At 42.3% G+C, this 144,179-nt stretch overlaps 3 long non-coding RNA genes across 3 annotated transcripts; all 3 read left to right on the top strand.

Moving 5' to 3' along the window:
* Window positions 1–40,222: 40,222 nt before the first annotated feature.
* Window positions 40,223–56,021, top strand: LOC143270704 (uncharacterized). The gene is made up of 4 exons (XR_013047941.1): window positions 40,223–40,526; window positions 41,695–41,868; window positions 51,259–51,345; window positions 55,943–56,021. It is a non-coding gene; the product is annotated as an uncharacterized LOC143270704 (long non-coding RNA).
* Window positions 56,022–75,064: 19,043 nt separating this feature from the next.
* On the top strand, window positions 75,065–121,954 carry LOC121823176 (uncharacterized). Its single transcript, XR_006064538.2, has 4 exons — window positions 75,065–75,240; window positions 76,778–76,835; window positions 119,909–119,984; window positions 121,711–121,954. It is a non-coding gene; the product is annotated as an uncharacterized LOC121823176 (long non-coding RNA).
* A 718-nt stretch (window positions 121,955–122,672) lies between these two features.
* LOC121826882 (uncharacterized) lies at window positions 122,673–131,001 on the top strand. Its single transcript, XR_006069036.2, has 3 exons — window positions 122,673–122,753; window positions 123,665–123,734; window positions 130,809–131,001. It is a non-coding gene; the product is annotated as an uncharacterized LOC121826882 (long non-coding RNA).
* Window positions 131,002–144,179: the final 13,178 nt, after the last annotated feature.

Below are 144,179 nucleotides of genomic sequence, written 5' to 3'. Positions count from 1 at the left end.
CTCTCAACAGAGGTTTTTCTTTTCTTTTCTTTCGGATTTTCTATTTTATGTAGCAGAATATAATCCTAGCTGAAACAGATAGACGAATTAATTTTTGCAAAAGAATAAAAAGAAAGTATTGTCTGAACTAAAGGCAATTTTTTTTTTTTCAGTTACAAAAGGGCATTTATCCTAATATCTGAGGAACGAGTGAGAAATGACTCTCAGATCTATTTGGTATTACGAATATAAACTCTATCCCATTTTTCCATTTTCTTTTCCATCACTCCGAATCCTTCGGTGATGTGTGGCTTTGCCTTGTCTTCCCATGCAAGGATGATTTTCCTGTAAATTAGAGCAGAAAAGAAGAAAGCCTTGTAAATCATCTCTCTCACTTAACTTGCCCATTGTCCTCTCTCTGCAGGAAGCTTACAGGTTGGAGAAGAAAATGGCTGGTGGGAATGCGGCGGGGAGCATAACGTGGTTTTGAAATGAGGTGAGAATAAGTGAAATTAGTGTAACAGCAGCCAGTGCTGGCTTCGACTTAAAATGGAAGAAATCACGGAGAAGAGGCCTTTGTTTTAAATGAGACCAAGACAAGGGCACATCTTGCTCAGGACCACATTACATGAGTGGGAAAGAGGACCCTAGGATGCCCGGTCAGCAATCCCAGCTCTTCTGTTCATCTCCCTGCAGTGTGACCCATCAGGCCACAGGGGGGACCATTTTGTACTCCTGGGCTACAGTGTGCTTAGAGAAAAGTCCCTTTTTAGGGCTTTAATGATTTAGAAAGCCACTCACCCAGAATATGGACACCAAAGTCATGGCGCAGCCCTAAAATTCTGCAGCTGTCTTAAGAAAAGCCAGAATTAACAAAATCAGCGAATTAGTGTGTGTGTGTGTGTGTGTGTGTGTGTGTGTGTGTGTGTGTGTAAACAGTTGCTGACAATTTCTGAAGCAGAGACCAGTAGGGCTGGAAAGCAACTAACCCTACTTTATGATAGAGGAAAATAATAACACCGAGCATGGTGGACCTTCTAGACTATAGGACAGACATTGTGGCCTCTGGGCAGAAGAAAGAAACTGGGGAGCCCTGTAGGACTCCCCACTCAGAGGGCTGACAGGTAGTGGCCAGTTACTGTCAGGGGGTTCATCTGCACTGGGGCTGGGAGCCTCCCTTTCCATGCTGGGTCACCAGGACAATTCTCAGAGCTGGTCTTCAGAGACCCCAAGATAGAACAGCGAGACACTTGATATCCAGGGCTTAGAAGCCACCTAGTGTCACCTCTGTGCTTTGTACTTTATATGTCAAGCCACCACAACGGTGCACACAGGCTCCAAGGGATAGGCAATACACCCACCACTTCCGGGGTTCAAAGCCAGAGTGGCCTTGTACGAAGTGTATGTGGGATAGGACTTACGGTCACTGTATTGGCTGTTGTAGGAAAAGCCCATTGCTCGGAGGGGAACCGAAAGTTTATCAGTCACCTCATCGGCCCCAGCGCTCATCTGCGAAGCATCCTTCCCTTCTCTAAGCTGGGAAGGCCTCAGGAATGAAGACTCTACTCCCACCCCATGCTGGTACTATGGGCGGGGCGGGGCCCGAATCTCTGAACGCCTGAACCTTGCAGAAATGAAGAGTCAGATATAGTCACATGTCCAGGTTCCAGAACATTCAGCAAACTCTGTGCTTTTCTAAAAATAAAATGGTTTTGAGGAAACTGCTCTCTCCTGTCTTTGTCCACTGAAAGGCAGGCCATCCCAAACTCAGGTTTCCATGGCAGTGGGATTCTGTGCTAATGCCTTTCTGTCACAGCCAATCTCAAGCCTTGGGGTGGGAGGGTGAGGCAATGCATGCTGGGAGCTGGCCTCCAGACAGCACAGTCTCCACTAATGCCATACTGACAGGAGTTCTTATTGTGGTGAATAACAGTAACCGAAGCTTTCCTGGGTTGTGGGTATAAATGAAATCACATTAACAGGAATAAAAATCATATTTCAGGTGTCCATGCCACCAGCCAGTCTGAAATCTCAGAAGGCAGGAGCCACCTCACCTATGTTTACTAAACCTTTGCCTGTTTTCCTTTTGTTACAATCCATGTGGATAAGGTTTCTCACTCCTGAAACCACGCAAAAGAGTGCCTCTCCCCACTTCATTTCTGCCAGTGAGGTCCCTGTCCGTGCCTCAGGGGACAGAGCAGTTCAGGGAGCAAAGGACGGCAGAGGTGGAAGGAATATTTCCTGCCCCAACCCTCTCTTCGTCGGTCCCTGTTTTGGGGCCTCACCCTGGTACCTGGGTACACACTGCTTGAGCCCTTCTGTCTCACAGAGCCCCAGGGAGGACAGTCTTCCTGGCCCCGGCAAACAATCTTTCTCTCCACGGGACTCAGATGACATTCCAGGGGAACCAACTTCAAAACAGATGCTGGTAGACAGCCCACTCCACCAGGCCATTGGATAGTTTCAGACATGGCCAGTCCTCAGCTCAGAACACAAATTAGACCAAACGTGAATCTCTGCTACATCTCTCAAGGTGAAAGAACACCACCATGTTTTCCCAAGAAACAACTCTGAGCTAGGTGGGACTGATACACTTGACCTTTGTGACAGTCATCTTTCATGGGATCAACTTTGCTTTCATGGAGGTCTAGCAAGGGCCTTAAATGTGAGCATTGTAGCTGTAGAATTTCTCTCTAGCTCCCAAGTCCTGCCAGTCCCAGAGACCACTTATAAAATAAACACACAGACTCTTACATTATTTAAACTGCTTGGCCATTAGCTCAGGCCTATCATTGTCTAGCTCTCACTCTTATATTCAGCCCATTTCTATTAATCTTTACTTTGCCACGTGCCTCGTGGCTTACTGGTACCTTACATCTTGCTTGTCCTGGCAGCGGCTCCAGGTCATCTCTCCTCTCCTTCCTCCTTCCTCAATTCTCCTCTCTGTTAGTCCCGCCTATACTTCCTGTCTGGCTATCGGCCAATCAGGTTTATTTACATATAGTGATATCCACAGCAGAGCATGATGGAGATGTGGGACAAGGCAAGAGGGACCTCCTGAGCAGCAATGCTAGGTCTCTCCTTGGAGTCACTTCTTGATGACAGGTCACCAAGCTTGGCTAGGACACTCTAGACAGTAGATGCCTTTTCCCCTTTGTGCTCACAGCACGTTGGACTGGTGAAGCATTTGTCACACCTTGTAACACACTTTAAGTGCTAGTCCTCCCCACAAAACATCTCCTGTGCCAGCGAAGTGCCTGGCATAGGAAAGGTACTTGATACATATTTATGGGTAAACAAGTGTCAATGGCTTAATATGTTTCTAATAGAAAAGGCCTCCTCCCACCTTGGGAATGTGGGGACAGTTTTGGTTGTCACAACACTGGGAAGTGATGCTCTGTCTTTAGTGACCAGAGCCATAGACACAGAGCATCTTGCAATCTTCCCTGAATCAAAGTCCATTCTTTTTCTGAGAATAACTGCAAGCAAGACCATATTTCAGGAAGCCCCAGGCCCTAAAGCTTTCACATTGAACTAGGAACAGTTTATCTACCTGCAGCCTTGCTGGTTGAAGTCGGTGATGGTGTGAATGAGAATGACCCTTAGAGGCTCATACGTTTAAATACTCGGTTCCCAGTTGGTGGAACTGTTTGGGAAACATTAAAAGGGGTGGCCTTGTTCGAGGAGGTGTGTCACTAGGGGTGGGCTTTGAGGTCTCAAAAACCTATGTCATTCCCAGTTAGTGCCCCCCCCCCATTGCGTATTAAAACGTAAGCTCTCTCAACTCTGCCTCAGCACCGTGCCTGCCTACTGCCATGTTCCATGTGGCATGATGGTCACAAACTTACCCTCTGAATCTATAAACCCTAAATAAACCCTTTCTTCCATAAGTTGCCTATCACAACTTTTTAAAAATTTGCTGTTCAATGCCTGCCTAGAATAAGTTTTTATAAGGTTGCTACCATGACACACACGCTATTCCGATTTCTATGAGATCCATTTTATATCACGGTCTTCCCACATTTCCATGCTGGCTGCATAGTTATGATGTTTAACGACTGAAAAATATTCTCCTGCTTTCATATGCTGCTTCATCTTGTTGCGTATCGAGGCGGTCCTAATAAATATTCTTTTACAAACAGTTCTTAGTGTTTCTGCTTTGTCAAAGCAGTATGAGCATTATGCTTTCTGTTCGAGGTTTCCTTACGGCTTTCCCAAAGGGTTGCCATGATTTACAATGCCTTTAGAAGTATGTGAGGATCTAATTTTATCATAGCCTTTAATGATAAGTTTTAGTTAACAGGTATCGGGTACTGAAGGGGTGTCTCAGTCAGTAAAGTGTTTGCCACCCAAGCATAATGATCTGAGTTCAGATTCCCAGTATCTATGTAGAAATCCGGGTAATGTTCCTGCAATCCTAGGCCTGGGGGTTCAGAGACAGGAGGATTTCTGGGACTTGCAGGTGGAAGAAAACAAGGGAAGATGCCTGACATTGACCTGTGGCTTTCACACACACATGTGTGGGCACATGTGTTCATACACACACGAGCATGGACACACATGTAAAATGAATGTACATACAATAATTAATAGGTATAAAATGATATAAATAAAATTAGAAAATTTGAATTTATTCTAATATCAAATATTATTTTCTATATATTTCTCTTTGAATTTGTATTTCTTCTATTACAAATGCTCATATAATCAAACTTTTCCCTAAACACAGGTGTAGTAGTACACACTATCATAGGATAAAAAGAATAGTGGGGTATAAGTAATCTGATCAGGGAAATGGCACAAAAGGGGGTTCCTCAGTTGGAGGAGTGAGGTAAATACAAGAGAAGGAGGGAGGTAAAATACTAGCATAGATGGCTGAAAGGGCCACAAGTAATCACACTATTTACTAACTATTTATCTAAAAAACCCTATAATGCACATGATTCAGTATACAAATATACATATATAGTTTTAATGAACATTTCTCTTCTGGGCTGATGGTGCCCTCTCCAAGAGTCCAAGACCATCTAACAAAATTCCCAATTCCAGGCATGAGAAGCCTTCTCTTGAGTTGTTGGCCAGGGATGTCTAAGAGACTCCCAAGACAAACAGCATATCGCTACCGCCCTTGGTTAAGCCCCCAGAGATGGACGGTAATTCCCTCTTGTTGAAGACATCATGCCCTTCAGAAATAGGGCCCAGAGGACCCTGTGCTGGAACTAACCTGAGTGCCCCTTCCCTGAGGGCTAGCTTTCATGGCACCAGAAGGCACCATGCAAGCTTCCAAAGGAGGGAGGTAACCAACATCCTACCCAGCTTTGACATCATTGAACCACATCAACTACCAGCATGGCATGATAACCCTATGGGTACAGTAGTGGCACAATATGTTGGTGGTAACCAACTTCTCTCTAATTAGACTTAAAAGACCTACTCAGCAAGAGGGACACCATGCCCTGGTATGGGAAACCTTCCTAACCAATCAGTAGTAGTGAAAGCATGGTTATTAAAGGAGAATCTACAACTACTAATTTACTAAACCAGTATAATTCCTAGCAACAATCTATAAACATTTGTCCTTATACCCAGAGGTAAGTACAGTCTTCACACCTCATCAAGGGAACTTCTCTTTGCAACAGATGGAGACTATTGCAGACTTACTATTACTGAACCACAACCAATCAATATGCAGAGTTGTATATCCCAGTCCCAGTGGGTACACCGACAAAGCACTCTCACATCTAAAGCTTAGGGAACAATGGGGAAGAAAGAATGGGAAGATCATAAGAGCCAGAGGATCAGGGAGCTTGCTATGAGATTGTGTCTCCTAGTAACAGCAGAAGCTACACCTGAAAAGTCTAACCAACATCAGTTGAACAAGGAGGCCATCAATGAACAGACCAAACTGCATAAAAACAAGTCCACAAGCTCTCAACCCTACATAAACAACTGGAAGTGTGAGAAGTGGCCATTGTCAGGGAAGAGTACACCAATTGGTTGTTCGCTGCCAAATGGTCAGCCCTGAAAACATACGTACAAATAACGTTATTTTGACTGAGCAGGTTACATTTAGGAATATATATGCACTACAAATATATATATACACACACACACACACACACACACACACACACACACACACATATATATATATGCATACATACATAAATACATATATGCACTTTGTAACAATGGAGGGAGGCCATGACTTTGAAAGAGAGTGGGAAAAAGTAGATGGTAGGTTTTAGGGGGAGAAAAGGGAAGGGAGAAATGTCATTAAAATACAACTTCAAAACTCAACAACAACAAAAGAATAGTGGGCCAGTGCAGGGCCTCTAGATTCACTGAAAACGACAGAATAACAAAATAGGGGGTCCGTGCAAGAGCCTTCTAACTTAACTACATTCTACTCAACACATCTCTTTTTTACCTGAAGGGAGTGGGGTGGTCTCTGACGCTTATTCACTATAAACTTAAATTACTCTACTCAAAAGAGACCAAAGTCTGCTGTGGACATTACTCTATATAAATAAAAAACTGATGGCCAATGACCAGGCAGGAAGTATAGGCGGGACAAAGAGAGAGGAGAATTGGGGAAACAGGAAGAAGGAGGGAGAGACACTGCAGCCACCACCAGGACAAGCAGCATGTAAAGACACTGGTAAGCCACCAGCCACGTGGCAAGGTATAGATTTATAAAAATGGGTTAATTTAAGATAAAAGAACAGTTAGCAAGAAGCCTGCCACGGCTATACAGTTTGTAAGCAATATAAGTCTCTGTGTTTACTTGGTTGGGTCTGAGCGGCTGTGGGACTGGCGGGTGAGAGAGATTTGTCCTGACTGTGGGCAAGGCAGGAAAACTCTAGCTACAAAAGTCAACTGCATATTATATTATAAAGCATCGTACCTGTCCTTAGAATACGTTTTGTAATCAAAATGAATTTTGACATGGAGGCATCTGGGATCCATTCTGTCTCCCTCTCCTTCTCCCTCTTGGTTTTGCTGAAAGGGTCTTGCAACGTCATCTATGACCTCAAACCCACTATTCCCATGCTTCAGCCTCCAGAGCACTGTTATGACATGTGCGTGCCTCCATGCTCAGCTGGCATTCTTCACAAATTTCAGCGACTCTCGTGATTTCAGAGCAGCAAGTGAAGGCAGAGGGAAACTCGTCATCCATTCACTCATTCCTCCATCCATTCATGTATCCAGCAGATGTTTTAGAACCCACTGGCCGCCACCGCAGATACAGTGCAGGGATCGATGAAGACAATACTGTTGTAGAGGTTCCATGGTCAGGTGGGCAAGGTAGAGTGACAGAGGGGCACAGTACTTGTGGGCGGGACTTGTGAGACAGCCACTCAGGCAGCCCCCATGTAGGAGGGCTTCTCGGAGGAGGAGACATGTGAGCTGAGACTTACTGGAAAGAAGAGGAAGGTTTTGCCAATAGGAAGATGGGAGAGTGGGTTTGAAAGGACACTCTTGGCATGTAGGAAAAGACATTTGGGCAGCATGAGATTATGCAAAGGCAATTACTGATAATAGGAAGAAGTCAGGTTTCTGGGCACAAATGGAGCTGGACAGATAAATGGGGGTTAGACTGGATGCTGAGCATCAGTCTGTTTCTTTATCTTCTGGGAAGCCGGGCAGCTGAGAGAGAGCAGAGAGTTAGCCAGAGGGTTTTAAGCAAGGGAGTGGCATGGCTGGAGAATTTTCTTTTCTTTTTAAAGATCACTTCTGGGAATCTACAAGTGTTATTAGAATGTACTCATCTCAGAGCTGGGGGCTCATTGGGTGAGCACAGAGATTCTGTTCTCAGGCATTAATTGCTTTGAATTCAGTGTAAAGTTGAGTGTCATCATTCTATTCCCTATGAATAGCAGGTATCTGAAAATTGGGAAACATATGATAAGCTTATTTTTAAGTAACATGTTAGTTTCAAATAACATACACATTATTTTTCCTTTAAATGCTAGGCATCTCTTCCAGTGAAGCAACCTCTACATTTACGATAATGGGTTCCATTGTGAATAGGTTAAAAAAAAAAGACAGCAAATGCAATGTCACAGTTGAATAATAAGTCCCATAATCACACTATCTAATGTGAGGTATCCCAGATCTCACGGCAGAAGGAGGGAGAAGATGGTAGAGCCACGGTGTGGCTTAGATTCAGACAGAGCATGCATCCATGCCACTTGTATTTCACTGAAGAAAGTAAGCCACACACCAATTTTTAGTTCAAAATGCCACTGCCAGGGTGGTGCTGTAAGTCATATATATGGACAAACTACTGTGTGCAGATGGTCTGTGTACTTACGCACCACACACAGTGATGTCTTCATCTAGATAAGGATCAGTTATTCAGAAAAGTCTTAACCAGTGTTTGCAGGATGAAATCAGGCCCAGTCATTTTCCATTCCTGACTATGTTCCCTAAGATTGCCAACCCTGCCTTGTATTCTATTCCAGATCACTGACCCTTGCCAAGTATGTTCCTTGGGCTTCCTCAATATTGATTGATTGATTGATTGATTGACTGACTGATTGATTGATTGATGGAGGATGTAAGGAAGGGACCATTCTGGGTATTTCTCCTTCCTCTCCCTCTGCTTCTGGTAACGTCTCCGAGTGTAGCAATCATCAGGCTGTGTCTGGGCACCAGCCACCCAGGAGCAGTCTTTACCCATGCATTCCAGTCATTGTCTAGCTTTACCCATCTCAAAGCTGTCTAGGGAGGGGGACTTATTTAGAGCACAAATTCATAAATGTGGGGAATTTAATTATTTTTAAGACTCAGAGTTTTATTAGTAGACTTTAAAGAGTTTATTAAAGACATTCAGCATATAATGATCACACCCAAAGAATGATTCATTTAGAAGTTCGTATGCTTTGTATCGACCTTCTATTGATGTCTTTGACAGAATAAAGGAAGCACATTTTTTAAATTTGGAAGGGGAGTTGATAGAGACATTGAAGAAAAAAGATTTGATGTCATTCAGACAGAAGAATTTTTTTTTGTTGTTTTTTTGCAAATAAGCACTGATTGAGTGGGCTAGTGACAGCCCCTGGGACAACGGAGTCACATGATGCATCCCCCTGTATTAACAAGGGGATTTTGCTTCCAGGTCTATGGGGAGAGAAGCAGAAAGGGCTGGTTTCTAGGGAACAGTTTGTCAGTCCGGACTCAGTGTGTTTCTGGTCTTGCAACAGCAGCCGCTGCTGCCGGGGAAGCGCCATGGAACCAGCACTGCCAAGCAGTTCCTGTGGTGCAGAGGGGGCCCAGGAGAGCTCTCTCCAGTGGCTGTCACCTCAGGGCAGGCTAGAGGTGCTTATGGGAGTCAGACAGACACTGGGGGCTAGTTGAATAAAAATGACACAGCTTCCTAGGAGGGATATTAGCTAAGAAGTGTCATGGCAATGGGCCTCTCATGATTCTGAATGTGGACTACAGAGACAGAATGACCTGGATTTCTGTCCCAGCCTAGCCACTTGCTAGCTCGGTAAACTTGAGCACATTATGTAGTTTCTTTGACCCATAGTCTCTGCCTTCATAAAGTGGGGATTATAATGCCTTACTGGACAGCACCAGTACTAAAATGCTTTCTTTATGAAGGCCCTTAATGATGCACAGTTTGGGTGATAATAATAATTATTCTTATTCCTCTACTTGTAAAACGCTTGTAATGCTATACCTCCACTTTCCTTCCATGTTACAGGATCTTTTAATGCAGGTTTTTCTCTACATAGCCTAAGTACCTAAAGCCCAGAGAGAATAAAAACAACAAAATCAACCCTTGTCCTGAATTAGATAACTAGTGAGTAGCAAACATGGACCTATAACATGGTTTCTCAATATCTATCCTGTGGTCCTTTCTATTCAGTTAGGAATACACATGGCAGCTTGGTGTCCGAGTTCTTCTTTGCCATCTCCTTCTCTGAAACAGTGACAGAGTGTGTTGATATGGGGTCAGAGCAGCATAAAAATGCCACTTACTTTCCTCATATGATTTGAGTCCAGTGCTGCATAGGTTTTGCTCTTCTGACACACCTTAGGCATAATTATTTTCTCTCTTGAATTTCACTCATCATTTACTATCCCTTAAATGTTTTGACATACTGTGGATAACTTTTTAAAAAATTCACTTAGCACTTCTGAAGATATCAAACACAGGAAAATGAATGCTTAAGGTTATTCCAGGACCTCACTTTGTACAGAAGAAATGAACTTGTGAACACACGTCACAGCACCTTATACACACAAGGGCAACTGAAGACCAGGGTGCACCAGGAACCTCCTACCAGTAGGAGGCAGCATAGCTTGGTGGTTGACAGCATTGGCTCAGGAGTCAGATGGAATCTTTGGGTTCAAGGGTCAGCCCCTCGGTCCTTCAATGTGGGACAATTGTGTCGACCCTGGGATCTCTGCTTCTCTGGTTTCTTCACCTAACATGGAGGGATCATAATTGTATCTGCCTCAGTGGGAGTGTGGCGCTTGATGTCAAAATACTGAAAACATTAAATCTATAAAAATGTTTAGAGGTAGCCATTTCACTTTAAATACAGAGCCCAGCAGGATCAGGGCAGGGACCTGTGTGAGAGGACACCGTGAGCATTCGACCAACGCTGTTTCTTATCGCCTGAAGAAGGAGAGTAAACAAAGATTACTCATCACCGAAAAGCTGGAGTTGGAGGTTTTTTTGTGAAAAAAGATCAAGATCGCCCTTCCTGTCTGCAGCCAAAGTGAAAACCTCATAGCTCTGCCCCATGCTCGAATGGTCCGCATCCTCACAAGAGGCTGCGGGACTGACCCTGAGGGTGGGTGATGATTGACTGTCTGTGGAAGGCGGCCTTTCTGAGTGGAGCTGATGGCCATGCTTTGGAAGACCCTACCTCTTACAACCTGCACTGTCCAGCTGCGGGCCAAACAAAGAACAGTGTATGTGATGTTGGAGATCTGGAGAGCCCGAGATTGCATGTTTCCATGTGTGGGAAAATGGTAAACTTGGTGAATACTTGATTTCTCTCCTAGCATTCTTTCTCATTAAAGGATACACACAGGGCTGAAGTCATGAGGTTAGTGCCCTACCTTGCTGGTTCTATTTCCTGTGATAGGTGAGCTGATCATTTTCCATTTAGCTCCTAGCCAAGAAGAAAGTTCCCCAGGCTAAAACCAAACACAGGAGCAACAATACCAACAACAAAAAATCCTCATAGCCAGGATGAAACACAAAGATCTTCTGCTTTCTGTGGTATTCTGAAAAGTGAACTCGTTGGAAAAGGGACATGGTTAATTCCTCAACAGGCTGGCATGCTTATGAGTTTCAGGGGATCCTGTACGCTCAGAAGGTCTGTGTGACTCAGTCTGTCTCCTCTTGTGTGTGTGTGTGTGTGTGTGTGTGTGTGTGTGTGTGTGTGTGTGTGTGTGCAAAAGCACATGTGCATTAATGAGTGTGTTTGTGGGGATGGGGGACTGGTTTAAAGGAGATTGCTGTGGCTCAGACAGGGCAGGAACTCATTTTCGTTTGGAATCAAATGCATTCAAGGCTGGATAAAATGAAAAACTTTATTCAGCATTTTCCGGAAGAAGCCACCGCAGGTCTCCTTTCTCAGCATCTGGGACCACAAATGCCACCTAAGCCACACAGGCTGTGTCCATGCACACACACATGTAATTTTTAATATCCTCATAGGGCCAGAGTGGATTTGTTCCATTCAGTGGGAAGCCACAACATTTATTACATCTCTTTCTCAAATAAACCTCAAAGCGAACATTTCATCTTTCCTCATGTAATCATCATAAGGTAGAAAATGAAATTTTCCAAACCTAAAAGCATGTTGCTAAGAGCTCCAGGGCACTGCGTGTCACTTCTTACTTTGATGTGTTCATGGAGGGGGTGGGGGGTGGAGAGAGAGAGAGAGAGAGAGAGAGAGAGAGAGAGAGAGAGAGAGAGAGAGAGACAGCACAACACCTTCCTTGAGGTTTTCAGAAAGCAGCTTTTTCTTTTCCTTTTTCTTTTTTTTTTAACTCCTTATATGAATATGACAAGATGGAGCTGATTAAAAGAAGACCAGGAAAGTCGGTGTGCCAGACCACTTCAGAAACAAGCATTCCAGAAAGGCAGGCGGGAGCTCCTGTCGGAAGCAGGCATGATTTCGCGGCCCCTCTTGCATATTAATGAACTACACGTAACCCCAGCTTAGTGGTGCAGATGCAGCCTTGCGGGAGCTGTGCCAGAGCGCAGCGATAAATACCAGCTCGAGGGGAAATACATTTCATGATAGAATTAGGAGAGCAGCCATCTGAGACGGCCACAGAAACCAGCCCCCTTCCCAGAAGGTAAGATTTCTGGGGAGCTGAGCGCTGGTGGCATATGGAATGTGGGGTGTCCCAGGTCATTTATCTGAATCTGGTTCATGGCTATGAGCTTCATCTTCAACTGCTACACTGCCTATAGCTTCAAGCAAAGACGCCATCCACCCAAAGGTCAAACTCAGGTGAACTGATGAATTTTGCTATTTTCCTAGTGTGAACTAAAAAAAAAAAAAAAAAAAAAAAAAAAAAAGCTGCTTAACCATGTAATCCTCCTCGCTTTTGTAGCAAAACAGCCTTTTTTTTTTTTTTTTTTGTCTCTTCTCCACCCCCAACTACCTGTCAGGTGCTTTGCTTTTCCATCTTCCTGCAACCTGTGGGAGCATTTTCAGACAGAAGGCCAACTCTTGGCACTTCTCTTCTCTTCCAGCGTTCCTCCAGGATCTGCTCACTTCTCACCTCCTTGTTCACTCATTCCCCTTTGCCCCATCTGCAGAGTACAGCCGCCCCTGTCTTCTGTGCTCACCATCTGTTTCCAAAATTCCTATGATACAGGAATCACATGACAGTTTGAGGTACAGCCATTTCAATAGCGCAAGCGTTTGGCAGGGTTTGGGAGCAGGGGCTGTAGGTTCTGCTGGATGAAGCTGACCACACCACACCACACGGGGAGGGGTGGTGGTGCTGGTGTACGTGTGCGTGTGGGGTGGTGGTGGTGGCGCTAGCCCTCATGAAGGACCTCTGAAAGCAGCTGTTGACTGTATTATATCTTTCTTCGAGATGGAAAATGGAGAATTATGCCACCGCTTTCATTTTCAGCTGAGACCCATACTAGAATTGCAGCCGGAGAATACAGGGACAGAGCGATGCCGTGCTGTTGGGGAAGAAAATAGCACACTTTGAATGGAATTAGTTGTTCTCCCAGCCAATCCTGGTCACATTAATGCTGTGTATCAAAACACTCAGCTCTGTCAGCTTAATGCAGCTGTGACTCGGTGTTGCACAGAAGTCCGTGGATCGTGGGGGCTGACGGACAGACGGCAGGGATTCTGGGCTTGCAGGCCTCCACACTGTAGATTAAGTCCAGGTCCACTTCACCTGTCTCTTGTCCTTTTGGACAGGTAGACTAGCTGGCTTGTGCTCTTTGAGTGATGGCAGAAATGGGAGACTGTTAACCCAACGGGGTTTGTGTTCTATCTGCTAGCATTCCATTGGCCAAACCAAGCCATATGACCAAGTTCAAAGCCAAAGGCAGAGGCAGTTACATCACCAGTTTAACCTCAATTTCAGTATAGGTTAAAAAGTACACTATTCTCATGGATAGAGAGGAAGTAAAGATAATTAAATTTATATCATAAATCCCACCATAGTTGCTACGGCAGACAGATGATACCTACCTAAATGTCCACCCACTTTTTAATTAATTATCTTGATTTTTATCTGGCAGCATAGTTACATAGCACTGTTTTAAGAAATCAATGCTCTACCATACTCTAGAGACAGGACATGGAGAGCAGGCTTAAGTGACTAATATAAGCCAGCTGTCTTATTTATGAATTCTACTGCTGTGACAAAACACCATGACCAAAAACAATTTAGGGAGGAAAAGGTTTATTTCAGCTTACAATTCCATACCACAGTCCATCATTGAGGGAGGTGAGGGCAGGAACTCAAGGTGGAACCTGGAGGCAGGAACTGAAGCAGAAGCCATGGAAGGATGCTGCTTACTGGTTTGCTCCTTATGGCTCGCTCAGCCTGCTTTCCTAGACAACTCAGGACTGAGGCTGTACCTTTTACCAATGGCCTCTCCAGGCCTCGCATAGTGCCAAGCCTCAGCTGTTCTCTGTAACCGCTTCATGTTTTCAAAGCCAGTGCTACCTGTGTGCTGACTGAGGAAGCATTTCTCAAAAGATTTTACCTTGGGGTTGGGTATTAACTCAGTGGTAGAGCACTTGCCTAGCAAGCACAAGGCCCTGGGTTCAGTCCTCAGCTCTGGAAAAAAGGAAAGAAAAAAGAAAAAAAAAACAAATAAACAAAAAGATTTTACCTCAAGGATGCTTGCCTCTTCTTAATCACAACTAATTTCTCAACTTCAGGTAACCTGTGTTGTGTTGGTCTCACGGCCAACTCTTAAGCTTTAGCTGACCAGACACAATTGATTCCTAACAGGTGATGTCACACAAATGGCCCTGGTTTAGTCTGCTTTCCTCTGAAACTTCACAGGCCAGGCTTCCAATGTCTGAATTGCTCTCAGTTCAGTTCCTGCAACATCTCACCAAACTTGGAACACTCAATGATTTTTCTTGTGCCAAGTTCCAAAGTCTTTCCATAATCCTCCCAAAACACATGGTCAAGTCTGTCACAGCAATATTCCCCTGCCTAGTACAAATTTCTGCATTTGTTAGGGTTTCTATTGCTGTGTAGAACACATGGCTAAAAGCAACTTGGGGAATTTATTTCAGCTTCTGATTCCACACCTTAGTCCATCATTGAAGGAAGTCAGGGAAGGAACTCCAGACCAGAATGTGGAGGAGGAAACTGAAGCAGAAGCCATAGAGGAACACTGCTTACTGGATTGCTCCTCATGGATTGCTCAGCCTGCTTTCTTATACAATCCAAGACCACCCGCCCAGGGATAGCAACACTCACATCAATTATTCATGAAGAAAATGCTCAACAAGCTGGTACAGGTAGAGTTGCATCCCTACTGACTCGTGTTCATGATACTGGAAGGTTTTCTGCACAATATCAGAGAAGAAGGGTTATCATCAATATCATCCAGCTACAAATCCTGCAGCCTTCCACAGCAACCTGCCCACAGGACACACTGGTATAGTAATGGCACAAATGTTACTGGAATAACCAACCACTTTTTTAAAAGTTAGATTTAAGACCTACTCCATGAGCTATAACTCATACCTAACACTGATACAGTGGTAAAAACTTGACACTAAATAGGTCATGTGCCTAGTAGAAAACATACTACTATTATTCTGCTAAAAGGAACATAGCAGAGAAATGACTCCTAATGACATATCACTATGCCCACAGAGCAGTTGCTGGAATTAACACAGAGACTCCCAACTGGACAGTGTGCAGAGAGTGAGCAACTTTGGAGCACTCAGTCCTAAACAGGATGTCTTTATCAAACTCTTCCCCTCAAGGATCAGGGGTCTATGTGGAAGAGAAGGTGGAAAGACTGTAAGAATCAGCGGTGATAGACAACTCCAAGAAAATAGTGTCTTTCAAATATAACAGGACTGATGCATGTATTACATCACAGAAACTGTGGTAGCAGTCACAAGGCCTTCCCAGGCTCAAGTCAGATGGAGTCCCAGCACTGAGAGGGTGAAATGGACCTGGGATCCCACTCCTAACCAAGAAGCTATCTGAGACTGATGCCTGTTGGCAGAGGTAAAATCCATGTTCTCTAGTGGAGTGCCACTGGGTATATTAACCACACTCCAGGGCAGGTCTCCTTTCTAGGAGTAGTTGGCCAACACAAGACAGCTCTATGGTTTTGTGTGTGTGTATGTGTGTGTGTGTGTGTGTGTGTGTGTGTATGTGTGTAGAGGGGGGTTTTCTTTGTTTTGGCATAATTTTTTTGTTATATTGGTTTTGTTTGTTTTGATTTTTGATTTTGTGCTTTTATGAGTTTTGGTGATTTTTTTTTGTTGTTGTTGTTCAGAACAGAGTACAAGAGGGAGAGAGAAAACAGTTGGGTGGGTAGAGAGGTGGAGAAGATCTGGGAGGAGCTAGGGGAGGGAAAAACACAATCCAAAATATTATATGAAAAAAAAATTTAATTAAAAAAAAGAAAATGCTCAACAGACTCGTCTATAGGCCAATCTCATAGAGGCATTTTATCAATTGAGAGTCCCTCTTTCCAAATGACTCTGGCTTATGTAAAGTTGACAAAATAGTAACCAAGACATCAACCCTCTGTTTACAATTACTGGTTAAAAGATAAAAGTGCCCTATTATTCAGTGTTCTCCAGAGACACAAAACCAGCAGAATATATGAGGGATTTATTATAGGAATTAGCTCCTGCAATTATGGTGGCTGAGAACCACCCTGGAGAACACATACAGGCTGAAGGCCCTGGGACGTGCATCCCATAGTGCCATCCAAGTTCTAAATCTCTGAGCCAGGAAGACCACGTGGGTAACTCAGCTTGAGACTAAAGGGTTGAGTACCTGGGAAGGAGCCTGTGACAGCATCCTGAAGTCCAAAGGCCGGCAAGCCTGGAGTTCTAAGTTCAAGACACCAGGGAACCCCACACCCCAGTGAAAGACACCGATCTGCCTTCTTTTCATTCTGTCTGATCCCCCAGCCCACTCACACTAGGGACTCAACCTCCTGCCTTAGAGCTTTCAGATTCACATGCTACCCTCCTGTGCATGCAGCCATAGTCACACCTGAAAAAACAGTATTCTTACTCAGCACCTAGGTATTTCTCAATCCCGTCAAGTAGACTCCTGTACGTGTCAAACATGGCTCCCATTGAGAACAGAGGAGACTCTTGCAAGTGGGACCTGGGAAATTAGCTTGGGCAACCAGAGGATGCTCTGGGTGGCATGGCATATAGATTTCCCTTTGCAGTTGCTGAGGTGTGATGGGTCAGGATGAGACTTGCATCCAAATGACAGAGGAGAAATAATTATGGGGACATCGATGCACTCTGACCACATAGAGCCGGAAGCCTACTCTGCTCACTCCCGGGTCGTTAGTTCAGTGGACTAACTGTCCTAATTGTGTTTTCATAATGTAACCATGTTGGTTAAGTCCCTGGCACATCCATTTCAGGGTCGTTCTCCAGCTGAGGTAGTGAAGAGGACTGAGTACCACACCACCCCAGGCCCTGATAGAAAGCACACGCAATTTCTCCTAGAATTATGATTCTTGGGGCACTCAAAAGATTAAAATACACTGTTTTTTTGGTTGTTTAGTGACAGAAGTTTTCAAGATTTTTATTCATTTTGATGACTTTCCTCTTAGAGGGCACCCCATTTCTCCAGGACTCGCCGGTCACTTCTTTTCCTCACTCGTTTCCTTAGCTTCATTTTTTCTCCTTTCTTTTGGCTCCCTACCTTCACACACTTTTCCAGAACTCTGTTTGCCGTTTCTGGTTTCTCCTCCAGCTGTCTTCTATTCCTGTGCTTCCCTCTTGGTTTTTAGAAAGGACTTGGAAGGACTGGAGCTTTTCAGTCCCAGGGTTCCTGTCTTGTGACAGCTGACGCATGTTCTCAAAAAGCAGTTGTTTCTAAGGGACGCTGGTGTGAGCACGTATCCTGGTTTCGTGACTTTGGACACACTAATTATTCTGTGTTGCTTTCCGCCTCCATGGAGTTACATTCATTTATGTGATTATGTAATTACATAGTAACCTTCAGGGTCACTGAGGCGGACTGCATTCGTCACCTGTGCCACGTGCCTGGAGCCACCTGGACAGATGTGCAGGAGCCTCTTCTCCCTCCCAGCTTCAACACAAGCAGATAGAGTTGTAAAGTGCCTGGTGCAGAATAGGCCCCGGACATTAAACACAACATCATTCTAATGTGATTTGCATAGAAGAGCTGCTGACACCATCGTTTTCTTGTCTTAGCTCTTTCCCCTGTAAACAAGTCTTTTCCTAATTGTTTGAGTAGCGGAAGCGTCGCTTGTCCAAACATGGACAGAGAACACAAAGGTGAATCTTTTCGTTCATGGCTGCTGAGCAAATTCTGGGAACACTTCTCCCATGCCCTTAGGCAGATGGTCGGCCCACATATATTTCAACAGCACAAATTAATGTAAAACAGACGCATGCATGTATTAATTAATGCTAATGTATTCATAAGTGATTCAGATAATGGGCAGTCCATTCTGACACTTCTCTTTTAATTCATCTACCCTAAAGAAACTGATTCTTGCTTAATTTTAGACTCTTATAAACGTACCTACTGAGATTTCGGGGACTCCCTATCTTCCACACTCCTGTTGGCCACCTGATGGCTATCTAAGAATCCATCCAAGTGGAGAACAAATCTTCTAGACCATAATTTGGTGTGCAGAGAAACATTATCTGTAAACCTGCTTGGCTAAGGTAGTATGAAGGGTCTGGGTGAATTTCTGTTTTGAGGGAGATCAGGTAAAGCCTAAAATCAGAGCAGAGTGACATAAGCTGATCACCCCCAATGTGAAAATCCAAAATCAGAAATTCGACCCTAAGTCAGTGTTTTGAGCACAGACATGATGCCCCAAGTGTAAGTTCTGTAGTTAGTATTACGTGACAGGGTGCGGTCAAACCATGGGCTCCTAAAGCATTTTTAAAAATTGCTTTCAGGCTATGTGAATAAGGTGTTTACGAAACTAAAAGGAACTCCGTGTTTAGACTTGGGTCCTATCCCTCAAAGATAGCTCCTTATGTGTACACACATGGCTCCAAGTCAGAAACACTCATCCCAACCTTTTAGGATAAGGCATATGCAACTTGTATGCTAGAGATGGAGTCACTTGGGGGTGGGACAATGGTCTAGAAAGGGCAACCAGGGATACAAAGGGAAGAATGAAGGTTGAGAAAATTGTTGAGCAAAGGTGTGTACATCCCGAAAGAGAGGCCATGTTCTAACGATATATTTTTGTGTTGAGAAGAATGATAACATTTAAACAAGATTGAACTTCAGGTCCTTTTTACTGCTGCTATTTTAATATTTAAAAATAATTATCTTTAATTCTGTATGTAGGTATGTGCGTATGAGTGCAGTGTCTCTGGAGGCCAGAAGAGGGTGCCAGATCACCCGGAGCTGGAGAGTTATAGATGAGCTGATCAATGTATGTAGGGAGTACTCAGAAACAAATCGGGCTCCTTTGCTAGGTCAGTATGTGCATTTAGCTCCTGAGTCGTCTCTCCAGCCCCTGTTGCTACTATTTTTTAAAATCCAAGTTGCTTAAAAGCAAGGTACAGGAGCACCCTATAGAGAAGATTACTTAGTAGTGGAGTCTGAGTACAGAGTGCAGAGAACCATCTGATGTCTGCCTCCATCATTTTACCATCAAACTTGGGTAACTACACAAGGCAGTAGCAAACTTGTGTAACTCGCTCCTCCCCTCCGGTCCCTAGTCCTCCCCTCGCATATGCCTGCTTGACCTTGTGGCTGCTGGGTTTGCGGGTGTTCTGCGATCCTGTTATCAGGACCTCTTCGGAAGGAAGCAGCTAGAAAGTTCATCCTGAATCTTGAAAACTGTGCTTCCTCCTCACTATAGGTTTCTATTCTGATTATATAAGATTTTGACGAGAGAGAGAGAGAGAGAGAGAGAGAGAGAGAGAGAGAGAGAGAGAGAGAAGGGAGAGAGGGAGGGAGGGGGTGAGGGAAGAGATCACACGTCTAACCAATGTATAAAAAATAATTAATGTGGGGAGTGAAGAAGAACATAATGTGAATCTGGCATGGATGCCAAGGGAATGAGTCAATGAGAGGAGAAAAGCCAACAGTTGGCTGTGCTGGGCAGTGCTTGAAATTCTGTCAGAGGCATGTGTGAGAAAGAGGGTTTGCAGTCAGACACGCTCCTGCTTCAGTGAGTCAAGCTGTAGGGAGGAAACGGGTGCTGTGGCTGGATCCTCCAAGATGGACCCAAGGTCTCCGGCCTGCTGGTTCTGATGAACTCCCCTGTGTATGTAGAATGTGATCATCTGTATACGTTGCTTCTGAAATTGGGTGATTTAAAAAGACACTCTTCTCCCTCTTGGATACCCTCACTTAGGGGGAAGCTGCCCATCTGGCAAAGGACACAGGGTTTCTTGCCCCCAAGGTTGGTCCATAGTAAGCCAAGAGAGCTCCGGCAGCAGATCTTTCCTCTGTTGAGTCCTGAGATGCCTTCCGCCTGCCTGGCACATGATTGCAGGTGAGCTGGGGCTATGTAGCCAGGCTTCCCTTGGATCTCTAACCCCAGCTACAAGGTAACAGATACTTGTTTTCAGTCACTGAATTTTGAGAGTTTGTGACAGAGCAGTAAAGAATGAGTACTGTTGCCCTCTGTCACTTCATGTTTTATTTTCTGCTTGTGAAACTAAAATATGCCTATTGTTAAGACAGAAAAACAAAGAAATAAAAAAAAAACACTACCTCAAAATCTGGGAACAGGAGTTTAGTAATATTTCCCACAGCATCAGTGGAGTAAGCTATTTGAAATGTCACGCAGACTGTGCTACTCCCTTATCCGGCCCTCTAAGGATGTCTTGTCTCATTTGGAATATCAGCCGAAATTCACGCTGTGGCTTCCCGGGCTAAGGTGCTTTCCCTTGCCCACGGGGTGCTGCTCTTCCTCCCACTCACAGGGGTCTCCTCCTGCAGCCCCCGCTGCTTACCGAGTCTGCCCCACGTGCTCTTGTCTTTGGGTCATGTAGTTGCTGTTTTCATGATGACTTGCTGTGTCCCAGAACAACCTCGTGGCTGGCTTCCTTGCCACATTCATCCCTCAGCTGTGGCTTTTGTTCGATTCAAATGTTGCTCCACAGAGATGCCACCCCCGAGCGTCCACCCAAACAGTGCCCTTCACCCACCAGCTCTGCACTTCAGGGATGCCACACTATTGCTAATTTACAATGTCACTCATGGCCTGCTGCAGCCTTCTCCCGTTGGAGTGCTGGTTGTTCAAATGCAAGGATTTTGTTTAATTTACTGCTGTATCCCTAGTGTAGTCAACATGTGTTGAATAAATGCTGTAACGATGCCTTTTATCCCCTTCAATTCTTTTTTCTTTTTTCTTCCCTCCACACGGGCTTTTAGATTTTCAAAGATATTGTAATGTTACAAGAAGAAAATACAACCTAACTTTAAAAGATGAAAACTGAGCTGGGGAGATGGCTCAGTGGGTAGAGTCACCCGCCACCAAGTCCTATGACCCGAGTTTGATTCCCCTAGGACGCACATGGTGGAAGGAGAAAGCCAGCTTCTGTAAGCTGTCCTTTGACCACCTCATGTGCGCTGTGGCATGTGACACCCCCATTCACACAGTAAATAAATAAAATCTAAGAAGGTTTCAATAAAGACACATGTAGTGGGTAGCCATTCCAGCTTTGATCTGGAAGTTCCAATCCCCATTGAGGTTTCGGTAACTGTCACGCCTACAAGGTGGGGTCAAGAGAGGACCCTGAAGACCCAAGATCCGGATGCACCACCTCTCTCTGTTCCGGTGGAGGTAGACCGAGCAGAGTTCTCTAGAGAACACCGCCGGACTGTGACACACCTTCCCCAGACCCTGCAACCTACCTATCCCTTCATTTGTAAGTTACGACACTAAATAAACCTCCCTTTTAACTAAGTGGAGTGGTCTTAATAATTTCACCAATAGACACAAACTGCCAAGTCCTCAGACTTTTACAATTCTGTTACTGTTGTTTGGGGTTTTGAAGCTGGGCTCTCATGCCATAGCCCAGGCTGGCCTCAAGCTTGGAGTCTTCCTGCCTGAGTCCCCTCTCTCTTCTTGAGTGCTGGGATTGCAAGCATGTGTCACCACACCCAGGTTTTATATTCTGTATAATACTTTACCACGGGAACGTGCACTTGGGGTGGTGGGCCAGCTCGGCTTTCTGTTTCTTTTTCCTCATCCTAAAGATGGAGAAACGTCAAAGATATCCCAGTAAGTAATGGCTGGAAGAGTGAAGCATTCTCAAAGGAGGTGCTAAGGGTTCATGTGTGGAAAAGGCACCTCCTTGGAAAAGCTCTCGGCTCATCTCCTCACATCTGCCCCACTTCATTTTAGTCTCCAGGTTGCCCTTGTTGCTGCGTGCTTTTATTTTCCAGGTGCTCTTACCTTTGTTCCATGTAAGGCAATCTAGGTCTCCTGCTCCTTTAGACGCAAACATCTCATCCCTAGTCAGTTTATTTTTTCCTGAGGGAAACGTTTGAAGATGGGACAGGGTATGGGAAAGTCAAGGGAGCAGCTTGCCCAGAGTTCTCCAGAATCGAGATTATCTAGAAAAGTGTCAGAGAAGTCCCCCAATACTAGCGTGTGCATTCTCTAAGGTCATGACCCACAGAAACGTATTTCCTGGCTTCTAATTATTAGACCATTGGTTCCAGAGCTGCTTCAGTGTGAATCTTGATGTCTTGAACATACTGTTTTTTAGATTTCATTTAGATATTTTTTAGTTTTTGGGGTATGTGTATGGGTGTTTTGCCTGCATGTACATTAATGCACCATGTATATGCAGTGACTTAGAGGCCAGAAAAAAGTGTTGGATCCCCTTTGAAAGGGAGTTACAGAAGATAGTTAGCTATGTGGTTACTGGGAATTGACACCACAGACTCCTGAGAGAGGAGTCAGTACTCTTAACCTCAGAGCTAGCTCTTCACATGCTGAACATCTTTGTATGTTTTTCAGAACTCTATCTATTTCTCTAGGAAGGCATAGTAGTAATATTTATCAGGAAACAGAGGGCACACTCAAACGGAGTAACACAAATGATTTTAGAAGTGTGGGCTGCATTAAATGAGACAGTGAAGCAAATGATAAAGTAGCTGGAACTCAGGGGACTCGGAAGGGAAGCCGTGGTAGCTGCAGGACCTGCCTCCAGATAGAAGCCCTGTGTATGCTGGAGTAATTCAAGCACTTCAAATGTGTGTCCTCCCGGGGGAGCCAGGGTGCATTAAGTCTAGTTCTTCTGGTCCAATCTAAGAGGTCAGGAGCCCAAGAAGCCCAGGATGCAGGGAGAAGAAAGGGTGGACACTGTATCTGAGGGGTACCCCAAGGGAAGTACTTCTAGAAGTAGCAGCTTTTGGTCAAAGAGTGTGAACAAGCTTAAAATGTTTAGTTTTGGGGGCTGGGAAGGAGGCTCAGTGAGTAATGGCACTTACTGAAGACCTGAGAGTGAACCCCGTGACCCATATGGTAGAAGGAGAGAACTGATTCCCACAGGCCATGCTCTGAGTTCCACTCTGAGTTGTGTGACATGTACCTTACACTCCTGAAATGTAAAAAATCTTAGCATCTGTGGTGGGAACTACTTTATGTCCACCAAAATTGTTTCTTCTACCCCATGGCACTCAAAATAGACCCCCATGATGGCCAAAGTCACTGTGGTTTTGTGTCAAGCACCTTTGCCCATTGAATCTTGAAGAAATTACGCTAAATGAAGTAAACCAGACAAAATGAAATAAATACTAAATCACTGTCGGTAATATGGATTCTGTATTACCGATAGTGATCAAAACCACAGACACAGGAAGCATGGTGGAGCTTGGTAGTGTCCTGGAGGTAGGGCAGATGGGAAGTTAGTATTTAGTAAGCATGGGGTTTTAGTTTGGGTTTTGAAGAGTTCTATGGATGATGGTGATGCTGTTTGCACAGTCCCCGTTTATCCATGCTCTACATGGGAATATTTATTCTAGTTCCAGCTCTTTGGCTTCTTGAGTGGATGAGCTGGGATGAATGACAGGTAGAGGGATAAGACTGGTCTTCTTAAGTCAAAAGATGCCAGATGTGGGGCTGGGGAGACGGCTCAGTAGTAAAGAGCACTTACTTCTGCAGAGATCTTGAGTTTGGTTTTCGGCACCGACGTCAGGTGGCTCACAGCTGCCTATAACTCCAGGTCCATGGGATCCAGCACCTTCTTTTGGTCTCTGTGGGCACCTGCAAATATGCACATGTGTGCACATACACAGACCATACATACAATAAAAATAAAATAAATCTTTAAGAAAGACACTGGACCACAGGAGCCACATTTGGAGTATAGAAAGATTGTACATCCTCTGGGCTTTGAAATGGGCATAGTGTTTGTGGGGAGGGATGTGAAAGTCTCTCCAAATTTTCCCTTTTACAGATATTTTTATTAGTTCTGAGAGTTTTGTATGTGCTCACCACTCATTCAACTTCTCCCTCGTAAAAACAACAACAACAACAACAACAAAATCCTAGGCTAGTTCAGTTTGTGCTTCCCAAATATTCTTGGATGTTTTGCTTTCCACTACCAGGGGCTACACTCTTGAAGAAAATAGACTTCCACTCTCCTAGCAGCTATCAATTGCCAATAGCTGTCTGGTTATGCGTAGGACTTCATGCGTAACTTCTCTTCCATGCGGGGAGTTAGTCTGGCTTCAGTTTACACAGGCATTATGTCTCTATTACAACCACTGTGAATTCATGCATATACCTGCTCTGTTGTATCTAAGACACTGTGCTCCTGTAGTCATTCACTGTCTCTGGCTCTTACATTCTTTCTGCCTCTTCTTTCACCATGATCCATGAGCTTTGAGAGAAGTGGTTGTATTACAGATGTTCCATTTATGGATGAGAATCCCACAGAATGGGTTAGTTCTTTTGGCGTTGTTGGTCGGTGAGGTTCCATAGACCTCTACAAACGTTACAGGCTATTGGCCATATTCTTGGTTACCCTCTAGAATCTGACACTAATACCCTATTCCTGAAGACACCACATACTTGAATCATACAACATGAGGCACTCAGACTGGAACTGACCTGAACCTCAGTCCAACTGGCTGATTTCATAGCTCTAAAAGGTACTATGTACAATACCAGAGGAGAAGTGTAATCGTTGATCTCACCTGGCTGTGGACCCTGTGGACTATAATAATGACTAGTCTGGCAAGGAATGTCCACTGGTACAGTAGTAGCATGGACATCATGGGAGTAACCAACTACTTCCTGATTATATTTAAGCCCTGTTACACAAGCTAAAAACTCATTATTGGGCTAAGAACCTATGGATAAGCAGGAGAGAACCTACTACTATTACGCAGTTAAGAAGTAGTTTAAAACAACTCCTAATGAGTTGTTATACCCATAGATAAATGCATCTCTCCATTCTTATCAGAGAAGCTTCTAATTGCAGTAGAGTATATGTAGTAGTTAATGCAGAGACCCATAATTGACCTAGGTGAAGAGAATCAAAGACCGAGGAATGTTCTCCAAGTTTTCTGGAAACTTGGAAAAGGGCAAACGTGTTTTACGTACGGCAACATGAATAAAAGGACTATTTAGTGATTGGAAGAGTAGGTTATGGTGTGTTCAACAGTGCTTGATTTTATTCCCGGGGTGCACAGCTAGACTTCATTTCTCAGCTTTCCTTAAAGCTAACAGTGGCTAAGAGATTGAGGTTTGGCCAGTGGAGACATAGACAAAGTGGTGATGTGACTTCCAGGCAGGTCTCACACATTCCTTCCACAGGACACCATTTTAATCCAGAATTAAGGAAGAGACACAGTATCTGAGAAAAACTCGAGGGTCATTTGTGGAGAGCCACACAATCATGAAACGGAGAGGGCTTGGGTCCCGGGATTACACCTGAAGGAAGGGTACCAATCAGGGACAATCTGTGCAAACTGATAGAAGCAAGAACAATGCCTGCCATGATAAGGCACCAGGAGCTGTAGTTGCCTCTCTTGATATGCTATTGTATTATATAAAATATGTGCTGATTGTAGATGATTTGATAAATTCTGAAAGTGAAGTGAAGGGGGAAACTGTTTTTCCACTGCCCGGAGATAACAGCTCTTACTATTGTAGTGGTTCTTTTTTCACTCCCACTTATTTTTGCATAAGAGCATCACAGGCCATGCGATGATGATAATAGGAAGAGAGTTTGGTGATAGAAAATGTTTTACAATCAAAATCTCTAATTGCTTAGGTCATTCATGATGTACTTTACAGTGCATTCCCCCCCCCTCTTTTTTTTTTTTTTTCAAGCTGAATCTCATGCTCTAGTCCAGACTGGCCTCACACGGTCTGTGCTCTTCCCACATCTGTCCCCGGGGTCCCGGGATTCCGAGGAGACAGCACGATGCCTGTCTCTGTGTTTGCTTGTTTGCCTGCTTGCATACTGGGGATCAAAATCAGGGCCTTGAGGGCCTTGAGCATGTCAGTCAAGCACTCTAGCCGGTGGGCTGTAGCCCTAACTCTCAGTCTATATATTTATAATTTTAAAAGTATAAATTCTGGCCGGGCGGTGGTGGCGCACGCCTTTAATCCCAGCACTCGGGAGGCAGAGCCAGGTGGATCTCTGTGAGTTCGAGGCCAGCCTGGACTACCAAGTGAGTCCCAGGAAAGGCGCAAAGCTACACAGAGAAACCCTGTCTCGAAAAACCAAAAAAAAAAAAAAAAAAAAAAAGTATAAATTCTGGGGCAGGAGAGATGGTTTAGTGATAATTACACGTACTACTCATACAGAGGTTCTGATTTTAGTTCCCAGTATCCATGTTGGATAGATCACCTATGACTTCAGCTAGAGGGGATCAGACACATCTGGCTGCCAAAGGAAGCTGATCCCACATGTACAACCCCTCCTACACACAACTAAAAGTAATAAAAGCCGACACATCAATTCTATCTAGTTGAGATTATTAACATTAGCAGTAAAGTGGACTTTAAGATCATTTTCTAATCCGATTCTGTAGCAGGAATCTTAAAAGTCCTTATTAATAAAATCAAACCTGAGCCAGGTATTGGGGTGAACTGGAAGATCAGAGAAGCAGAACAAGCCACAGCTACCTCACCTCGCCGGATCCTCAGCTGATCCTGTTTCCTCGGGCTGAAGGCTTCTGAGTCCTTTTCCAGAACGGGTCTCAGCTGAACTGTGCTGCTCCAAAGCCTGAAAGCTTAACCAGCCAAATGCTTCTAGTTCCTGGTCTTCACGCCTTATATACCTTTCTGCTATCTGCCATCACTCCCTGGGATTAAAGGCTCATTCTTGGGATTAAAGGTGTGTGCCACCACTGCCTATCCTCTGTGTTTAATATTGTGGCTGTTCTCTTCTCTGACCCCAGATAAGTTTATTAGTGTGCACACTATTTTGGGGAACACAATACCACCACAGTGGGTCCTTGGGTTTGAATGTCAAATGAGAAAGTATGACCTTCAAGCCTATTTATATCTTGAATCTCCTTTGTAGAATTCCTATTACAAATTAATTTTTCCATTAACTAGAATGCAGACTCATTTTTTTTCCAATGGAGGGTGCTTAGTAATCTGAATATTTTCTCTATAAAGAAATGGACCATTTGGGGAAAAAAATTCTTAAACTGCTACTTCTGTAAAACAACAGAATTTAGTTCCATGAGTTTTTACACAGAATTGTAGTACAATGTGAGGCTAACCTGATGTCCTTTTGTTTTGATGATTCCTGTTTTAATTTTCCCTATGCTTCCAGCGTTTTCTTCCCTTGTATTTGGAATTCAAAAAGGTTGCCAGTTGTCCAAGCCTGGGTTTGCTGGTTTTCATCAAATGACATGCCGTGAGCTCTTTTAATTTACTCACTGTCTCTCTCAACTGAGGTGGGTTCATGCAGTTATCTTAATTAAAGGTTACTTGGGTGAGACTGCCTCACCCCAGTGACCTCCTTAGTTCAGAAACTATGTCTTAGTCGTGTTTATATCTTTAGCACCCAGCAAATAGACAATGAGGGGCTTTGGAAAAGAGGTAACACTAGAATCGTCTGCAAACACATGTAGTAACGGCGGTCTGTCTAGAGATTATTGTATTGCATTGCTTTTCTGCTTCTATTTCATCCTTTAGAGCTCCATGCATTCCACAGCTATGCATTTCTTCAACCAATGTAACTACAGTTGATTTCATTTAGCCAACCGGACAGTAGAGTGATACCAGGCAAGCAGAAGAGAATTCTCTCACTGAGGTTTGCTCTTCCTAAGACTGTCCTGGGAAGATCTGCTAGCCTGTAAGATGATGCAATGCCACCTCAAGCAATGGCAAGCCACTTCAAATTAGGTACATGCCTTCTCTTGAGACCAGACACCCGGGACCACCTTAGACCATCCAGGTCCAGTAAGCCTGGCCAGTTCTAAAGCACTTCCCACTGAGGCACAAATGATGAGAAGTAGTTGCTTCAGGTCAGTGGGTGGAGGTGATTTGTTATGGAGCAAAGCTAATCGACACAGAAGCAATCAGTTGTTCTAATTTAGAAGGTCGTGTACGAATGAACTTGTTTCTTCAAGATTTTTATCTTGTTTCTGGAAGACAACAGAGTGATATCTCCTAATTTAAAGTAACAATGTACTTAGCCGAACAAATGATAGAATGTAAGAGAAAATATAAACATTTTGCAATATGGAAAGGCTCAGAATATTTTACTTTCCAGGTATAATTTCTGAGGAATTAATGAAGAACTAAAAGTTCTTAAACAATCTCCCACCAAACAAACAAACAAAAAACCAAATAAGTTGTAAAAATGGTGGATGCAATCTGTCTTAATTTTTTTACCTGTCACTGTATTAAAAGACCCAAATGACCTGGACGGTGGAGGCGCACGCCTTTAATCCCAGCAGAGGCAGAGGTAGATGGATCTCTGAGTTAGAGGCCAGGCTAGTCTACAGAGTGAGTTCCAAGACAGCTAGGGCTACACAGAGAAAACCTGTCTTGAAAAAACTAATCCCCCCCCCCCCCGCAAAAAAAAAAAAACAGTGAAAGCAACTTGAGGTAGAAGGTTTATTTCAATCTCAGTTCCAGGTTAGAGTCCCTCATGGTGGGGAAGCCAAGGCATCAGGAATGTGACAATTTGTCCCATTATTTCTGCATTCAGAAGAAAAGAAAAATGAATGCATGCTTGCTAGTGTTCAGCTTACTTTCCTCGCTCTTCTACAGTCCACCCCAGTGTCCCTTGCCTAGGGAATGGTGCCACCACAGTTGGTGGGCAATCAGTGTGATCAAGATAATTCTCCACAGGAATGCCCTGAGACCCATTACCTGGGATTGTTCTAGATTTTTGTCAAAATAACAGTTAAATCTAACCACCATATAATCTAAATCTGTTCCAGATTGTTAAAATAAAATTCCAATTTTAATCACATGCATATTTATGCACCTATGTGTAAGTATTTGAACATGAATACAGGTGCCTGTGGAGGCCAGGAGAGGGCGCCAGATTTCCTGATGCCAGAGTTACAGACAATTGGGAACTGTCCAACATAGGTCTTGGGAACCAAATCCGGGTGCTCCAAAGAGTCAAGTCTTGCTTTTAACCATTGCACCATCTCTTCAGCTCTGCTTGAGATGTATTTTTGATGAGGCTCAGTTTCATACTGACCTTCTGTTCACTCCTCTTACTTTGGGGACTTGAAGCCTAAAATCACCTTTCCAAGACTTTACACCCAGCTGGATTCTGATTTGGTTCATACAACGAGAGGATTGTGAATGAAACTAGAAGTAGGTAGGGGGTAGATGGCCTGACCTAGCAGTGACTTCAGTGGCTTTAGTGCAACTGACAAGCCACAGTGCCAGAACTTCCCATCGTATCTGTGGGAATAACCCTTCCTACAACATCAGGGGAAACGGAGACTTAATGGTTTCTTGTCAGAAAAGAGGAGTTGGAGTTCTGAAGGTTCTGCAGGAGCAGAAGTGGGTCTCTGCATGTACTGTCCCTGGGTCATATCACCTAGTTATCCTTTGTTCATTAGGTCCCTCTGATACATTGTAATGAATGACTTGAATGGATCCCTCTCTGCTTTAACCACCTAGAGTAGTTTCTGTTTTCTTGAGTGATGAAATGGAATCAAGGGCTGAGAAATGTTTCAACACGCCTTGAAAGCCATTGGTCTACTTTATATGGAAAGTCAATGAGTTCCATGAACATCTTCCAGAGGAAGAATGGAGCCATTCCTAAGTATCAGGAAGAAGACTCTAGCGACTATAACAAGGAACCACACAGTTCTTCTCTGAGGGAGAAACTATGTCTATACTGCCAGGGAAACATAAAAATATATAGGACTAACAGCCAAAGTATGAAGTAAATTAAATTGTGGCATGATGTGAAGTCCTTGATGAAGTGTTAGAGATTACACTTGACCTAGATTCTAGGCCTGTTTTATTTTGTATGGTAGAGTAATCATTTCCTTGTGACATGCCTGGAAAACAAATGTAACCCTAGCACACTTGGTTCTGCATGAACAAAGAAGCAACTTTACTCATTCATCTCACCTCTGATAGCCAATTAATTAAAAGTGAGAGAAACCTCTCTCCAGCGACCATTTCAGAACCTAACGCAGGCACCGAGTTGAGAATAGGAGGTGAGATATGGATGACAGGGCTGACTCTGGGTAGAGCATCCTCATTTAATCCTGATGACCTGAGGTCAATTCTGAGACCCACGTGGTGGAAAGAGAGAACCAGCTCATGCGAGTCACCTCTGATCTCCATGTGTGTGCCATGGCATGCACACCCATATCCTTCACAAAATAATAAAATAAAGTAGCTTAAGAAAAAGTATATAGGAAGTAAAATAACGGAAAATTTGAAGAAGAAAATAGATGTGTGAAGTAAACAAAATTCTTAATTTCCTCAGTGAGGGGGGTCAATGAATACTTTCTCAAATCAAAACAGCCTTTGCTATTTATAGACTACCCTCATACGCCATTTTCATGTTCAGACACTACTTTGATAAAAGGAGTTTTTCAAAGGCTATGCTGCATCAGGGACTGAAGGGAACCTGATAATGTTCCTATGTGAAAACCTCACAGGCCAATTTCCTCATCTCGGTAGAAAGGATTACTTGGATCAGATACTTTGAGGTCTCTGATGTAGAATGCTGAGTGTCTGTGAAGAGCAGCATGTTCCTCCATCTCCGTCCCCCTAGGCTTACACTCAGGGAGAGCCTTTCAAATGGCCAAGTTTTAATCATGGTCAGGCAAGATGGTCATGTAGTTACCATGGGGGATATTTGTGAAAGACTTTTGGGAAACCTGAGTTCCAGAGTTGGCCATTTGTCAAATCAGAAGAAATCCATGTAAGCGTGATGACTCGAACCATGTAATTAGAGAAAGGAGGAGCTCAAGTTGGTGGGTTAAAAAGATCAAGTCCACATTTTGAGAGGATATAAAAACAAAACAAGGTATCTTCAAGACAAGCTTTCCCTTTTGAAGTTCATGGTAATATAAGGGAGTATTTCCTACCCCTAAAAATGCCTGTACTTAGACGCAATACTAAGATGGGTGCATAATACCCCAGAAAGGGCTGATGTCCACAACCCAATCACTTATCTTTTTTTTTTCAGGTTTGTTAGAAGCAAAATTTCTTCCCAAGTTAAAATCTGCACTCTATTTTTTTTTTCATGCACTCCTAGAGATTATTTTGGTAGAGGCTTGCCAAGCTATCTGGAGTCACCCAGCTGGTTGGTGTGGCAGCTTAGTCCCTTCATTGAATCCTGCAGACATGGGATGTATTTCCTTTTCTTCCATCTGCCAAATTCACTTTGAAAATGGAGGGTAGTAACCATTCCTTCCATAATGAGAGCCACACCCTCTTCAATCTATAGGTTGTCATTATGTCACATTACATATTCTAATCCTTTTTGTCACCATGGGCCCTTGTATGATGTGTCAAGGAACCAGGCATGGGAATATTTGAGAGGATTTTGTGTCAACTTAGATGCAGGCAGTTTCAGTGAGAAGGAACTTGCTGATGATGGGCTATGGACGAGGTTGCTTTAGCTCTTTCCTCTGCAACTCCAAAACTACAATTATCTTAGTCATTTTTTTCTTTTTACTTAAAATAGGGTAGGTAGCTTCGCCTATTGTCCAATCCTTCTAAAAATGACAGTTTTATTTCTGCCAGGGGTTCTCATCACCATTGTCTTCTTTGTCTTCTACACTGACAAATGGTTTCTTCCCATGCTGAGAAAATTGCTTTCAGGCCACGCCACCCTCTTCATATGTTCACACGTTTGTGTACCTATCGGTGTGATGCTGCTATGGAAATTCAAGGCAGCAGCATCAGTGTTAGTCATGTTCATTGGACTTCTGGGTTCTGCATGTCTCATGTAGGCTTCCTTTTCAATACTATTTCTATTTTATCTTCTAAGTGCCTCTGCTCAATGGTTTCTTGGACTTGGCTTGGTTTTTATTTGCCCACATAGAACAAACTTAGTTGGTTAATGGTAGGCATTCTTTTGCCAGCAAAGCTTGCTTAGATATCCTATTTTATGCTTGGGATAGACTTTTCTTTTTATAAGATGGTTAATATAGAAGATGGTGTTATTAGCTTTGCAGATGAATCCCACAGGAATAATGTAGGCAACAAGTATTCAACCTTCTTGGTTGTCAGTGATCCCAAAGCCTACTGAAGCTTCCTGGTCTACTACTTCCATGGTCCCCACACAGTTCATTTCTTCATCCCTTCCACAACACCTCTGCTATTGTTTCAGTTCCTCATCCAGTTGCCATGGGCATCAGTGGGTTGTCTGTTTAATGATCAAACAGTCAGATGAAGTTTCTGTGTCCTCAGTAGGTGACTAGCACAAATAGCAACATCTAACAAGGTCAGCATTGCCGACCTCTTCAGCTAGAGCTACAGCTCCTTCAGCCTTAGACAATGTTGGATGATGATAAAATTTCAAGTTCTCAGATGATACAAATCAGTCATTGCCTTCCCCACCCACAGATTTCACAGTGCCAGTGAAACCTTCCTTTGGCCAGAAGGAATGGCTGGGGTGTTAACAGGGAGGCCTCACCCAGTCAGGTGTTCAATCATTTCAGAACTTATCTTTACTCAGTTACACTCCGGGAACTGTACTGAAGAAAGAGTGAGTGTCAAGGCTTCCCTCTAGGTAGCGCTATACTCCCTTCTCTTCTCATCTTTGGATGCTCTCAGCAGGTGGCACTCAGGGTTTCCCATCCTTTAAGGTTCTCCTTTGACAGGAGAGCAGGGTGCCTAGATAGATCAGGAGTTCTGCCTTACCACATCAGTGCTCGGGCACAACAGTAGGAAACTGACAACATGTCCACTCCATGGTACAGGGAAGGGGAAAGTTTGCATTGTAGATACGAGAGAGAGTATAGCCAGAGGCATCTGGAAGAGTTCAGAGCAGAAAGAGAAAGAAGAAGACTGAAGAGCAGGCTGGACCTGGCCATGAGCAGAGCAGAGGGAGAAAGGGGGTGGGGCATAGAGAGGGAGGGAGAGAGGGAGGGGGGGGAGAGAGAGAGAGAGAGAGAGAGAGAGAGAGAGAGAGAGAGAAAGAGAGGAGAGAGAGAGAGAGAGAGAGAGAGAGAGAGAGAGAGAGAGAGAGAGAGAAGAGGAGAGGAGAGGAGAGGAGAGGAGAGGAGAGGAGAGGAGAGGAGAGGAGAGGAGAGGAGAGGAGAGGAGAGGAGAGGAGAGGAGAGGAGAGAATATTGAAAATAGCAGGGTAATAAGGAGAATGAGTAGCTGAGGGGAGGGAAGCCCATGAGCTGGAGGGAGTTTGAAGTAAGGCAGGAGGTGAGAAGGTCTAGGAGGCTAGCATAGACTTTGAAATGTGTAACAGGTACTTGTGATATGAGGGTGCCTGGAGGCCAGCATGGGCTTTGATGTGCTAATAGGCCCCACAGAGAGTCATTTGTCCAGTAATAGGGGGAATGACTCTTTGGTAGAGGGGAACAGCTTCACAAGTTCCTGAGGAATGTTGGCTTTTATCTAACTGCCAGAAATCTTTCTATAGTTTAGGTTGAGCCCATTTCTGGATGTTTGGACTGCTTTTTGGAGTTTTGGGAAATGAAGATTCCTTTGGACCTAACAGAAACATTCCCCCTTGGCCAGAGGAGAGAAGTTGCTGAGGTTCAGGAAATAAATGGAACTCAACAGTCCTGGGAAAGCTGAAGTTAACAAGATTCATAAGGCCCCTCCCCAAGATTATAGAAACAGAAACCAGAGAGGTTAGCAGGTGGAGCCTGCCACATTGTGGGGTCAGTCCTCAGTCTCTCGGGCATGTAAAACTGGGTTTCCACACATTGAAATCATGTGCCTTCTCAGGAAGAGACTCAATGTGAACAATCTGGTTGTGATATAGAAAATCAGAAAATTAGAACCCTGATTAACTTGTACTTGAGAACCTTTATCTTGGGTACTGAAATATCTTTTATGGCATGTATCCTTTCTGACAGTTGGTCCCACAGGCAGCCATATTACCAAGAAATGATGGCTGAAGATAAAGTTAAAAAAAGAAGAGTCAGGCAACTCTAACACTGAATGGTATCATGTTGAATTAATGTAATACCCTTATCTTCATTCAGGAGTTTGCCAGAACAATCTGGATGTTAAAGGTTGATCGAATAAGATGCGTCTCCCCTGGTGAGTCTGTTTAGGCAATCCAACATCTGCCTTTGTAACTCCTTTGGCCTGTGCCTCCATTCCAGGATCTCTCTTCCTGATTGCTATTTTTCAGGATGTGAAATTTGTCTTTGTTCTTCCCATAGTTTTGTTTTCCTGGCTTGGAGACATTCTATGTTTAAGGTGTCTTTATATGTAGTAGGTTTGGTCCATCAGTGCGGACTCTGTACTCTGTCCTTTCCAACTTCAGCACTTCCAAATTCTTGAGGCATAGCTCATTATTGTGAACTCCACCTTCAAATACAGCTACTAACAACAGGGTCCACAAGTAGAAATATGTTCTCTGTGATACAAATGATGGCTGCAGGAGAGATATTTATGGGAAACAATATCCCAGGACAGTAATGTACACTTTAATACGGACTTTAGAAGCATTCATGATCTCTATCACTTTTGCTATAGCAATTTACTAGTGGAAACTTTTCCCCAGCATTCTGGGAACCAAGCACAGAGACACAGGAATGAAGCTTTGTTGAGACTGCTTGATGGGCACTGAACTAGAAAAACATACATCCGTACCCTATGCAGTGAGAACGGGATGCTGCTCCCCCTCCTGCTGATAAAGCCAAGCACTCCATATTTGTTCCCTTAGTGATTAGATCATTTTGTACCATATGTCATTTCTTGGTCATCTTTCCCAGCAGATTACATTCCAAGAATATACTTTCCCAAACAGTGTGAGCTTGTTTGTAGGGTAAACTGTGTTTGTGAAAGAAAGAAAGAAAGAAAGAGCAGGCATGGGGATGCTTCATCCTGTGTGGCACCATCACCAACATTTAGGGTTTTCTCCCAATACCTAAGAAGCATTTGCTTCAAAGTTATTCTATAGGATTTTCTAAGAATGTCACTGTTATTTCGTGGCAGAAAGAGCGATGGCTTACGCACATGGAGGCAGTATGTAACTTTTGGCGTGGAAGATGCTTTTGCCTGAGGGAGAGTCAAATCATGATCAGATGATCCAGTGGACTGACAGGTGAGCTGGGAATGAGGGGAGGAAGGGAGTTGGTGACTGCAGGCTTTATTCACCCTTCTCAGCCTCTTTTCTGTTTAAGACCACGTGCACAAATTAGCACTTGCCAGGAGGCTGCTTCCTACCAGAGTTAGGAAGCCACAGACAAAACACTTTGCTTCTTTGTGCCTCAGTTTACCTATCTAAAGAGTTAAGATGCTCCACTTTATATTTAGAGATCTGAATCTTCAGATCCTTCCTCCTTCACACGCAGACTTCCAACACATAGTCCTCAGACTCACTTCCACCTACTTCTCAGGAAGTCGAGTCCAGCTCCGTCACTCAACAATGTTTCTGGCTGCAAGTAACAGGAACCTTGAGGAAAACTAATGGAAATAAAGAAATGTCAGTCTTTCTTGCATAATGTGAATTCTAAGGAGAGGCATCTGCAGGCTTCTGAATTTCAGTGGGTTGATGTATCAGGCCCGTTGCCTCATGTTTCTTATCTGCTCCATTTTGACAGAGATCTGGCCACCACAGCTAGGAGCAAGCATAAGGGAGGGATGCTGTGAAAGGGTCGAGGAGCCTGAGGCAGCAGAGCTCTGTGTTCTCCTTCAGATGAACTAAAGCTCTCTCCCAACCTCACTATTAGACTCAAACTCAGCTCTCATTGGTTAGAATGATGTCACGTGACCAAGCCTAGGTTCATCCAAAAGGGAACACCTGGAAAGCTTAGTTACCATTGTTAGTGAAGTCTAGAAGATTAGTGAAGTCCACATGCCTGCATAGAAGGCCAGGCTGCTTTGTTTTAGGGTTAAGAAAAGTCATGTTTTCCAATTGCTTTGTACTGTTCTGTGAAATTTTTCAGACGAGAACCATCTTTTAAAATGGGGCCAAGAAGGGGAAACAGACTGTTGTCTTACTCTCAACCTAACTTTCAGTTCAGTAGATAATTCTCAGTTTATTGCCTGTTCAGCACAAAGTCCCGAGTCCCTTCCTAGGCAAACACTCCTGTCCTGAGGAAGATGAGATCAGCCCACAAATAGTGCTGGACGGAGCTGGGGGTCATCCTCCAGTTGTGGTTATGTGGTTTGCTGTGTGGCACTATGGGGTTCTACTCCACAGAGTTCAGCTTTGCTGAGGAGGCAAGCCAGAGAGAGACAAGGGACTTTATTTAGTATCCTCTCCAGTGTCTACCGCACTTTCCTTTATCCTTCCCATCTACCCTTCCCAGGATTTGCTGCTCTGTCATTGGCCTTTATGAGTTTAAGTAGGGAGTCCAAATCACAGAACCAAATCTCCGAAGGCGGAAGGCGGCACAGCTGTTAGAAGAGAACGCTTTGGGCTCTGGGCCATGGAGCAGTGTTTTGGAGGAGCATGAGAGCGGGCCTACACTCTCTACACCACTTTGAGGCCACCTAGTGAGAAATGTGTCGGTCATTTCATGGAATGCCAGCTGGCAGAAAAGAAACAAGCTACAGCTATACATAAACGGATACAAGACAGCATAGCCTGCAATGCCCTTATAGACCTTTTGGCATAACTCAAACCTGAACAAATTTGAGTAACATGTCTCAAGGTGTGTGTGTATGAATATGTGTGTGTGTGTGTGTGTGTGTGTGTGTGTGTGTGTGTGTGTGTGTGTATGTGTGTATGGCAAAATACTTCTTAATAGTGATAAAAACAGGACAGTGGTAAATGAGAGATTGGGACATGTTAATTTTGAAAGGAAGTCAGGAGGACGGACCAGGAAGGTGACTGCTGGGAAATAGTCTACATCTGGTATTAGTTTTGTAGGGCTGCCTACAAAAGCATCATGACTCAGTGGCTTAAATAACAGAGCTTTATTGTCTCACAGTTTTGAAGACTGGAAGTTTCAAATCAAGATTGGTTCCTCTGAGGCTGTCAGAAGGGCTTTCCTTGTGTCTTTTTACCTCATCTTCTGTCTATGTGTGACTCCCTTTATGTTCATTCCCCCTTGCTATCAGGACCCCATTCCTATGAGGCTAGGTCAGACCCTGTGGTGGTTTGAATGAGAATGGCCCCCACAGGCACATATGTTTGATTGCTTGGCCCCTGGTTGGTGGAACTGTTTGGGAAGGATTAGGAGGCGTGGCCTTGTTGAAGAGGGTGTGTTGCTGGGGTGGGCTTTGATGTTTCCAAAGCTCACAGCAGGCCCAGTCTCACTAGCTTTCTCTGCTTCTGCTTGTGGGTCAGATGTAAGCATCCAACTACTGCTCCAGGTACCATACCTATCCACTGTTTTCTTTTATAATTTGCCTTGGTCATAGTATCTCTTCATGGTAATAGAAAAGCAACCAAGGTAGACCCTGAAATAATTACTAGGCTATGATACACCCTAAGGATTAGATCTTACCTTAACTAATTTTATGCACAATGATCTGGTTTTTAAGTAAGGTCACATACTGAGGGATAAGATATTAAGACAACAACACATGAATTTTAGGGGGCACAATTCCAACTGTAACACTAATGTTGAATTATAATTCTGCATTGGCATAAAGGGTTATAGGCACTGATTTTCCTATTAAAATAAAAGAGGACTGTGCTTGGACTAATGCTAATCTCCAACTAAGGAGTAACCCAGTCTATAGAATGGAGTTCTACATGAAAGAGGAAAAAAAAAATTCCTGTTCAATAGACTCGAGTCTCAGTGCAGCTGTTCGAATGGAGGTGGAATCAAGTCTGAGCTGGGGCTCTGAATTAGGGTGCCTGAATAAATATTGATGAGCAGTAGTTTTTGACGGAACAATTTCTTTTTGGCTTGTTGAGCAAGGAAATAATTTGTGTAAGTAGACTTCAAGGCAGAGCTGGTTTGCTATATATATAGAGAGAGCTTACCCTGTATGACCAAGGAGGAAATAGTAAAAAATTGTTCAAATTATCTTAATGTCTCTTCTGGGAAAGGTTGTACACAGGAAAAAACCCTTGCTTTATAAACCATCTACAGTCACTAATTCACTGAGTGTGACCTCAGCTAAGATTCAGTTTCCTCACACATAGAATGGGAATGTTAAATTTCACAAATTCCCAGGTATGCTGTTGACGTATATGCCGATTTTTGGTTGAAACAAAAATAAAACCACTGGATTGATCGAAACATAATTTAAAAACCTGATATAATTTTTCAGTTCAAATTTTAGAGTTTTGTCAGTCATCTTTGTTAAACTTTCTTAAAGACAATCAGCTGTCCCCTGAGCTTACCAGTGGGAGCAAATCTCCATTTAGAAAGAGACCACAATGCTGCTTATATACTTTTTTGAGCAAGGAGAATCCCGTTATTTCTGGGGAAGAGTGATGATTATGAGTGAGTAGCTGGGCTGGTCCCCTGTGGTCCATTCCTGAAGAATACACCTCACTCATTAAAGAGAGGGAGACTCAGAAAATGCCAGCAAACTCCACATTGAAAATGTTTGCATCCACTTAGTAATTTCTGCGTCTTTCAAGGAGAGCCATTTCCCCAAGCCCATGGGATTTCCCTCCTTTTTATACTGGCAGCTCTGTTTGGCCCGATAACTCAATCAGCCTGAGCTGACTACCCATCCCTTCTTGATGTGAGTGTTTTTGTTTAGATAAAAACAGTTCAATCCACATAAAGAGTTGAGATGATTAAAGATTTAAAAAGTTCAACACCAACTTTCAAGGAATTTTACAAGCTTTATGAGTATTTAAAAAAATACTGGCTGTGGGGTGGTCAGCCCCAGTTTATAAAGCTACAACACAATTCCTGTATCTAAGATTCAGCAGACCTTGAAGAAAAGGGGGAGGAAAGATCGTGAGAGCCAGAGGATCATCAAGTCTGTGGCGAGGATTGTGTTTTTCTTCTAGATATGACAGGGAAGCTATGCCCATAAAATCTCATCAAGCTGGTGGCCTAAACAAGACCCAAACATGTAAGAGCAGTTGACATCCCAAGTGAATGGAGGGAAATCTTCTAAGATCCCACTGCTAGATGAAGAGCTACAGGCAATTAATAACTGCTGAGAGAGAGAGCGCACGAGAATATTAGTCTTCCCCAGGGATAAACTCCTAATTGATTATCCATTACCAAGTGGTCATCAGCTCTGAAATCATATACATTCAGGCAACACTCAGTAGGTTTTATGAGTGTGTGTATGTGTGTGCATGTCTGTGTGTGTGTGTGTGTGTGTGTGTGTGTGTGTGTGTGTGATATGTGTGCGTGTAGCAATAACAATGAAAGAAAAAGAAGCCATTAATTTGAGAGGGACTGAAGTGGGAGGACATGGGATTAGAAGGAGGAGAGGGACAGGAAGAGATGATTTAATTTATATTTAAATTAAATACTAGATGGTATCATCTTGGATGGGGGCAACAAGCATTTTGCTCACTGCCAGATTGGGGAACTCAATAAATCCTCATGACTCAATAAGTAGCAGTTTTGACAGAGGCAATTATGGTTTAAAATTAAAGATGACAATGTAGTTATAAGTTAAATGTGTTTTTATTTTATGTGGTAACTTTTGTCTTTTAGTTCCTTATAGGTTTCTGTATTGTTGTGTATGTTATATGTTGTATGTATAACCTGCACTGCACACATGCCAGCTCTCCTAGTATGTCTGCCACGGCCTGTGCCTTTCAGTGTACCTCACACAGATCTACTTGGCATACCAGCAAGGCTTGAGTGGCCTCTAGCTCCATTTGTGCTTCATTCCAGATGTTTCTGTGATGGTCAGTTCAGTGTGCTCCAACTATCCTCACACAGGTGATGCCAAGAGCTTCTGGGTCCCAGCCCATGGCTTCTCAGTTGACATCAAGTCATAGATGAGGGCACCCAGCACAGACAAGCAGAAACTACCCATTGTGATTCATAGTGGGCTGCTAAAGCAGAGTGCCATAGACTGGATAGCTTAGAAACAACAGCAACTCATTTCTTACAATTCTGGAGGCCGAGAGATTCAAGTTCAAGGTGCCTGTGGATCCAGTATCCAGTGATGGTCCATATCTAACTTGATGATGACACCTCCTTGCTATGTTCCCACAGGAGAAAGAAAAGCAACTCTCCAAGGCCTTTCTTAAGGACACTAATCCCATTTGGAAAGACTTTGACCTCCGACTTAATCACCCCCCCTACCAAAGGCCCCCCTACCTCATAATTCCATCCCACTGGTGATTAGGGTTTCAATTTACAAATTTCAGGAGGATTCATTCAGACTCTACAAGGTGAGTTTGAGTAGTGAGGGATGGAGAATGGGGGGGGGTATCCCTCTAACATTTAAGGTGTCTTATCCTGTGATAGAGCTTATTCAGCCTTTAAAGCACAGCCCACAATATTGGGGTAGTCAGCTCAGTATTGTCTCACACTGGCTCTCCCGACCCTTCCTTGTTCTTTCTTGCCCCTTGTTCTGGCTCTCTGAGAGTAGACTTCCTACTAAATTACGCTCACAAATTTTTACCTCAGGCTCTCAGGTTTTGGAAAACAGTCTAAGGCAATTCCTTGTGCTCCATGAAAGAGGCAGGTTCTGTCTCCAGTTTTTCTTTTCTCAGTTACCTGCTTTATCCTTCCTTTAATGGATTTGAGTGTTCCAGAAACTCTAAAATAATTCACTTGTGACAGGGCACTATTTGGAGATAAGAATTTGCATTTTTCTTCTTGCCTTGCCCCAATCCAAACTTTTCCACAAAAAGTGGAAGATAAGGATGTTTCATTTTCTGTTCTTAATTTAAAAATATTTTGAAGAGATCCAGCACCCTTTTAGGACATTGAGAACAGAGAATGTAATTAAGGAGAGAGGTAAATTTGCACTGAGATACTAGGTAGAGGTAAAGCCCAGAAGCCACTGAGGATCACGGGAAGATCTAGGATTCCAGCCCTCTCTGTGTTCATCAACCTCAGTATAAGCTATTCTCTCTCAGGTGGTAGTCATATGAAACTCCTGTGCAGTCTGGTCTTCACACACTGGGGACAGCATGTCCTCTGCATTTCCTAGCTGAGACCAAATGCTTCTGTGGAATGCACAAAGGACAATGGTTATTCTGGTGGTATCCCACATGGAGCCAAACCAGGGATAGTCTTCTTAATGTTTTGGCCTTAATGAAAGATTTTAGGAGAAAGACCAAGAACCCCTGGGTAAATTCCAAAAATAAGATGAGTCCATTTCTTGCTGTTCTGTGTAGAACTAAGAAAATAAAGAAAATGGACATACATATTATCTTATTTCTGTAGACAGGGATTCAATTCTGTAATAAAACCTTTAATACTTGTTTAAATGTTGTAATGGACTAGATGCCCTAGATCTACACAAAAGCACTCTTGTGGCCTTGCTCAGACTTCCTGCTTTGTCTAAAGAGGTGTGGGCATTTAGCTGGGTGTCATCCACCCCATCAGCAGAGCCTCAAATGAAGTCGCTTGACTGGTTGAACTGTCCGTCTCCTGCTTGTAAGGACTAAAGGTCAGCTGAAGAAAGTAAAGACACAAAAAGGATCCACGAGAGTCGGTGACAGCCCAGCCAGGGAGTGAGCATTGTTGGAGTTGATGCTGTGTTACCTCCACTGACTGCTTCAGGTGGGTCTTGGGGGCCATCGCTTTGAAGGTCATTCTGGGCTGAAGAACTGGCATTTGGATGATTTTGTTTGTAATGAATTATTTCTCAGTGAATGGCTTTACGCCACCACTTGCTATTATTTTGATGAACAAAAGCCTGGGATGATGAAGGGCAGTATGTTCGGTGCGCCGTGTGCACGTGTGCAAGCACTCTGGCTCGTCATAAACAAAAGGCAGTTATTTCTCCAGGGACCCAGAGTGCCTGGAGTGCACTGCTGAAATAGACTTATATTTCTAAAGATAGTGGGGCCCACGAAGAAACAATGGTACGGGATCTGCTGGCTTTTCTGACTCCAGTTGTTTTTCAAGAAATCCAAGAAATTACATTGCTGTGGCTTATGTAGAAAATCTAAATTACAAGGGCAAGCGCCCAAACAACACAGGGACCCATTCCTTCTCTTTGGCAGGGCTGACTTAGAACCGATGCTAGTGTAGAAAGTCCAGATTGACCATAAACGGTGGAAGAGAGGGATCAGAAGATGTTAATTAACTTTTAACATGCGTCTGTGTTGGGCCAGGTGCTACATCAGGATTTTTGCATTTATTATGTTACTCAATCTTCATTACTACTCAGAGACAGAGAGACACCCAGAGAGGGGGCATACTCAACCCCCTTTCGGTAGATGAAGTAATGAAGGCTACAGAGCTATACAATTAATAAGTCAGTCTTTCCTCGGTCAGCTATCTCCACATAGCCCACAGCTATAGAACCACAGGGTCATGCAACAGTAAGCATTTGCTTCTCTCTTGCTTACCCTGAGAAGACTGAAGTGGCTTTGTTCCACGTGTTACATTCTGAGTCCCAGGTTGGAGGTGCCTGCTACCCAAACTCTTTCTTATCATGTTGATGGCAGATGTATCATGCCAGAGCATATTTGAAGTCCCACCTTGCATTCCAGCCACTCAGTTACGGCTGCACAGGTCAAGGCACAGGGCCATGAGAGAGTGGGGAAGTACATGCCACCCACTGAAAGGTTACAGCTGCTTGAGGATGAAACAGGTCAGTAAAGACTTGATGTCAATCATCTAATTCCCACGGTGAATACTGCAGACGATATTGCAGCATTAGTGTATCTCATTTTCAAGACCAAGTTCTTTAGCCGTGCAGAACACGGCACAGGAGACACCTCTACCTAAGGTTCTCTTGGCTCACAGAGAGTGCGGCTGGAGGTTGTGGATATACTGGAAGGCCACGTGTATAGTGTGTTGGGGCTTAGCCCATAACCTGCCTCTCTTCTCCCCTCAAACTCACTCCCCTGGCCATTTCCTTTGCTTCCATGGCTTCACTTGTCATCTCTGTGTAGACAGCTCTTGTCAATCATATTCCAGCCTGAGGTGTGACCCTATACTTTGCATACATTCATTTCTATTGGAATGTCCAACAGGTACCCCTAACTTGCTTCTGTATTCCTCTCTTCTGTAAACACGTCATACCTCACTGAGATGTCTTTCCTCCCATCAGAAAGTGGTCACCACAGCCTTTTAGTCGACTCCTCTCTTCTCATGACCCAGAGCTGTTCCAATAGCAAACTCTGGCAGCACTAACTTGAAACTATTGCTGAAACCTAATCACTTCTTAAGAGCTCAATCCCTATTACCTTAGTCCAAATATCCATCACTTGGTGCCTGGACTATATCAACATCCTCTTAGCCAGACTTCCTGCATCTGTGCTTTGCTCACATACCCATTTCTACAGTAACCAGAGAGGTCATAGAGAATGTAACTAGACCCGGACCTTGTTAAGGTTAAAATTCCTCAAGGCTTCTAGCTCACTGGGAGTGCAGAATAAAGTCATGGTACTGTCTGTAGCCGCTCTTCCCCTCTTTCTGACCTCATCTCCTCTCTCTCCCTCTCTTACTTCTTTGCAAGCATTGATCTCAAGACTCCCTTCTAATGCTCAAGCTTGCTCCCACCCTCGGCAACTGTCCTTTCTCCTAGGAAAGAGCTAACTCCATACATTTAAATGACTTTGTCCAAATGCCACCTCTACAGGAGATCTCAGGCCTGACTGGTTTACAGCATCTGTCTCTCTCAAAATTCTGCCAGTCCCCATTCCTTAATCTTTTTCGATTGGTTCATGCTAATTAGCACTCTCCACCCCACCCCACCCTCTTTTTTCTTTTCTTCTTCTTCTTCTTCTTCTTCTTCTTCTTCTTCTTCTTCTTCTTCTTCTTCTTCTTCTTCTTCTTCTTCCTCTTCTTCTTCTTCTTCTTCTTCTTCTTCTTCTTCTTCTTCCTCTTCCTCTTCCTCTTCCTCTTCTTCTTCTTCTTCGCTTTCTAATTGTTTTCTTTCTAGAAAATCTGAAGAATTCTCCACTGAAGTCTCAGTGGAGAGAGGATCTTCAGTCTGCCTCATGCATTCCTAGGACCAGACTAATACCCAGAACACAGTGGGTGCTCCTTAAGTACTCACACAATGAGTGCTGGTGCAGACATTCAAATGTGAGGGTGTCCAGGAGGTTGCTAGCAGATGAAATTTAGAATAGAAGAATACTTCTAGAGTCAGAAAACTGGTTCCCAGCTGCTGAGTGCTATTGGTTAAAGGGAAATGGACCAGAGATAGACTAATCACATTGTTCAAAATCCCCCTCTGGATCCAGGCTCTCCTTCCTCTGGCTGCTGGCCACTGGTAGGGTGGGATAGGGAAGATTCAGACCTTGATCTATTCAAGGAGTTGCCCTTGCCCAAAGGCAGCTGCATCACTCAACATGTCACTTCTTTCTTAGGAACAATAGCACTTGATAATTAATCCAGTGGTATAAAGGCCTGGCCCTGTACCTCAGTTAGGGACAATACTGAAGAGTAACCTCCCAGGCTAGACTTTTGTCCCGCCATTCCTGCTCTGTCTTCCCTGACCTACTTTCACTTCATTATTCCCCACAAAAGTGTTGCCTGCAAAGTTGCATCTCAGAAGACATTTTCACAGAACCCAAGCAAGGCAATGATTTCCTTTTGTTTTTAGTTACACCCATTCAAGCAACACTCAATAAATATCTACTATTGTCGCCGCACTGACACAGGCTCTGGGGCACACAGTGATAAGTACGGAAGAACTGGTTCATGTTTGCATGAGGCTTACTAGATGAGTAAGTCTGGAAAATACAATAACAGAGCAACGTAATAAAGACACAAAGGTGTAGGCCCAGGACACAGGGTTACCCACACTGCAAATGGCTAAGCAATATGGAGGCAAAGAATGTGCAGGCCACTATGGAAGAATGGTGAGATACAGAGTTGGGGGTGGGTTGGCATTTATTCCAAGATGAGTTAATGAGATGCTATAGTTAGTTTTTTATGGGGAGTCTTTCAAGACAGGGTTTCACTGTGTTCATGTAGCCCTAGCTGTCCTAGATTTCACTCTGTAGACTCGGCTGTCCTTGAATTCTGAGAGATCCACCTTCCTCTGCCTTCCCACTGCTGGGATTAAAGGCACCACTACCGGGTTTTTATTGTCAACTTGACACACCTAGAATCTCCTGGGAAGAGAATCTCAATGAAGGCCTGCCTAGATTGGCTTGGCTTGTGGGGATTGTCTTGATAATGTTCACTGAGGTAGAAGACCCACACACTGTGGGCAATACTACTCTGTGGGTTTGAATCCCAGACTGTAGGAGGGGAGAAAGTGATGATCAGGATCTACTGAGGGCACACAAATCTGGAAGGCTCTTGGCTGTTGCTTCTAGGATGTCTGTCGTCATATTGCTTTTATTGTATAAAAAACTATGCTTTCCTTTCTAGTACATTCTTTCTCTTCCAGTCTAGAGTGATATCCCAACGCTTCCTGGTTTCAGAGTTTGCCCCCATCATTGCCAGTGAGATACCCTTAAAGGCAGGAATGCACAGAGGGTAAATAATGAGAGACACTTCAGGAAGAAAAATAGGTGGGAATTGGTGTGTGTGTGTGTGTGTGTGTGTGTGTGTGTGTGTGTGAAAATATAATATATACTTCCTCCATACCTCAGAGAGACTTGAGTAAATATTTAAATTGCTTTTAAATGCTTATTGGAACATCAATTTTCGTCTTTTTGTAGGCTACTTTTCTGAGAGGAGCTTTGAGGAATCTGTTTCAGTGAGATTTAGTACCAGGAAAAAAGGGTTCTATGAGACCATTTAGACTGCCCTTTCTATATAAGAAATGAGAGCCAGTCTATGTTTGGGGGATACCCACCACATGCATGAATCTTCTGTGTCTTGTGGAGAAGACATGACCACAAACAACCTCAGAGCTGGTCCTCCAAACCCTCTGGGAGGCGTGTGCTGTCTCATCACCTAAATTTCCAGTGACCAGGCTGGATTATTTCAGAACATTTCTCTTTCTGTCAGGGATCCCTTGACCTCCATCCTTTTCTAAGTTCTGGGAGAAAATAGTCTTAGGCAGCCAGAAAACATGAAGCTTTTCTTTCTGTTTTATCTGAATTTGTGTGTGTGGCTCAGGTAAGCCTTGAGCTTGGGATCTTCCTGCCTCTCCTTCCTGAGTAGCTGCTGTTGCAGGCCCTGTGATATCAGGCCCAACTTTCAATCTTAATTCTTACATAAAAGTTTCTGCCTTCTCTCCAGATCCCCGTGGTGCTCCATTCCACATTCACTGGCTTTGCCTGCTTTCTCATCCCTAAGATGTCACCTTAGTAAGCTGTCAAGGACCCTCCTTTGTGCTGGACATTCACCTCAGCCCGGAGGTTGACCCTGACCCTAGCTTAGTCTTTAATGCATCTAATGCCACCTGACAAATGTCCCGAATGCAATTCTGTAATTTTGAAGACTGCTTAATCCTGGAATGTCCATCACTGAAGACTAGCAAATAAGGACTTTAGAGGAAAGGGCTTGTGCCTTTAATCTAGAACCTTCCATTCAGTGCTTGGTTAAGATTCCTATATCCCCAGAGCCAAATTCTTTTATCTGAATCAGTGGGACTACCAATGCCACTTCTAAGAATTGTGATCATCAAATTAAATATTACTGGTAAAGTATGAGGCCTCAATAAAATTATATAGCTGCTGTTGCCAGTGCTGTCATGCTACCTAATTCCCTGCTATGGCTGCATGTATGGTATTATTGATAATTACCTGGGCCAGCTATTCTTGCCCCACTGTGGTGAGAATCCCCCCACACCCTTGGGGGAGGAGGCTAAGCAATGTCTCCCCATTCTTAAAGTCTCAATAAGAAATCAAAGTTCGATTCTACCAAACTTCACTGTGGGAACCAGTGAGTTTTGGGAGGCTTATTTGAATCCAAAGCAGCTACAAGGTCAGGTCTTTACTCAGCATGGATGATGACTTTCCCATGGAGCACAGATAGAACCCTACCCTCTCCCTGTAAGTCCTCCCCAGTCTATCTATTCTGGCTCCTTCCTGAGCCCGTGAGGCAATTAGGGCAGAATTGTATATAGCTGGAGGAAGTGGCTGGATACTCTGGTGGGGGCCAGTGACCCTCCCCTCCTCAACCCTGAGTGCAGATCACCAGCAGTCAACAGACCCAGATGGAAAGATTTTTATGAGTAGGGGCTGCAGATTGGCTCAGGCCACAGTGCTGTATGACACCCACTCAGGCCAGTCTGTCTCATTGTGGTTCACCAGTTCATGGCAACAATATGACACCAAAGATTTAAGTTCACAGAAGTCTGGGTATGTGTGTTTGGGTGCTGTCAAATATTATTGCATGCCAATCAAGCTGGGCAAGATCTCATAAAACAAGCACCTATCAAGTAATAGCCACCTTCTAATTTGCATCTCAGTGGGATGCACATTCCAAGCTGCAGATGAGTAACTGTGGCTTCATCAGAAGCAGATTATGAGACTTTGCAACATAGAAGTTAGCTGAAACATCTAGGTGGCTTGAAGAAGCAGGGCAGGGGTACAGGGGTAAGTCCTGCCCTGCTAACTATTGGAGCAACTCTTTTCGTCAAAACATATTTTCAGAAGCAAATATCTGAACAAGACATCAGCCATGATTTTGATCTCTAATGGCTTCAATTTAAGGATATAGAAACTAGTGTCCTAGACAAAATGTACTCTGTCAGTCATGTAGTGTAAAGGACTAATCAGAACCCGGGGAGATCCATTTGGACTATTAAGGGCACTGCAGGCTGGAGAGAGAGCTTAGTCACTAAGGGGCTTGCTCTGTTAGCAAGGAGAACTGAATTCAATTCCCAGAACCCAGGTAAAAAGCTAAGCATGGTGGTGTGTGCTTGTAATCCCAGTGCTGGGAAGGTGGGAACAGATCTGTGGGACTCAATGGCCAGCAGCCTAGACTGCTCGGTGGTTCAAACCAGTGAGAGACCCTGTCTCAAAAGAAAAGAAAGAAAGGTGACCCCTCACCTCCATCTGTTCATCCCCTCACCAACACACACTCACACTAAATCCCTACACCATGTAGGAATCCGGAAGAAGGGGACTACCCGCAAGCTGAGCTTGGATGTCCAACTTCCAAAGCTGCAAGAACAAAAGCCCGCAATTTATTATTATTATTATTATTATTATTATTATTATTATTATTATTATTTATTTTACAATACCATTCAGTTCTACATAACAGCCACAGATTCCCTCGTTCTCTCCCCTCCAGCCCCCCTCCCCTTCCCCCCAGCACACCTCCCATTCCCACCTCCTCCAGACCAAGGTCTCCCATGGCTCACAGGTTAAGGACACTGGCTGTTCTTCCAGAGGTCCTGAGTTCAATTCCCAGCACCCACATGGTGGCTCACAAAAGCCCGCAATTTAAACCACACAGACTGTGACCTTTTGGTCCTAGCCAATGAGTACACGCCCCCTTCTGTAGTCAGAATCCTAAATGTCTCACCTCTCCTCACACACTGTCCCTCTTGTTGTTTTTCTGCACTTACACACAATCCCAGGGCTCTACACTCTTTGCAATCCCTGTAGGTCCTTCTGGCCACCGAAGACAACAGATGAGGGAGCTAAGAGTGGGCAGCATGGGAGGACCTAGCAGTGCAGAGACGCAGCCCTGTGGGGGCTGATCAGCCCGAGAAGAGAAAATAATGGATCCTGATTTGTTAAAATGTCAGTCGCACTTAATGAGGTGTGAGAAGAGGACATGGATTATCATGGAAGATATGTAAGGCCCCCGAAGCTCACTGTCGAATCACCAAGTGAGATGAAAGGAAACCTCCAAACTTGGGTTTGACTGTGTATAAGAAACACTAATTACAGTCATTTATGTGAGCAGCTTACCACTGATAGCTAATTACCATGCAGCACAATAACAATTATGTATATCATTAAATATGTATCAGATTAGTTTTATTTGATTACAATAATAAACTCCAGAAACATCCAATGTCAGGCATCGAAGGAGACCTTGGAGATCAATGTTTGGGGCCACCCCTTCACTTTCCAGAGGCAGACACTGACACTAGCCTGTGGCAGCTGCTGGTGGTAATGCTGGGCTTGGAAAAGAGAGTTGTAGATTTGCAACTAAACACCCATGGGAAATGAAGATGAGGTTAAAACCAGAAACCCACAAGGACCATGTCCTTCCTGACTGCTCTATATACATAGGCAAGCCCAACATTACCGTAACACCTTGATGTAGGTCCTTCGTTACGATGGGCCTGGAGGAAGCCCTGAGCAAGCATGCTATTGACATGGGCACTTCCCATGTCTGGGCAAAGCTTCAGACCTGTGAAGGAATGGTCCTCTGCCTCTCTGCCCTACCTCGCCACCCTAGGGTGAGGCTCAGAGAAATAGCAAAGCCTTCCTTGGAGGTCAGTGTATAGGTGCTGACAGTGTGCAGAAAAGGTCCACCGCAGCTCACAGCTTTCTCCCCTTGGATATTTATGGCCTGAAGACTGCTATCCTAGACCGCTGCTACCAAGATTAGCTAAACCTGTCTGTTTAGCCCAGCTGTATCTCATAAAGACTGTCTTCTTGTTTGTCTGTAATAAAGCCACCTCCTTGCTCATCTGCATGTTATAACCCGCCTCTCCGATCGGGTCTATAGAATAAACACTGAGCTTCCCAGGTGCTGTGGCTTCTCTATGGAAGTGCTCAAAGCACCTCTCCCAGATTTTCTGTGTGCTTATCCTCATTCCCCAGGAAGGGCAGTCCCTGGATTTGTGCATGGATGGGGCACTTCATGCCACTTGCCAGAAGCTGGACTTCCTCTGTCCACTTGTTTGTTTTCCCTCCTGGAGCCCTGCAGAGTGGGTGCTTGGGATTCGATTAATGGGTTAGGTAAAACCACACTGGAGGTGTGGGAATGAGGATGTAACCAAGTCTGACCCAGCCTGAGGATGGTGTTGAGGTTTCTCTAGCACCAGGGTTCCCTTTTAGACCAGTGGTTCTCAACCTTCCTAATGCTCTGACCCTTTAATACAGTTCCTCATCAATCATAAAATTATTCTCGTTGCTACTTCATAACTGTAATTTTGCTACTGTTATGAATATCTGATAAGCAGGATGTCTGATATGCGACCCACAAAGGGGTCACAACCCACAGGTTGAGAGCTGCTGTTCTAGACACTTTCGATTGCTTTTAATAAGAAGGTCATGACACACTCTGAAATACACAGACTCACAAGGCATCTTCTTGCAATGCTGGTTTGGTTGACCTGGGTAGAGTTCTAGGAACTGGCAAGTCTTTAGACACTTCTTGTGTTCAGTTTTTAAAACACACAAGTTAGAGAGTATGCCTGTCAACTTACAACCTGAAAAAAAAATAGAGAAAAAAAAAAAAAGGTCATTTGATAATGTTCAAGGAGGAAAATTCTATGCTAGCAATAACTGGATGGTTTCATGAGTCTGTTGGAAGACAGCCCTGTGTGGCCTGTTGGAAAATGATGCCATGACATACACAGCTAGTGATAGCAGTGAGGACATGGGGCACAGAGAACCCACTTTCCAGTGGAAGCCTTTCTAATTGTTTACGTTAAAATTTATGTTCAGTAAAACGTGTGGTTCAGTAAAAGACAGTGCCACGCCTGTGAAAGCTCCCGGTAATCCTTTGTAGGGAAATCACCAGGTGATGATGTCTCCATGTTGCTTGAGAATGAGGGGTTTCCAGGAATGGAGACTTCCTGGGCTACAACTGTGGTGATACAAACACTGTGGTTGGTTGCTCATCCTTTCAAGGCCGCCTCCCAAGTGAGCTCTCACACTGATCAGTTTGGGGTGCTTATTAAAGTCTCATTTTCCAGGACGGAACCATGAATATATTGGCTTTTCAGTCTGATTGCCTTCATTTGGAATAACAAGACTTGTTGACAGTGTTGTGTAAGCAGAATTGGTCAGTAGAATTCTCCTACATGGGTGTGCCAGTCTGTTTATCCATTACCTCCGCAGCCTTGAAAAAAATAATCAAATTTCATTTTAACAATTTTTGTTTATGTATTTTTAGTCCTTTATTTTGAGATCTTCATACATAAGCATCGCATCCACATCACCCAAGGCAATTTTTATTCATTGTGGAAGCTGCCATTAGCTTGTGAGTATCCACTTTCATATGCACGGTACCTGCCTCTATTCCAACGCCATCCTCTCTGGTCCTATGGATAAGGCATCTTGTGCATATGAACTTCCGCTGCTATCTCTTAGTGTGGCATCATATGTGAAAGCGTATGACAAACAAGGATGTCGGATGGGGGAGATTGGAGGCCACACAGTTGTTGGCTGCGAGTTGCTATGTGGGTAGTTTTTGTCAACTTGACACAAACTAGAGTCACCTGGAAGAGGGAGTCTTAGTTGATGAATTGCCTCCATCCCATTGGCCTGTGGGGCAAACGTTTCATTGCTTATTGATGTGATAGGGCCTAGTCCACTGTGAGCAGTACCATCCCTAGGCAGGTGGGCCTTGGCTGTATAAGACAGAGAGCTAAGCAAGGCAGGAAGCAGCATTCCTCTGTGGCCTTTGCTTCCGTTCCTGCCTTGACTTCCTGCGATGGTGGGTTGTGGTCTGGGAAAGCTGCATGATGAAATAAACCCTTTCCTCACCAGGTTGCCTTTTGCCAGTGTTTTTGCCACAGCAACAGAAAGGAAACTAATTCCTCTGAATCTTGAACCACTTTAAGCAGGCACCATGTCAGCCTGGAAGTAGAGCCTTGGGACAGTGCAGGGCTACCCGGAAGTAGAGGAGGTGAGCACCTTGCAAAGACAGAGAATAGGGGACAAAGCAAAGCACTTAGACCCAAGGCCTCGGAGAAACATCTCATCGCACTGAAGAGCACCCAGGTCAAACAGCTCAGATCCAGGCCATCGGAAGGGTTGGCAAGAACTCGGCTCTCCATTAAGCACATAAAACACACTTCAGCTCCTTGAGAAGGCAGGGGCTGGACTCACTTCCAGCTACCGGAAAAGCCGAAGGTGGACAACAGAGAGGAGGGTCACACCTTGCCCCTGACAGCTGTCTTTAGACCATCAAGGCCAATGCCAACGTTTCCCCCTTTGTTTGCCTTTTCCAAGAATAGGCTGCCAAACCCAGGCACCTGCAGCTTTCCTGTCCTTTCCCAAGCTGCTGACATTTTCTCCAGGTCAGAGACACTGCATGCAAATACCTGTCTATCTCTTCACGCCTGCCACTCAGGCAGTGAGGCAAAAAATCTGGACTCAATCCCTGCCTTGGGATAATTGCTTAGCAAACAGGATGCACATAATCCATTTTCATTATTAATACTCCAGTTAGGAGCCAGACTCCGTGTTTGGTTTCTCATAATGAGAGCGGCCTTACAATGGAGGTGATGCAATCTACCATTCAGCTCACAGCACTGTGAGGAGGCAAAAAACCCCCTCCTGTGGCAGATTTAGATTCTAGGCATTTCTGCTCCCGTAAAAGCAGCAGGCTAGATGGACCCACTATTGAAGAGTAAGACGTGCTGATTTTCTTGCCTGGGTGATTTTGTAAAAATGTCCTGCCTGCTCATTTGCTTATTGTCTATTATGCGTTCCTAATCTCCATCGGATAGCTCCTTCGAAGGCATCTGCCCCTTACCCCTGCACACCCAGAGAGCAAAACAGCTCTCATGAAGTAGAGCAGAGTCTGAAAGTGATTGCCAAGCAGTGCTAATTCAGATGTAAGCAGTACAACCCTGGTGGCTGGCTCAACCACGCAGCAGAAACCTGGTTAGTTTTTAAAGGCTATGTTTTCTTTCTTTCTTTTTTTTTCTTTCCTAAATGCATAAACTAGAGGGGAGCTTCCCAAAGAGAGTTTAAAGAGTTCTCGGTGGATTTGGTTCTCCTCCGCAACTTTCATTCCATCTCAGTGGAAAGTGGTTTGCTATTAAAAGGAAAGATAATCCATTATCACTATGAGTCCTGAACTGCCAGGGGGAAGCCCGCAGCTGGTTGGAAGGAAGGGCTGATAACTCGCATTTAAAGAAAAAAAAAAATCAATTGCCTGTCGGTGTCTCGCCGTCATTCGGAAATAAAGCATAACTGTGACCACGGGTGGAGGGACTGGGTCCCTTGGAGGCTCTAGAGTGGGATTTGAATTCTTCCTATTTACCTCTGGATGATGAGTTTGAGCACTGTTTGGAGCCACGGTGACTGTGTGGGTTATTTTTCTCAGGCTCTTTGGTGACAGGTGCCCAGGTTACAAGAAACAAATTGGCACTAATTGGACACTCCTGTTGGCATCTTGGTAGGAGACAGCATCAGTGGCTTGATCTGGGAGGCTATGCATTAACAGGAAGGGGAACCCGGGCTGGACATGGTCATGCTGGTGTTTGTTTGTTTTTGCTTGCTTTAAGAACTTGAGAGATGCTAAGTTTGAGTGTGGCAATTTTCGTCAGTATTCTAGCATTATAGAAGCAAGCACACACATACTTGTCCTAGAGAGAATCCATCAATAACAGTACTTATGAAATCCTTGTCACTCTATTTACTGGGATAATTGATGTGGGATATGGCCCAGTGGTACCACAAGGATGGCCACATGGCTTCTCAGTTGGCAGGGTCATTGTAATATTTTTCACCAGTGTGCTTGGCAGCCAATCTGCCACACAGTAGTAGATGCTGAATAAACAACTGTGAACCGAAGACATAGTTGTTGAATGAATGATTGAGTCTCCCTCCTCATGAGTGAATCACCATCCTTTCCATTTGAATCTTGAACATGTGGAGTTAGACCAGATGTTAGCACTCATCTGCAGAAACTGCCATCATTGTTCAGATGAGAAGCACGGGCAGGATGTGACTGAGCTGAGAGCAGGACCCCCATCCTCTGCACCCCTGTTTGCCATCTCAATGTTGCTGCTCGGAAAGAGATTTCAGAACACGGGACACTGCTGCCAATGAACAGCATAACAGACCGTACAGCGGGAAACCTGGTTTCTATATCGGGCGTCTCTTATGTGGCCTCCAGAAAAATCACTTAACATCGCTGGGTTTCGGCTGGGCCTAGTCTATTTAAGGAGACAGACAAGTCGCCAGGCAATTATGATAACAAATGCTACCTTTGGATAATAGGGGAAAAAACCTGGAAGAATAGGACAAAAAATACTAGGCCATATGGGGGTAAATTATCTTCTAGCTCTAAATGATCAGCATGTTGAATTAGAGCAGGGTAGGTTCCTAAGAAGGAGCTTGATTTAATAAGTCTTGAGGGGCCCCATGGCAATTTCAGAAGTGACTCACCCAGCATACTCTAATGGTCCACCAGGGGGGAGTAGAGGTCAATTTGTTCTGTACCGGAGGAGGTGGAGTGATTTGTGGTTTGTAATTAAGGAGAGGGAAGGCAATGGCCAATGCAAATCTGAGGTGTGTTCTATGGTGGCTTTTATACTGGTGGCTTCCCTATAAAACAACCAAAGCCTTGAGTTTTCACTGTGAGTGGAAGCAACCTTACACCTCTGAGGTAATTTTTCCGAAGCAGACGTCCAGAGAGGAGGGATGAGAGCAGGATGGCTTCCTGTTCATAGATATGCTTACATCCTGTTGGCCACAGCGAGGAACCAGCAAGGAACCCAGAGGCAGTCAGAAGAGGGCAAAGCAGACTTCTGTGATAGCAAGCAGCCAGAGTGCCGAAGCTGGCTTTTCCTGAACTCTCATCTAGTAGACACAACAACAGACAATAGAGTCCAACCAGACAACTGTGTAGTAAATACTGCTAGCACACTCTTTGGGAAGCTTCGAGAGAAAATTCTAGTTTGGTCTACCTGGAACTCTGGAGAAGTACATCACATTTAATGATGAAATTTCTATCTGCATGAGAGAGTAACTCTAGCTCTAGCTTGGCCAATCTGTCTTGCAGTTTTAGGCTATTAGAAAAGGTCAGACATGAGTCTACTAGGTTTGGCTAATTACACATACATCAACGAAGGCTATGGGACTCTAGCATCTCATTGCCTTCTGGGTAAGAAGGCCATTGCAGTACAACATTCTGGGCTGATTTTTACGGCAGGTTGTGACTACCAAGTAGTGGTGCCATTGTGGAGTGACTCTGAAACAACAGAAGGCCACTTCGTCATGCTCAGCTGAGAGAGAGGAAGATAATTGCATGTGTGTGGGCCCAGTTACGACTACTGAGCCAATGTTTGCACAGTGCTTCCATGTGCCAGGCACCGTACCTTTATGAACTCATTAAATCCTAAAAATCACGTGGATTAGATATTTTTTAAAAAAAATACGTCTGCTTTAGAGATGAAGCAATGGAGGCACCAAGTGACTCAGTAACTTGCCCAAGGCCACACAGCATGGAAAGGGCTGGGATTCCAGCAGAGTGGAGTCGGGCGAGCTGAGGAGTGTGGTGCCCATGAGCACGCCATTTAAAGCTGTTGTAGGGGCAAATGTGCACAAGTCATTTTTCAGACAAGAAAAGCAGCTTTCCTTGGAGGCTGAGCTGCTCCTTTTGACCATGGCAATGATCTGGTAGTCTGTTCATTAAGAGGAAGGGTGTGTTGGTCAAGGGGAGGTAGGCACAGTTGCTTTGAGAGGAGAAACTATGGTGACGAAATATAAGAAGGGGCCATCCCTGAAGAGTCTGTAGTTACTGCCGATCAACAACTTGAATTTGAGGACCTAATCTGCTAGGTGTCTTTGTGGTATTTGTTTATTAGTTTGAATGACCGAGTTCTTAAATATTGATTTAGGCTAATAGCAAACAAGAAGAATGCTGTTCATGCCTATATGTGCCTCATGCATCCACTGCTGTCACTTGTGTCACGTGATATGAGTAGTCTGTAGTGTGCCTGTATTGTCTACCACAATACCTGTTCCTCCTCCTTCTTCTCCTATGGGTCCTTTCTCCAAAATCAAGAGAGCTTACCCACTCAGCTAATTAAATGCTGGACTCAGGAATTCAGTTCCTGTATGAGAACCTTTAGACAATGGCCCAGCCTCCCCACATCTGGAAGCTGTGTCTCATGGCTTTCTAAAAGGTCTCCAGGCACTTTGAGACCAGGGTTACCTCAGCAGTGTAACTCACCCTTTATTGCTTCTCCCCTTTTCCTGCTTCACTCCCTGATCCCTTATCTGTGCGCTCTGGAACTGTCTCTCAAGGAAACTAATATCACCCAAGGTGCTGCTCCCCAGGTCTTGCTTGGAGTGAAACCAAGTTAGGGCATCTTGGAAAAAGGGGCACATGTACCCCCAGAGCTGACAGGTGTGGAAGTGGGGAAACTCAATATCAAAGGATATCAAAACCCAGAGAGGAGACTGGGTCAGAGGGAACCCCTGTGCACCTGAGAACTCTCCATCTCGCCCCTGGGGATGTTAGAATCAGTTTTCCTTTATGTAAGGGAGGTAGTTCTTTCCTTTGACCGACCTGCACACCTTTCTTTTGGTTTTATTAAAGGAATCTATTCTGGGGCCGAGACATTCCATGGAGGCTGTTTTTATCAGGTGAGTGAGGATAAAGCCCGGCTTCCTGAGGATAGGTGTCCTCCCTTGTCTGTGAGCCCAGAGGACAGGAAAATGAGATGGCTAGAACACAGATCAGAAAGCAGGATCTTCCCCAAGCATCTGCTTCCCCCAGTTTGGAAACTAAATGAAATGCCCCCTCCCTCTAGAACTGGAAAGAGCTCCAGAGCCAGCTGTGAGCAACGGAAATGACAGGATACCACGGCATGCTTCTTCTGACTAGTTTTTGTTTGGGAGTTATCTTACTCATGGTTTTTCTGGGCGTAGGTTTCTAAAGTCCTGTCAGCATCTGGCTCCCAGGAGAAGAGGTCCTGATGAAAGAGATGGGGTAGCAGGAACGGGGGTGGAGCCACTGACTGGAGCCACTGTGCAACTTATCAATGGGAGACTCCCATCAAGTAAAGCATGACATCTTTATGAAGTGCCCAGACTTTGTGTGGTGATGGTGTCTCTAACTCAGGTTTTTTCAATGCTAAGATTTAGTATCCAGAATACAGGGAGAATATTCCATTATTTTGCTTGATTTTAAGAGCCACACTTGGACAGGACTTTGACACACTAAAGAATGTAAAGAATGACACACTAAAAAATGTCTAAATATTGAAAGTGAAGCAATATAAGTTACTGGGGGGATGTCTTTCTGCATGCTGTGAATATATCTTGTTCCCATTGGTTAATAAATAAACTGCTTTGGCCTATGGCAAGGCAGCTTAGAGGCAGGCAGGAAATCCAAGGAGAGAGACAGGAAAGAGAAAGGCAGAGTCTCGTGAGACACCAGCCTGCAGCCCAAGGAGCAGAAATGCCAACAAACCTGTAAAGCCACGGATTACATGGCAAAACATAGATTAATAGAAATGGGCTAATTTAAGATATAAGAGCTAGCTAGCAAGAGGCCTGCCATAGGCCATATAGTTTGTAAATAATATTAAGCCTATGGATGATTATTTTATAAGCGGCCGAGGGACTGTGGGGCTGGGAAGGACCGGAGAAACCTCTGGCTACAAAAAGTTATTTTATATGTGGATTATTTTATATGTGGATTGTGGGACTGCGGGGCTTGGTGGAACCTGGAGAGAAGCCCTCCAGCAACAAATGGCGCCTGAGCCCTCTGGTGTGGGACAGAGAAAAACCAATATTTTTATTTAAAACAGGTTGATTATAAGTGTGATCTCTTTCTAAAAAAGAAAAGGGGATATGATATAGATATATAGGATATAGAGATGATAAGAAAAAGGGTAGATTAATGAACCTACTTTTAAAGAACAACAACTTGTTTAAAATGTTTTACATTGGTATAGATTTTAGTTTAAAATGTTTTACATTGGTATAAATTTTAGTTTATTGATACAAACTTAAAGTTAATTTTGTTATCCTGTATATATATTTTTATTCTTGTTTAAGGTATTATGTTTATGTAACTCATTTAAAATTGTAATGGATAATTAAGAAATAGGTTAATAATTAGTCATCTATGATAATCATATTTATAGCCATGCTAGATAAGTCTTTTAGGTATACATAGATATATTTCAGATAGATAGGTAGTCTTCAAACACTTCAAAGACCTACAGAATATGGCATTTAAAATCTTTTAAAAATTTAGACGTTCTGGACAGTGAGACATGTCTGCTCCTGGTAGCACTGGATTTACTTTGGAGAGGAGGATGGGCATCAAAGACACTCCATATGGAGTTTATCTTCACCTTGGCAAAGATAGCCATTTGGGCAAGAAACTGTTCTTGCCTGGACTGCTTGATCGACTGGACATGCAAGACCCATAGAAAGATGACCACTAAACTTTGCTTGATAAGATGGTCCTTCAGGTTCCTGCTTCACAGAGAAAACTGCCAGACATTCTACAGGACACTGAAAAAATGACAGAGAGACTCTAGGCCTGTGAGCTAAAGACAGATGCCCCAACTTTACAAAGGAACATTAGATGACTGTCCAGGCTGTCAGCTGTCTCTGTCTACCCTGTAAGACTCCTGAAGATTGCTTACATCCTTCTCCCATTTATCAGGTAATATTAAATCCTTCTGAGGTCTTTGATGTGGTTTAAGACTAGATAGTTGTAATTTCCTCAGTTATGATAAAAGATAAGTTAGATATAAAACCTTAAACTCACAAATATAAGATAGATAGGACATCTTCTTTAATATTGTAACTGCAATTCTTGCTTGATAATTGTTTTGTTATATGTAATTTTACCATGTTAAAGTTAAAACCTTCCTTTTTAAAAAAAGAAAAAAAGGGGAAGTGCTGTGGATAATCACTCTATATAAATAAAACACTGATGGCCAGTGACCAGACAAGAAGTATAGGCGGGACAAGGAGAGAGGAGAATTGGGGAAACAGGAAGAAGGAGGGAGAGACACTGCAGTCACCGCCAGGACAAGCAACATATAAAGATGCAGGTAAGCCACCAGCCACGTGGCAAGGTATAGATTTATAGAAATGGGTTAATTTAAGATATAAGAACAGTTAGCAAGAAGCCTGCCACGGCCATACAGTTTATAAGTGATATAAGCATCTGAGTGATTATTTTATACATGGATTGTGGGACTGCGGGGCTTGGTGGAACCTGGAGAGAAGCTCTCCAGCAACAAATGGCCTCCAGCCTAGCTCCTGGTAGACCTCTTGTTCTACTCTGAAATCCCATGAGCTTGTCCTTCACTGTCCTTATTTCTGCCTGCATCCTTGTCTTCCCAACTCCTCCAGAAAGGCCTGTTAAACTCTGCCGACAGCACCCTAGGGCACCAAATTCTTCCACGGGTCTGCCTTGAACAAGTTCTGAAACACATGGCTAGGTTGATAACAGAAGCAACTCCACTGCTTGGTGCCAGCTTCTCTGTTTTGGTTAACTTGGTCATTGTGAAAGAAACCCTGAAAGCAGCATCGGAAAGGAGAGGAGATTGATTTGGCTCACAATGTCAGAGAATGGAGTGCTGTGGATGGCTGATCGATAAATAAAGTGCTGATTGGCCAGTAGCCAGGCAGAAAGTATAGGTGAGACAAGGGGAGAGGAGAATTCTGGGAACTGGAAGGCTGAGGCAGAGAGATGCTGCCAGCTGCCACAATGAGAAGCAGATGTTAAGGTACTGGTAAGCCATGAGCCACGTGGCAACTTATAGATTAATAGAAATGGGTTAATTTAATATATAAGAACAGTTAGCAAGAAGCCTGCCACGGCCATACAGTTTATAAGTAATATAAAGTCTCCGTGTGTTTACTTGATTGGGTCTGAGTGGCTGCGGGACTGGCAGGTGAGAGATTTGTCCTGACCACGGGCCAGGCAGGACCAGGGAAACTCTAGCTACAATGGAGTCCATCCTAGCGGGGAAGCCATGACAACCAAAATGGCTTGATCCATGGTGGCAGGAGCTCACAGCAGCAGCTTCTCACATGGTACTAGCCAAGGAGCAGCAAGTCCGAGACAGAACCATGGGCAGCCTCTTATGCTCAGAGGCCTGCCTTCAGGGACTAGCCACAAGTCTTGCCTCCCAGCTTTGTGGCTTCACAGCCTCTCATAGTAGTTCCACCAGCTGGTGACCAAGTGTTCAAACTCATTAACCTATGGGGAAAGTTTACACTTAAACCATACATCTTCTGCATTTGCTTTGTTTTTTGACTGACTGAATGTGGCCCTGAAGACCATATTAATTTGGAACTTCGGATTTCTGTTTGTTTCTCCCAGGCAGCCAGGGTAAACAAGCACAATATGCTTATGCATGGGGCAGAGACTTTCAAGCCCTCTCCAAAGCAGTGTGCCTTTCTTTTAGTTTACAATAAATGAATAAATAATTGGTTGGTATCAATATTTAAGTGTGAGTTACACTCCAGGTAACCCCTCTGCCTATGTGTATTCAGTTCTAAACTTCTTATGGCAAAAAAAAAAAACCAACTTAATTTGATTTATATCAGTCTTTTTCTTTTCTTTAAGTAACAGAAAAACAACTCCAAATGGCTTAAAGAAAAGGGCCATGTATTATCTCAGTAAGCTTCCTATACTATGGAAGCTTGGGGATCAATATATTTGGCAGCTCAGCATTATCCAGGGCTCAACTTCTTAAGTTCTTCTGTCTTTGTGCTCTCTCTCTCTCTCTCTCTCTCTCTCTCTCTCTCTCTCTCTCTCTCTCTCTCTCTCTCTCTCCCTCCCTCCCTCCCTCCCTCCCTCCCTCTCTCCCTCTCTCCCTCTCTGCCTCCCTCTTTCTATCTCTTCCTATGTAGCCCAGGCTGCCCTCAAGTTAGTAGTCTTCCTGCCTCAATCGTCCAAGTGCTGAGATCTTGAATGTGTGCCATACTGCTTGATCTCCAACTGATCCCTGCATGTCAAGACATCCTTAGGCCAAGGCCCTTGTTTGTGCAGGACAGTTCTGTACTTCCTCAGGGCCCAATGCTGAACACATGCAACCCATGAGCAACCACAGTGCAACCACTTTTGCTTCCCATCTCTGCCCATTGCATCTTATGCAGTCTGTGCAATTCTTAGACAGTTTCTATATGAATCTTCCGGTAGGTGCACAATCTTCTACCTACTCCTAGTTAATAGATACGCTTATAATCACATCCAGCTACATACATGATCTTGATCTGTTAGTAAGGATGCTGAGTAGAGTGGGGCAGAAAGGAGATGAATGACATCCAAGAGTCTCCACTGGACTCAATGTCAGGCTTCTCTCCCTTCCTCCCATCAGATGGCATCTGTGAGCTGGGACTCTTCACAAGAGTGGCCAGAGTCTGGACCATGAGAAGAGTCGCTGACCACAGGCATTGCTCAGAACTGTCAATACACAGAGGTGGGGGGAATCAGACTTTCATGCAGTGCTATTCTGGCTCTGAGAATTGTCCATGCTGATGGATTCTTTACCCACTCCTGTGCCCTGTCTGGAGACACTCTGAGAGAAGGATATCATCACCACCCTACAAACTTGCTGCCCTGAGAACAAGTTACCAAGGATGGGAGATAGTTTGGGGAATAGGATGTATATCACTTTTATTTATGTAATTGATCATTTCTATTGCTTTATTTTTTAGTCACCCCCCCCCCCCCGCCCCACCAACTTTTTGGAAATAGAGTTGCTTTAATCCCTGACTAGTCTGGAACTTGCTATGTTGACCAAGCTGGCCTTGAACTTTTGGCAATCTTCCTGCCTCCTGAATTTTGAGACTACCAATGTGCCTTGCCATGGCTGGCTCTTGGTATTTTTAGAAGCTGACTCACTCGGGCACTTTTGTAGGCTTAGAGGAAATGTTTTGCTAATGGGGCTATTTACCCACAGTTTTCTTAACAGGGTTTGATGCATATCTGTTTGGGGTGGAGAGTGATGACATCACTTTCCTGCACCCTCCGAGACTGCACTTCATTTCTAGGGTGTTGCTATTTGGTTCTCTCTGCGTTTCAAGTTGGTCGTAAGATGACCCCCAGATAGCTAATCTTCGCCTATCCCACAGTACCTTAGGACTTAGGAATCAAATATCACACTCCACTAACTCCGGCATGCAGACTTGTCCAAATCCATGTCCCTCATTACACTGGAGCTGCTGGCCTCTCACATCCTCTGGAGATGGTAAAGCCAGCATCACAGCATGGCTGGGGGCGGGCTGAAGGGAAGCAGCTGATGTTCTTCTCCATGTCTTCTGGAGGCCAGAAGCCCCACAGCCTAGGAGCAACTCTTAAAACACGCCCTTCAGCCCCTTTCCCTGTATACCCTGGCCTTCTGGCTATGGAACCCTATTTCCCCAAGGTCCTTTGGAAGTGTGTGAAAGACCTTCAGCTCCCTGTGGCTGCTGGGTATTACCTTACATTTCATTTGAGAGAAGGGCAATCTTACCTTAGCATCCAGTTATCTGCACAGGAAAACATCAATGGAGCAAGAAGACTCTCCATTTCTGAGTCTGGAGACCCCCTTCCTGTGACCCTAGAATACTTATACTCAGAGTATCACCCTGAAATATCACTAGTCAAGGGCTGCCACAGACAAATCCATGTTTATTATTAACTAAGGGTAAGGTCATCTCTCAGAGCTCATGGACATGGGAGAGAAAGGTGATGTATGACCAAATTCAGAAGACAGGTACCCAGTGACATATGCTAATTGAGCATGCAGTATCTATCAAACAATAATGACTTTGGAAATATCAAACTCAAGGATTCTTGCCAATAAATTCAATGTACCCCCAGAATCATTAATCTTTTGGAGGCGAATAACAGAACTGGAGAAAGTTTGCATGGTGGTGCCCAGATGGCTATTATCAGAACGAAGATGGGTTGGCGGTGAAAGGTTTTTGGCAAACAGGACCTTGGGGGCTGTCAGAATGCTTATGCTTTCCACCTGCTAACAGACAGCAGGTGAGGGTCCCTTCTCTCTGGGCTTTTTCTCTCCCTGGGGAGTTGTCTCTGTGTTCAAGTTTGATCAGGCATGAAACACCTCTTTTTCTCATGGTTGCTCTGTAGACATCTCCCATCCTTTTAGACATGCTTATTGGGGCCTTGCTTCCTTTCATCTGTAGAGAGGGCATAGTTGAGTGCAGTTGGCTACCCAGTATGCTCTCGGGCCTTTCTGCCAACCCGCTCTTCTGTCATGACCTGTGAGGGCTTGCTGTCAGCTTCCCACTGTCAATCAAGTTGAATCATGTCAAATTATGCAGTGCTACATTCAGCCACAAGAGCTGGGTTGAGACCTAAAATTTCATTTTCACATGCAACTTAAGCCAACACCATTTTCTTTTTCAGGTCTGTAGTAGCGTTGAAAAGAAATTGGACATTAAGTGCTCACAAGTAGGATGGGAGGCCAAAATAAGACACCTTTCCATAAGCTCTGTGGTGTCAGCCAGTGGACTCCCCAGACCAGTTCTGATGGCCTGTGTTTGGACAGCCATTTCTAAAGTACCCACTCTCCCATTCTCAAACAACATATTATTGATAAGTTCTTATTTATTTGTTCTGTGTTGATCACAATGGATATGACCCCAATCTCTTCTTTCCATGGTTTATTTTAATATCTAGGTTTGGCTATGTCAAATTCTCTATCGAATCACCGAGTTTTCCAAAAATCACTGCTGTAGTCTGGACAAATACTGGGGCTATTAAGAACACACCCAGCACAGGGCATGTATGTGTCTGTGGCACTGTACTTTCATATGTCCAAGCAGAATAGACAATGGGTATGCAAACACTTTATGTCTATAGTTATGTGCTAACTCAGGATGGAAAGACAGCACTAGGAAGGCAGAGCTCAGGCGACACAAGTCTTCACAGCTTCATTCTCGGAACTCATCTTCTATGAGCCTGGTGATGCTGTCTTTTTAAAGGTTGGGGTTGGCTCAGAAGCAGATGGGAGGGAAGGGAGGGGGCGTGATGACTAGAGGAGCTTTCAGTTCTGATTACACTTGCAAGCTTGCTGCTCTCAACGAGATGGCCCTTATCTTGATTATGCCCTTGCCAAAGCGGAGATTCTTTTCTTTCTAGGAAAGGAGAGCAGATACTATTCTGTCTCTGTGATATCCACCAGTAGATCCTTTCAAGGAGACCACACGGACGGTTGCCATGCATTCTCCGTCCTGGCTGGAGACTGCTTCTCAGATTTTTTGGCTTTCCAGACTTGCACTAAATTATGTAGTCCACGAATTCATATCCCTCCCATTCCTGGAGTGCTTCATGAGCCTTCATGCTGGTATGCTTTCCAGTGGTTAATTCACAGGTATGTGTGATCATTGTCTTCCCTTTACAGATGTGAAAAGAGACAAAGAAAGGCAAGTGAATCACCCAAGGTACCAGAGCTGGGAAGATGGGGAAGCGGAATTTGGACTCTGGTATTCCAGTTTGGGAACTGAAGGTCTAGTCACTCTGCCAGTGTCCTGCGGTCTTGTCTTCCACAGTAGAGGCCAATGTGGTCCCTAGATACAGCCATCCCCTAGATGCTTACTGAATGAGATGCTTCGGACTTGGAGAAAAGGCAACATCAGGGGTATAGCTGTCATTTTCCCGCCTCTCTCCTCCTGGTTGGTGGCTCAGTCACCATGGGGGCAGGGGTTATCTCATCCCAGTCTTCAGTGACATAGATATGATAATGTGTAACATGAGAACAGGAAATACTTGGCCTACACTTGTAGTTTCCCAGAGGTCCATGGTGAGTCATCTGTAGAGTGGTTGTCTTCAAGTGACGTTGTTTGGTTTCTTGAGTTCTAAAACAAGTTATCATACACAAGTGAGTTAAGTGATGGAATTTTGTGTCTCTCACTTCTTTCTTTTGTCATTATTTCCATCATTTTTGTATCTTTATGTATCTCAGTTCTGGGATTGGAAGTCTGAGATTGGCATGGCCGGGTTCTGGTGAGGACTCAGTTCCTGGCTTGCAGCTGCCTGTACCCTTGTTCCGTCTTGATACAGCCAAGAGCAGAGAGAGGAAGAAAGCTCTCTCCATCATGGGATGCCTCCAAACTTATGACAACATCACCCTCCAATGCCCACATCTCTTGATACTTGGGGTCTGTCTACAAGTAGTAAATTTGGTGGCAAAACCAACGTTGAGGCCTTAGACTGGCTGACTTAGTCTCTTTGGCTATGGTTCTTTATTAAGGACTGTTCATATGCAATCTGTGTCTCGAAAGTAGCTTTTTTGGGGGTCTATGTGGGGAGTAGGTAGACAAGAAAAGCAGGGGACAGGTAATTAGTTTGAAATATTTGAAAAATCAGAATTTGGTCTTCAGGATTTGTTTCTCCACATACTCTAAGGGTGCAACTGCCTCACTTCTGAGCACTCTCTCACATGCCCCTCAAACTAGAGATCTCTTTCTTATCTTCTGCTTCTGAGGTAATCTTCCACAGCATGCACCTGCAGTCTTGCCCAAGTACTCCTCCCCCAAATAGTTCACGAATGGAGGAAGCTGGCAGATGAGGTTCAGGTCTCATATCTGGGGATGTGTGTTAGGTACAAAGATTTGTATGTGGTCCTGAAGGCAGTGTCTGGGTTCAACTACAGAACTAATGACTCTAGCTGATTTAGAAGGCTCAGAGGGATGTTGCATAGCACAGTCCAAGTTCTCGTGAGGTCAAGGGATAACTATGTTAGAGCCAGAGGATCACATGCCAATGTGGGCAAGAGAAGCTGACCCCAGAGGTATTCTTCTGTGCCCCATTACAGATCCCAGCAAGGAAACCTCAGATCCTGACTCTTTCTACTCCAAATGTTACCAGTATACATCATTACTCACAGATTTGTTCATAGAGCATTTGATAAGATGCCTTTGTACTCTGTGGGATTGGTCCAAATTCTTTGAGAATGATATATACAATCTCTCTAGTGCACAGTTTGTCTTGTCTATATCTGACATCTCCACCAGAGATGTCTCTGAAATGAATGAACCACAACAGTCATGTCTCTGATGGGTTAGTCTATGTCCAAGCAAAAAGCGTATATTGCAGTTTGAATGTCCAGTGACTTCATTTGTGGGTGGAGTCTCTATAGGGATAATCAAGTAAAAATGGCTGTCTTTAATCCAATATACTGGTGCCATTATAGAAAGGCAAATTTTGATATAGGCAGATCTACATGTAGGGCGAAGATGATGTGAGGAGACACAGGGAAGACAAGAGAGATCTTTCTCTCACAGTCCTCAGAAAGAATCAACTTATTGGTACCTTGATTTTGGTCTTCCAGTCTCTAGACCAGTGAGATAATGTTTTGTGCTTTTGAAGACCCCTGGCTGATGATATTTTCTGATGGAAACCCTTGCAAAGAAACACACTGCCTATTGCTACTGAATGCTTATTCTGTATGACATTCTGTTCTAATTACTTTAAAATTTTTAGCTCTGTTCATCTGAGAAAATCCCTATGATGGGTAAAATAATATTATTTATCCACAGAAGTTAAGAAAATCGCCAGAGAAGGTTCAGATAGTAAGTAACAGAAAGATTTTGAGACCAGGCCTGTGGTTGAGAATATACACTCAACCATAGTATGTTAACAATACCTTTAACAAAAACACTGCAAGCTAGTGGGCCAGGGTCATCATCACTCCACATATGTTCTGGTAGATCTTGGGGGAAAATATATTTCCTAAAGGTGCCTGAGCCGTGGTTCCTCATCTAATCCCACATGTTCTTGTGGGCATGACCTTGTCCCTCCTAATCCAAAGTTGGAGTCAATTTCTCTGTCTTCATGGGACTGGGTATGAACTATGACTGCTTTGATTAATGGAACAAGTGAAATGATGCTATGATTGGTCCATGCATCACCCTGAACGGGTTTGGGAGCTATTGCTAACTGTCTCTTGTAGCCAGTTGCTGTACAAAACTCAATTACTGAGACTACAATGGTATGAGAAGGCTCCAAACATGGAGAGGCCCTAGAGAGATGCTACAAGAAGGGAGGGAAACAAACAAACAAACAAACAAATAAACCCCCCAAACCCAAAAAACAACAAAACAAAACAAAACCAAAGAAGCACAGAGAGGTGCCAGATAGGAAGGGAAGACCCATTTTAGAAAGAAAGGAATCCATGATCCCCAGCTGGCCCAGGTGATGCTAGAGGGTACCAATAGTAAAGAACTCAGACTGACCCTCATATCACTGGACCACAAGTTCCGGTAAAAATGGTTATTTTAAAAACATCAGATGGGATCATTTGTTATGCAGCATAGATAACTGATATAAACTTCAATCTTTTAAAATAACTTAAACTTGTTACTAATAGCTACAGAGAGCATAAGCATGCACACTCCTATGCACACACACATACACACTCAGTCACTCATATATTCCTCTTCTCACACAAGCATTTTCAGATTTTCCAGAAGACTTAGAATTTACTCTACTTAGCAACAAGAAATAGAGCTACCCTTTAGTGGGGACCATGAGGTAAGTGCAACTTCTGAGGTTCGTGGTGTCTCTATCAGCCCCACAGTCCTCATGTAAACTTCCTGCCTGCCTCACCAAGGCATTTGAACTTTGGATATTGCCTCCTTGTTTTCGTCAAAGCCTTCTGACCATTCCCCAACTACTTAGTGTCTTTCCTTGGGTCCTCCAGCAGGGAGTGATAAAGCTGTGCCAAGAGTGAGGGTTCCTCAGACCTTTGGCCCCTCGTCTGACTTCCTCTGCACAGAGTCCCTACAGAGAACAATGGGGGAGTTCAGCCAGGCCATCTAACCTTCCAAGGCTTTCTTGTTTGCTTGTTCATGGCCGCAGGAGGGGTGCTTCTCCAAAATTGAAACTTCAGACTGTGCCGTTCCTTCATCTCATTTCCAGGCCCCCTGCTGCGTGACCGTGTGACACACAGTCGTTCTGTGAGAATCGAGAAGGATATTGGCAGTTTGGGAGCTGTTGTTCCTGCTTATGTATGCAAAGGACATAATTGCTAAGTGCATCATCTGCTGTAATTTACACATCCACATATAGCACTGAGCAGGGCATTCTCCTCTTTCACGGGTACCCAGGGTTGAAGTCGCGTACACACTCCAGCCTGGAGAGAAGCTGGCTATTTTCCAAAGCCTGAAGCAGCCCAGTGGAAGACTTGAATGGTGTGATTTCTAAGACCTCCAAATGAGACTGGCAGAATTCCTTGTGAGGTTATTTTAGAACATTCACAGGGAAGAGGCAAGGGCCGTCTGCAGCATCTCGCCTCTTTTGGCATCCTTGCCTCATGTGTTTTAGGACCCTTGTCAGAGTTAGTTGTAACGCCATATCTAGGACTGATCTGTGCAAGAGATGGCTTTCAATAAGGGAGTTTCCTGTGTCTTTAATACCCAAACCATGGAGCAGAGCAGCTGACCTTCTTTTGAGATAATCAGGGACAGGGACACCCGGGAAGACCTGTTCTGATGTGTCCTGTTGACCATATTGTCTTCACTCTTGGGTTTGCACCTTTTTCTAAGATGTGGAGAAAGTTTCTGTGTGGGTTGTGAGATGAGAAGAGCCCCAGCAGCCTTATTCCTGCTCATGGCACTACTGGGTTGGCCATAATTGCATCCCAAAAATGATTTTTCCAGAAGTTTCAGGTATAACCAGCCCTGAATCCCATGCTATACATGTGAGTATAAGGTGTGGGTTCTGCTGTCCACTGAGGCTATGGTTTAAGTGTATGGTTATGTTAGGATAATGAGCCAATGCTTTCAAAAGAACAAAGTAGCTATTTTGGATGACAGACCAAGGAGACCGCCAGAAACCTCCAATTCAGGCATATGGCTAAATTCTCACTTTAGGGCTCCAGAGTTTGAATCTCTGCTCAGCCACTTTCCAGCAGTGTGACCCGGGGCAGCTTATCTAGCCACTCAGACTCAATTCTTTCATTTTTGAGATGTGTATGAGACCTTTGTCAGGGTCACTGTTCAAGTTCAAAGACTCCAAGCACGCGGAGAGGTAGGAACAATGCAGGACACTTGGTGAGAACCCAGTGTGCGTTAGAGCTAGCATTTTTTTGTGTGTGTCGTAGATCATGAATGTTCCTTCTAGCCTCAGAGATTTCCTTTGTAGGTTCTTGTAATGACAAGCCTCACCTGTAGTTCCCAGGCTTCGGAGCCATTCTTAGCTTCAAAGGGATGGAGTGAATCTGGCCTTTGGACCACAGTACTGTGCTACATGCCATTTTCCAGCTCTCTTACTGTGGGGTGGAATGTTAGCCTACCCATGCTTCAGCTTCTACACATGAAAAGGGAACAATGGTGCCTACCCCAAAGTGATTGGGTTGAAATACTAACTCCCAGTCAGAGTCCACATGACTTGACTAGGATATAGAGCCTCTGTTGGTGTGTGTGTGTTGGGGGGGTGTCTTTCAGTATGCTGCGAATATGTGTTGCTCTGATTGGTTGATAACTAAAGCCGTTTGGCCTATGGCAGGCAGCTTAGAGGCAGGTGGGAAATTCAAAGAGAGAGAAAGGAAGAAAGTTGAGAGAGACAACATCTGCCACCCAAGGACGCAGGTAAAGCCACGGAACATGTGGAGATACATAGATTAATAGTTATGGGCTAATTTAAGATATGAAAGCTAGCTAGCTATATAGCATGCAGTTATAATTAATATAAGCCTCTGTGTGTTTACTTGGGGGATGCGAGTGGGAGAGATTTGTCCCAACCGGGCAGGCTGGGACACAGAAAAGCTCTGATTACATACTCCAAAGTAATTGGTTTGATTGTGCCTCATGGAAGATGGTTGAAATACTAACTCCCTATCAGAATACACGGGACTTGATTTGGGTATCGAGCCTCTGGTGATAGAGTCAAGTTAAGACAGGATCACTAGAATGGGCCCTGCTCCAGTTAGACTGGTATTTTTAAGGGAGGAGGGAGATTTGGACACAAGCATGTGAAGATTGACCTAGAAGGAAGAAAGCTGTGTGAAGATGCCAGAGGCCACAAAAACACAAGAAAAGAAAGTTCTCTGAAGCCACGAGAAACCACATTGGCTCTGAGAACATTTTGAGTTGTGATTTTCACCTTTTAAAACTCTAAGAATATATTTTTGTTGTTGTTAAGCTTCTTGGGCTGGAGTGCTTTGGTATGTCACCCCCCGCCCCCGCCCCGGGAACTGATAAAGAGATGATGTACACAGTACCCTATGGCAGTGTGTTATTTACTGCAGCCATTTCAAAGGCCTCCATCTTGCTGTGAGATGTCTTTCTGTATGCTGTGAATATGTGTTGCTCTCATTGGTTAATAAATAAAGCTGTTTGGCCAATGGACAAAATAAGGTTAGGTGGTACATTCAAACTGAAGATGGAGATGAGAAAGGGCAGAGTCAGAGCAGACATCATCTAGCTGCCCAAGGAGCAAGATGCCAGCAGACTGGTAATGCCATGGCCATGTGGAAAAATATAGAATAGAAATGACTTAATTTAAGTTGTAAGAGCTAGTTAGTAATAAGCCTGAACAATAGGCCAAGCATTTATAAAAAAAAATTATTAAGGCTCTGGGTGATTACTTACAAGCAGCTGAGGGACAAGGTGGGACAGAGAAAAGGCTCCAGCTACACCATCTGCTGTGGAGGAGACGGCTTAATGGATCACTACAGCAAAGGAGATGGCTAAGTTCGGATGCAAATTCTTTACAGGTTCTTCTCTCTTCTATGGCCTTCTACCACTAGGGGGCATTTGAAGGACATTAGATCAATGGGCACTGACCTCTTGTGGTCAAGTATAGGCCACACATTCTGTTTGCCCCACTGTGCCAAGACAGTGGGAAGTAAATGACCCAGAGAATGAATTTACTCATTGGTTTTCTTTTATCTAGTGGCAACTGAGGTTGATGGAGCTAGGGGTGCTGAACGTGTAGAGTGTAGACATCTCAGCATGGATCCTGCTTTACTTGGAGGTAGTTAGTTACTGTTTCTCCATGGTGTTGGAACAGGCAAGATAAAGATCTCAAGAAGTACAAGACTAGTTTTAAAGAGTCTAAAGAGAGCAATGCATGACAGATTTAAGTGTGGTTCTATGCCTGATTAATGTGACCAAACAAGCCCCTGAAAATGGGAGAGCTGGACAGCAATCATTTGCTCTTTGGAAAGGTACAAAGTTGAACCCTTAGACCAAGTCTCATTGAACAGGGGTCCCCATGATTCCCAATCTGGGAAGGGATTGGAGCTTGAACAGGAAGAAGCAAAACCCACAGAGACGAGGCTAGGATTAGACATTTAATTCTGTCTCTTTCAGTGATTGACGTTCTAGCCGACCCTAGCTGATTCACTTAACCTGTCTGGGTGATTGCTTCCCAGTGTATGAAATAAGGACAATACCAGTCATCAGATCAATTTTCTAGAGTTCATTCCAGGCCCCTAATGAAAGGCACATTATAAACACAAATTGTAATTATACCTGAGTATGCTTTTTACTCAGAGGGAGCCAGAGGCCTTTCCTGTCTTTGAAACTTCAATTATAAAAGTTAGAATCTTCTGCATTTGTCAGAGGTAGATAAAAATTTATTCGTAATATGAATCATATAAGAGCAGGTTAATGATGCTTGGAATCCAAAAGTGGGGCATTACTGATGTGAGCAAATTGCCTGGAACCTGGAGACTGAGAGTCTGGTCCTCATTTTTTCACTAATTAACCCTGAGGCCCTGGGCAAGTCATTTCACCTCCCTGTGCCTTAGCCCAAAATGATGCAGCTGGGTGAGAAATGTGTTTTCCAAACTTCAGTCATCCTTTTCATGTTTTTTTGCTATATCTAAGAATCATCTATCTATCATTATTCACAATATTTTAAAATTCATTTATGTTAGCAAGCCTTTTACATGTAAATGAGTGCTGCATCTTGATTTACACAATAGTATCCATAACATTACAGTTCCATACACACAAGCACATGTGTACACACATGTAGCTCACTAAAGGACAAATATGCTTTGTTTGTATGTAGCCTAAAGGTAGACTTGATTTTCTTGATTGATAATTCTTTTTTGAGATAGGTTTTCTCTGTGTAGTCTTGGCTGTCCTGGAACTCACTCTGCACTCTAGGCTGGCCTCGAACTCATAGAGATCTGCCTGCCTCTGCCTCTGGAGTGCTGGGATTAAAGGCATGTGCCACCATTACCAAGCTGGTTGATTCTTAAATAGTTATGAGACCATGAAGAGAATTTAAAAGACATGATAAAGGAAATAGAAGATAAGCTGATAGTTTTGATGAATTCTGGGTTTTCACTCCAGCAGGAAAAAAAAAAAAACTGTGATTTTTTTTTTTTTTTTTAGATTAGTAGTACTTTCCCTACCAGCTAGGTAGCTGCATTAGTGATGGCTTCTGCTAACTCAGAAAAGACCATCAAAAGCATCACCAAAGCCAGGTGAGGAGGTGTACACCTAGAGCCCCAGAACTTCTGAGTGGAGGCAGAAGGATAATGATCAGGACTTCAGTGTTATTCTTGACTATATAGTAAGTTCAAGGTCATCCTGGGCTACATGAGACTTTCACACAAAAAGAAAGAAAAAGACTATCAAATATTGCTAGGGAAACATTAGAAGAGAAAAACAATTTTAAAATATTAACTTAAAGGGGAGAAGACTCTATAGTTAGAAAAGATAGAAAGAAATGTATGTGCTCACCCTTTCCTTTATGTATGAATGCACATTTCCAAATTAACTTATGAGTTTAATGCAATCCAATGAAAACCTCAATAATACTTCCTTAACAAAATATTAGCTTAAAATTCAGATCCATTGTAAAAGCCAGCAGATCAGGGAGTTTGCTGTGAGATTTTATCTCCTGGGAATGTCAGAGGCTACACCCATGAAGTCTCAGCAACATGGCTGCCTAAACATGAGCTGAACAAGGACAACAGTAGACGTGTCAAAGTGGGTGGGGAAAAGTCCGCAGAGAGAAGTACAGGCCACTGAGGAAAGCTAGGAGCTGGAGAAATAGTCTTCCCCAGGAAAGAGATGTAGCAGGAATCTTAAAAGTTCTTATTAATAAGATCAAACCTGAGCCAGGTATTGGGGTGAACTGGAAGATCAGAGAACCAGAACAAGCCACAGCTACCTCACCTCACCGGATCCTCAGCTGGTCCTGTTTCCTCAGACTGGAGGTCTCTGAGTCCTCATCCAGAATGGGTCTCAGCTGAACTGTGCTGCTCAAAACCTAAAAGCTTAACCAGCCAAATGCTTAACCAGCCAAATGCTTCTAGTTTCTGGTCCTCACGTCTTATATACCTTTCTGCTTTCTACCACCACTCCCTGGGATTAAAGGCTCGCTTTCTGAGATTAAAGGCGTGAGTCACCATGCTTGACTGTATCCTTGAACACATGGATTTCTGCCTCTGGAATGCTAGGATTAAAGGTGTGAGTGCCACCATTTTCTAGCCTTTGTATCTAGTGGCTGTTCTGTCTCTGACCCCAGGTAAGTTTATTAGGGTGCACAATATTTTGGGGGACACAATACCACCACAAGAAAAGAGCATATCAAATGGTTTCCAATACCAAATGGTCATCCCTGAAAACATATATACAAGTAACATTATACAGACTGAGCGGGTTATATTAGGGAATATATACGTACATACTAACATATATGCATGTAATAGCAATTAATGAAAATAGAGGCCATTAATTTGAAAGAGAGCAAGGAGGGGTATATGGGAGAGTTTGGAGGAAGGAAATAAGGAAATAATGTAATTATGTTATAATATCACAAATAACAATAAAAAATATTGATTGAAAAGTCCTCAGATCCTTAAAGCAGAGCTTATTCTACAAACTAGCATTCTTATTTATTGTTTCCTAGAATAGACATTCATCATGTAAGTAGTATCTTAGTCACTGTTCCATTGCTATGAAGAGGACACCATGAGAAAGGCAACTTTTATAAAAGAAAGCATTTAACTGGGAGCTTGCCTACAGTTCCAGAGGGTTAGCCTGTTGTCGTCATGGTGGTAAGCAAGACAGCAGGCTGGAAGGCAGGCACGGTGCTGGAGAAGTAGCTGACAGCTACCTCCTGATCCACAGGCAGGAAGAGTGATACTGGACCTGGAGTGGGCTTTAGAAGCCTCAAATCCCACCCCAGGCCACACACACCTAACTCCAACATGGCTACACCTCCTAATCCTTCCCAACTGTCCACGAAACTGGGAACCAAGCATTTAAATATATGAGCCTATGGGAAGGAGGGCAGTCTCATTCAAACCACTACAAGCAGGGCTGGCTCGGGGCATCAATAGTATCCAGTCCCTGTTGCTCTTGTCCTGTTCTCAAGAGTGACCTCTGAGACTGCTGTCCAGAGGTGGGAGGACTCTGATCTGGAGACTGAGGTCTGTGACCAAGAAGCTCATCTGATCACTGCTGTGGAATCGTCACAGAGTCTGTTCATAACCCAAGTCTTGTTTTCCTCACTGTTCAGTGGGACTAACAATATGTCATAGGTATGGTAGAATGGACAGGGTGTGTATTAAATGACATGCATGAATAGCCAGTGGTGCACATAACAAATCATGCTTGAATGGTAGTTGGATTTGACTCTGAGGAACATGGCATTAGGAAGGAATTATGAGAGATTTGGGTCTGTTGTTTCTCAAAAATAGAGTTGAAAGTCATAAGAAATTCCAGCTAAGGAACATACAGTAGCAGATTGGGATGACACCATGTTCCTCCAAAGTTGCATTTGATTCTTTGGCTGTATGACACAATGTCAAGGAAGGTGGTGGCATGCTTGGACATAACAACAATCAAATGTAACTACATAGAGACACCTAAAGATATATGAAAGCCCATGTATAAAGGTTACAGTTGTTCCCATTGGCTTTGTGACAAAAAACAATTTCATATATCCACCATTAGGACCTTTCATATTTTTATATGTTTGTTATCCTTGCCTTGTTTGTTTCTTTATGTACAATATGACCAGGTTAATGTCTGGATAATCATATTTCTATTTTTCTATTAGGGAAAGAATATAGCCAACTCACCCTAAGCCCTGGGCAAGAAGGTACCCTGTCCCCACCTCTGCATATTGGAGGATCTTCTTCAGCCTTCCTGGAGATGAACTTTTCACCCTGGGCTAAGAATGTGAGGGTTAAGAAGAAAAACCTCCTGGGACAGCAAGATGGCTCAGTAGGTAAAAACACTTGCTGTGTAAATAAGTCTGATGACCTGGGTTCACTCCCTGGCACTCACTAAAAGGTAGAAAGAGAGAACTAACTCCACAGAATTGTTCTCTGACCTCTACACATGCACTGGGACCTGGGGACCCACATACATACATTGCACACACACACACACACACACACACACACACACACACACACACACACACACACATACACCATCCACGGGGGAGGGTGGGAGAAATAAATGATGTCTCTTGGGGTTTAAACCATAGCCCTCCATAGTATCTAGACCTTGGACTCCCATGCCAGGGTGGGTCCAGAATTTGAAGGAAGGCCTCTTCGTAAGAATTTTCTTCCAGGTTCTCCTCTTTAGGGTGGGCAAAGCTGCAGGCAAGTGCAAGCCTAGGTATGAGAAGTGACCACATGGGTGGAGGGGGTGAAGGCAGACAGATCTGGGCAGGGCAGGGTGTCAACACATACACAGGAATGGCTGTTCACAGTGCAGAGCAGACAGTGGGAAGGAGGGTGTGCAGTTCCAGACACCGCAGTGAAGGGGGCAGGAAGAAAAGTGGGGTTGAGCTATGAAGTTTTATTTCCGTTCTAGCCTCTCTTCGGTCCTGCAGTGTTAAAGGAAAACACAATCCCACTGTTGATAAATGTCTGCTTTATGTCTTCTCTCCCCAGGGACTTCTTTTTGGTCATTAATTATCCCTCAACACTTTTATAGACAGCTGATCAGGGACCAAGAGGAAAGGTTATACTCCAAGATGATGATTCTTGTATTAGTGAACAACTAATGATCCTTTCCACTTTCAAGCATCCCTGATAAAATGTCTCCTAGGATCACCACATCTTAAAATATGAAGGGAGTTCAGATGTCATTTCTGAAGTGCATGAAAAAGGAAACCTGGGAGATACAGAGATAGATGGAAAAACAGACATACAGTTCACCTGGAATTTGATCTTAGCCTGCCTGCTGTATGATATGGTCATCCTTTGAGGCATGCCATTACTAGACAATGTGATCTATTATTCAAAATGTGGTTTGTTCTAGGTCCAGGGGACTTCAGTTATAGCTCTTTGGAGTTGTGTTTGTAGTCTCTGCACAGAGGGACCTGGGGCCAACTAGTACTTTGCAAACTAGATGGCCATTATAATTCTTAGTCAATTTCATATAACTCTGAAGACCTTCCCAAACTTGATTTCAGTAGTATATTTTTGAGCACTGATGGCTGCCTTTCTTCTTTCTGAAATCTTCCCTGACCTGCTCTTATTCCCTCTGCTTTGCTCTTGACTTAGGACAGAGCCTGCACTTCTCCAAGATATGTCAGGGGCTGATGAAGACTTCAGACTCTTGCCTCTGGTGTCAATATTATGCCTGTGTTCAGTGCTGAGATAATGTTTATAAATTTGAAAATTGGCAGATATGGAAAAAAAAGAGAAGAATGCAACACTAAAACCTTGGAATTTCTCTAAACACAGAAGCATCTTAAAGGAAAATGTTTTTGGGTAGCCAAAAACAACAATCAACCATTTTTTTTTCAGGAGAAAAATGAAAAATCCAGAAAAGACAAGAGATCTAAGAACACTACCATTGGTCCAGGTAACCATTCAGAATGGAGGGGTGTAGCTGAAAGTTTTCTCCTGTGACCCACCTGGCCTGTGGTCAGGACAAATCTCTCTCACCCGCTGGTCCCACAGCCACTTAGACCCAAGTAAACACACAGGGGCTTATATTATTTACCAACTGCATGGCCATTAACTCAAGATTATTAATGACTAGCTCTTAAACTTAAATTAACCCATAATTCTTATTTATGTTTAGCCACATGGCTTGGTACCTTTTCTCGGTTCTGCCTTCACATCTTGCTTCCTCTGTGTCTGGCTGGTGACGCCTGACTCAGCCTTCCTCTTCCTAGAATTCTCCTTGTCTGCTTATACTACCTATACTTCCTGCCTGGCTACTGGCCAATCAGCATTTTATTTATCAACCATTCAGAGCTACACATTCACAGCATATAGACCATCCCACAGCAGAGGGGTGCTCTGACTGGGAGGCACTGTAAAAAGTACAGATAGGACAAAGGTGAAGCCAGAAAATGTCTACAAGAGAAATCAGTAGCAACACTGATAGGGTCAATGAGGGCCAAAGCAGCACTGAAGTCAGATGCAGACAAGAATAGTCTGAAGAAAGAGTGCTCTCTCTCCATGCAGAAGCAAGAACCAGTGAAGAAGATAAGATGAGCCGGGCGTTGGTGGCGCACGCCTTTAATCCCAGCACTCGGGAGGCAGAGCCAGGCGGATCTCTGTGAGTTCGAGGCCAGCCTGGGCTACCAAGTGAGCTCCAGGAAAGGCGCAAAGCTACACAGAGAAACCCTGTCTTGAAAAACCAAAAAAAAAAAAAAAAAAAAAAAAAAAAAAAAAAAAAAAAGAAGATAAGATGAACAAGTTGTGTTCAGGGGAAAGAGTGAAGCATCTCTAGGCTAACAGTGGGGCCCTTCAGATCACAGACCTGTTTCCCAGTGTGTGTAAAGAAGGCCCATTTACATTGCACTATTGGGGCCTCGAGCTGAGTTCTTCAGCTTTCTGTGAGACACGAGACAAATGTTTTTCCCAGGCAACTGGACCCTGCCACTTCCCCCACCTCCTCAAAATGCCAAGAAATGCTAATGCCCAAGGTTCTCTTTTGGGGACAACACTTACCATGACCATGAGCAACAGAAAGCCAGTATGAGGTTCTACAGTGTTGAACACAGCATAGAGGAGGCTCATTGAGTATGCAGAAATTCTGCTGCATGTAATCATTTGGTCTACTATCCACCTGGCCTCCGTCTCACACACTTTGAGTGGAGGTAGGCACAATGGAGTGTCTGATGATCCATTCTGGTTTAGGAGAGAGAGAAGAGAAACAATTTCCTGAGTGCTTTAAGGGCTATGGTTATCCCCAGGAAATTTTGTTCTGTCATGACTGTGGCAGCAGTGGCCTCATGGGGATGCTCACAAGATGCAACACAGCATCTTGTCCTATCAAGAAGGTGAGCAGGGACAAAGCCCTGTGAACTCCCCACAAAGTGGAGATATGATATAGAGTTGGAGGCAGGGACTTTTATAAAATGCCATGTAGTCAGGCTGTGCTTGTTTGCAAATGGTTTTGCTTGTAGACACACTCTACCATTGCACCTTCCAGTGAGATGGGCCCAAGCCTAGATTACACAGGTGTGATCTAAAATATACTCACTGACTTGAAAAATAAATGATATGTACCAGTGTTGTTTTGTTGATCCACCCGCTGTGATCCATTTTATGACTTGGTGCCTACCTTTTCCAGTGTATCACATTTCAGAGCTGGGTAGGTCAAGGTAGATGAATTTGCTTTGAATGCTGTTAGGTTTGAGGAAAGAGAATGATCAGATACTGAAATTGCTTTTTGTGGATTCTGTGCCATGGAAAATGGTAGAAGTGACATGTCTTTGTGAACATACCCAAATTGAAGTACTGACTCTATAGTGTATGGTCCTCAGAGGAGAAAGGAAAACACAATACAACACAGCACAACATAACACAGCACAGCACAACATGCAGCTATCTGGACTCTGCCCCACTCCCTTATTCTTGGCCTGGGGCTTTTGGAATGAACCACACTTGTTATTTAATTTTTGAAAAGTTGATCTTGGATCTCAGAGGGAGACCAGAGAGTTGGATGGAACTTAAAATTTTAGTAAATACTAATTTTTACTTTATGCAATGCCTTTCTCAGCGTTAATGAGCTGCTGACTAGTTAGTTGTCCACTGATTGACTTGGCTCTGCCAGCTCCATGCTCTAGTTAGGTGCTAACAAGTACAGATGGTTTCTGACTTGTGATTTGACTTAAAAATTTTCAACTTCACAATTGTGAGAACAATGTAGCTTTATGGTCTGTGTTCCATGGCAAGTGTACTTTCACTTTTGACTCTTCCTCTTCTCCTAGCATAGTGATATATAGTATGATACCACCTTAGGATGCCGGGCAGTAGTAAACTGCAGTTATAGTCAGCCAAACCATTACAAGAGGAATCAACAGATATCCTACAACATGCTGGGGTGCTAAGCTCTGAAGTTCCGTGGATTAAGGGTATTAGATGCATTTTTGACTTAGGATATTTTCAACTTATGATGGGCTTATCAGGATAGACCTCATCATAGCCAAGGAGCTTGCCTAAAGCCACCTATAGTTTAATACATGTAATATTAAATAATTTAATTTAATTATTGAATAATAGCACATTGACCCTTCTGACACCTACAAATGTTTTCAATTCATATAAATCAAAGTCATGGGAAATCAACATTTTATCACTATAGGTAACACTTAGATTTTAAGTTAAAATTTTCTGGACTAACTGAAATAAACACTGGTTTTATCAACTGTTTACAACTTTGAGTCCCAGGCTGATGTACTGTTGAGACTTTTCTCAATTTCTTCTTCAGAGAGCTCACTATTGGCAGGTAGAAATGCTGCTGAATTCTGAATGCTGCAGTATGTAAATGTAATATCTTGCAACTGTCTTGAATTCATTGACTAGCTCTAATCATGTTACTGTTCAGCTTTTAACCTATATGCTCACCTGATCTTCAAACAGAGACAATTTGACTCCTTCCTTTCCATGGGTAGGTGCTTCATTTCTTTTTCTTGCCTTGCTTTGGCTAGGAATACTACGTTGAATATGAGTGGTGAAAGTGGATAGTCTTGCCACAGTTTAGAGAAACCAAAAGGTGCCAAAAACACACATGAGGGAAAACAGATTCTCTAATAAAAGATGCTGGCAATATTGGCTACACATAGGCAATGAAATTTAGTGAGGGTTTATTTCTCACCATCATAAAATTAGCCTAAAATGGGCTAATATAAGACCTAAATTATGAAATTATTAGATGAAAATGTAGGAAATATGCTTCACGATATTGAAATAGCCAAGAATATTTTAAGATCTAACTCCCAAATTACCCATAGCCAAAGCAAAAGTTTATTTTTATGAGATTATATCAATGTAAGGAATTTCTACATGGTGAGGGAAATAATCAGAAAGTGAGGAGAAAACCTACAGAATGGGTAAAAATATTTGGGAACCACATGACTGGCAAAGGGTTACTCTAACTGCTTAGTGGTAGAAAGGAAGTCTGTTCTATATGGATAGACGTTTCTCCAAAGAGGACAGAAGAGTGCCTAGGAAGAACAGAAGAAAGGCTGAGTGCCACTAATCACAAGGGAAATGCATATCAAAACCAATACCAGGCATCATCATGGTCCAGTTAGAAAGATTCCCAAAGGAAACACATGTTACTGAGCATGTAGGACAAAGGGGCTTTTGAACAGGGTTGGAGAAAAGGTAAAGTAGTGCAGCCACAATGGAAATTAGTATAGTAGTTCCTCAAACAATGAAAAATAAAACAGCCATATGACTTAAAAACCCTAGCACTGGGTATATTTCTGAAAGAACTGATGCCAGTATGTAGATGTGTTACATGTATCCCATGCTATAGTTTTTTTTTTTTTTTATGATAGATAAGGATTGAAATCAGTCTAAGTAACCAGCCACAAGTGTGGAAGAAGATATGGTGTGTCTACAACAAGGGGAAACTAGATATCTGTAAAAACAGTGTAAATAATAGATCTTTAACATATTCAGTGAAAAAAACAAGCACAGAAAGACACATATCATATGATATGGAGTCAAAAGATGTTATCACAATAGCAGGAAGTATCAGTTGGCTCGCCCATTCAGAATATTTGCTGCTCTTGCAGAAGACCTAAATCTGGTTCCCAGGACCCAACTGTTTGTAACTCCATTTCCAGGGAGATCTAAAAACCCTCTCTGGCCTCCTCAGGCAACTGCTCTCATGTTCACAATCTCTCTCTCTTTCTTTCTTTCTTTCTTTCTTTCTTTCTTTCTTTCTTTCTTTCTTTCTTTCTTTCTTTCTTTCTCCCTCTTTCTCTCTTTCTCTTACACACACACACACACACACACACACACACACACACACACACTTGCACAAACATGCATGTGCACACACAAATAATTTAAAAAGTGAAAATCTTTTAAAAAATAGAAAATAAAATAATGGTTACTAGAGATTGGGGAATGAATATATAGAGGGGTAGGGAGAAGTTGGACAGAGGGTACTAAGTTCTAACTAGATGGGAGGAATAGGTTCTAATGTTCTGTTATACCATACAGTGATTATAGTTAATACATTACAAACTTTAAAATAAAATAATCAAAGAGAATTTTGAGTGTTTTCAGTATAGAATCATGACAAATGTTGGAGATAATGGATAATTTAATTAGCAGGATTTTATTATTATAGAATAGGTACATGTGTTGAAATACATTGTAACCCCCCAAATATATGATTTTTTGAATACATTTTGAAGACAGCATAAACATTCCTGTGGATAACAAGGGCGTCCCTAACTTCATCGCACTTTTGCATTCTCGCTGTAGCTTACCACCTTCTTGGATTTACCTGGGAACCAAGGCATGATTCAGAACGAAGACTTTTTTTGATGAAAATACAGATCACATGCACTTTAAATTTCACTCTCAGATGTGCAACATTCTATGTGGGGTTACCCCAAATTCTCTTATGTCAAAGAGTAAGACCGTTTGATGGAGACTGTAGATGAGCCATGTGCTTCGTGCCCCCTGCTGATATGACCCACGTTACAAAGAAAAGCTGCCATAGTGTCCCCTATAGAAAGCAAACTTCATAAATGAGTCCAGCTGCCATGTGCAGAGGTTGCTCTGGCCAGCAAGTGAGCACAGAAGGGATTCCAAGACAGGTCTAATCTGAGAGATGATATATTTTTGACAACGAGCTTTGCTTTGAGGTCATCTTCAAATATACCAGCCTCTCTTATACTGAACAATTACCTAGGATGCTTTTATCCTGCCTTCCCTTTCTTCTTCAGCAGGGTCAGATTTGTGCAATGGTCTGACGGGACACCAAACTTCCGACCTCCTCATGTTTACTTTTACTTTAGGAAACCCTTAGGTACTTCATCCATTTTAACCCTCTATTTTGGAGAAATATAGCAATCAAGCCTATGGTTTAAGTGAAGTTGGAAGGAATTCATCTGTGAGTTATCTTGTTTGAGCAGGAAAGGCATAGTATTAGAAGCACAAATAAAAACACATCATGTGTGGCGAGGGTGGAGAGAGGGCCAGGGATTAAGAGAGTTCCTGCAGAGGAACTGAATTCGACCCCCAATACCTATTTTGGTTGGTTCACAGACACCTGTAACTCCATTCCACAGGTGATCCAAGGCTACTGGACTCCTCAGGCACTTGCTTGTATGTACACATAACCTCATACACACACAAATGATTGAAAAAAATTCTAAAAATGCACTGGGGGTCAGTGAGATGGCTCAGAAGGCAAAGACACTTGTCACACAAGTGTGACCATGTAAGTTTGATCTCTGGATTCCACAATGGAGGGAAAGTACAGATTCCCAAAAGTCCTCCTCTAACTTCTACACCTGTACTGTGGTACCCGTGTAACCCCCCATGCTGAAATGAGCTTAGAGGAATGTGCAAGAGCTAGGCAGTTGCTAGCTGAGGGACAGGTTACCACATAACTGCAGCTCTAGACAACTTTGGGCAGGAAATGTCCTGCAATTACTTTTTTAAATAAATGGTTTTGAAATGAAAATATAATAACACAATTTCCCCTCCCCGTTCCTCCTTCCAACCCCTTCTGTGTATTCCCCTTGCTCTTTCTCCAATTCATGGCCTCCTTTTCTTTGGTGGTGTGCTATTCTTTGTATGTCTATAATTCCAGGGCTGACCACTTGGTATTGGTTAACCCACTGGGTGACTCTATCTGGGGGCAGGGATACTATTTCTCTCACTCTCACTATTCTATGGTTGCCTGTAGTTCTTTGTCTAGGGTTGAAGCCTCTTGAGGTTTCTCCCCTATCATTGTCATCCTTGTTCAGGTCTTGTGTAGACAGCCATGTTGTTGAGACTTCATGGATGTAGCTCCCCTGACATTTCCAGGTGATATAGTCTGTCAGCAGACCTCCTGGTCCTCTAGCTTTTACAGTCTTTCTATCCCTTCTCCCATGATTTCCTGAGTTTTAGGAACAATGGTTCCATATAAATATGTCACTTGGGACTGGACAACACAGGGTCGCTTGTTCTCTGCATTGTGATCAGTTATGGTTTTCAGTAATGGTCTCTGTCTGTTGCAAAGAGAAGTTTCTTTGATGAGGGGTGAGAGCTGCATTCATATGGGGTATAAAGGTAACTATTTAGAATGTAGTTGGGAATTATGCTGGTCTAGAGAAGTAGCAGTAGTGGGCTATCCTCTAAGATCCAGATCCTCATTAGCCCCAGGTAATTGGCTGGGTTTCCAATACAAGTCATGATTTCCCTCTTGCTGAGCGTGGCCTTAAGTCCAATTAGAGAATAACCCAAGATCTGTAAAAAAAAAAATGCAGATAGTATAGAGTTCACCGAGAGCATAAATTTAACTTCTATTTGATGGAATCTTATATTAAAAATAGAGCATTTGTTGCTTAACTTTTTGTGATACACAAGGATTATTCAAAGCCCACACTTCAGATTTCTGTAGCTTTTAACACTACCCACTTTTCTCCTCCACGATTGATATATTCTCTTATCCTGTCTACTTAGGCTCCTCTTGGCTGCAACAGTTTTCCAGGCTCTCATTTTTTCTGATGGCCTTCACAGTTGTGATGATTCCTCCTCAGATGCTTTTGTCGAACATCCCTTAGTAAGATCTGTCTGATAGTTCTGTCATGATTAGCTTCAGATAACGGAGATGTGCTTGGAGGGAGGAAGACCACAAGAACTATTCTCAATACATCATATCGACAGTGGGTACCGTCAATGCCTCTTACCAGTGTTATTATTGGCATTGACCACCTTGCTGCAGCAATGTTTGCCAGGTTTTTCAATGTAAAGTTACTGCTTTTATTTTCTCCCTTTTCTATTACTGTACCCTTTGGAAGTAAGACACTACACACAGTCTGTATTTAAGTCTGGGAAGTTCAGTTTTCCCTATTTCAGGGTGGTGTGTTTACAAGATTTACTTGGAATTTGCATGTCTAGGAAATCTTTCTTTCCTCTTATGTATTTATTAATTTTGTCATTTATTTAGATTAGCATAGCCTCATATATACACATACATACATACATACACACATACATACATACACACACACACACACAAACAACACACACACACACACACACACACACACACACACACACACATAACTGTTCTTTTGTTTGTAAACTAATAAAACTTTATTTTGTTGCTCCAGTCATTGAAGATGTAACTTCTAGGAGTTCTTTTCAGTTGGCTTTGTCTTTTTGATGTCTCTACATCATTGTGGCTTTTGAGAAAACAATTTGAGTATAGCTTTTTGGTACCCCAAGATGCTCCAGGGTTATCTTGTATTTGTCCATTTCCAGTCCTGAGCCGTGTCATTTTTCTAAAGAGCTTCAGTTGTGTTCACTGGAGAATCATTTTAGAAATCAAGATCTAACTGTGACACATTGATTGTTTCCAAGTTCTGAGCTGACTTCTTGGTGGCATATATACATCAATATTACCATCATCTGAGGGAGGCTGTGACTAATGAAAATGACTGGAATTGTCCTGACAGATGGAAGGGTCCATGTAGACATTCAGAAGACAGAACTGAAGAGACAGCTCAGTGGTTATACAAAGCACTCTTGCAGAGGACACATGTTCTATTCCCAGCACCTACAACTGTCTTACAACTTCTTGTAACTCCGGCTCCAGCAGACCTGATGTCTCTGGTGTCAGAGGTCACTTGCACACATGTGCACAAACCAGCACCAACACACACATACACATAATATAAAACACTCAGAAGACAGCTTTGTTGACAAGGCTGTAGAGTCCAATTGGGAGTAGAGAACTTGTGAGGTGATCAAGACTTTTGTAGAGCCCTCACTGAATTCCACCATAAATTTCAGGCTGTGCACGAACTTTGTGTGGTGTTTATGAAAGAGAATCAGCCACCTAAACAACTGACCTCGAAGAAGTTATCCAGAAACCAAACCAGGGCTGTGGCTGGCCTTGGTCCTTGGCTTTTACAGCTCAGTCTTTAGCAAAGGCAGAGAGGGGATGGTGGCCACATGCCTGAGGTGTAGCTCAGCCCCATATCAAGGCCCCTGGGCTTCTCTGCATTTCAGTGTCTTTGTTTGAGCAGTCAGGACAATGGATCTACTTAATATGTGTGCTTGAGTGTGCCACGGTATGTGAGTGGATTATGATGTTCACTAACAATATGAGATGGCCGTATGAGGATTTACTATTAAGATACCAATGTCAACCTCTATATGCATCTTTACTCTCAATCTCAACACAATATTGACTCAGGGTAGAGAAGAGGTAATATACAGATGACATGAAAGTAGTACTATTGTTTCCTTTTTAAGAAATTACACAATTCAAACTAGCATTTGACCATAGCATTTACATGCACACATAAAAAAATCTTTAGGGAAGTTTTTCTGTGGATCTGATGAGATGGATTATCGGGGAAAGGTACTTGCCCCACAAGCCAGATGCAGTGAGTTTGACCCTAAGAAGCCATGTAAAGATGGGAAGCAAAACTGGCTTCACTAAGTTGTCCGCTGACCTCCATACTTACACAGTGGCAAGTATGTGCCCACAACAATAAAGATAAATACTTTTTAAAGTTTTTAAATGAATAATCCCCTCAAGAATGATAAGGAGTAATGAATGAGTTATCTGGGAAATATGATTCAGACAGATTGTGGATAGCTGTGTCCTGACTGTCCTCTGGGTTTCAGAAGAAATCTCATAGAGGGGATTGGGAAAGTTTTAACAGTAAAGTCTTAGGCTAGCAGGGGCAGCATCACAGTGGTCAAGAGAACATCAATAGCAGTGGGTGAGTCGGAGAAGAACAGGGAAGAAAAGACTTCTTTGTAGTGGGTAGCCATTCCAGTTTTGATCTAGAAGTTCCAACCCCCATTGAGGCTTCGGCAACTGTCACACCTACAAGGCGGGGCCAAGGGAGGCACCTGGAGACCCAAGATCTGGATGGGCCAGCACTCTCTCTGTTCCTGGACCCTTGATGGTGGATGTTGATGGAGCAGAGCTCCAGAGAACACCGCTGGACTGCGATACACCTTCCCCAGACCCCACAACCAACCTATCCTCTCATTTGTAAGTTACCCACTAAATAAATCTTCCTTTTAACCACATGGAGTGGCCTTAATAATTTTGCCAATACTTCTTGCCTCCTCCTTACTTATATGGTGTGCTGGATAGTTTTATATGAACTTGACATAAGCTAGAGTTACCTGAGAGGAGGGAGCTTCAACTGGAAAAAGGCTTCCATAAGATTAGGGTGTAGGCAAGCCTGTAGAGCAGTTTCTTAATTAGTGATTGGTGTGGGGTGGCCCAGCCCATTGTGAGTGGGGTCATCCTCGGCTTGGGCTTGGGCTGGACAAGAAAGCAGGCTGAGCAAACCACAGGGAACAAGCCAGTAAGCAGCATGCCTCTATGGCCTCTGCATCAGTTCCTTCCTCCAGATTCCTGCCCTTGACTTGAGTTCCTGTCCTTGACTTCCTTTGATGAAGAACGGTAATGTGGAAGTGAAAGTCTAACAAACCCTTTCCTCCCCAATTTGTTTTCAGTCATGGTGTTTTATTTCAGCAATAGTAACCCTTACTGAGACATATATATGGATATCTGTTCTATTGAATGAGAGCATTTCTTCTTTTGTAGATTAGGAGAAAAAAGTGTAAGAAAAAAATCTTAAAAAGAATAAGCAAGAAAAGAGAAACATCTTTAACCTAGAACCCCAGGAAAAAGTTGACATGCTGATCTTCAGAAAGAGTGAAGTGCTATAACCCGAACACCCTTCATGTGATCCCCCCAGGGATATGTCTGCATGAAGCTTAATCAGAGATGCATTCAAACAAAACAGGAAACACTCACCAATATTGTTTGTGCTCCAGAATGCAAATAACCAAGAAATGGGTCTCAGAAGTATTCATTCCATATTGTATGGCTGATCTGGATGTGTTAGGGTCTTATGAACATTCTTTTGTGAGAGGACATACAAACATATTTTAACGGAATCCCCAGAGATTTGTGGACCCTTAAAAATTAATACTTGAACTGTATCCAGAAAATCACAAACATTTGAAAAGGTTGCAAGGTGCTTTTCTCCATCTCTTTCTGAGGCTATACAGTAGCTTGTAACCAACAATTTCTCTAAACCCTTCCATTCCCAATGGGTGGTCCAGCCAGGCTAAGATCATAGTTACTTACATTTTATTTGGTGTATTTAGAATTACTTACTAAATTACTTATTTAATAGTTAGGTTAAGTACTTTCCATGGAACAGCTCAGGATGCTGTCAAGACAAGAACTGTAGGAAGAACATCTTGTACTCCAATACCACACAATACATCTGGGGTGACAGCACATGTGTTCAGCAATGGTCACAAAAGTAACCATGTTAACATTTCCCTATCACTTCCTGTGGACTAGACATCTTCCACATAGAAATTTACTCAGGCATCTCCTCAGAAAGCTCTAGGAGGTTGGTATCACCACAGGCTTTGAACAGATGTTGTAGAAACACAGCTCAGGAGAACCACCACCCTCAAACTCCTCAAAACCCCACAGCAAGAAGCAGAGAAAGAAGGATTTGAACCTGTTCAGCAACTACAAACTCCGATCCTTTATGGAGTTATGTGCAGAACAAATGCTCTGGCTTTGAGGGAAAGGTGTGAGGAGGTAACTAAATGAAGAGAAGTTTGGGCCTTGGAGCATGGACACATTGCCCAAATTCTAAGTGCACAGAAATGGGTTCAGAAAGGAGTGTGAAGACGTCAGGAGGTAGGAGATGGTGAGGCAGAGTCAGTCGCTAGGTGAAACGCTAGGGAGTCACTGATTCATGCTGATAGGATGGGTTGGGGTCAGATTATGAGGACTGGCAGAAGTAAGCTAATGAGCTTGAAAATTACCACAGAGGCATTAACAAATTAAATTTTGCATGGGTGAGTGTCTGAAGAAGGAATCCTTTAAAACCATAACCTAATTGGAAAAACAGATTAAAGATGAGAGGAAAATTGAGAGTGAACTGCACCTCACAGTTCTCAAACCCAGCAGTGTACAGAATCACTAGAGGAGCTCTTCCGTTTGTTTTTTTGTTTTTTAAATGGCAGTGTCAGGGCCCCACCCCAGTTCCATTTAATCAGAATCTCTGAGGTTAAGACCAGGTATAGGATTTCTTTAAAGCTCCCCCAGGTGATTCTAATGTGCAGCCAGGGCTGAGAATCACTGAGTTAGATTATTGCAATCATGCAGCATATAATAAGTTTTTGAGCTAGGATGATAGCAGGGGAGATGACAGAATGGAGCAGGAACCGTGGAGGTAAAGAGGAAGTGACAGCCATACTATTCAGGGAGCAATTATTGCAGGGCGGGGGAGGAGGAGGGAGAGACAAAGATGCTAAGTTGTGAGAGAAGGAATTCCGGGTTAGTGAAGTCATCTGTCTTGGGCATGTGAAGATTTACAGAACAGGAGAAGGTCTGGGGAGTCTGCTGTCTGAGGACCAGATCAAAGGAGGAAGGCTGGGCTGTGATACATAGATTGGGAATTATCTGCATATGAAATAGATTTGAAGTGAGAAAAGACAAGACCTTCGAGACAGAACACACAAAGAAAAAAGGCAGGACTTTGGGAGGTGCTCATGTTCAGAGGCAGTGAACAGAGAAACAGAAGAAAAGAGCCGCAGAATACAGATTCAGAGAGAGTTCAACCAGACAAGCACTGGGGACGGGGGAGTTGTGAATGATGTAATGATAGAAAACTCAACAAAATGGGGACCATGTACCGTACCTATGCCAAGGCCCTCAATACTCGATGACAGCACTACTGTGTTGTCACAACTGTGGCTGCCTACCTGGGGCTCCTGAGCACACAATTTTGCTTGCTGTGAATGCAATCTAGTGTCTTTTCTTGATGAGGTGAGAAGCCACATTAAGTTCCTGCTCCTGCCTATTAAATAGGCTGAAGATCTAGGATATGTTAGAAGACCTAACATAGCAAAGACATCAGGAAAGGGGAGATTTTCAAGAGGCAGAGGGCTGTAGAGTCGGTATCGACAAGTTGATATGTGACAGTGACATGACAGTGACTTCCAAAGAAAGGAGATTTCTCATGTTAGACTTGAATCTTGGTCATTCTCGACCACCTAAAACAGCTGCATCTAGGCTCCTGGGTTGGATAATGGAAGCAGGATTCAACTAGGGTGAGTTGATGAAAGTTGATGAGAATATTATCCAAATGCATAAAGGTGTGTCGCAAAAATCTATAGGCCAGTGAAATGATTGTTAAGCTCTCACAAGATAGACTAGCATTTAAATACTTTTTATATTCTTAAAAAAAATGAAAGAAAAACATCTGTCAGCATGCCTCTCCCAAGGAGATGTTTGAATAATTTATCTTCAAGACCACTTTTGATTACTTGACCTAGAGAAGTGTGTGTCTGGCAATATGTTTCATGATGTTCTTGTGGCCAGCATGGGAACTATTAGATGATCAAAATGAGGTGGATTAACAGCTGGAGAACTTGGCTAGGAATAAAACACCTGGGTGTCACTTAGTAAGTTTCATCCAGAGAGAGGATGCAGTCTCTCTCTTGGTTCTAGATTCCCATCTCGCAGATGGGTCTTTCTCTGTCTTCTCTAAATAGACCCAAGGACAGCTGCCTTTTCTAGCACAAAGGGCTGAATAAGCATCAGACAAAGCAATACGGTGGAACAAGTCTTATGTTCTAGAAAGGGTCATTAGATTTCAGAGAAGGACTCTGATGATTTCAGTGCTGAACAGGAAACTGAAAGTCCCACTGCCCTTATCCCCGTCACATGTGAACTTGCCATGTCCCACAGTCAAGGGGCTGGTGCCGTAGGTGGAATTAAGTTTGGCAACCAGTTGACTTTAAATATCCTTGAGTATCCAGAACCTGATGCAGTCATAGAGTTCTCTTAATTTTTTTTATTATTTGAGAGTTTTGTACATGTATATATATGATCATATTTACCCTCCCCTATTTCCTCCCTCAAAATGTCCCCTCCCAACTTTATATCTTTATAAAAAATATGAAACTAAGTTCAGTTAGTGCTGCTCATATGCTTGTGTCTTAGTATACACATATACACCTCTCTCTCTCCCCAAACCAAATGGATACACACCCCCTTCAACTATATTAATATGTATATTTATTTACATTTGACTAAAGATGAACCACATAGAAGATAGTAGCTCTATAAAATTATAATATAGCTTGCAACTTAAGAGGAAAAAACATAATAATAAATTAAATTAAAGATAAATAGAAAGAAAGAAATAACAAACCTCAGAGGAGACATAAATAAAAGAGACTAAAAACCAAAGATCACAAAATGAAGAGCTGGATTTTCAAACCGATAAACTCATGTATGCCTGCATACAGACTCACACAAGAAAAAAAGATGAACATAATTGACAAATACTTTGACTAGAAAAAAAGACTCAAATAAAGTCAGAGACCAAATAAAAAGACATTTTAACTGACATTACAGAAATACAAAGGATCATTAGATACTGTTATGATACAACATCAACATATAGAGATTCACAACATTTTTTGTACAACAATAATGATTTATCTGAAGAGAAAACATCATCCAAAAATAGAATTCAACCCTAATTCTACTAGTTACACATGAACACTTAGGTGTGAGCTTCATCAAAGAGAGAGAAAACCCACAATATCAAAACTGCAAAATATTTATGAAAGAAATTGAAAACTGGGGTTGGTAGTGTATGCCTCTAAGCCCAGCTACTCAGAAAGTTAAGGCAGGAGAATTGCAAATTCAGTGTCCATAAGCTTAGGTTATTTAGTCTAGCCTGGGCAACGTTGTGAGACTCTATCTAAAAACAAAGCTGCTGATACAATCCAGTGAGAGAGTGCTTTTTCATATGGACAATAACACAGAAAACAGACACAGACAGGTAGGCACACACACACCTACACACAGAAAACATCATATGTCTGTGTATTTGAATAATTCACAGTGTTATCAATTCATACTACTCAAAATAATCTTTAGATTCAATATAATTCCTAGAAAAACACCAATTACATTCTTTATAGAACTAAGAAAGCATTGTAAAATTAAAAAACAACAAAATATTTGAGTAGCCAAAGAAATATTGAAAAATAACACAAAAAACAAATCAGAAATCATTACACCACCTGATATTAAAACATACCACAAAGTTACCATAACCATAAACACAGACACGATGACCAATAGCACATAAACCACCCTAATCTTTGGCAACACTCCCAAGAGTAAGAGTGGAGAAAGGCTAATTAGTATTTTTGATAAAGTGTACTGGGGAATTTGGATATCCACATGCAGAAAAATGAAACCAGACCTCTGTCTCTCATCATATATAGAAACCAATTCAAAGTAGATGCATGAGTTTAAATATAATATTTGCGAGACTACATAATATCGTGAAACTACAAGAAGAGAAGGATCACGGGAAATCAAAATCATCATGGCATTGTATGAGGCAAGGGTTGGGGCATAAGATCTCAAATGCACAAGAAACAAAGAAATAGAACTATGACTTCACCAAGCTAAAGGAGTGTCTATATAGTGAAGGAAACAGGGTGAGGAGGCAATCTACAAAATGGGTGAAAATATTTTCAGTTATGCATATGACGAGGAGGTAATATCTAGACTGTGTGAGGAACTTAAACAACTCAATAACAAAAATTCATAATAAAAACACAATTAAATTAGAAGACATAGTCTTGAGGTCATTTCTCAAAAGTAGGCATATAAAAGGTGTGTGGAAAAAATACTCATACTAATTGTGCTAATCAGACTTTGTGTGGCTGTGCCCAAATACCCAACAAGCAACGTAAGAAGCAAAGATTGATTTTTTCTTTTTTCTTTTTTTTAGTTCATAGCTTTGGACCTTTCGGTCCAGAGTTCTTGGTTCTGTAGATGCTAGGACTTTAGTGAGGCAAACATCAGGGCAGTGGGGGACACTGAACAGGATGCAAAGGAGGATGGAAGGGACAAGGGACTGGGTACAACCTTCAAAAGCACACTCTGTGGACATACATCTACCAGTGAGGCCCTTTCTTCTCAATCTAAAAGTTGTTTTTTTTTTTTTTTTTATGAAGGGATAAGCTTCCTGCCCTGGGAAGCATTAAAATTCGGAAGGATTGCCTATAAGAAATTGTAGGCAAGAGTTTTCTTGGCCAAGTATAGGAGGTAAGACAGGTTTTAAATTTACACCCAATTGCCTAAGTTTACAGGTAAGGCAGGTTGATTTTACCCGCCAAGTGACAGATTACCACATTCTGACTCAGGTCTTCCAAAAGCTTCAGTACCTACAGGATAAGCCTTTTCTCACACCTTTATTATCTTAAAAATGTTTTCCTAACATTGATTACCGATGTGGGTTTTTTTTTTTTTTTTTTTTTTTTTTTTTTTTTTTTTTTTTTTTTTTTTTTTTGCCAGAGGGAGGAGGAACACATGTCAATGGTGATAAACTTAGGGTTTAGAAGTTGAACGTTTCCCACTGTTCTTCTGGCCAAATGTTTGGGGATTTTAATAGTAATTTTCCAGGTCATCAAACTGATTCCTCTCAGAATTTCTTAAAGAACAAGTGTGGTAAAACAAACAAGCTAAAGCAACACAAAAACAAACAAACAAACACACAAACAAACAAAGCTAGCTAGGATTCTGCAGTCCAGAGTCAAGCTACGGTGAATACAAAGGGTCAGATGTCCAGCCCTGTATCTAGGGCAGTTGATGCTGTGTTTGTTAAGTGGGCCCTGCTCAAATTGTAGGCACCTTTGGCAATGTTCTTCCTTCATTCTTTGTATTTTTATTTTAACTGTGTTTCATGCTAAAATCAGAAGTCTTGAATCCAAATTTTCATTTTTTTTTAGTCTATGTATTCAATGTGTCAAGCTTTTTTTCAAACCTTTTCACTTCTTTCCTCCAGTTTTTTGGAGTGTGAGCACAGACCGACTTTATAATGAAATCAGCAGGGCCAGCTGCTTTTGAACTGTTGGCCTGCAAGTCTTCCAGATGTTGGAATTTGGAGTTTTCCCATCATTGTGATTTAATCCCATGGGACACAGGGGCAAGCAGAAAGGTCCTCAATCTTGCCATGCAAATCATTACAGCAAATCATAGGATTTTTCTTACAACACACTTTCGTATTCTCCCCAGCGGGAAAAGTAACTACATGATAATGAAATGAACAAAGGAGGCATCCAGATAAACTAGCCAATCACAGGTCTTCAAAACAGACAATGGCAGGTTGAATGTTGACATGATAGCTCATCAAAGTGAAAATAACATGGGCCTCATAGGAGTATTGGAAAAATTAAACAATAAGTATGAATGTTAGCCAAACACCTGAGCTGGCTGGCTTATAAAGAGAAAGGATTTACTTTGGGGTCACAGTGGTGGAGGTCTCCATTTATAATCAGGGTTCCTTTGCTTTTGAGTCTGTGTCACGGCAGCTGGTCATGGCAGAGCAGTGAGCCAAGTGGGTTACCTCATGTCTGGGATGTGAAGAGAGAGGGAAGAGACTTGTCTCTCAGCATCCCCTTCAAGGATGCACCCCCATTGACCTAAATCCTCCCACTAGGCCCTGCCTGTCAAGATTTCCACCTTCTCCCAACAGTGCTAAGGTAGAGATTAGCCATTAGTACATAGGCCTTGAGGGGCATTTCCAATAAAGTACAACAATGTGGTAGTCTATCTTAGGCTCAGCAAATGTGGTTTCCCTTTCCTTTTCTATTGCCCTAAGGTTGTGGGAAGTCTTATGTGAGAGGATTAAATGGGTCTTGCCATCAGAGGACAGTGAGGCCCTGCATGCCTGCCTGCAGAAGGTAGGAAGGAAAACAAGTCAACATCAGAAGTTGTGGAAAAGGATTGAGAACAAGGGGCTGTGGGAGCATAGATTATTCTTTAACTACTTTGCAATTTTAATGTCTTAGTGAGTATATAATCAATGATGCTTAATTAAAAGGAACCAGGTAAAATGCTATCTGCCTGATTAAAAAAAAAAAAAAAAAAAAGGAATAGCACAGTGGTATAACAGAAGGCAAAGCCCCTGTCCATCAGCCAATCACATTGAGTTAAAACAACACAACACAACACTAAACACCTCCTTTCCAAGAGAAAATACAACTGATTTAACTGGATTATTTTCCCACTTTAGGATATTTTGTGAGAGCTCACCTATCGTAGGACACAATTTATATCATCTACATGGTGGAGCGAGGGGGAATGTGAGAGACAGTGTAACTGTTTTTGTTAGAGACTTAAAGCTCATGTTTCTCCTTCATACTGGAGACTGAAGCAGGGCCTTGCACATGCCAGGCCATTACTAGGCCACTGAGCTATGTTCCTGGCCCTTTTACCAACAATATATTTTGAGGCGAGCTTTCACTAGATGTTTCGGGCTGGCCTTGAACACACACTCCTGTTTCAGCCCCCTGTAATTTCAGAAGTATGCCAGCAGACCAGGGTCATGTCTGAAATGCTTTATCTTGCTATGTCTGTACATGTCCTCCTTTTTCTTTTTCTTAGTCCTCTTTCCTTCTAGAAACACTTATAATTTCTTTCTAATTCTCTTTTTATAATTGATTATTGCCCAATGACTTGTCTTTATCTCCCTTCTTTGAATACTCTAAATGTTTTATTTTTATTGCATGGGTGTTTTGCTTGTATGTGTGTCTGTGTTCCATGTGTGGCCTGGTACCCCAAGATGCCAGAGAAGGCTGTTTCATCCCCTGGAACTGGAGTTACAGAGAGTTGTGAGACCCTCATGTGGGTGCAAGGAACCCAGTTGGAGTCCTCTGGAAGAAAGACAGTGCTCTTAACCACTGGGCCACCTCTTTAGCTCCTTATTTTTATTTTTTGGTAATGATACATATTTATATTTATAAGAACCACTTGTCATTCTGTGACTGCTATTTTTATCATTTTTGGTTTATTGTTTATGAAGGTGGTATTTCCTCAAATCTCCCCTAAGAAAATATTGCTGTATTTTATTACTATACTATCTCTGATCCCCCTCTCCATTTTTATATTTGTTTAATTTTCCCTTTTCATTCACGATTGAAGATTTTTAAAATTACTTTTGAATTTTTGAAGGAATTTCATACATGAGTACAATGTATTTTCATCATATCCCTCTTCCTTCCCCTTCCAATGCTTCCTCCATCGCTCTCTCAAACTCATGCCCTCTTCTTTAATCATGTGGGCTCAGTCAGTGTTGCTGGATGGACTTGGGTGCAGGGCTGACCATTTGGACACGAGGAATCTATTAGGGGGCTTGGCCCTGGAGAAAATTGACCCTCACTCCCGCAGAAGCTCTGGACTTCCCAGGGCTCTTCAACTACGGGTCGAACCTTGCGAGTCCTTTCCCAATCGTGCTAGAATGTTAATTGGTGTGCCCTCTGCAGGTCCTGTGCAGGCAACCACAGCTGTTGAGGTTCAGTGCGGCATCCCTGCCATGGCCTAATGACACTCTTTCACAGCATTCTTCTGGCTCTTACAATCTTTCTGCTCCCTTGCCCAGAATGTTTCCTGATCGTTGGCTGTAGGGGCTGTGTTAGAGATGTCCCATTTGGAACTGGGTCAACTACTTGCACATGGCACTTTAACAAGTTGTGGTTCTCCATCATAGCCTCTACAGCTGCAAAAAGAAGGTTCTTGGATGAACGGTGAGAGCTTTATTTATCTGTGGGTATAAGGATAAGTATTTAGAAGGCTATCAGTTTAGCAAAATGGTGGTAGTTGGTTCTTCTCTGGAGTCTATAAGCTTTCCAGCACTGGTTCAAGGCTAGGTTTACAGTATTAAGCATGAGTCTTGCCCCCCAGTTTGGTGAGCCTTAAGTCCAATTAGACCACAGTCAGTTACCTCCAAGATATTAATGCCGCTATCACACCATCAGCCATATCTTGCCAGGCTAGTAGTTACTGTGATTTGTAGACTGAAGTTTTCCTGTGTCCCACCCTGCCCACAGCAGCTTATAAAATAATCATTCAGAGGCTTAATATTAATTACAAACTGTTTGGTCTATGGCTCAGGCTTATTGCTAGCTAGCTATTACATCTTAAATTAACCTATTTCTATTAATCTATATTTTGCCATGTGACTATGGTATTCATTACCAGTCTGCTGGCATCTTGTTCCTTGAGGGGCTGTATGGTGTTTGCCCTGATTCCACCCTCTTCTTTCTTTACCTCTCTTGGATTTCCTGCCTGGCTCTTATCCTGCCTTACCATAGGCCAAAACAATTTCTTTATTAACCAGTAGTAGTAACACATATCCACAGCATACATAAAGACCATCTCACAGCAGTGATTTGTATAGGATTTATATCAGGGTAAGACTACTGATAACTTTCCCCTCTTGGCAGCTTGCATAAACCCTTCTGACACCACAAGAGCTAACCATCAGTGTGGAGGCTTTCAGATCAGTACCAGCTTGATTTCTCCAAGTTCTATGATCGAAAGTGTCGTGCCGTCTATGCTGGAGGTTTTGATGATATATCTGATAGACCTCGTTGTCAGTCTATATTATGAGTGGAGAAATGATGACTACGACTCTTTAGATGTAGGAGTGAGGTTTCCTGACTGACAACACTCGTTGTCACTGATTTGCAATTGTGAGCCAAGCACTGAATTTGGGGTAGGGAAGGCAGATCCACAGAATCTAAATTGTCTTTATTTTGTATTGTATCAAATGTACTACTTTACCTAATTCTTTACTAGTTGAGCTATAGTCTACTCAATTTCTTTCAAAGGAGGTATTCTCACAGTATTTTTGTGGTGATTTTGTTCAGAGTAGATTCTCAGTTAGTTATAGGTTCTGTCTATGGAGAAGAGAGGGAGCTGATTGCTCTTCAGGCCCTTAGGTCAAGCCATTGTTTTTAGGCATTCTTGGTCCTTTCTCATTCCCCACCCAAGCTTCTACAGCTGTGTCTGCAGCCTCAGGGAGATTGTTCTGAGAAGAAAAATTTAGCTCTAGGTTTTGTTCCCTTGTAAAACTCTTGGGTTGAAGTTTTCTCTGTTTCTTTAAGTTGGGGACATTTTCTACTTGTTCCTTATTTTGGAGAAAATCATCAACATAAATTATCTGATGATGGTCCCTTATTCCTTCTAACATATGTGTTTATCTGAACATGTTCATCATTCTATTTTCTGTGTGATGCTGGGAAAGAGGGGATGTGAGTGAGTCACAAGAGTAAGCCATCACGAAACGGAAGTCACAGAGACTCTGAAGAAAATCCCCTAACTGCTCTTATTATCCAACACTGTGGTAATTTTAGGGGAGCCTCGAGAATCTAGTCTGAAAAATCAACTCTCTTGTTAATACTGCTCTGACTCAATGCCCTTCTTCCTCAGGCTGCACATCATCATGTGTCCCCTGCCTCCTCACACCCTCTACCCACCTGCAGACACTCTTGGGAAACAATGATTTTCATCAGATTGGACTTTTCTCTCAAGAATATTTTTCTCTTGTGACAGCATAGGAGACAGGGAAACATAAGCATTCCCAGCCAGAGTCTGAACCTTGTGTGGGATGGGTGTGAAGAAGACTTCTAATCACTGTTTCAATGGGTGTTAATCCATCAAAACTAAAATATAAATTTCCTTGCAGAAATGAAACAATGAAGTGAAGATTTTTCATTTAAGAAAAATAAAGCCAGTTAGCTGGGTGTAGTAGACAGAGCATGGAAAGACAGAGCATGAGGATGGCCTTTCATAAGATTAGGCACTTTTGCTCCAGCCAAAACATTAAGTATTGGACACAGCTTTTAATGAAGAGGTAACTGAGCAAAGCCTTGGTTTACATTTCTTGAAAAGCACAGTAGAATGCTAAGGCAAGCCACTGAAATGACTCTTGATTTGACTCAAAGTCACGGAGCTGTATATCCACTTTGGTTGTCTTCCCCACCAGTCATAAATATGTGGAGTGAAGACTTGTAAATCTGCCAATTCACAGCAAAACCATTGCCACAACAATCTAAGTAATGATCTCCTAATACTGCTTTTCTTATCCAAGGGAAGCTTTCTCTTTTTTGACAGAGAGAGATACCCTTCATAGGTTGTTTTTCAGAAGGGCAAAGATGTGTGTTTTGGTGCTACAGAATATCTGATGATGCATAGAAGCCAAAGAGACGAACCCTGTCCCCAATGCATTGTGACCACTGTCCTTCCCCCACTCTCTCAATTTGCCACCTGCTTTTTAAGTACAGTTTGTAAGCAGACATTAAACATGAGCTCTGGTGCTACATATCTTATGGACCTTATAGGGTGGCTCTAAAATCATCCCTTTTTCTAGTCAAACTCTATTTTGGGTCTCTCAGGCAAGCCCTGAACCTTCCCAGGGTCATGCTATGATATATGATTTTCCTTCAAAAGCTGTCCGAAAATTTTTTTATTTGCAATAGACAGAGACCATTACAGTAAACCACAACCAATCAAAATGCAGAGTTGTAGAGCCCAGTCCCAGTGGATATAATCTACAAAACAACTCCTGTACCTAAGACTCAGGGAACACCACAGAAGAGGGCATAGAAAAATTGTAAGAGCCAGAGGATCAGGGAGTTTTCTATGAGAACTGTCTCCTAGTAAAAACAGAAGCTACATCCATAAAATCTCACCAACATGACTGCCCAAATGTGAGCTGAACAAGGATGACACTAATGGACTTGCCAAAGCAGTGGACAGAGAAAAGACCACGAGGCCTCAACCCTAACAAAGAACTACAGGCAACTAAGGAATGCCTAAAGTGTGGAAACAGTCAGTGTAAGGGAGGATACACCAATTGATTTTCCAATACCAAATGGTCAGCCCTGAAAACACACTTCCAAGTAACATTATGCAGACTGAGCAGGTTACATATATATATATATATATATGATTAAAAATTCGTGCTCCCGTTCTAAGGCTCTCTTCAGTCTCACCCCCTCCTGTCACGCCTGCTGTGACCTCTGGCCTATGCAGCATCTCCCTCTCCTCTCAACTTTCCATCACTTGAGTGGTCTGCTGTCTTACAGTTTTTGTGTGTAGACTGTTTCTATCTTATGGACTTGCATGATAATAAAAGTCTCAGCCTTTGTGGAAACATATACATTAGGCATTTCATCAAACCAACAACAATTTAAAAAGGAGTCCAAGTAGATTCACTACAGTTTAATTTAAAAGCCTAATATATATAAAAAAAAACTGGAAGCAATAGCTATTTGATACATGAGAGGTGATACAATAGCTCATCAAAAGCCCACACCCAAGTCAATGATGGATAGGTCAATCCACAAGTCAGTTTCTTATCCACTCATTTTTCTAAGTCTCTATTTCTGCAAAAGTAGGAAACTGGTTCACAGTAAATGGTTGAGTAGACAGTTACACATTAGCTTTGAAAAAGAGCCAAATTTTGGGCTGGGTTTCCCACTAAAGATGACATAGAACATCCCTTCCTGTTCATAACTGTTGATAATACCTGCTGCCAACTGGGAAACTTGAGTGAGTTTCCTCAGGAGAAAGATGAAGGATTACTAATCTGTAGATGAATTGCTAAACAGTCTTATTAAATAAAAAACCTGGATCCAGATATCAGAGTTAAAACCTGAGAGATCAGAGGAATAGGAAAAGCCACAGCCAACCTCACCTTACTGACCCTCAGCTTCCAAAAAGAGCTACTTCCTGTATACCTCCACCTATATGCCTTTCTGTTCTGCTATCTCATTTGCTCTCTCTGTGCAGCTATATCACTTCCTCTTCCTGGCCAGCTCTGTCACTTCCTGTCTGTCTGTCCAGACTTCCAGACCTCTATGGTTAACTAGTGTTGGAATTTAAGGCATGTACCACCATGCCTGGCTCTGTTCCCAGTGTGGCCTTGAACTCACAGAGATCCAGACAGATCCCTGCCTCCCGAAGGATTAAAGGCATGTGCTACCATTGCCTGACTTTTACGGTTAATATAGTGGCTGGCTTTTTCCTCTGATCCTCAGATAAACTTTATTGGGTTGCACAAATAAAATATCACCACATGAATCCATTATTTGCTTGTATCTGGGTGAGTTAATTTTCCACCAAATTCTACGGCAGTGTTATGGCTATAGATTTAGACATATATTAAAAAATATTTTGTGGTTTTTTTCTAGGTGATGATGAATGGATATAATACAATGTTTTTACAAATCATGATGATTTGTTTTCACTTCCTCAGTAATTAATATGCTAGACTGAAATTTAGATATAGTTATAATTGTTCAAATGTTGAATACTTATTTCTTGATAAATATCTGGAGCATTGGCATTTTCTATAGATAATCCAGTGATGTTATAATGACAATTCTTTGAGGTAATTGTTATTTATAGTAGTTTTGCTGACAGTGAAATTGAGTCATAGAGATTATGGGGCTTGACTCATGCCACTGACTTCAGAGCCTTTAGACCTCACTGCTATGATTTCTATCTGAACTGCATTTGGTCAAGCCACTCACAGAAACGATTTTGACAACTCCAATAAGATGGGTTAGCTCCATTCTCACTCGTCATTGAATAAAAACACATGGAAGAGTCACGTCAAAGCTGGAGCTCTTATATATAAGGAGGCAACATTTTTGCATGGCTGTTCTTTCCTTTGCCAGAAGAAGAAGTAGAAGAAAGAAGAGAGAAGGAGGAGGGGGAGAGTAGGAGGAGAAAGGGGAGAGGGAGGAGGAAGGAGAGGGGGAGGAGGAAGGGAGAGGGAGGGGAAGAAGGAGCAACAACAAGAAGAAACAAAAGCGATGGAAAAGACTGGAATTTGGTTTTATTTAAAACACTACCATTTCCCCCAGAACTGGAGGAAAGAGCAAGCAATGTCGATGGCCACTCTCTATGAGCAAAGCACTCTGGGAGTAGGTGTTTAGGAGCAAACTGCTTTTGTTCAGTGACGCCTTTCCTTTGTACACCTGCACATGATAAAGTAGAACAGCGTTCGGCACTCTACAACTAGGACATGGTACATAAAGTGACATTCTCACCCAATCTTAGACCACACAGAGTTTCAACAAATGTTAAACTGCACACATGACATTGTTTATTTGATATTGGTTATTTTCAAATACAGTATAACCCTGTGCAATGTGGTGAAGATGTTACATTTTTTGATAGATTTTTTTTTTTTTTACCAATAGTAGTTTTGAAACATGTCCATAGATTTCCTAATACCTGTTTTCTTCAGAGTCACTTTTAATTCTAATCTGTAGCTAGAGTTTTCCTGCCTTGCCCACAGTCAGGACAAATCTTTGTCACCCACCAGTCCCACAGCCGCTCAGACCCAACCAAGTAAACACAGAGACGTATATTGCTTACAAACTGTATGGATGTGGCAGGCTTCTTGCTAACTGTTCTTATAGCTTAAATTAATCCATTTCCATAAATCTATACCTTGCCACATGGCTCGTGGCTTACTGGCATCTTCACATGCTGCTTGTCCTGGCAGTGGCTGGCAGTGTGTCTTTCTGCTTTCCTGATCTTTCTTTTCTCCTCTCTGTTAGTCCCGCCTATACTTCCTGCCTAGCCACTGGCCAGTCAGTGTTTTATTTATTGACCAATCAGAGCAACACATTTGCCATACAGAACATCCCACAGCACTAATCCCCTTGAGTAGGGACACTATTTGGTGGCTTACTTGTAACATATCAATAGGGCAAGAATGGTATGAGGCTGAGCCTAGGTCATAGAAAGATTGATGGCTCTCTCCATATGCCCATCACTTTTTGCCTAGAATCTTGCTACCATTTTATGAGGACCTCAAATAGACAGATTGGCAGGTTTCTGTCAAGGAACTGGGTTCTTCCAGCAAGCCAAAAAGGGAGATTTTCTGTCAGCTTGTGCCTGTGACATCTGAAAAATAGATCTTCTAACTCCAGCCTTCAGGTGACTACAGCCCTGGCAGACATATTGCCTGAAGCTTTATTAGTCCCTGAGGAGATCCAGCCAGATAAGCTCCTCCTAAATCCTGACCCATAAAAATGATGGGATAATATACATCGTCTTAAGCTCCTAGCTTGTCTGGTAATTTATTCCATTGCAATAGATAATCAATATACTTTGTTTTCTTGCTGGCCACACTACTTTTAACTTTGTGATGGGTTTTAGATTTCTTTTGCAATGATTTAAATTATACTTCTTTGCACTTTGTTTAACTCTGAATACATTTGATTTGATCTCTTTCTTTGATAGTGGAAAGGCATCCATTTGGGTTTGTGCTAGGAAAAGGTCAGCTAGTTTATTAGGGCTGCCACTGCGCTTCCCTGGCAGCAGTTGCGAGTGGGACAGGTGTGGCTGATGAAGGGCTCTGAGTGGTTTTGCCAAGTTCTCTTTGGGAGCATCCGGTTGGACAACTTTGTTGCATTGCAGAAGCTTTCAAGAAAGAGACTGGTGTTGGAGAAGGTGTTGAAGTCTCAAGAAATGAATGTTAGGTCAGGGATGGAGAGAAAAAAAGAGTACACATAAAATCAGCCCCTTGAGAAGCCAAGCTTCTCCCATTTGTGAGGCTGACAGCTCCTGAGAACTCCGTGGTGCCTCACGGGAAGGTTTAGACAGCATAACCTCTGCTGTAGGACAGTGGCAGTACACACATAGATGAAGGACAATTTCATCATTAAGACGGAAACATGGCCCAAACCAGACAAAGGGACATTGGGAAATGGTCATGGTGGAGATTTAAACATTGTGCTACTGAAAACTGACAAGAAATTCTAAAAGTTACACGTCCCTCTTAGGAAGAATTAGAACAATGAAATAAAGACTAAGTGCCGGGCGGTGGTGGCACACGCCTTTAGCCCTAGCACTCGGGAGGCAGATCTCTGTGAGTTTGAGGCCAGCCTGGGCTACCAAGTGAGTTCCAGGAAAGGTGCAAAGCTACACAGAGAAACCTTGTCTCGAAAAAACAAAAACAAAAACAAAACAAAAAAACCAAAACAAAAAAAAAAAAAAGAAAGAAAGACTAAAACCAGATTGCCAATCCAGTGAAAATCAATTTTCAAATAAGAAGCATTGTATTTACATGTACTTTATTTGAAAAGCGTAGCATTTTTACTTTTTAATTTTATTTTTGACAGTACTGGGGATTGAACCCAGGGGCTCATTCATTCAAAGTAAATTCTATACCAGTGAACTATGGTTCAAACTCCTGTACTTATTTTATTTTGAGATAGTGTCTCATGTAGCCCAGTCTGGCCTCAAATTCACTATGTAGGTGAGGATGAACTTGAACTTTGGACCTTTTTGCCTCCACCTCCTGAGTGCTGGGATTACAGGCCTGTGTACACTGGAGACAGAACTCAAGGCTTCCTACAAGCACAAACCCTCTACCTATGAAGCCACACTCCAGCCCCTGGAATCCATTTTCCATGTAAAACTTCTACAAACTTACAACTGCTCAGGGTCACTCTTTTGTAGTTCATTTGACCTGATCCTCACATTTGTGCAGGCACTCTGTTGACCATGTAACAACATAAGGTCTGTACTGATGGTAAGGATGTTAGAATCTCCAGCAATACCATTTGTAGCACAAATCTTAGAAGGTCTTATTAATAAAAACAAACCCAGAACTAGGTATTGGGGTGAACGCTGAAAGATCAAAGAAACAGAACAAGCCACAGCTAACCTCACCTCGCCAATTCCTCAGCTGATCTTGTTTCCTCAAATTGGAAGTCTCTCTGTCCTCATCTGAATTGATCTCAGCTGAATTGCTGCTAAAAGCCTAAAAGTTTAACAAAGGCTCCAGTTCAAGGTCCTCACACCTTATATACCTTTCTGCTTCTTGCTATTACTTCCTGGGATTAAAGGCATTTGTCACCATGCCTGGCTATTTCCAGTGTGGCTTTGAACTCACAGAGATCCAGAGGGATCTCTGCCTCCTGAGTGCTAGGATTAAAGGCATGTGATACCTTTGCCTAAACTTATGTTTAATATAGTGGCTGTTCTATCTCTGACCCCCAGATAAGTTTATTGGGGTGCACAATATATCAACCACAACTATTAGGATTACATGAAGAACTTTTAAGGCTTTGGGCAATGAAGAAAATGAATCATAGAAGTATAACTCTATAATATGTAATTGATGAGGGAGAGGACACATATCTGCATGTCAGCAGTAGTTCTTCTAAAATACTGAATTATAAGTTTGTAGTCATATTAGTGATAGAAACAAAGGACACAGGGATTATCTGAATCATGAATAAACGTATACACTATTTCAAAAGTATATTGATGTCAACATATTAAAGACAAAATATTATAGATAATTTTAGAGAATAAATTTGATACTGTAGATGAAATTAAAAACGACTTCAAATTGTGTGTGAATACTTAAAACCTTGTGTGTATATATCTGACACCAATGTTGAAAACTAGAAGTGAAACCATCTGGGGAAGGAGAAGGACAAAGAGGAGGAAGGAGGGGTAAGATGGGGGATGGAGTGGCTGAGAGACGGTCAAGTACATGTTACACTCAATGAAAATGTGTTTATGAAACCAATCACTACGTAAGATGTATGCCAACAAAACTTAAAAGAAAAAAACATCAAAACAAACTTAAGAAGACATAGACAATATGACTGCCTTATATCTAATAAGGAAATTGAATTTGTAGGGAAACAATCTTTTCATGAAAACTCAAGCACAGATGATTTAAATAGTAAATTATATTAAATATTTCATGAAGAAATAATACCAGTTGCACACAAAGTCCTCCAGAGTATAATGCTTCCCAACTCATTTTATGATGCCAGAATTACTTCAAATAAAAATTAGAAAAATAAAACTTAAGACCAATATCTTCCATGAACACAGATGCAAAAGCCTTAGTAAGTTTTTTAGAAAGTCAAATCAAATGAAATATACGAAGGGGAATTCAATTTTGATGTAATAATGAAAGAGCAATCAATACGATCCATCATATTACTAAAATATCTGCCTATGGAGAAGGCTACATGGGTAAAGTGCTCGACGCACAAGTGTGCAGACTGGGGCATCCATGTAAAAAACAGCTGTGCATGGCAGCCTGCCTGTAATTCCATCCCTGGGAAGTGGAGACAGAGGCTCCTCAGAAACAAGCCGGCTAGATGCCTCAACATATAAGGCTGGAGCAACTGAAGAAGATACTGATATTAACTCCTGACTTCCACATACATATCTACACACATGCTTACATGTATACATTTGTGTCCCCACACAAGTAAATGCACACACACACACACACACACACACACACACACACACACACCAGACATGCACACAATACACACAAACAAAAGACAAAGAAAAGCTTAAAAACTGAAACTGAAACTGAAACAAACATTCATTTATAAGTCCATCTGATGATCTCATCATTCATTCATACATAAACCCATGAATGTAAGTGTGGTGGTTTGAATGAGACTGTGACACACACACACACACCGCCCCATAGGCTCCTATGTTTGGATGCCTGGTTTTAAAACTGCCTCATGCTTGTGGATCAGATGTCAGGGCTCAGCTACTTCAGCAGTGATATGTCTGCCTGTCTGTTGCCATGCTCTCCACCACAATGGTCATGGACTCACCCTGTGAACCTGTAAGCAAGCCCCCAATTAAATTCTTTCTTCTGTAAGTTGCCTTGGTCATGGTGTCTCATCACAACAATAGAAAAGTAACTAAAACGTTAAGATAATTTTACCAATTGACACAGGGAAACTGCAAACATAGCTAAAATTATATTTAATGGTGAGGGCCTGAAATGCCATCTCCCTAATGGAGAACCAGGCAAGAATATTCATTCTCACTACTTACGTTCAATGTTGCCTATCTAGACTCTCTGATAGTTTAGTGCAGCAAGAGAGAGGAAGAAGAAACATATAATTAAAAAAAATAAGTAAAACTTACTTTGCTAATGCAAACACAAAATGATTGTCTGTTGGGAAAAATTAGAGAATTCTACCCCAAAGCTTTTAAAACTAAGTAAGTTTTGGAATGAATATAATTCATCTATAAATATATAGTCAACAGAAAATTCAGTTGTATGTCTGTATATAAAAACTAAAAATCTAGGCGCAAAGCTACTCAGAGAAACCCTGTCTTGAAAAACCAAAAAAAAAAAAAAAAAAAAAGGAAAAACTAAAAATCTAGAGAGGATATTTAGAAAATACACAATAATATCTAGAACACAAAATAATTCAAAGGGGGAATAAAATTAACAAAATAAGTATAAGACATGTACATCAAAAATGACATTACTATTGGTGAAATTATTAAGGCCACTCCACATAGTTAAAAGGGAGGTTTATTTAGTGGCATAACTTACAAATGAAGGGATAGGTAGGTTGCAGGGTCTGGGAAAGACATAGTGGAGTCTGGCAGTGTTCTCTGGAGAACTCTGCTCGGTCTGCCTCCAGTGTCCAGGATCCAGAAACCAAGAGTGGTGGCGCATCTGGATCTCAGGTCTTAAGGGTCCTCTCTTGGCCCTGCCTTGTAGGCGTGACAGTTACCAAAGCCTCAATGAGGGTTGGAACTTCCAGATCAAAGCTGGAATGGCTATCCACTACAAATTACTGATAGATTTTATTTTTCAAGACAGGGTTTTTCTGTGTAGCTTTGGTGCCTGTCCTGGAACTCACTCTGTAGACCAGGCTGGCCTCGAACTCACAGAGATCTGCCTGGCTCTGCCTCCTGAGTGCTGGGATTAAAGACATGTGTCACCACCACCTGGCTACTGACAGAATTTTTAAAAGATAATCCTTGACCAGTAGAGAGACATGCCATGTCTATCATGTCCATCAACTGGAAACTAGCATTGCCAAGATTTAATTCTATCCACAATGACTGTAGTCTTAAGTTTCAGCATGTGGTGTGTGTGTGTGTGTGTGTGTGTGTGTGTGTGTGTGTGTGTGTGTGTGTTTGTGTGTATTTGGAATAGGCAAAACAGAATAGAATAACTAAGGTGGAGGATTTCAACTGATTCCATAGTCTACTACAAATTCATCATAACCAAGGCAATGGTTACTATTGTCATAAGAATGGACACACAAGATAATGTAATAAAAGAAAGAACCCCAATATAGATACATTCTTATCGGATCAATTTTTCCCTCAAGTATACCAAGGACAAAGGGTAGTTTTTTCAATTAAAATTCATATGTTTATTAACATGAACCTCAACCTTACCTCTAAACACATATAAAAATTCACTAATATACCTATATGTAAGAAATAGATTGATAAAAACTAAAAACACAGACAAAATCTTTGAGCTTTTAATGGACAAAGAATTTTTAAGTGGGGCACACAACTTGTAATTTTAAAAATTTGATGAATTTGATTTTATCCTCAAACTTAAGACATTTTGTTATTTGAGAAATATTGTCAAGAAAGCCAAAAGATAAGATGAAGGGATGGCTCCGGGCTTAAGAGCACTTGCTGCTTGTGTAGAGGAGCTGGGTTCAGTTCCCAGTACCCACATGACAGCTCATAGCTATCTGTAACTCCAGTCCAAGCAAGTCTGGACTCCTTTGGATCCAGCACACTTGTGGTACACATAAATCCACACAAGTGCACACACACACATACATATAAAAGTAAGTTCTAAAGGAAAGTTTAAAGACAATCTACCATCTTGAAGAAAATATATGGAAACTCTTAGTTTGGGTTTCTATTGCTGTGAAGAGACACCATGACTATGTCAACTCTTATTAAAAAAACAAAACATTTAATTGGGGCTTGCTTACAGTTCAGAGGTTTAGTCCATTATTGTCATGACAGGAAGCATGCCAAAATGCATGCAGACATGGTGCTGGAGAAGGAGCCAAGAGTTCTACATCTGGTTTGTCAGGCAGCAGGAAGAGAGAACCACACTGGGCCTGGCTTGAGCTTCTGAAACCTCAAAGCCCGCCCCCAGTGACTCCAAGAAGATCGCATCTACTCCAACAAGACCACATCTCCTAAGAGTGCCACTTCCTATGAGCCTGTGAAGACCATTTTCATTCAAACCACCACAGAAACATTTATCTACTGTGTCTCCAGACTCAATATACACCTGCTATTCAATATCACAGAGAGCCACAGTCCATTCAAAATGGTCACAGTAGCTGAACAGAAATCTTTCTAAAGAAGATACTCAGAGGGCAGATAAGCACAGGAAGTATTTTTGGACTTACTTATTAGGGAAGTGCAAATAAAATCCACAGTAAGGTAGCTCTGCACACCTGTCATTGTGACTACAATTAAAAAGATGACACACCGCACATTGGCAAATGTTTAGAATGCCATGAACTCTCACTGTGGGTAAAAATGCAAAAGATTAGAGCCACTTTGGAAAACAAATGAGGCTTTCTTTATAAAGCAGGCACATTATCCACACTAGGCTGCAATCACACTCCCAGGTATTTATCAAACAGAGGTAACAATGGGTGTCCACACAAAGACTGCCCGTGAGTGGTCCCAGCAGCTCTTTAAACAACAGGCTCAAGCTGTGGTCCATGTGATGCTAATGAACTCAAACTGAAGTGATGCTTAAATACGGTTATGTAGTTGGTTTGTTCTTACGTGTATGCCGGTGCCTTCAGAAGACAGTCTCCTCTGTAGTTTCTGTTCTGTCAGCTTGGGCTACACAACAAAACCCACATGTCAGCCCAGACAACCTAAGCATGGTGATGAATCCTTATTATTAGATGCCACTGACTTTTGAGACGCCTTGTTAGGTAACACTGTTGTGACATCTTTCTGTCCCTTCTCATTCTCTCCCTTTTCATTTCTAGGGGTTGTAGGAAAAGAAATCTCCTGCTTCCATTACTATAATTGTCACCTCTAGGGAGAAGGCTACTCCATCTGCCTCCAGGCCTGTCTCCTCCTCTGAGCCCTTGACTCTCACAAGGTCTTTTTACAATGAGCATCCACTTTACAGACAAAGAAAGAAACATATGAGATCCCTTCGATAATGACACTAGAAATGTGTTCACCTTTACATAATTAGTGTTCAGTGAGTGTTTCTTTTTTATTAAATGATGGAGAAATTGTAGTTATAATTTTATTGTGTTACTTAGAAAAACTTACCCCCCTGAATTGATAATGGGGTTTTATTTTCCTATTGTACCTTGTCATTCAGAGAAGAATAGTTCCAAGATTTTAATTAATAGCTTCTTAATAAATTGTTGCCTAATTCTCAAGAATATCTTAAAGCAGTTTAAATACTTTTATTGCTTTGATTTAGATTCAATATAATATAAAATATTTATTTTCCTTCTTTTCTGCAATATAAATTTTTTATTTTTAATAGGAAGAAGCATAGATGTAAAGGCACTGCTTTATTAAAATAGATTTTAAAATATTTTTGTTGTTTGACTTGGGAGTATACTAAGGCAATCTGTCAATGTACTCTATTATTGTAACGGGCTCAATGAATTAGGAAGGGACTGATTGCTGCAGTGTCAGATGTGGGAAAATAACATATGCATGAGCAAACTAATTGGGAGGTGTAGGCAACAAAGTACTTTCTGGAATATTTTGAGGCTGGTGGAGATAAACTGCTCAACAGAACACCTGCTATGATCTCTCCTTTCTCTTTGACCCCATCCCCAAGGTATCACAAAGATCTTCTCCAACCTTCCTCACCCCAACTCATTCCATTTCTTCAGCCTCCAACACCAGCAGGCATACCCTGGAGCACACCAGCTGAGCAGGTCAGGGAAATGGGTCCACAGAAAATTTCCTACCAGGCAACAAACAGCCATTGCACTCTCCTAAGATCCAGAGAGAAAATAGAAACCAAGGGTCAAAACACCCACTGAACAAAGACTAAACCAGATATCAGTCTCCCAACCAAGAAAGCCCAGGGCCAGATTGTTTCAGGGCAGAATTCTATAAGAAATTAAAAAAAGAACTAATTCTAATACTCCTCAAATTGTTCCACACAATAGAAACAGAAGAACATTACCAAACTCTTTTTATGAGGCTACAGTCATCCTGATACCCAGTCCACACAAAGATGCAACAAAGAAAGAGAATTATGGACCAATCCCTCTCATGAACATTGATGAAAAACACTCAATAAAATATTGGCAAACAAAATCCAAGAACACATAAAAAAAATTATCCAACATGATCAAGTAGGCTTCATCCCAGAGATGCAAGGTTGGTACAACATATGAAAGTCTGTCAATGTAATACACCATATAAACAAACTGAAAGAAAAAAAACACATGACCATTTCATTAGCTGCTGAAAAGGTCTGTGACAAAATCCAATACCCACTCATGATAAAGGTCTTAGAGAAATCAGAAACACAGGGAACTTACCTAAAATTAATAAAGGCGATTTACAGCAAGCCAACAGCCAACATCAAAATAAATGGAGAGAGACTCAAAGCAATTCCACTAAAATCAGGAACAAGACAAGGCTGTCCACTCTCCCCAGTATTTATTCAATATAGTACTTGAATATAGTACTAGCTAGAGCAATAAGACAACAAAAGGAGATCAAAGGGATAGAAATTGGAAAGGAAGAAGTCAAATTTTCACTATTTGCAGATGATATGATAGTGTCAAATTCTACCAGGAAACTCCTACAGCTGATAAACTCCTTCAGTAATATGGCAGGATACAAGATTAACTAAAAAAAAAAAAATCAGTAGCCCTCCTATATACAAATGATAAAAGGGCTGAGAAAGAAATCAGAGAAACATCACCCTTTACAATAGCCACAAATAATATAAAATACCTTTAATAACTCTAACTAAGCAAGTGAAGAACCTGTATGACAAGAACTGTAAGTCTCTGAAGGAAGAAATTGAAGAAGATATCAGAAAATGGAAAGATCTCCCATGCTCATGGATAGGCAGGATTAACATAGTAAAAATGGCAATCTTACCAAAAGCAATCTACAGATTCAATGCAATCCCCATCAAAATCCCAACACAATTCTTCACAGACTTGGAAAGAACAATACTCAACTTCATATGGAAAAACAAAAAACCCAGGATAGCTAAAAGAATACTGTACAATAAAGCAACCTCTGGAGGCATCACGGCCCCTGACTTCAAGCTCTACCATAGAGCTACAGTAATAAAAACAGCTTGGTATTGGCATAAAAATTGACATGTGGACCAATGGAATTGAATTGAAGACCCTTACATTAATCTGCACACATATGAATACCTAATTTTTGATGAAGAAGCCAAAACTATACAATGGAAAAAAGAAAGCATCTTAAACAAATGGTGCTGGCATAACTGCATGTCAACATGTAGAAGATTGCAAATAGATCCATATCTGTCACCATGCACAAAACTTAAGTCCAAGTGGATCAAAGACCTCAACATAAATCCAGTTACTCTGAACCTGATAGAAGAGAAGGTAGGAAGTTTTCTTGAATGCGTTGGCACTGGAGATCACTTCCTAACTATAACACCAGTAGCACAGACACTGAGAGAACCAATTAATAAATGGGACCTCTTGAAACTGAGAAGTTTTTGTAGGGCAAAGGACACGGTCAATAAGACAAAACAACATCTTACAGAATGGGAAAAGATCTTCACCAACCTCACATCTGACAGAGGGTTGATCTCCAGAATATACAAAGAATTCAAGAAACTAGACATCAAAATACCTAACAGTCCAATTGAAAAATGGACAATAGAGTTAAACAGAGAATTCTCAACAGAAGCTATGGCCAAAGACACTTAAGGAATTGCTCAGCATCCTTAGTAATCAGGGAAATGCAAATCAAAATGACTCTGAGATACCATCTTACACCTGTCAGAATGGCTAAGATCAAAAACACTAAAGACAGCTTATGTTGGAGAGGATGTGGAGCAAGGGGAACACTCCTCCATGGTTGGTGGGAATGCAAACTTGTACAGCTATTTTGGAAATCAGTATGGCAGTTTCTCAGAAAATTGGGAGTCATTCTTCCTCAAGACCCAGCTATACCACTCTTGGGCATATAACCAAGGAATGCTCAATCATACCACAAGGACACATGCTCAATTATGTTCATAGCAGCTTTATTTGTAATAGAACATGGAAACAACCTAGATGCCCCTCAAATGAAGAATGGATAAAGAAAATGTGGTACATATACACAATAGAGTACTACTCAGCAGAGAGAAACAATGACATCATGAGGTTTGTAGGCAAATGGATGAAACTAGAAAATATCATCCTGAGTGAGGTAACCCAGACTCAGAAGGACAAATATGTTATGTACTCACTCATAAGTGGATACTAGATGTAAAGGATAATCAGACTGCAACCCACAGCTCCAGGGAGGCTAGTTAGTAAGGAGGACCCTAGAAAGAGTGCATGGATCACCCAGTGATGGAGAAATGGATGAGATCTACATGAGCAAACTGGGAGTGAGGGGGGTTAATGGAGAGCAAGGGACAAGGGGAGGTGAGAGCTTAGAGGAACAGGAGGTTTGAGCTGGAATGAGAACAGAGTGGGAGAGCAAGGAAAGAAATACCATGATAAATGAAGACACCATGGGAATAGGGAGAAGCAGAGTGCTAGGGAGGTTCCCAGGAATCCACAAGGATGACCCTACCATAGACTACTGGCGATAGTCAAGAGGTTACCTGAGCTGGCCTGGTGATCATATGGCTGAATAAGTAAACACAAAAGTCAGGTAGTGGTAGCACATGCCCTTAATCCAATCACTTTGCTGGCAGGGTTTCTGTGTGTTCAAGGCCATACTAAGGAACAGAGCCAAGTGTGGTGATACATGCCTTAATCCCAGTACCAACCATAGAGACCTTGAGGTCTTTACAGATAGGCAGTTTCAAGGAAGTGAGGTAGATGGGCTAAGATAGCCAATGAGAGAGCAGAACAGCAAGGCAATAAAGGCGTGGGTAAGACAGGAAGTAGCTCGCACTTTGGAAGTTGCAGCGTGGTGAGGTAAGGTTAGCTGGTGGCTGTTCTGATTCCTCTGATCTCTGTCAGATTTTCACCCCTATTTCTGGCTCTGTGTTTTTTATTTAATAAGACCACTTAGAAATTTGTCTACATGGCTCTGGGTTTTTTATTAATAAGGAGAAATAGATGAAATCTACATGAGCAAACTGGGAGTAAGAGGGTGAATAATGGGGATGAAAACATAAAGAAATGGGAGGTTTGAGCTGGAACAGGGACAGAGTGGGAGAGCAAGAAAAGATATACCATGATAAATGAAGACATCATGGGAATAGGAATAGGCAGGGTGCCGGGGAAGTTTCCAGTAATCCACAAGGATGACCCCACCTTGGATTACTGGCAATATTTGAGAGGGTGCCTGGACTTGTCTACTCCCGTGACTGGATTAGTAAATACCCTAACTGTCATCATAGAGCCTTCATTCAGTTACTAATGGAAGCTGATGCAGAGATCCACGGCAGGACACCAGGCCGAGCTCTCGGAATCCAATCAATGAGAGAGAGGAGGGATTCTGTGGGCAGGAGACATCAAGATCATAATGGGAAAATGTGCAGAGATAACCAGCCACACTAGTGGAAACCCATGAACTGTGGACTAATAGCTGTGGAACCCCCATAAGTTTGAACTAGGCCCTCTGGATAAGGGAGACAGTTGTTTAGCTTGAACTGTTTGGGCCCCAGGCAGAGGGATCGGGATCCATTCCTGGTGCATGGGTGGGCTTTTTTGGAGCCCAGTGCCTAGGGTGTGACACCTTGTGTAGCCTTGGTACAGTGAGGAGGGGTTTGGCCCTGCCTCAGCTGAGTGTGCCAGGCTCTGCTGACTCCCCATGGGAGACCTTAACTTGGGAAATGTGGGGATGGGGATGGGTTGCAGGGGAATGCTGGGGGGTGGGAAGAGGGAAGGGAGGATCTGTGGTTGGTATGTAAAGTGAAAAAAAAATGTGCCCCAGGAGGTAAGTTAACTCATGTTCTTTTAATTTTAATGTTGAGAGATGTGTTCACAGGTTTCAGTGTGCATCATAGCTAAAACAAAGCTTTAATATATGACTTGAGGTTAAGTTAAGATATTTTTGTTGATGGCTTTGAGGTAGAAACTTTTGGAAAACAATTTAGAGTTTAGAAAGGTATACTTGTAATAGCTGAATAAGGGACTCATTGAGGTCAGAGGACAAGAACAGTTGTAGCCTGACTATTGGTGGCTAATGTACCTTTCTCTCTGGGATGAGTTGGTGAACAAAGTTGCTGATTAATTCCTTGTATCCATTTCTGCCCTCAGCTTCCTGATATAAAATCTGTTGTTGAGTGGGTATGCATCCTGAGGATTTAAAATAGAGCCGACTGATTGTTTTGCATATATAAAAACTTAGATTTATGATTCTTCTATGATTTTTTTATAAGATTACCTTTTAAGATAAATAATAAAATAATTGATCCTTCCTTTGTAACCAGAAAATGCAGCCTGCCAGAAAAGGAGCTGGCTGAGAAAAACACCTTGCTTGCTTACACTCTGTTAATCTATAACAAGTTGTTATAGATTCATGTGTATGAATGTATGTGGGTTCTTTGGACAACTTGTTTTTCACCTGTAATACATGAAATGGTTAATCATGGAAGGGATATGGAAAACATACTGTTTTTTTACTTGTATTCATTGTAATCATTGAAAAATAGAATGTAACCACATTGTAATTTTTATGTTGCTTGAAGGATTCTACTGGGGTATATAAGCTGTAAAGAAAAAAAAATAGACATGAGAGAACAAAAAAACTTGAAAAGATGTAGAAGGAAAATTAGAAGAAAGACATTGAGACAGAAGAGACATATCTAGATAGAGGTAAAAAAAAAGAAAGAACAGAAAGAGAAGATGATAAAAAGACCGTAAGGGTGTGTGTGTCCCCCCTCTTTTTTTTTTTTTTTACTGTCTCCAGAGAATTAATTTTTATTCCCTTAGATAGAAAAGTCTAGTTGAGTGATAGTTTGTAGACTCTGCTGGGTCCCTTAAACCTTGAGCTGCTGTATGTTGGTCCTCACAGCAGTGGTACAAGCCCATAGCCAACATCAACTTAAATGGAGAGAAACTAAAAGCAATTCCACTAAAATCAGGAATAAGACAAGGTTTTCTACTTTCTCCACATCTATTCAATATAGTACTAGAAGTTTTAGCTAGAACAGTAAGATAACTGATGAATATCAAGAGGATACAAACTGGAAAGAAAGAAGTCAAAGTATCTTTATTTATATGGTAGTATACATAAGTGGTCCTAAAAATTCCACTGGGTGACTCCTATAGCTGATAAACACTTTGAGCAAAGTAGTTGAATACAAAATTAAGTCACAAAAATTAGTAGCCCTCTTATGTAAATGACAAACAGACTGAGAAAGAATCCAGGGAAACATCACCTTTCACAATAGCCTCAAATAATATAAACTAGCTCGGGTAAATATAATGAAACAAGTAAAAAACTTGTATGATGAAAACTTCAAGTCTTTGCAGAAAGAAATTGAAGAAGCATCAAAATATGGAAAGATTTCCCATGCTTATTGATTGGTAGAGTTAACAGTAAAAGTGGTCTATCCAAAATCAATCTATAGATGCAATTCCCATTAAAATTCCAACGCAATTCTTCACAGATGTTTAGAGGACAGTTTAGCTTCAGATGAAAAAAACAAAACAAAACAAAACAGGATAGATAAAACAATCCTCAACAGTAAAAGAACTGCAGGAGGTCTCACCATTTCTGATTTCAAGTTGTACTATAGTAATCAAAACAGCATGATATTGGCATAAAAACAGACATGTTGATCAATGGAATTGAATTGAAGACCCAGACATAAATCCACACACTTATCAAACCCAATTTTTGATAAAGAAACCAGAAATACAGAGTGGAAAAGGAAAGCATTTTTAATAAATGGTGCCGTTAGATCCATATCTATCACCTTGCACAAAATTCAAGTCGAAGTGGATCAAAGACCTCAACAAAAATCCAGATATACTAAACCTGATAGAAGAGAAAGTGAGGAATAGCCTTGAACACATTGGCACAGGAGACAATTTTCTGAACAGAACAATAATATCATAGGCACTAAGATCAACAATTAATAAATGGGAACTTATGAAACTGAAAAGCTTCTATAAGGCAAAGGACATTGTCAACAGGACAAAAAAGGCAGCCCACAGGATGAGAAAAAGATTTCCATCAACTCCACATCTGACAAAGGGCTAATATTCAAAATATATAAAGAACTCAAGAAACTAGACATTAACAAAATAATAATCCAATTAAAAATGGGCTACAGTTCTAAACAGAGATTTTTCAACAGAGAAATCTCAAATGGCCAAGAAACATTTCAAGGAATGTTTAACATCCTTAGCCATCAGGTAAATGAAAATCAAAACAACTTTGAGATTCCATTTTATACTTGTCAAAATGGGTAAGATCAAAAACACATGTGACACCTCATGCTGGTGAGGGTATGGAGTAAGGGGAATACTTCTCCACTGCTAGTGGGAATACAAACTTGTACAGCCACTTTGGAAATCAACATGGTAGTTTTTAAGAAAATTGAAAATAGATCTACCTCAAGACCCATCTATATCTTTCCTGGTCATATTACCCAAAGGACACTCTACCATTCCACAAGGACACTTGCTTAACTGTGTTCAGAGCAGCTGTATTCATAGTAGCCAGAAACTGAAGACAACCTAGACATCCCTAAAATGAAGAATGGATTAAAAAAAATGTGGCAAATTTACACAATGGAGTATTACTCAGCTGTTTATAACAAAAAATGACATCATGAAATTTGTAGGCAAATGGATGGAACTAGAAAGAAAATCATCCTGAGTGAGGTAACCCAGACTCAGAATGATAAAAATAATATGTATTCACTTATACATGGATATTAGCCATTAAATAATTATTACTAATCTACAATCTGTGGACCCAGAGAGGTTAGATATAGAGGAAGGAACTAAGGGAGGATGCAAAGATTTCCCTGGAAAAGGGAAATAGAATAGAGTTTAGGGGTAGAATGGGGGCAGGTTGGGACAGGAACAAGAAGGATCAGGCTGGGGGATGGGTGGGATAGAGGGAAAGAGTGTGCGGAAAGATGGCTGGAATTGGGGGTAGTTGAAGGGTGGTATGGAAATCTAGTGTAGTGGAAAGTTCCTGGACTCTATGAAGGTGATTCTAATGAGGACTCCTAGCAATGGGGGATGTGGAGTCTCACTTGGCCATCTCTTATAGCCAGGTAAGGCTTCCAGTGGTGGGACTTGTTTACATTTAATTGAACTGTTGGCTGAGGGGTCCCATGGAAATTCCCAAACAACCCAGGCTGCTACTAGGTCAAAATGTTGCTCTCCATAAACTGACAGCTGGCCTCCATTGCCAAAGACTACATCCACACAATTCATTGAACACAGAGAACTGGTGTTTACATGGAGCCTTCACCCCTAAACTGCAGTTTCTTTGGTTCAAAAAGGTGTTCTGCAAGCTACCAAAAGAGAAATGTTGACACCAACCCAGTCATGAAACCAAACTTATGGGAGTAGACAACCAATGTGTGATTTGACTTAAGGCCAACTCTAGGAGAAGAAACCCATATACCACTTGGGTAACCAACAACCAGAAACTAGATAGGCCAGTGACCTAGGATAAAACCAAATACTATTGGCCTAAAAATCCCAAGAGTAACACTAATGATATTCTGCTATACTCATAGATCAGTACCTTATTCAGCCATCAAGGAGGCGTCTTCCTCCACCAGATGGGAACAAATACAGAGACCAACAGCCAGACATTATGCAAAGAGAGAGAGAGAGAGAGAATTCCACACCCCTAGGGTTAAAGGAACCTCGCAGAAGGAGTGTTGAAACTAGAGAAGATAGAGAACAAGGCTCTGTAAATCAACTGAGCAAAACTTGTATGAACTCACAGAGAGCAGAAAGTACTGGGCCCACACGAGTCTGCACCAGATCCTCCGCATATACACTATAGACTTCAGTTTACTTTTCTTATGGAACTCCTCATGGTGTGAACAAATGGGTCTCTGATTCTTATGCCTTCTCTCTCTCTCTTTTTTTTTTCCCCGTCTGTTGATTTGTCTTGTCCAACTTCGATAAGATGGCTTTTGTTTTATCTTATTATATTTTACTTTGTCATGTTTGGTTGTTATCTCTTAGAAGCCTATACTTTTCTAGCAAGAGACAGAAAGGGAGTAGATCTAGAGGAGAAGGGAGGTGGGGGAGTAGCTGGGAGGAGTGGAGGGAGGGGAAATTATAATTAGAATACATTGTACTAGAAAAGAATCCATGTTTAATAAAAGGGGAAAAGAAAAAGGAAAAAAAAACCATAAGTATAGACAGGGAATACTGCTCCACAGGTAAAAGAGCTTGCTGTGTGCATGCTGAATGACTTGAATTTGGATCCCTAGAATCCATTCAGAAGCTGGTTGTGGCACATGTTTGTAATGCAGCATTCCTATAATAAGGTAAGAGGCAGATATCTTACAGTACATGCCACACCAGCAAGCAACAAGAGAGACTCTGCCTCAAAACAAAATGGAAGCTAAGAACTCCAACCTCCACATGTGTGCTCTGATACACACGTCCTCACACATAAACACATACCTACATATGATTCACACACACACACACACACACACACACACACACACACACACACACACATTTAGAAAAGAAATACTAAGTTTTATTAAAGTAGTATAGGTGGAAGTTTCTGTCCTGCCAGCAACTCCCAAATACCCAGCAGCCACTTCAAAAATTACCACATAGAGGCTTATATTAATTATAAATGCTCAGCCAGTAGCTCAGTCTTATTACTAACTAGCTCTTACACTTAAATTAACCCATAATTCTTATCTATGTTTAACCATGTGGCTTGGTACATTTTCTCAGTATAGCATTCTCATTTTGCTTCCTCTGTGTTTGGCTGGTGACTCCAGACTCTGCCCTTCTCCTTCCCAGCATTCTCAGTTTGGTCACCCCACCTATACTTCCTGCCTAGCTACTGACCAATCAGCATTTTATTAAACTAGTTAGAGTGACAGACCTTTACAGTGTGCAAGAGCATTATTCCACAGCAAAGGAGTTAATGTTTTTTTAGAATAGTAATTGATCTAGCAGAAGCTTGCAAATGTTGAACAGAATTCCCAGGAACCCAGGTGTTGCTTCCCCTATTAATAACATCTGACATGGTTATAGTATATTTGTAACAATTGGTGAACCAGCATTGGAACATCAGTGCTGAATGTCACAATTTATTTATATTTCATTAATTCATTTTTTACCTAAGGTCCTTTTTCTATTACAGTACGCCATTCAGTCTACTGTGTTCTATTTATCTGCCATGACTCCTTGGGCTCCTTTTGGCTGTGACAGTTTCTTTAGGATTTCCCTGCTGTGTGCTCTATTCTTCTACAGATTCCTTTTATCGTATATTGTAAGTGCCCTCTGGGCCTGAAGGTCTGATCCTATGAGCCTAGCAGGTGTGGTGGTAATATCAGGACTTAAGAGTACTGGTGTCATCATGACACTACTTTTTTCATATAAGTGAGGTTTTTGTTTTATCTTTAGATTTATCTTTTTCAGTTTTGATGGCTGGGGAAGATAGAGTTTGAGGATGGGAGTAATTCTGCATCTTTCACCTATAGACCTACACTAAGAGGTGAGCTTGTCTTGATGATACAACCCTCTACCTCCTTAAAGTACCCACACGACTGTAAAAAAATCATATGCAACATCTTTTTTTGGGTATTCACCACAAACCATAATTATGAATAGGATAAAAACTGGAAGTGAATTATATTGGCAAGTAAGTAATTGGTGCCCTCTGAGGAAAGTTGACATTTCTCACTGAGAATTTCTTATTGGCAAAGTCAGTTGAATGAAGGGTGGGCTAGAAGCAATCTAATAGGCATTTCCTGCAACTTCCACACTAGCTCTATATCCTGGAATGTGTTTTCAGGACCAAAGGTAGCCTGGAATGTGTTTTCAGGACCAAAGGTAGCCTGGTGTGATTCCTTTCCACCACGGGCAACTCTTACTGTGGCAAATCAATGTAAGTGCTTTATTGAGTGATGGTTTCTAATAGTAGAAATTTCTTACAAATATTAGTTGAAAAATAGTTTCAAGCATTAGCATTTATCATTTCTCTTCATTTTATTCTCGTCCTCTTCCTCTGTGTTCGAGCATGTATAAAATTGATTTTCTGTGCTGTGATTTGTGTGCATATATGTGTATGTGTATGAATGATAGGTCTGTTATGGAATAGAAATGACCTGAAAGAGTTGTTTGGTTTTGTCTATGGATAGCTGAGTCCTAGAAGAAAAGCTTCACTGAGTTGATTAATGTCTGCCCACTAAAACCAGTGTTAATCCAGAACCTCACTATGTGGTTTCAATGGGAAACAAGGCTTTTGCAGATGTAACTTGCTAGGAAGAGTTCATACTTGAATAAGTTCAAAGACTAGTAGGTATCCTTAGAAGAGAACCCAGAGACATAAAGACACACAGAGAAGAAGGACAGCCATGTGAAGGTAAAGGCAGAAACTGGAGAAATGAGGCTGTAAGTCAGAAAACCAAGGGTGTTGGAGACCACTAAATGTGGGACCAAGCAAGAACAAATCTTCCCCTAAAACTATTAGAAAGAGTTTGGCTTTGCTAAAACCTCAGTCTGTACCTTAAGCTTCCATATAAAGAGAGAAGAAAGTTTTATTGCTTCTATGCCCAGCTTTTGGAATTTTGTTGTAGTTCTTTGAAAAGGACACAGAGGCCACTAATAAATACTCAATTGTCTTGGCCAAAAATGTGACAGGTGGAAAATTTGTAATGAGAAGTGAGATGTAAAGAGGCCAACAGCAGAGAAGAGGTATTCCCTTGTATCACTTAGGAGTCTTGTGAAAAACAGAATGGGTAGGTAGATAATAGATGATAATAGGTAGATAGGTAGATTATATATATATGGAGTTTATATTCAGAGTGACATGCTTTCTCAGGAAATTTTGGAAAACAAACCCCACCAACCAAGTCCACATTATAGTATTACTATAGAACTAGGCACACAAAGATGCTGAGGCCAGCAGATTAAGATATAAAATTCAGTAGTGCCAGACTGACTGGGTCACAAAGAACATCATTGGGCTGAAATGCATGAGGATGCGGTGCCTTTGGGAGACCCTAGAGCCAGGAGAGAAGCTTTTAGTAAGTGCCTGCTCATCTTTTCTGGATAATTTTCCTCTCAATGGTCTAGGGGCCATGGAAAAATAGAGGCTTTGGCGTCCAGAAGGCTGGGATTTGAATCCCAATTTGGTCACCAACTGGGACCTTGAATCAATTATTTGATGTCTTGGTTCTTAAAACTGTTAGTTTTCTTACCCATATTTTTATTTTCAGCTGGTTCATATCTTATGACTTTATATCCTGGCAAGAGTAAGACATTTTGAGGGACATTTCCCCCAAATGACACAGCCAGTCAGCAATGATTAAACTGGACACTGTTTGGACATCAAATTGCTGGAAGAACATTAAAGAAGCAATTACTTAATAAATTACTGAGCATAGGAACAAAGGCGTGAAGGATAAGGACGGCTGAAGGAAGACACAAAAGACAGCAGAAGCTTCAGCATTTGCTACCTCTCCTCAGGTAAGATTCTTAAATGAAAAGGCTCAATTGCCTGTGGCTTCTGAGGCTATAAATTGTGGCCACTTGTAATATCAAACTTTCTTGAAAGGTCATTGAAAACAGGATCCTCTGTCACACTGTGGCTGGGGTTACCTGGGGGAAATCACACCTTTGCAGTCTATATGAAGGAAACTAGAGAAATGAGTAGGGCATGAGTGAGTGGCAGTTTCTTAGACAATCAGCGAGGGAAAATGGTTCTGGCTGTTTTGGAGCACATTCCTTTGGGCTTCCGTGACCACCTGACGAAGCCAGCTTAGGTTGTATCACAGCCTTCTCGTACTGGCAGACCCTTCTGTCGCTAGTGCCTTATGATACAATGCTACTGCCCAATCATCACTCACATCCTGACATAAGAGCGTATGAGAGCTCATTTATTTTGACTTAGGGATCAGTGTCAGCAAAGAGCTAAGAAGAGTATCTGGCCTGACTCATTCAGGTTATAGATGAGGACCTGGAGACTTGAAGAGGAGGGAGGATATTTTTCATAAGCCTTTTGCTTCCTTGTTCTGTGGCTGCCAGGCTGAAGCCAGCTTCAAGCTCGCCACTGTGCCCAACACTCACCTCTCAGGTCGCTGCGGAAAAATGACATGGTATCTAGCTGAGATGTAACTGTCAAAGGGAAGGACTAATGGGTCTTTTGGTATATTTGTTTATTCTTATTCCTTTCCAGAAAGATTCACCAAGATTCTTTAACAAATCCTCCTTCTTCCTTTCAAGCCAGATTAAGAAGACAATAATGAAGACCTAGTCTCTGGTAATTTCAGAGTGCTTTCACATGGACTGTGGATTTGCATCCTCACATGGAGGGTTGTATTGAACAAGTAGATATCTGTTTTGTAGACAGATAATCCTCTAGGAGTGGCACACAGTCAGGTGTATCATTTTTAACCTTAAATGAATCATCTCCTTATATTTCCTATCCATCTAAGGAGATCCACCAAGTCATCTAGAAGAAATCTGAAGGTCTCTTATTTTCTACCTCTCACACCCACATAGAGCCAGCCCCCTAGCCCTTCTTCTTCTATCATAGAGGAAATAACATCTCCCATATGAGAGGCATATTGCATTGCTTGGCCACTGGGCATCACATACACTTTTGAATGGCACCAACTCTCATATTTTTTCTTCAATAACAGACACATAGCATTTGTAAAATGAAAATCTAAAACTGAAAATGTTTTTAGAACCTGAAACTTGCTAGCATGATGTCTGTTCTAATGTGACACATCTTGAGGAAAACATAGGTACACGAAAACATTCCAAAAATTACTACTGGGCTATATGTACAATAGTGTATATGAAATATGAATGATTTTCCTTGAGTCTCCTCCCCAAGATATCTCAGATGGGCAACTATTCTAACATCTGAAAAGGCCAGTATCTAAAATCTGTAGGCCTGTAGGTGAGGTATTTTGGTTAAGGAATAGTCAACCTGTTTGGGACAGGCAAAAGGAAACTTTAAAAAAGACAATTTCACTAAACTACACTTACCTTTTGCTTTTGTTTCAGTAACATTTACCAAATCTTTCTTAAAAATCTGATTAAATGATTCTAATAATAACAGTATGATATTGGACTTTCTCCTTACAACTATTACTGCTTGTTCATATTTATAGATCACTTCAAATGAATATTCTTTTTTTCTCTATTACTCCCATTTTATAGATGAGGAAATTGAGGATCAAAGACTTTAGGTGAAATGGCTTTCATGTATCCCCTGGAGCACTTTGCACAGGTACTCCGTAATGTATTTACGGTTGAAGCACACTCACTCCTGCGTCTCCTTTTGTACTTAATACTTGAATTAACCAGTTTTTTTCTTTCCCTCAGAGAAGTGCACACCATGAAAACATGCCTCTGGGAATGCAAATTGCCCACTCAATGGATTAGGCAACCACAAACAAATGGAGATTCACACAGATGTAATTAAGAATAGAAAATACAAACCTATGTGCAGAACCATGATTTACAGTCAAATTCACCTCCCTTGAAAGCTCATATTAGATTGCTCTCGTTTGATTACCAAGCTGCTGTTTCAATGCAAAGCATATGCTTGCAGATCCCCAGGTTTGCCCGCCTTAAGAATTAGCTAATAACTTTGAAACAAACCTTTAAGGAAGTAGAGGTTTATGCCTTGGCAATGCAAACATGTACAAGTGAAAATATATGCATCTCAACTGGTTATTTCTGTAGGGAAGACAAATGTGTAAAAATATGTTTACCAGGAGAAAGTTTCTGGTTTTGAGTATTTGCCAAATGTTACACAAATAATTAGTGATGTCGTGAAGTGCTTGGCAGGTCCTCCAGGACTTCTGTCGTTGGCATGAAATCTGCTCATTCTTCAGTGTATGGAAAACTATGATGCTTTACAGTACCCACAGGACATAGTTGCTGGCTTCTCTTATATAACACATTGCTACACTTTTATTCTTCTTACCATTTATCTGAGAACCTGAAAAAAATGATGTCTGAATCTTTTGGAAAAGCCCCAACTTTACTATTCCAATCTATGAACTCGGGATCATGAAGCAACCTGTAATTTTCTTCACATCCTCATGGTCATTGTCACCATCCCTCTGGTGTTTTTACATCTGTGTGTGTGTGTGTGTGTGTGTGTGTGTGTGTGTGTGTGTGTGTGTGTGTGACAGTTCTAACATCAGACCCGAAAGGAAAATTAAAGTGATTAAACACCCTCTCATATTCCAACTTCTAAAAAAGTGGGGGAATATCTAGAAAAAAATTTCTCCAGCCCACTTTCTAGACTCAATGGCTTTTATTGATCCAAAGAAGACCCTGCCTCACCAATAGGGGCATTTAGAATGTGGGTTAATGGTGTTCATCACTTTGACCCCAAAGCAGTAGCACCTAAGATCTTAGGAAAGTAGCATTCCCACTGAGTCAGGCTCATCAGGGGCCGTGGCACCACTCTGGTGATGCTCCACACCAGGGCTTTTCCAGTTGAGGGGAACCTGGTCTGAGGCCTGGGAGGAGTGTCCTAAGGGTCACCAGGAGGAATGTCTTGAGTAGGAGCCAAATTGCAGACTTTTGTTTGAAATTTATTCTAGTCACAGAAATTATGTTGGAAGAAGAAGGCAAAAGGCCAGTGCTGAGCTAGAGTGGCAAGTCCAAACCAGCCACAGTTGTGATGGAGAGAAAATCCAAACTGAAGAGAAGAATATGTCAGGAGCAGGAGGCGTGGATAAGGCAGCCCCCAAGGAGCCGCTTGCTTATGTGTCTCAGAGGAGGCACAGTGGCAGAGTGAGGCAGAGCAGCCAGACCCCATGTGGAATCTGAGTTGGCAGAGGAGGTCCAGTCCACTGCACAGAGCCCACCAGACTGACCAAAGGCCCTAGGAAGACTGAATTTGGTACCACGCTCTGTTCAGATCTCCAAGTCATGATTCTAGACGAACAGCCATTTCCCAGACTCTCACCAACACTGGCCCAACTCTCAGAAGACTGGTAAAATAATATAGCACAACACGCCACAAAGGGGAGAGGATTGGGAGCTGAGCCAAGGAGACAGGATCGCATGCAAGATGCGACATCTACCCTTAGAAAACAAATATATTGATTACAGCCATGGCGGTGAAGAAGTGGGTGCGGTGTAAGAGGAAAAAACCTCACAACAGAACCTAAAAAAACCGTCATGCAAATAAGGGCCCATTATTTCCCCTCTGCATGAAATGACTGGCTTTGAGTTTTAGCATGGGAGAAGCCAGATGGCGGCAGACGGGCTTATTATAGAAAGTCCACTTGTACTGAAGTTTTCTCAGCACTCTGTGCCTTGCTGAGTGAGGTTTTGTTTTGTTTCATTCCTAAGTGTAGGGCAGGCAAGTACCAAAATTTGTATACAATCTGAAACCTTTTCATGGAAATGTTCTATTCAATACCTCCGATACGTGATATACGATGCCACCACAGGAAAACTAGTGTTGCTACAGACGTTAATCATAATTATGAAAATTTTTAATTTAAATGTAGGTCTGAACACACAAAATACAGTGCACGGCCATCTGTTAGTTTTCCATCTGGGCTCATTTGCAAAATACATTCTGTTTCCCTCCCCCCTCTATTTATAATCTTCCCTGGAAAACAAATATGCCTAATCTATGGCATGCCAGAGCTGAAGTTAGCTATTTACAAGGGGCTTTTAATAGACATGGTTACACAGTTGAACGCAGTTAACAGAAACTTCAACTTCTCTCTTTCTCTTGCTTGCCCTTCTTGGTGGGACGCCTCCTTGGATTTTGTCAACAAGCTCTTCTTTTGAGGGTCCCCTTGTAAAGAACAACCTAACTTTTATGTAAGGAATATGATGTTAAAAATAACATCTGCAACTCAAGAGCTGCAATATTCATTATTATAAGAAGAACCAAGGGAGGGGTTATCAGCTGAAGGGTAGACAAACCACTGTGATATACCCATGCATGGCATATTATCCAGACATCAAAAGTGTGGAAGTGTGGATACAAATCTCAACATGGATAAATGGTGAAAACCATGCACAGGATGAAAGAAGTTTCACATGAAAGCTCACATATTGCAAGAACCACTCACATGAAGTTTCCAAAATAGGCAAATCTGTAGCTGTTACTGATTGTCTAGGGATGGAGCATGAGATCATGAGAAATGAACAGCAATTGCTGTTAGATTTCTTTTGGGGGTGATAAAAAACACTCTAAAATTAGATTATGATGATTCCCGTAGAACACATACAAAAATATTGAAATGTATTCTTTAGACTGTTAAATTTCATGATGCCAATTATATCCCAATAAAGGTGTTAGAAAGAAAACTGCAAGGAGATACAGAAATCACTGGCCCATGTTTTTAAAGTCTAGAGATGCTGCTTAGGTCCTGGGGGATGATGGTTACTATCCAGTTGGTTAGTGTTAAGATTTCCAGTCCTCTAATCAAGGGTTCTTCCTAATACATAATGCTGTGTGGCACCAGTTAATCCACTTTGGCTCATGCTTTACTATGAGCAGGTAAGGACTGAAGGAGAGACATGAGTGGGAATATCAGTTATGAACGACTATAATGAAATCAAAGGTGAGGTAGGCTTCAAAAGCCTGCTGTGGCAGCAAAGCTCCAGCAGCAGAGGTGGACACAGCAGAACTTTGGGAGGTGAAATATCCACAACTGGTATCTGACTGATCACAGCTGGGGAAGATGCGGAGGAGGAGGAAGACGGTGGTGATCAAGAAGCCTAGAGGAAGTCAGAAATGGGAAAGGAAGCTGAGTTTAAAACTTCACAGGAATCTTGAGTTCTCCATAGGTAGGCATTTACCAAGTGGCCATGCCTGGTCTAAATCCTGAGGAGTAGCAGGGTACATAACACAGACACCTAGGCGGCATCTCCTCTGATGGGACTCCATCTCCACCAGCAAACTCAGCACCAGAGATGAAGGGGCTCTGTTGTGTAAGATTAGTTAAAATCCTTGAGTAGATGCAACTGCTGTGGAGAAGCAACCCAGGACATCAGGTGCCAGGAAGGAGTGGGGATGCTGGACCTCCAGTGTGTAAGAGCAGACGGAGACAGAGAGTGAGAGGGGAGAGGGAAGACACAGTCTAAAATAAAGGTGGGAAATCCAGTCAGGACAGGCTTAACAGGAACTCGGAAGCAGGTCTACCGGAAGCCAGCCAGAGGCTCTGGGGTGGATTTTGCCACTTGAGGCTTCCTCCGTTGTTGGATTTCTTAGTTTTCATAGGCAGTGAGTGGACAATTCAACAACTTGAGTCAGACAAAAGCTCTGACTCTGGAAATTAGGCAAGATGAGCAAAAAAAAATAAAATCTACAAGAATCAGACTGATGAGATGAGGCAGAGTGAATGGCATTAAAATATGGAGGAAAGCAGCTGGGAACTTGAATGAGGCTGTCGTGACAAACTGTGTATGAGAAGGAAAATATGTCCCCACAGGATTTCCTGTCACAGTAGGCATGAAAACATAACCTGCATTTGGTTTGTTGTTTGTTTGTTTGTTTGTTTGTTTGTTTGTTTGTTTTTTAAATGCATTTGGATCATGGCGGGAGGGGAAGGGTGAGTGTGAACTTGGGTCTCAGCTAATAAATCAATCTCATTGGCTTTCAGGCTAACTTGATTCTGTACTGTACAGCCTTGGAAAGTTTTAGCCAAGAATAAGAGCCAACAAAGGGCTCCAGTGTTGGTGGTTGCCAGAGTCCACAGGTGTATGCCTCCCCTACCATACTGTTATTCTGGGGTTGGGGAACTGTACATTTGTTGGTTTATTTACCAGGCTGACTCCTAGTAGTTCATAGAAAGGCAGGAAATGTGTGTTTACGTACCCTTGATGAGTTGTTAAGTCTCAGAGAGAGACAGGTAGAGCAACTCTTTCTGAATCGTGTGGTCAATGGTAGGGAAATGGTAAGAGAAAGGTAGATCCAGTTGTCCAAGAGGTAGGGAAAGTCAGGTGGAGGTAGGTATTTGTAGAGGAAGTACACCTGGGTTGACCCCTGAGGAGTACCAGGTTTTCTACAGACTGGGAACGGAGTGTCTGGAAGGACTGTGCATCCATCCCTGTGTGCAGAGCACAAGCAAAGGACCTGAGGCATAAGCAGGTATACACATGTGGAGGAAATACCAGCATTTGGTAGTGACTTGAGGGTCTGCTGTGGAATTGGATGAGACAGGAACTCTTCCTGGAGATGTCTGCAGGGAGAGATCATGGAATGTCACTAACGTCGTTCCTCATCCAGCCTATCTGAGTTCTAGTATTCTCTCAAGAACACTGAGGCCAATCCTTGAGTCTGGAAATGTTTGGAACACAGACAAGGAAAGGAAGAGAAGTCAAGAGAGGCTAAGCCAATGAAGGGAAGGTGTGTGCTACTAGGCTGACAGGGCATTTAGGCATCAACTTGTGTTTCCTGTGTGGGGGTGAGGCAAGGCTTTCTCAGGGGTAGGAAGTTGGCCTTTCCTCTCTATTACACATAAATATACATTTTTACATTGCAAGATCAGACACCGTGGTGATATTTTATTTGTTCTGTAGTAAATAAAGCTTGCATGGAGATCAGAGGAAAAAGCCAGCCACTGTATTAAACATAGAGGTCAGGCAGTGGTAGCACATGACCTCAATCCTAGCATTCTGGAGGCAGAGATTCATCTGGATCTCTGTGAGTTCAAGGGCACACTGGGAACAGAGCCAGATGTGGTGGCACATGCCTTTCATCCCAGCACTAGTTAACCTTAGAGGTCTGGAGGTCTGTACAGACAGACAGGAAGAGATAGAGCTGGGCAGAAAGAGGAAAGTGACGTAGCTGGGTGGAGAGAGGAAGTGAGAGGGCAGGGCACAGAAAGGCATATAGCTGTGGGTATACAGGAAGTAGCTCTCTCTGTCTGGAGGCTGAGGAGTTGGTGAGGTGAGGTTGGCTGTGGCTTGTCCTATTCCTCTGATCTCTCAGTTTTCACCCCAATATCTGGCTCTGAGGTTTTTTTTTTTTTTTTTTTTTTTTTTTTTTTTTTTTTTAATAAGACCATTTAGCATTTTGTCTTACAAGACACATCTATCATTTTCTTCTGAGCACCCAGCTCTGTCCTTAGGTCTCAGGGCACAGGTAAGAGAAACTTGTGGGAAGCTGAATGTGTGCAAGGAACTATCCCCCATCACTGTAGATGAACTGTCCTGAGCCCGGGGCATAGGAGGTTGAACCTTAGTGGTGTCTAAGTCAGCCAAAGCTAGCACTTTGCCTCCTGTTCAGAACATCTGGTTCACAGCTCCACCAAGACAGCTTTTTGTCATGACAGACACTCTCTTTTTTTTGTTTTTTTTTTTTGTTTTTTTGTTTTTTGTTTTTTGTTTTTCCGAGACAGAGTTTCTCTGTGTAGCTTTGCGCCTTTCCTAGAACTCACTTGGTAGCCCAGGCTGGCCTCGAACTCACAGAGATCCGCCTGGCTCTGCCTCCCGAGTGCTGGGATTAAAGGCGTGCACCACCACCGCCTGGCTGACAGACACTCTCTTAATGCTAAACTTTTGACATCCTTAGTCTTCCTTCAACCCCTGAGCAAAACTCCTTGCCCATCTGGGATACTGTCCTCCCCTGCACACATGGAAGGTGTGCTACCTGGAACACACATATACTGCTTCCCAATACTGCCTTTATCTGTACATTCTCAGAACCTCTCAGTACACTCGCAGTGTCTCTCTAAGAACAAACAGTATGTCCTGTCACCCCTTGTGTGAACCACAGTGCCCAGGACATAGACACATCAGTAATTATGAATTGCTTCATCAAAAGGCAGCTCCTGTCTTGTGAGTCTTCAGAAAACAAAACTCTTCCAGTAACCCATTCAATCCAAAGCTACCTCGAGAAACCACATTCCTAATGCTGGAACAATAAACCTTCCCATTTAGCTGATAGAGAAATGTGTTGTGTTACAATGTAAACCAAATTAGCTCAATAAAGAGTTTTGACTTTCTGGTAACCTTCTGTCGAAAATCCATGAGCTGGTAAGAGTCAGAATGGAGCTGTTATATTTGAAACTAAACTGAAGAATCAGAACAGATGCAAGGCATAAAAGAGAGACGGCACACTGGCTTTAAATGCATATAACATGGGACTTTGATGTTTGCTTCCTAACGATTTATTTAAAATTGTTTGCCCTTTGAGCCGCTTTAATTTTGGATGCCAGAGTTCTCTCTGGGTTCTGTGAAGAATGGTCCGCATACATTTCTTAAAATGCAGGTTTTATTATTTATTTATTTGGGTACTTATTTTCTGACAGGTCAACTAGCATGGAAATCCTGGGCCTTAGGAGGTCTGAGTCTCATTTTTATATTTACACAGGGAGCATGCTGTTTCTCGCCGAAGTCGGTTGAACTATATGGGCCAGTTTCTCTTGTCGACTTCTTACAAGCTTTGAAATGGAAGAAGAAATGCACAGCAGGGTAATCCAGCCCTTTGAAATTTGGGAAACTGGGCAAGATGCACTGTGGTATTGATTTGTAATAAGCTTTGTTCAGAAGGCATCCACCTATAATGCGATGAGGATTCTTTTTGGATTAAGATGCCTGGTGGTTATAAATGAATAGCTGTTACCTCTTTATTTGGGGTTGGGAGGTGGTGACAGTGGTGTGAGTTTATGATTTTCAGTGATTTCCTTTGTGGGTTTTTTTTTTTTTTGGCATTTCTTTTCAAGGCATGTTCTTTCATTAGAGGTACAAATGACAATGTAAAAGACATGCCACTTCAGGAGTTAATTCATAACCCATAGCTGAGGGAGCTGAGGGAGCTGTGCTCCTGGATGCTTCTCACTGATACTATTTACTGAGCTCTCAGGATGCCGAGCACGGTCCTGGCCCTTTATAGTAGGATGCTCATCATCCCACTTCTCCTTGCCAGGATCCTCGAAGCTGTGCACCCGAAAGTCCCATTTCTGAGATGAGGAGACAGAATCAGGAAGGAAAGGTAGCCTGCGCAGGGATCAGAGCTGGTAAAGCTTAGGACCGACATAAGGAATGATGTTTGCTTGCCTTCAAGGCCAAGCACTAAAAGCTAGACCCCGATCCCACCTCCATCTGAACACCTACATGCAAGCAGGCTGGGAGCTCCCTGCTAGATGCTTACAGACCTCAGCTCTACACTGGCCAGGACAGGCAAGCTGGGGCCATTTCAGAAGGAATCACTTATATCATTTTGTCCTTTAAATCTAATCAATGCTAAAATTCCACTTCTCTAGCTCTGTACATTGCTCAGTTGGGTTTTTGTCTGTTTCTTCCCAATTGCCCACACACTCTTTTAGCTGGGATTGCTGAGACCTCAGTGTCAGGAAATTCCGAGCTACTTTTAGACATAAGAGATTGAAAATTACATGAGATTTTTTTGTCTGTTATAAAAAGCTTAAAACTGAATTATTTAAACCTGGATACCTGCCTACATACACTATTATAATTTTTGACACAATGATGCTTTTCTTTAGAATGCTGTCAGGCCATGCCAATCCCTGTTTGAAGGTCTTCCAGCATGCCTTATTGTTTCTGTTCCTATTTCCTAGATTTTCTATGAAGTTGAATAGATTCTGTGTATCAGCCCTTCACATTTCATCCAGGTCAGTTGGAATGTTCCACTTTCAGAGCCCACCGAAAGGTCTTTGAGTGGAATAAACCCCTATCCTCTATAACTTCATAGCCATCTAGATGAAGCTGAGATAGGAGACCGTGGTAAAGGGCAGCAGGATGAGGGAGGTTCCTAGGTCAATTTTTCATACCTTTCCAAGGATCCTGGAGTCATTTATGAAGCGATGTGTTCCTTGGGAATGGGACCTTGTTTGAAAATGCAGTCTTTTGCTCATAATCATGTACAAGGAACTCATTCAATCAGACCATGACCCAGTCTGATAATTTCCTTATAAGTGGGGAATTTGAATCCAGAGGCAGAGAAAATAGAGAGAGAAAACTATGGGTGAGTAGGGTTTTGTGCACATAAGTGTGTGCCCCCTCCCACATATTATTAATATGTGATGGCTATTCTTGCTTGTAAACTTGACTACATCTGAAATTAACTAAAAACACACTTGTGAAGATTTTTTTTTCTTAAGTCATTTGAAGTGGGACGACTCACTTTGAATCTGGATCTTTGAGGTGGGAAGATACACCTTTAGTTCAGATCTTGTGAGGTGGGAAAATCCACCTTTAATCTGGGCCACACCTTCTCATGGCAGCCTATATAAAGGACGTGGAAGAAGGAAGGTTGATCTCCGCTGGCAAGTCCATTCCATCATTGGTATTAGAGTCTACATTTTTAGGTCTCCAACATATACTGAAGCCATCCAAAACATTCAGCCTTGTAGACTGAACAACTGCCGGGTCCTTGGACTTTCTGTCAGCGACAAGATTGTTGGACTAGCTGGACCAAAGCCTGTAAGACATTCTAATAAATGCCCTTTCTTTTTCATCCCACCAGTTCAGTTCCTCTAAAGAACCCTCACTAATACAGATTTTTGTACCAGAAGTGGTTCTGGAGTGGAGCAACAGAAATATAAGGATGACTTTTTTTTTTTAAGTACCAGGAATAGGCTTTCCAATTTGCTGACACCTACAGTTACTGAAGCCTTTCCAGCTTCCGAAACCTCTCCTAGAAGCTCGGATATACTGAAAACCCATGGTGTGAACTACTTTACAAACTTACGGAGACAAATACATTTGATTATTTCAATTCACCAATTGTAAGAGACAACAGATTTGGTGACCCCATACATAAAACTTTTGACAATTTATGAAAAAAAAAATAAGGAAAATTATGGTGCTAATTGGTTGCTCCTAGCATCTCTGGGTTAAGCAACAAGGGAAAAGAATGAACTTGGTGATAAAATTAACCAACATCTAGCTTCTCAGAATACGGTGAAGGACAATGATGAACTCAGGGATAAAATTGGCAGGCTCCAGATGTGCATAAACTGCCTGAATGTTTTTAAGTGTGCCCTGGAAAAGAATCATCTCTCTTCTTCAGCTACAGAGCTCAAGTTCCAGAAAATCAGCCCAAAGCCCTCATTATAAGGCTGGCTGAATTACAGTGAAAATTCAAGTCCCAGCCTCAGAGGGTGTTGGTGATTAGACTAAGGGCATTCATTGATAAAGAATGGGATCCTGTAACTTGGGATGGGGGTGTGTGGGAGGACCCCGTTGAGACTGAGAACTTTGAACCCTCAGATTCTCAAGGGTTTTTCTCACCTGAGGAAGTAGTCTCTCCACCCTCAGCAGAAGATGTGCTCCTACCACTACTCCACGAAATACTGCCTTTTCTGCTCTTGACTGAGGAAATGAATACTTCATTATCTGCTCAACCAGCAGTAAGTTTCTCTGAAGGAGATGCCCGGCAAGACACTAGTGATGTCACTCAGGGCCCACCGATAGTTGCCTATAGTCCTATATAACCAGGCATACAGCTAAGCAGGCTCCTAGAGAGGAGGTGAATAGTGTAGTCCACGAGGAGGTATGCTACACCATAAAGAGCTTAATGAGTTTGCTAACTCATTCAAGCAGAAGTCTAGGGAATATGTGTGGGAATGGATTTTAAGGGTGGGGGAATAATGGTGGAAGGAACATAAAACTGGATCAGGCTGAGTTTATTGATATGGACCCACTGAGTGGCGATTCTAGGTTTAATGTAGAAGCTCACATCGTTTTCTTTTTTAAGGTACCAAAAGTTTGTTTGAATGGTTGGCTGAAGCATTTGTCAAAAGATGGTCTACTGAAAAAGAGTTGGAGATGCCTGATAGCCCTTGGCTTCAGTGTTAATGAAGGGACTTTAAGGCAATTGCAAGGATAGAGTGGGTATTACATGTAAAACTGAATCCTTCACAATGGGAAGGCCCAGAAGACATCCCCTTCACTTATCCTATAAGACACAAAATGGTGAGAGGGCACCAGCACATTTGAAGGGCTTTGTTCTCTCCCTTTTCCATGTGCTAGACCTAGGGTTGGAGATGCTGCTTCTCACTTGGATGGATTAAATGCTGTGGGTTTAAGTGGGTCCCTCAGTAGCAGGGGCCAGGTGGAAGGAAGCACTGAATGCCAAAGGCACGGTAAGCACAGTTATCATAATGGATAGCACAGGCAAAGCAATGTCCATGATGGCCTGGCCCATAATGGGCAGCACAGGAAAAGTGATTTTTATGGTGGTATGACTTTTTGGACTTTTGGTACTAGCTAATCAATCATGATGTTTCCAGGCATGAAATAGATAAGAAGCCTACTGAATTTTTGTTTGATTTGAATAAGCAGAAAACTTCTCAAACAAATGAAAGAAAAGCTACACTGGAGTGTGGCAAAAGAGAATCTTGGCCCATGAACCAGACTTGAACTAGCTTGCAAATTCAGAACCCCTTGAATGAAGGGACAGTAGGTTCCCCTGAGGAAGGACCTTGATGAAACCCCTACGAGCTATACTGTTAGCCAGAGGGTCCTTCCCCAGAGGGACCTAAGGCCTTTTACAAGGGCAACTGTACACTGGGAGAAAGGCAACATTCATCAATACTGGTTCAGAATTGACACTGATTCTGGGAGACCCCAAGATGTACTGTGGCCCACCAGAAGGAGCTTGTGGAGGTCAAGTGATTAATGGAGTTTTGGCTGAAGTCAGATTTACAGTAGGTCCAGTGGGTCCCCAAACTCATCCTTTAGTTATCCCCCAGTTTTAGAATATACAATTGGGGTAGATATACTTAGAAGTTGGCAGAATTCCTAAAATGTATTATTGTTCACGTCACATAATGTCTAATATTATTTTTTGAGACAGGTTTTCTGTATGTTGTTTTGGTGCCTGTCCTGGATCTCGCTCTGTAGACCAGGCTGGCCTCAAACTCACAGAGATTTACCTGGCTCTGCCTCCTAAATGCTGGGATTAAAGGCATGTGCCACCGCTGCCTGACTAATTTTTTTTTAATAGCAGTCTTAACGAAACTAATTCAGAGTGTGTGGTTTATAACAGTTCAACTTAGAACTTTTTGACTTAAGATGATGTAAAGTGAAAAATATTCAGTAGAACCTAAACCTCAAACTTTTGAAGTCTTACTTTTTTCCTGGACTAGTGACACACAGTGTGAGAATCTCTTGGAGTACTGTAATACAGCACTGGTATTGGTGGCTGTTCCAATACCAGTGAGCTGCAGCTCCCTGCTAGCCATATGACCCTGAGGACACTGTTCCAAAATTAGGGTGTCTGGGAGACTGCATGTACTGGAAAGACCTGCAGTAGACTTAACATGATGTAAACTCATCATACAGCCATGAGCATCCTTTTCCTCAGAGTTTCTCTCCAAAGTCTAGGCTGTCTGGAATCAGGATGGGGAAAAGGAAGAAGAGGGGGGGGACTTTGCTGAAAGAATGGGGTGCTGATGTGAACAGAAGCTGGGCTAGAGAGTTTGGGCAGAAAGGGGATCTTTCAGAGAAAGGGATGGAAGGGAGAAAAGAACAGGAAGGCTGACACAGGAACGCAGGGACCCAACTGTGCCCCAGTCAAGAGCTAGTAAGCATCACCATGGAGCTCTCCTCTTGGTTGGTTACAAGGTCCTACTGCTTACCCCATAGGATTGTCTTCGAATACAGAAATCCTGAAAGGAAGCAGTTAGATTTCATGTGGGTAGAGATCTTCTATGCACCCTCAAAGCAGGCCATTAAGTCCTTCAGGGATGGGAACATGTCCAGGCACTTGAGTTCAACCATGTGTTGCTGGTCAAAACTATCATAATTGAGGAAATCCACAAATGTTGTAGCATCCCTTGGTGGCTGCTTTTCCAGGAACTTGGAATAGGACTTCATCTTCTCAGGGAGGTCCTCTAGGTTCTCTGGTGGCTTCTCCAACTCAGCTTTGTAGTAGACCATGATAACACTCATCTATGAATCCATAACCTGGTTTTCCAAAATGCCCACATGAATCATCTCCTCCTCTGTCTTTCCACATAGGTTATACTTGTAGGCAATGTAGTTCAGGATGGCAGCCATCTTGTGATCTTGTGTGACATGTCAATTAAGTTGATAGACTGGGACAGTCCAGGCCCAGGTTGAATTTAGTCACTGTCATAGCTAGTAGAATTCCCCATTTAGTATATCTTCTATTTCTTGCTTGAATCTCTGCATTCCAGGAGCAGGCAGATGGCATGGCATACCCCACAGATGTCCTGGTAATCCAGTATCATGGGTATGGTTCTGGTTCTGGTACTGATATTGTCTGGTTTCTGCAGAGCTGGTGTACAGTGAAGGAAGCCTATTATAAATTTTTATTGTAATATATTTATTGTATTTTGTGGTTGGCTTCATAAATACATTTGCATATGAGTATTTCATGTACTTTTTCCATATTCCCCCACTGTTCTCTTTCTCTCTCTTTCCCACTTCCATTCATTTCTGCAGACAGTCTCACTTGTACATTTATGTCATACATGTATGGGTATATATGAATGACTTTGTCTCTCTATAAAATCCACGAGTGAGAGAAAAGGTGTGATACTCATCTTTCTCAGTCTGAAATTTCACTTAACTTGAAAGCCCCAGGTTTTCCCATTTTCCTACAAATGCCATAAATTTGTTCTTCTCTATGACTAAATACAATTCCGTTGTTTATATACACCATGTTTTCTTTATGCAGTTATTTATTGACAGACACCATAGCTGACTCCATAGATTAAGTTTTGAAGTGACAGGGTCTGTAGCTTAAAGGGACACATGAGGGAAAGAGCATCCCACTCCCAAATGCCAAGGGGCAAGGAAACTTTCACCAGCCCACTGAGTAAGCTAATTCATAGGTCTGCCGGTACCATATTTTACTTTTGGTAATATAGATAGAAACAGGAGAGATTCCAGGCACTCCTAAAGACTGATCTTTCCCCGATGCTATGTGGTGCCTTCATTCATCCTTATTCATGTAACAGTTCTAAGCACTGCAAAAGCTTCTGAGGTACTGTAGTGAATGATGCAGAGCTCCTGTCCTGGAGTAGCTTACATTTGAATAGGGGAAGTCAACAAGATGTGTTTATATCATAAGATAGGTAAAATTAGAAGGGGAGGGCATGAAGTAAGCCAGGGAAACCCCTACCTTTCTCATAGACTATTCTATGGAGAGAAGTAGGCAATGAGTGAGAACATGGTAGTACATAGAACTATCTAGAAAGAGGGAGAATGAAATAATTAAGGAACTTGCTTCCTTTGTTAGAGGAAGGGCAAAGAGAGTGGACAAAAATAAACACCTGGCATAGGAATACACAGGCACTGGCTCCATACTTTACAAAAGACAAAGTCAATGATTTTATACTCTAGCTCTTGAAGTATCGTAATATAGGGCTAAGGGTGGCACACGGTCTAAGGCTACACCCCTACTTGACTGTTTGCCCACCTACCCCTGTCCCATTCTCCCTGCCTCCTTAGCTTCTTAATAAACTATTTGACCAAAAGCCTTCCTCTTAAGTTCTGTTTCTAAGACAACAGCAGTCTTCATTGCCATGCCGAAACACCTGATGCTGCAGAATGTATGGAGCAGTTTCCTTAGCTCCTGCATTGGAGGTCTAAGAGCGTGGTGCTGACATCTGTGTGGCTCTAGTGAAATTGTTGTAGCTACTTCAAAACATAGCAGATATCCTTGGACAGTACTGAGAAGGAAAGGTCACGTGGTAAGACAAGGGCAATTCAAGAGCTACGGTCAGATATATACCATCTACTCTCATAGGAATTGACCAGGATCCTGTTCAACCTACCTTAATCTTTTCAGTGATCTAACCGCCCACCCATTACGTTTCACTACATCAATAACATTTTGAGGAACAAGCTTTCCACTCAAGAATCTCTAGGAGACAAAAAAAATCAAACCAATATCCTGTCCATAGCAGTAATCACTGAGGAATTCTGTGCAAATGAATCTCTTATCTGACACACTGATTGCTTTATGGAGAACCAAGAAGCAAAGGTGGAACCAGGGAAGCCATTAAGGCTTTTGAATAGCTCAAGACATTAGTGTTAAGTAGGTGAGAAGTGATTGGAGTCAGAAACTATTCTGAACATGTAGTTGACAGAATGTCCTGACAGATTGGAGCTGCAGGTGTCACAGAAGGAACAGAATCAGGGATGTTTCTAAAGCCTTTGTCCTGTGCAACTTGGAGGATGGAGCTGACGTGGGAGATGCACGGAGTGGCAGAGTGGGCTTCGCTGATTTATTGTATTTACGGGTACGTAGGACTCCTGCTCATAAGCAGGGGTTCAGACACCTGAGTGGCTATCACACATGCATTTTCACACTCTGTGTGATTTAGATATCAATTCCTCCAGTCATTGAAACATAATTGATGTCTACAAAGAGCTAGACCTGCACACAGGCTAATGCCCTTCCCCAAATTTCTGAATCTCAAGCTGAAGTTTATGCACAGAGGTTATTAATAAATCAAGCAGTTAATTAATCAACTCAATGTACATGGTTTTCAGAAAGAATAAATTTGTCCTAAAGGACTGATTATTTTTTCGACAAACAACTGCTCACTAGCTGGATGCAGGTTTTAATGTTAAATTTCCAAGTCCCTGCCTGCACAAATTAAGGACGGCACATTCACCTTCTCTGCCTGGCTTCCTGCTTTTGATACTCAGACCAACCCTTAGCATTATTTAAACATTCTTCTCTTTTTATTATAAGAATGTCAACCTGCAGATTAATGGGAACTTGTCCTTTTTGTGTAATTTATCTTTTGAAGCCGAAGGAAGCCTTCAGGGGGGATAGAAAAGCAATCAGGCAGTCATTTAAAAAAATGCTGTGATTATTTTTTTGTATGCAGTTTTATATCATTTCATTTTTTCAATATGTCTATTTCACATAATTTATTACTTGACACTTCTTATTTTCAATCATTTCTGGTTGCTTATAAATAAACATGCATTAATGTCAAGAGAATTATCATTCCATTATAAACTCTGTACAAACCGAAGCACTGGCTTCAGTGAAGTTGCCATCTTATTTGGGACATGTATCTAGATTGGATGGTGCTTGTCTGGAGAATTAAACACTGGCATGTGTTTTATCTTGGCTAAATAGAAGTACTTCTTAAATGGAGACATCGATTACCAAAGCAATATTATGCAGGTGAGGAGTATGCATTTTAATGTTGTTTTGTTTAGAAGTTAATCTTAAAGCAATTTACACGGAGGGTTAAATGATGACTCTTTGCATTTCCTCAGAAAGACCCTGGTCAAAGTATAACTCCATGTGGTGACATAACCTCAAAGATGCCGGCAAGATTTATTATTTCTTAATAAACTGTCGGAGTCTGTCGGAGTCCAGCTCTGACCTGTCGAAGGGTTCTTGGGGGAAGAGAGAGGAATGAGGAAGTACTAGATAGAAAGATAGAAGGAGACTATAAGAAAGACAGAGACAGGGACAGCTTCTGGAGGGCCATGGGTCAATAGCCAGTGGCTAGGAGGTTTACTGTAATGGGCTTTTTATACACTGCCAAGGGGAGAGGCAAAAGACCTCCCTTCCAAGATCAAAGCACAAGTGTAAACCCTCCAAAACACTTGGTGCCCACACCTTCGGTCAAATCATACCCATGCAGCCCTCCTGGGTAAAGCAAGCTCAGATTCTCTGACCTTGAGTAAGGTCTTACTAGGGAGCCTCTGTGGGCCCCCACAATTAACTATTTAAAATAATTTGTTAGAATATTTAAGAATGAACTACAGGGACTGAAGAGATGGCTTGATAGATAAAGAGCTTGCTGTACAAGTGTGTGAGGGCCTTAGTTCAGACCCCTAGAACCCACATGAAGCTGGACTCAGTAGTACACATCTGTAATCCCAGCTATGGCAAAAAAGGACACAAGACAATTTCCTGAGACTCAGAAGCCAAGGAGCTTGGAGTATGCCATAGTAAACAATAGAAGATCCTGTCTCAAACAAGGCAGACAGCCAAGACTGACACCCAATGCTGCCTTCTGGTTTTCACATGTACACTGTGGCAACTGTCGTAAAGCATGTAACACACACACACACACACACACACACACACACACACACACACACACACACACCATATACATTACAGCATTTCTTCACTAGTTGGTTAAGACACATGAAGCTTAGCTTCTGATGTAGGTTAGAAGCAAACCAGGTCTGTTCTCTACAACTGAGCCAAGACCTGGAATTAGAGTAAGAAAAAAAAATCACATCCTTTTTAGAGTAATTTCTTTGAAAGTATATGTACCATTTAAATAAAAATCCCACCAATATGACTATAATGCTAGCTATTAAGTGAAACAAATTTAAGAGCAAAATAAATCCAAGTAAGTGATTAGTACAGATTTCTCTTTGCTTTAGGATACACAACTATTAGATATTAATAATTAAAGATTACTAGTGAATTCAACGACCAATGTTACTAATACTTAGAACTAAATGGGGATACAGTATTTAAATATTCTTTTTAAAGTGTGTAAATCTTAGCTGTACTTCAGCTAAACTCAGTGTCATTTTTGTAGGAAACTAAGGCTTGTGTGCCCGAGGCCCCAGGATGAATCACACTGATTGACCCTCTCCCTCTTCCATGAATGCATTTGTGATTCTTGCCCTCACTACCCAGAAGTCACAGAGACTGTTAGCCTTAAAGAACAGTGAAGGGTATTTACCAGTCTGATCACTGGGGTAGGCCAGCTCAGGCACCCTCTCCACCACTGCTAGTAGTCTAAGCTGGGGTCCTCCCTGTGGATTCCTGGGAACTTTCCTTGCATCAGGTGTCTCCCTATCCTCATTATGTCTTCCTCTATCACGATATCTCCCTCATTGTGTTTGCACTCCACCCCTGTTCCAGTTCAGCCATCCCATTCCCCTATGCTCCCATCCCCCATCCCCTACCCTCCGTTGCCCCCCCCCTCCCAGTTTACTCAGGAGATCTCATATATTTCCCCTTTTCAGGGCATTCCTTGCGTCCTACTTGGGGTCCTCCTTGTTAGCTAGCTTCTCTGGAGCTGTGGGTTGTAGTCTGGTCATCCTTTGCTTTACATCTAGTATCCACTTATGAGTGAGTACATACCATGTTTGTCTCTCTGCCCGGAGTCTGAACTGCAGAGTGGCAATGTTACCATCTCCTGTGAGAGGGAAGAATGAAAAAACTGAGCTCCCATTCTAGATCTACTGGAATCAAAACCTGCCACTGAACAAGATTTACAGGGGACCCTCAGGTGATTGGCATGCACACTAAGACTTTGAAAGGAACTGATCTTGTCTAGAACAACTTAGATCACAATGCCTGTCTCACAGGATCGCACTAGTTCACTGTATAGACAAGAGAGGTGGTTGGGCCTGGAAATCATAAATACTCAAAGTAAAGTTGTGAAATACATGATTTCAACAGCGGAAACTAAGTCTATGAATATTCTGGTACCTGCAACCTCAGTAATATTTTTAGATGCCTGATCTGAAGGACATTGAGAAAAACTATTTGAAGAGGAAGAAAGATGGGGTGCATGTAGCTCAGTGGTAGAGCACTTTGTTAGCATATGTGAGTCTCTAGGTTCAATTCCCAGTACTACTGAAGAAGAAGGAAGAGAAATTAATGTACTCTGTACCATCCACTACTATAATGGAGTCTCACTGTTTGGTGAAGAACTTTGCTTTGACAGGGCACACAGACAACTTGGGAAGGTGCTCTTGGCCTCACTTACTGAGTACTCCCAGAGCACTAGTTCTGGCAGCTGTGACTAACCCCAGAGCAAGAAAGAATGTTACAGTGGGTCCAGCCTGGCATGTAAAGCTTATTTTCAATGTCAGCCATAGAAACAACTGTAGTCTAATCAGCTGTAATTCACATGGTCTTAACACACCATCTTTGGCAGTCCTAATAATAGAATTAAGGAATGTGACCTCAGAGTTTGTGTACAAAGACATGCCCTGTTTGGATTGAGACATATTCTCACTTTGAAAACAGTGCCTGGCTCATTGCTTGGCTCTAGCACAGACTGTAATCAAACATAAAATACCAAGTGTCTATGCCATTTGAGTTAATGGATTAAGTTTTGTGTGCTCCACCAAGACATGAATTCCAGAATGTGGAACAGAACTCTGCCACCAAATAGACACACCACATGACTGACAGGCATGACCAAAGCTTATGTGCAAGTAATTGACTCTCCTGGTTCCTCCTATGAAAGAAGATTTGAAGAACAATTACAAGAATGACAAAGAAGTTTATGATTTAATCTAGCTTAGAATGGGCATGAGCATATTTGTAATGAAAAATATTTCCATTAAAATGAGTCTCTTCCGTGGCTGAAGAGATGGCTCTAAAGTTAAGAGCACTGGTTGCTCTCCTAGGGGAATTGAGTCGAATTCTCTGCATCCACATGGTGGCTTTCTACTTCTCTAACTCCAGCCCCAGGGGATGCCCTCTTTTGGTCTCTGTGGTCACCAGGCATGCATGTGATGCACAGACATACATTGTAAACAAAAAAACCCATCCACACAGAATTTAAATAAATAAATAAATAAATAAATAAATAAATAAATAAATAAAATTTTAAAAGGGATCTCTCGATGGGTGTGGTGGTCCACATCTGTAATCCCCTTAATCAGGGTGTAGAGCAAGAAACTCATGAGTACAAGCAGGAAGTTCATGAGTACAAACAGGAAGCTCATGAGTGTAAATAGGAATCTCATTAGTACAAACAGGAAGCTCATTGGTATAAGTAGTCAAGAGCTTGTCAAGCGTGTGCAAGGTCCTGGGTTTGATTCTAGACACACAAACACATACACACACACATGAACACACACACACACACACACACACACACACACACACACACATGCACGCACACATGCATGCGCACACACGGGAGTGGGGATTGTTTATTAGGTAGATAAAATACTGCAGTGGATTTCAGTCAGCCTTTACTCCAGCCATGGTTTATGAACCCAGCAGCTATGACAGGAGGACCCAGGAGGGAAAGCTAATGTGTGGATTTAACAAGGAGGTTAACAATCACTGTTGTGTGGATTTAACAAGGAGGGTAACAATCACTGTTGTGTGGATTTAACAAGGAGGGTAACAATCACTGTTGTGTGGATTTAACAAGGAGGGTAACAATCACTGTTGTGTGGATTTAACAAGGAGGGTAACAATCACTGTTGTGTGGATTTAACAAGGAGGTTAACAATCACTGTTGTGTGGATTTAACAAGGAGGGTAACAATCACTGTTGTGTGGATTTAACAAGGAGGGTAACAATCACTGTTGTGTGGATTTAACAAGGAGGTTAACAATCACTGTTGTGTGGATTTAACAAGGAGGGTAACAATCACTGTTGTGTGGATTTAACAAGGAGGGTAACAATCACTGTTGTGTGGATTTAACAAGGAGGGTAACAATCACTGTTGTGTGGATTTAACAAGGAGGGTAACAATCACTGTTGTGTGGATTTAACAAGGAGGGTAACAATCACTGTTGTGTGGATTTAACAAGGAGGGTAACAATCACTGTTGTGTGGACTTAACAAGGAGGGTAACAATCACTGTTGTGTGGATTTAACAAGGAGGTTAACAATCACTGTTGTGTGGATTTAACAAGGAGGGTAACAATCACTGTTGTGTGGATTTAACAAGGAGGGTAACAATCACTGTTGTGTGGATTTAACAAGGAGGTTAACAATCACTGTTGTGTGGATTTAACAAGGAGGGTAACAATCACTGTTGTGTGGATTTAA

Source organism: Peromyscus maniculatus, chromosome 1 (assembly GCF_049852395.1).
Source record: "Peromyscus maniculatus bairdii isolate BWxNUB_F1_BW_parent chromosome 1, HU_Pman_BW_mat_3.1, whole genome shotgun sequence".
Classification (NCBI taxonomy): Eukaryota; Metazoa; Chordata; class Mammalia; order Rodentia; family Cricetidae; genus Peromyscus; species Peromyscus maniculatus.
The sequence above is the reverse complement of the archived record's forward strand: the minus strand, read 5'-3'. Positions and strand labels throughout refer to the sequence as shown.